Consider the following 144,179-nt stretch of genomic DNA (forward strand, 5'->3'; position numbering starts at 1 on the left):
AGTCTGGAAAAGGGGATACTTATAATAATTGTTTCCTATGTGGAAGCAAGGAACACTACAAGTCCAGGGTGCCATACAGCAAGGATGTTTCAAGAAAGAGGTCAGGCAGGAAACGACTGATGGTCACTTCAGAGAAGGGTTGCCAAGTCCAATTCAAGAAATATCTGGGGACTTTGGGGGTGGAGCCAGGATACATTAGGGGTGGAGCCAAGATCAAGGCTGTGACAAGCATAATTGAACTCCAAAGGGAGTTCTGGCCATCACATTTAAAGGGACGGCACACCTTTTCAATTCCTTCCTTCCATAGGAAATAATGAAGGATAGGGGCACCTTCTTTTGGGGCTCATAGAATTGGACCCCCTGGTCCAATCTTTTTGAAACTTGGCGGGTATTTTGGGGAGAGACACTAGATGCTATACTGAAAATTTGGTGCCTCTACCCAAAAAAACAGGCCCCCCCCCCAGAGCCCCAGATACCCGCAGATCAATTCTCCATGATTTTCTATGGAAATAAATCTCCATAGAGAATAATAGAGTTCCCAGCAGACATTTCCCTCCCCTCCCCCCCGCTTTCTGATGACCCTGAAGTGGGGGGAGGGTCTCCAAACTGGGGGATCCCCTGCCCCCACCTGGGGATTGGCAACTCTACTCCAGAGGGACCAGGAGCGGCTAACTGAACAACATAGTGCCATAGCCAAAGACAACACATACTGAAAGCATCTGATCAGAGTAGAGATGAACCAAACAATGCAGGGCTGAGTGAAGGGAGGACTACTTATACTGTCATCTCACTCCTAGACCAGAATGGTAAACTTGGTGTGGAAAATATATTATCTGGTGCTTCTCAAGTCAAGTCAAAAGTCAGCTGCACAAGTATGCATTATGTGTCTAGTCACTGGATCAAAAAGTTCAAAAAACTGTTATTACTATTATTACATTACTTTTTAAAACCACCCTCCACTGTGGAACTGGGCTCAGGGTGGTGTACATCAATAAAAACATTTACAAGTCCACTCATAGTTAAAATAATAAATTCACAATTTAAATTAATAGAACAGTAATAAGCCTATAACTGGTAAGATGTTGATAGGATTGCCAGAATATGCCACTGCCTTGTGGATACATGAGAACCTTAGGCCCAAACGCTGTGATAGAGACAGTATTATTTCTCCTCACAGATGAGGAGCCAACAGTTTCACACATGGTCATTCTTTTTGCCCTGGCTGCCAAGAAAATCCAATTCAAGTTAGCGCCAGACTAGGCCAGCAAAACATTGTTCTTTTCTATAGCCAACTGGATGAAGGACCATTCTTATTAAATGAATTTTAACTAGCAATCCACGTTAGTGTTGTTTACTCGTTATTCTACATTTGTTCTTGTTTGGAATGGCCTTTGACCCTATTTAATGCAACCAAACTGATGAACATAAGAAACTTGAATTGAAAGCTGCAAATGAGGCACCAATACCTTATAAAGGGTTGATCAAGGCGGAACAGATGATGAGTTTTTGACTACTCATATTCTTGTTAGCATGCAGAAAATGGAAAATTTATTTATTTATTTATCAGATTTATATCCCGCCCTCCCCCGACAGGCTCAGGGTGGCTAAAAACGGTTTAAAGACATTAGCAGTTTACAAACATACTATAATTAGATCTATAAAAGCATTTCCATCTATTTTAAAAATCCGAAATGGCAAGCTTCTGTTTCCCATTATATTAATTCAGTGAGATTGTCAATGCTGAAGGTAATAGCCATCTCCTCCTAACCATTAAAGGTGAGTTTGAAAAGTTCGGTCTTATAGGCCCTGCAGAACTGTGGCAGGTCCCGCAGGGCCTTGATGTTTTTGGGGAGGGCATTCCACAAAGTGGGGGCTGTTACCGAGAACACTCTGGCTCTAGTGCTGGTCAATCGAGCTTCTTTCAGTCCAGGGATCTTGAGGAGATTTTGAGACCCTGAACGTAGTGCTCTCCGGGGTACGTATGGGGAAAGGCAGTCCCAAAGGTAGACAGGTCCCAGGCCAACAATAGATAAAGCTGGGTGTCATCCGCATACCGGTGACAACCCAGCCTGTATCTCTGGACAATCTGGGCAAGGGGGCGCATGTAGATGTTAAACAACATTGGGGAAAGCACTGCCCCCTGAGGGACCCCACATACAAAAGGATACCTCTGGGACAACTGCTCTCCTATAGCCACTCTTTGTCCCTGGCCTTGGAGGTAAGCCACTGAAGGGCAGACTCCTGAATCCCCATGTCAGCAAGGCGGTGGGACAGAAGCTGGTGGTCAACTGTATCAAACGCAACCTAACAACAACAGCACTGCCGAGCCGCCCAGATCCAGATGTCTCAAGAGATCATCCCTGAGGGCGACCAGTACCATCTCCATCCCATGGCCTGGCCTGAAGCCAGATAACTGGCTACAATGGAATGCGATAACTGGCTACAATGGAATGGAGGAAATAGTCAAAACCATTGTAGTGGTTCAGTCAGTCAATCACCTGAACCCCACCTTATGAAAATCACATTATCATATTGTGACTCAAACAGGTGATCCTTATGAATATCATGAAAGACAAAAAACCTTTTCATATATGTAAACTTAAAGTTGGAAAAAGAGATGTTCTGGTTCCAAGGGGAAATACTATCAATGAAGGTGTTGGGTCCTTCCAAGGCCTCACATGGGAAGTCTGACAATGATATCCAGCGGTTCTGTGGCCTAAAGTCCTTTATATTGAAGAAACTCTGATTCTACCACCAAGATGATTCTGTATGGTAAATATCCCAATCAGCAACCCCACACAGCATTACATGTTGAGGGGAAAGGCAGTGCTGGGAAGCCAGAACCCGCTGTGGATATTCAAAAGTTAAAACTGTTCCATATAGTTTTCAATTCAAAACCCTGCAATGACTTGAAAAACTCTGTCAGCAAAATGAAGACGGTTAATTTGATCCTCTACCTCTGTCTAGATTACCAGGAAATGAAAAGGAAAGCTATACCAGACAAATGGCCCATCCCTCAAATTCAGGATGTGCTTAAGGAGGCAAACCTTGGTTTTTTTCTTAGAACAAAGGAAAGCATACTATCAAAACTTCCCTCTTGTATGTAATGCTCCCACCAGGAATTTAATTCCAAACACTTTATTTAATGTTCCCAAATGAATTTGTGACTAAGCTCTAAGGCTTCTCTGCTGCACTATGTGGCCCTGAGGATGAGACTCTTATATTTTAAAATCATAGGACTCCAGGTTAATACAAAACAATTGTACAATAAGTGTATTGGTTTCAAGATGTTTATTGCTTAATTCTTGAGTGAATAATTTCTGACCGAGGTGTCACTCTTTCACTTCACACACCTTGTTCTCAAATTCTCCTTTCTCTTTCTAACTCAACTTTCTGATGGCTTCTATCTCTCACACTCCTAAAATGTTCTGACGATATTAGGTTTGGGCTCTTTAGCCCCTAATATGCCCTCTCAGTATTTCTATTTTTCTTCCCTAGAATCTTAATGCTTTTCACAGCACTATATGGGATTCTAATCAGAAGTCCGCTCCTTAGACTTAGATTGCTGATTGACCACAACTGACTGTTAACTCTCAGCAGAATGACAGCAGTTAACAGCTGACTGACTTCTCTCTTTTCCCAACATATACTTTTTAGCTCTGCCCACACTCTCTGTCACCGATCAATCACCTAACTCATTCATTCCCCCTTTTCTCAACTTACCAACAATTATAGGAAGGAACACTCATAAATAAATTCAAATCATTACACATATTATCAAAGGTATATTATAGAACAAAGTTGTTACCTAATTTAATTTATTATACTTTGGGATCTCACTGTTCTCTCTCTTCCTCACTCAAACTGCTGCTCTTCACACCTAGGTATCCCTCAATTGAGTGGGGGACACCCGCCCCAAGACTTGATGGTTACCTAAGTAAATCCCCAGAGTTGTCAAGAGGTTTAACTACTCATAAACCCAATACATACAACAAACAAAATCCAGAGCTCTCTCCTCATCGATGCATTCTGGGCTGGACTTTGCGGTGGGAAATCAAGGGCTGCAGCCAGTCAAAAGTGAAGGAACCACATCGCTGTCCTCACCACCTCCAGCCTACATTTTTTGTTTTGCAAAAGTCCCAGTGTGAAACCGACGCGCAGTTTGCTCCTGTCCATAATCCATGTTAGTGGAGGTGTCCTGATGACAACTCAAGAGACCAGGCTCTCTTAAATTGGCAACCGTCTTTTGTAAGATCTGTGCTTACTGCTAAGTGTGTCACTGCTCAAAAGGTTGATTCGCTTGCTAAAAATGCGCCTTGAAAGGGATTCCTGGCTCCACTTGCTGAATTGAACTGAGGCTGAAGGCCAAGGAAACGCAGCCTCTCCAAAACCAACGCATACTTTCTCGGAAGGAAACCGCAGGAGGTTTCTTTCCCCATTTAACCCTGCGTTCTCACGCGCACACACGTGCACGCGCAACGAACTTTCCAGGCCGGGCGGGGCACTTGAGTGAGTCGGGAAGGCGGAGCCTGATTCGGCGAGCCCCACAGCAGAAGGCCGGGAAGCCGCGCGAGGGAGCAGCCTGCAGCGTGTGTTAGTCGGCACCAGCAGGAGCAGAGGGCAGAATGTCCGCATCTCCACCTGCCAAGCCCTCCAACCCCAGCAATCCCCGGGTCTTTCTTGATGTGGACATTGGGGCTGAACGAGGTGGGGGTGGGAGGGGCGCGCGGGGGGTGTGTGTGTGCAGGCTGGGTCTGGAACGGGCACGAGCCTTGCCGGAGATGGTGTGCGAGGTGAAACGGACCAGTAGTTTGCCGCAAGAGCCGTTTTGCCCCCTGCTCCGTGGCCTACGGGGAGGGGAGGGGGGGTGGGGGCAGGACCTTCGAGGCTATTGTTGAGACGCAAGATGTTGTGCCGCCGTGCAGCTTTCTGCAGGCTCCCCTGGTTGCCCAAAAGGCGGGGAGAAACGACCTTTCGACCATTATAGCCCGCCCACTTGCATGTTGAGAATGGCCCGTGGAGCTTTGTACACATCGTGTCATTCTTTTACAGTGTACGTGATTTTTTGTTGTTGTTACACGTATTGACTATTACGTTGTGTTTAATACGCGTGCAGCTCAACGTGCCATTTAACTTTGCCCACGTTTATCCCGGTACTGGTCCCTGTCGTTGTTAAAGCGACTGCGTGTTGGCTCGTGTTCATGGTGCAGCCATGCGGGAAATAGGCACGTGTGTACAGACCTGCTGCTGCTACAGCTTTTAAGTTCGATAATCAGAGTTTTGACATGAAGCTTCCTCAAACTGCGAAGCTTTACCGAAAGTATACTACTTCAGGTTGCAGCTGGTGGAATCGCAGAACGCTAATACTTTTTTCCCCTTGAAAATAAAGCCGACTCGATTTCAGGTCACACTGGAATGATTTTTATGTGTAGCCTTTTGCCTCTGATATCTCTACATATACAGGATTTTTAAAAAGGGGGTGATTCTGCTGCCAAGAGTCTAAAGTGTTACATGGGGGTGCGGGGTGGGGGGGAGATTCTGTCAAATGTATGAACCAGGTTTCCAGCATGAGACTTGACTGAAACCTGTTCAGATTCATGAGCATGCTGTGATTAGGAAATGTTAATCTGGGGCTTTTTTCTGCCCAGCCACCTTATACAAAGCAGTGTAAAATTATCCCTAATGCATCACATCATTTGCTATTTTAATTAATCATTGTATTAGATTGGATTCTTACGCTTGCATGTGTTACCACAGAATAAAAATAAAGACATTCTCTCTCCTTTCTTCACTCCCTGCTCCTATTGCTCTTGGGAATACTCAAGTACAATGTGGTACCTAGTATGAACAATTTGAAGGCCAGTTTTGTTGCCTCTTAATAAGTTTGTGATGCTGGTGTACCTCATTCTATATAAAGAGATTGGAGACCTGCAACTTGTGGGGTGTAATTACCAATAGCTTGTTTTGGAGAGGTGTTTAGCCCCCTGTGACAGCCATCAACAATCAATACATTGGTTCTGATCTTCATGATGCTTGTGAATGAGCTGAGAAGCTATGATGGGAATTTGAATTGTATAAAACCTCAATATATCTGCTGAAAGAAGAAAGTACGTAATTCATTTGTACCTTGCCTTTCTCCCCAGTGGGGATCCCAAGTGGCTTACATTGTTATCCTCTCCTCCACTCTAACCTCACATCACCCTTTGAGGTAGGTTAGGCAGACTGATCCAGGATCATCCACCAGCTTCCATGGTACAAGGGGGAATTCAAACTTCTGTCTCCCAGATACTAGTCTGACACTCTTAACCTCTACATCATATCTCCAAAATGAGAGATACATCCTCCAAAATAAGGGTATAATTTAGGAATACTGCTGAATAGGAATTTTCCTACAGAATGTGTACAATTTCAACAGAACATGGAATTGTTATTAAGAACTACTGTTAAGGACAGGTACAGTATTAGTGATATGAGCCTGTATTAGATTACATCTGCGTCTCCAGAATTGTTGGCATTTTACCATTACTTAGATTCATAATGGAAAGCGTGCATAGGTCAAATTGGTGTAGGGATCACTCTGGAGCAGGGGTGGCCAAACTTGCTTATCCTGAGAGCCACATAGAATATCCATTTTCGATAGCCACAAGACATGAACATCAGATGTTTGAGAGCCACAAGGGAGGAAGAGAGGCAAACATGGGGAGAGGAGGAAGGGAGAGTAGAAAGAAAACAACTTTAACGTTAAATGCAATCTCCAAGCCTCCAGCTGACTTGGCAAAGTGATTTAAAGAGACTTTAAATGCCTTCTCCAAGCTGGGCAGTGGGGGCTTCTGAGAGCCACACGTGTGAAAGTCACATGACTCCCAAGCTGCAGTTTGGCCACCCCTGCTCTAGATCATAGGTTGGTAGGCGGAAATTCCATAGCCAAAATTTTGCTTGGCTATGAAGTGGTGATCTTGGGCAAGCAACTCACACTCGTTCTTCCTTCCTTTGCTGTGAAAATACAGTGGAAATAATTCAATGGCATGTATCCTGTCATAGGAAATTCCTTCAGCCTAAGCGGACTTCCTCTAGCATAAATGGCTCTTCTTTTGGAGGAAGAGCTACTAAAGTTGGAGGAAGTTTCCAAACTTTGCTCAGTGCAGTGCTAGGATACATGGCAGTGTTGTTGAAGAAATGACAAGAGTACAAATATATGATAAAGATTTAAGCCTCTATCGTTTCAGTTGGCCGAATTGTATTGGAATTGTTTGCTGATGTTGTACCTAAAACTGCTGAGAACTTCCGTGCTCTGTGTACTGGAGAGAAAGGTATTGGACCTACAACTGGAAAGCCTCTTCATTTTAAAGGATGCCCCTTCCATAGGAGTAAGTTCATATTGTCTTTTTTTTCAATTTGATGAGGCCCTTTGTGATGAAGTTTACTGAATATAAGGCAAAATAGGCATGTTAAATCAGATCACAGTGTGGTTAGGATGCTGGAATTTTTAGATGAAGAAAATTCCCTGTTTATGTTCCTGGAAAAAAATGATTGTTATGAAATTGGCTTCAAGTGTCTTGTTTAATAAAAGATTTATAATTTCTTCCTTTCACAAAGTGGAGTTGTGATACACACTGGATGCTGTCTGACTTAGTGCCATCTGTTTTCTTTATTTCTTCACTGGCTAGTAATCAAGAAATTTATGATCCAGGGAGGAGACTTCTCAAATCAAAATGGAACAGGTGGAGAAAGTATATATGGGGAAAAGTTTGAAGATGAAAACTTTCATTACAAGGTAATGAAATTTGACAATATAATCAAAAATATTATCATAACAAAATTGTACCTTTACTTATAAAATTAGCCTATGGGGCTGATAGCTAGCAGAAGCATGATTTGGTAGGCTGCATCTATCAGCTTAAGGGGGGATGTTTCAGACTTTATAAATTTCATTCCAACTTGAGTTTTATCTTGAGTTAACAAGGAACATGTCTTATAACCTTTGGACTGACATTTCATGATTATTGCTGTAACTTTAATAAAGAATGTGTTGAGTGTAAATACTTGTACTTTTAAAACAATCTTGTTGAGCAAAAGGAATCCAACTTATTTTAGTGAGGACAAGCCATTGTTAAGCAAAGTGTATAAAGTATATCATGGCTAAATTCACATATTTTATTTATTTTTTATTTATTTTATTTAATTGATTTCTATTCCACCCTTTCCCGCAAACAGGCTCAGGGTAGACTACAACATGTCTACAATAACAATGAATCAGTGATTAATAAAAACGAGCCATTAAAACAACAGAATCAGCGATAATTGTACAGTTTCAAGAGGCAGCTTTGGCGCAATAAAATAAATCAGTGCTACAGCAGTAAGCCCAATAAGAGGTGGAATGACACAAACAAGGGAGGCTGGGTTAGATGTATTATGAACGTCCACTGCCTCCCCCAAAGGACTGGTGGAATAGCTCCGTTTTACAGGGCCCGCGGAAAGATAGTAACTCAGGTAGGACCTGGATCTCTGCTGGGAGCTTGTCCCACCAGACTGGAGCCAGGGTAGAGAAGGCCCTGGCTCTGGTTGAGGCAAAATGGACATCCCTCAGGCATCTCATGAGTCTTCGGAAATTGTCTCTGGTTCTCACAGAATATTCTCTCCGAATAATGTTATTTTATACAGCATGATCAGCCAGGCTTGCTCAGCATGGCAAACGCAGGACGGAATACAAATGGTTCTCAGTTCTTCATCACAACTGTACCAACTCCTCACCTTGATGGGAAACATGTAGTCGTTGGACAGGTGATCAAAGGCATGGGTGTTGTAAAGCTTCTAGAAAATGTTGACGTAAAAGGGGAAGAACCTGTTAAGGTAAGCTAAATACCACCAGAAAGATCTTTCCCCCTTTTTTCTGAAAACTTATAAAATAATAGTTGCATTGCAAACTGTAGAAGCCTTTATCAAGATATAAGAAAGGACAGATATTTGTTATGGAAGTAGGTAATTGGCTACACTGGGCTCAGATTCTGCTCTAATAAGAATCAAGTATAGTGCATGCATATGTATGTTGGTTTTGTTGGTTGATACATACAGGATGCAGTTCTATGATAGCATCTGCTAAATTGAAATCCATAGGAAATTAGCTAAATGTAAGGAAACCGTATATTTTAATGAATACAAGTGCATTTTATACTTTTTTGTTAGAGGTGCATTATTGCAGAATGTGGAGAGCTAAAGGAAGGAGATGACTGGAGACCTTCACCAGCGGATGGTTCTGGAGACGCTCATCCAGACTTTCCTGAAGATTCTGATATGGACTTTATGGAGGTAAGTATCTTAGCTCTTTTCCTTATGTTACTCCTAGCCATGTCAAAATTGTACTCCTGTGTGTGTGCGCATTGCTTGATTATACTGTGAGACTTGTAAGAATTATGAACAGATGATGGATTAATCTTATTTCTGCTGTTTGGTTTCCATTGTCTTTTGACATCAGGTTCAGGGAAAATAAGTTTTTTTTTACATTGCCCATCATTACTTTATGGAAATTATTTCACCTCACAAAGTGTAGCTCTACATATAGCTTTTAACCATGATAATATAGAATCTCTGTGTACAGTAGCAGTGTTACTATACTGTGGGTATGGTCATTTCCATCATTTACTGCTTGGGAGCTTCCTTAGTTAACTTAACTGGTACCTGCTGAAGACAAAACATTAGACTAGATAAAGCTTTGCTCTGATCCAAGAAAGAAATACGAATGTTGATAACCATGGTTCTGTCATTTCCAATTTGTGATGGATGAAAAAATTATTCCAGCTAGTCTGGCAGGATACTTGACTCAATTTTCATCATTCCCAGTAAAACTGCAATACCTACAATAGGCTGGCCTTTAACAAACGCTGACCACTTTAAAATGCAGGTTATGGATACAAATTTGAGATCTGCACACCCTGCATATCAAGGATTTTTCTTGAATGAGCTGATGTGAGTACAGTGTGTTCATGCAATGCGTCCACCATAAAAAATATAGCAAAACTCGGTTATGTGGGGTGTACATAGGATTGCTGGATCCAGGATGGGAAACCCCTGGAGATTTGGGGATGGAGTCTGGGGAGGAGAGGGGCCTTGGTGGGGTACAATGCCATAGGGTTCACCCTATAAAGCATCCATTCTTTCCATGGGAACTAATCTCTGTAGTCTGGAGATGAGCTGTAATTCTGGGGGATTATCAGGCCCCATTTGTGATTGCTGGCATCCCTACATGTACATGGATGTACATGCACAGGCCTTGGTTCACCCAAAGCCTATTTTCTGAGAAGTGGCAGATAGGAGTTACGTTCCATTTTAAAGAGAGCATACGTTCAACTGGCCATGAGAAGCTGTTCTTTTTAGGAGGAAGAACATGAGTTTATTCACTTACTTGTTTTGACCTAAAGCAGTATCTGTTTCATTCTTTAGTACTTCAACTGGAAAGGTATCTATCATAATTAAGCCTATCTTTTGAGTGAAATGGTGTTCTGATAAAAAAAGCAATGTGACTGAAGCGATGCACATAGATGCACCCAGCAGTCTAAGCAGGACTACAGCTTCTCTAACTGCAAAGTGTATACTTCTGAGCACTAGTTTATTTTTTTGCAGACTGACAAGATTTTATCTGTAGCAGAAGATATTAAAAATATAGGCAACACATTTTTCAAATCCCAGAACTGGGCAGTGGCACTAAAGAAGTACAGCAAGTCTTTAAGGTAACTTTTAAGTCACCCCTTTGTCTCTACTACCTTTATCTTAGTGGTTAATTTTGGGGTTTTAAGAGCTCTTTGTGAACAAAAGCATGCTTTCCTAATTTGCATGTCTTATAACAATACACATATTTTTTATCTGTGTCTGAAAAATTGTTCTGATTAATAGAGTCATATCACAGGAAGCATGGAAAGTCTTCAGTCACCCCCTTTTCCCTCCATCTAAATCTATGTCTATTGCGTGGGAGAAAACATCTTTCTTTCTTGGCCAGGCAGTATAGCCCTCAACAGTACAAATTAGATCACACACAGTAATACCTGTAACACTAATTCAGCATTCTTACTTTGTACAGATACATAAAAGCTGCTCTTGCTGAAGCACAGAAGGAAGATTCAGCAAAGTTGAATGCTGCAGCTTTGACTTGCCATCTAAATATTGCTGCATGCAAGCTAAAACTAGGAGAATGGCAAGATGCAATTGAAAACTGTGCTAAGGTAATTTTTTTAAAAACTGGAAAATAAAGGTATAAAATTGGAACAACCTATAAGCAACCACACTGATTTGGGATATATTTGATATACCACTTTTATAGTATGGATGTGTGTTTAGGGCTACATGTATTGTCCTTTCTACCTCGTAGAAAGATTCTGAGCAGGTTTCACTCTGAGGCCTAATCTATATATAATGTGGCCCACCCATAAAATGTTTAGCCCATTATTTCAAAATGTACCTGTTATGCTATTGGTACATGTGGAAGAGTCAGTAAACATAACAATGGTGCATGTGTCTGGATTGTTGATGTGCGAACACTTCATATGATTGGACCAACACGCATAGTCAGTGGATTTTAAAGATGAGGCAGGTGTGAAATGTTTACAGGTAAGCAGAGTATGGCATCATTCAAATAGTGTGTCAAAACTGCATTTCCACATGAGCATAGTTTACTGGCATCGCTCCTTTCTCTTTCACAAAGTGTTATTAAAAGTTTCCTTCCTGGTTTAAGAAGGCTTCAGTCCAACTCCAGTTTGCCATTATATACATATACTGCAAAGCATGCCAGAAAACTATGCTTGTGTTGTTACCTGAATGTGGCCTTTGTGCAATTCATAACATAGAGCAATTCATATCATAGGCCCTTGTGTGATTCATAGAGTTGGAAGGGACCTCCAGGGTCACCCAGTCCCAACCCCCTGCACAATGCAGGAAATTCACAAGTACCCCCCCCCCCTACATCCCCAGTGACCCCTGTTCCATGCCCAGAACATGGCAAACATCTCCAGAATCCCTTGCCAATCTGCTTGGAGAAAAAATTCTGATTTACCTCATAGTGTTAAGCAGGACTTCCCTGACTGTGTAAGAAGGGGCCACAAGAACTACGCACTGATGCAACCCTTCCTGCCCTCCTTCTCATGATCTGCCTAATTCACAGGATCAGCATTGTTGTCAGCTGGCCATCTAGCCTCTGTTTAAAAACCTCCAAGGAAGAAGAGCCCACCACCTCCCGAGGAAGCCTGTTCCACTAAGGAACTGCTCTATCAGGAAGTTCTTTGTAATGTTTAGCCAGAAACTCTTTTGATTTAATTTCAACCTGTTGGTTCTGATCCTACCTTCTGGGGCAACAAAACAATTCTGCATCATCCTCTATATGACAGCCCTTCGAGTATTTGAAGATGGTGATCATATCACCTCTCAAATGTCTCCTCTCCAGGCTAAACACACTCAGCTCCTTCAGCCTTTCCTCATAGGACAGAGTTCAGGCTTATATTGAAATTGATCACAACATAGTAACTGATGGTGTTTATAGGCCACAGTAGCACAGAAGTAACAGATACTTGTGCACTAGGATCTGGGTAGGGGAAGTTTCTGCTAGCTATAGCAATTCAGAGTGGATTGATAATGGAAAAGAATCCAGTTTGACTAAGGAGTGCATGAACTGTCCCCTATCTTACTACCACAGTTGCTTTTATTTTGCTGCATTTTCTAAGTAATATTGCAAGTACTCTTAATTGTACAGGCTCTGGCCCTTGATCCTACAAACACCAAGGCACTTTACAGAAGGGCTCAAGCTTTGGAAGCAACAAGAAATTATGATCAGGCATTGGTAATTAATTATTTCTTTTGCTTAAACATTAGAGTTAGGTGTTTGTAAACTTTGCCTAATTTTTTGTTGTACCTTTTTAAAGGCTGCCCTCCAGCAGGCTCAAAGCATAGCTCCTCAAGACAAAGGTAAGGCATCCATCTGACTTTTTTCTAGCAGTACAGGCTAGGTAGCTTTGCTGATGAGCTACTTCACATCAACTGGAAACTGTAAATACTGTATTGGCATTTAAACCAGGATATGTATTCAGATCAGGATTTTTAGTTTGTCAGAAGTAGGCTAAATTCACTGCACCTTCATTTTCTAATGAATGCTGTATCTAGGGAATATGACAATGCATATAATTTAAAGGAGAGTTTTCTCCATTTGGTACTCTAGGAGGTGGTGTGGAAGTTGTATACCCAGACATAAAACAAATGACATCTAACCCATGTGATTTTTTTTAAAAAAATTCACAGCTATCCAAACGGAAGTACAGAAGATTAAGCAGAAAATAAAAATCCAGAAGGAAAAAGAGAAGGCAGCTTATGCAAAGATGTTTGCTTAAATTAACCTCTGTGTCCCTTCTTTCATGAATCCTGCCATTCAGTGTACAAGCATTTAGAGGTATTACTGACATTGTTACTTATTACAGTCAATAATGATGCTGTTTCTCATGGTTTGGATCATTTAAAAGCTGCACATGATTTCACACATCTTCAGTAACAAGACAGTAGTAGTAATATAAAATAATTTTAGAGTGATATGGTACAAGGATTTTTTTGGGGGGTGGGGGGAGAAATACAGTAATGTAAGTTTTAGTTTCTTTCATTCCCTAAATGCCGTTATGTGGTATTTAACAAATAAAAACATTAAACATCCTGTAGAGTATAATGAAATATTCTTTATTATGAAACAAAACCATGTTACACTCACCAACCTTGCTCTGTTCCATTAATGCAATAAATGCAGTCTGTTTGAGAAGTATTGTGTTCTTTAAGATCAAGGTCATTGCAGCTATGACATCAATTGTTACAGAACATTTGGAGGTACACTTCCATATCCTTGAATACAGGCTAAATCCATTATTAGGACCAAAGTCTAGAATGACTGAATACACTTTCATCTGATTTACCCAAGCTATTTCTACCCACCTCCCACACCCTTTTGCTGATAAAGACCGTTTGCGCACACAGCTTACCTCACAGCCACAATCCTGTTCCCTCTGCAGCGTCTGGTCGGATTTCCCACCATCTGCGCCGAAGTTACAGGAAGTGCTGCAGCTTTTGCGTAGCAAACGTAAACCGCTAAAACCCAGTTTACGTTTGCTACGTAAAAGCCGCGGCACTTCCTGTAACTCCAGCGCAGATGGTGGGAAATCCGACAGACGCTGTGGAGGGAACAGGATTGTGACTGCGAGGTAAGCTGTGTGCAAAAACGGTAAAAGTGTATTCAAATAAGGCAAGAATTACCTGATCATGCTGATCCCGGATTTGTTACAGAGGTGCAGCCTTCAGTAAGATACTAACCTCATAGAGAATATTCAGACCACTAATGGCTTCTCCTTTGAGAGTAGCAAACCAAAGTTTACAGTTCTGCAGTATCTCCAAGAAGTTTTTAGTCAGTTTTGATCAGATCTACATTCCATTATAAGCAGGTCCTCCACCTCCTTCAGGTACAACCCAGTTAATATTTTGGCTTGGATCTTTGATATCACATGTCTTACAGTGGACACAGTTCTGAGCATTTATCTGTAACCTCAGACCATCTCCAGTTTCCACAGGAACATATTCATATACTCCTACAAAAACAGAAACATGATTTCACTACAAAAATAGACATTTGAAAATACAGCACAACCGCCATTAAAAAAATCAGCTGTTTACATGAAAAGTATTTGTGGAATACTGAAGTCATTATTTGTAGGAGTAGTGTTTAACTACTGCAGGTTCATACTCAAAGCAAGGGGGGGGGAGAAGAGTTCTAGATACCTGCAGGACAGAATCGTTGCTCTGGTCCATCATATATAGCCAGATTTCTGTTGACTGGAACACTGTCATCCTTCAGAGTTAAATGTGGTGGTTGGTCATCTTCATGATTAGTACCACTAAGAGCCACTGATGACAGCAAGTCAAAACTGATTTTTCCATCAGGTTTAGGATATTCAATAGGTGTGCAGTCTTTGGCTGGCTTCAGCTGTGCTGCATCTGCCCCTAAAATAAAACAATTGTTTGTAAAAAGAATGGGTAGTATAAAGAAAAATACTGTTCACTCTGTATTAGGTGTAGCAATATAAGTAGTAGTATATGAGTTCCATCAATTATACAAATATCTAAATCCTTTTCTAAAAGAAGCAAAGTTTCTCTGAAACATTTCATTGCAGCAACAGTCTAGCCCACACACTAAGAAAGGGGAAATTATTCAAACTCTTCAAATGTAATACTTCTTGCAGACCCCGAGGCAAAAATAAAGACAATTTTTAGTAGCTATCTTGCAGAGAATTTTGCCTTGTGCAAGTAGCATATAATAAAAAACCCTTTATACAATGAAAAAATAAAAACTAATTTTTGTTCCACATAAAAAAATTCACTGAAACGCAAGCTATCAGTTTTGTCTTGCCTGTGGCTCTTTTTTGTGGAAATATTGAGGGAATCTCAAATGTTTACAGCTACACAGGAAAGATCTATGACACAGTGAAAGCTCACAGAAAATGTTGACTGCTACAAAAGCAGAAGCCAAAAACAAACAATATTGTGCATTAACAGAGAGGCAATAGAAAACAGCATATACAATGCTATTTGGAAAATACTTGGTACAGTCACAGTTCCTGTTGCCTTATTTCTAAAATAATTTCTAAAATTATTTTTGGCTGCGGCCCCTGTGGAATGAGCTGCTGCTGGAGATCAGGGCCCTGCAGGCCCTGCTTCAGTTCCACAGGGCCTGTAAGACAGAGCTCTTCCACCAGGCTTTTGGCAGAGGACATCACCTGCTGTTCACCTCTACCCCCTTCTAGCAATCAGGATCTTTTCTGGACAGATAGGTCATTACTGTCAAGGCTGTTTATAAACTAATTTTAGAATTGGTTTTAATGTTTTAACTACTGTATTGAATCACATTTTAAATTACTGTTTAGCTTTGATGTAAGCCGCCCTGAAGCCTGCCTTGCGGGGAGGGTGGGATATATGCCAGATGAAAGAAATAAAATATTGCAGGCCTGAAAAAAGGTACAGAAAAGGGCTACCAAAATCTATCAAGGCTGGACCATTCCTTAAGAGCAAAGTTTAAGCATCTGTGCCTTAGTTTTAAAAGATAACTAAGGTGGAATACGATAAAAGCTTTACAGAATTACCAGTAGTATAGAACAGGCAATAAGACAAAACTTTTCTCCATTGTAATAGTAAGTTGGAGGTTTAATGGGCAACAGAATGGCTCTTTCCTACCCTTCTATGAATGGAATGAGTTCACAGAAAGGATATTTGACACCTTCACGATAGCTTCTGTGCCCCCTGAAAAGCAACTCCTCTGAAGGTCAGGAATAATGTAGCATTTGGCAGCCACAGAGCACTAAAGCATCAGATACCATCTACTCTTGCACAAACCCCAGCATTCTTGAAAATGCCCTGATCCACAGGAGTAGCTCCTCAGGGAATGAAAGGCAGGAAGGGGGAAAACGCAAAAGACCAGTTCAGCAAATTCACTGTATGGAAAAGGGTTAGTTCCAACAAACAGGACAGATAACTACTTCGTAAAACAAACAAAACTCTAATTGCGGAATGTTGTGCTGTAAGGTAGGGAATTTGGCCACTAGTTTAGATGACTTTAAAAAAAATAAGAGAAAGTATGCGGATGATCACCAACGTCTGTTAGCCAAGTTAGCTAAATGAAACTTGTTGAAGTAGTATGAATACTGGATCCTAGGGAGAAGCTACAGAGTAAGGCCATCATTTTCACAGTGTGCTCATGATACCTCTTCCCTAGCTAGCTGCTGGAAGCTCTAATTGGCATTGCCCTGTTTAGTGTTTTCTCATGTTCTCAAAGTCAGTTTTCATATTCTCAGTTATTTCGCTTCTTTCCAATGAAAACATTTCTGATCTTATGCTATTTACAGCCATAGCGTATGCAGGAATGCCATCAACAAATATTAAGCTTTGAAGTGTATGTTGCTAGTTGAGAAACACACCTGGGTGTTTTAATGTCCAAGGCTCCATTCCTCTTAGTATCCAATAAAATATGCCAGTGTAGATCATTCCTCCATATACTCCCAGGACTCCGTGGCATGAAGGACGGATGTTCCTAACTGCATAGAGTTCTTTCCATACCCATGACTTTTTCAAATTGTCTTCATATTCAGGCACATAAAGTCCTAAGAATAAAGTTGATACATGTCAAAGTAAGAAAATCAGCAGATTACACTTTCTCTTGCATGAAGACAGATAACTATTTAAGATATATCCCATATGGCAACTGTCAAGGCTTCTTCAACAATACTCATTTAGAAAGGAAAACACTGGCAAAAATTGTTGCTAAATATCAAATCAGTAAATTAAAGTGAGCAGCATTTGATCATAGGTTTATGATAAAATCAGCACTGAAAACTCAGGACTGGATCCAAGGACTCCCTTCTTACTCTATTCAGTGGAAGGGGATCTTTAAAAAAAAAAGTCAATAAAGGCCATGGGGAAGTAAAAATATTTCCAGTTGGTGCCTAAAACCATGGAGAAGAAATACTATGACTGAGGTTCCACAACAGAGAAGGCCCTGCCTCTAGTATGCACCCACTTTAATTCAGAACAATGCCTCTGAAGCTGATCTTATCTGACAAGCTTATATGGCAGAAAGCAGTCATATATATACCCTGATCTCAGATCATTTAACAACAGCCAGCCAGTCTATACCATAAGATCCTTGTACTGTTAATTCAGTTGTTCCAAGAGAAGGATTAAAGGAGAAATTGCATCTCAATTAACTAGTGCAGTACTAGAATAGATATTGGAAAAGCTGATTGAAACACAAATACAACAATACTGTATACACTTTTGTGGAGAGCTGTGTATTGAATCATTCTGCGTTTTCAAATTTTGCCTTAGGATAAAAAGTGAATTATCAATTGCTGAGCCACTATTTTTTTAAAAAAACTATATAATTCTCTCCCCTGCAAGTCCTGTGAAATATTTATTTCCCAATTTGTGTCGTTTTAAGGGCAAAGTTAGAAATTGCGGCTAGAATCAGCCTCACTTTATCCAAGAAAAAATGCTTGTATCTAATCATGTGAAAAGGCTGATCACTTAATTTCATAAATGTGTATATTAAAGTGATGTAATATTCTAATTGTCCCTTTTAATAAAAATATGCATACAACTCCAAATATCCTGAGTGGAAAAACTAATTAACAAATAAAATTATTTTCCACATACATACAAGATCTTAGGATACCCCAGAATTTGATATTGAAGACATTTTGTGCTATAGCACAACATATTGATAGAACCAAAAGCATTTTGAATTCTCCAACTCTCAGCTACTTCAAATACATATTAGCCTGCAATGCAATAGTGAAGTTTAGGGCAGTATGTTAACGACTACTTGGCTTTAAATGGCTCAGTAACATTGTGCTTGAAACTTGACAGATATAAAAATCAATTACCAATTTTCAGATCGAGTGATATCTTACCTTTTGTTTTTGATTGGAGATTTTTATCAGTTAGTTGGCTGAAAATGGCTTCAGAGGCTAGCATGCCACTCTTCATAGCAGTGTGCGTACCTTTAATCTTAGGAACGTTCATGAAACCTGGACTGCATCCAATAAGGACTCCACCAGGGAAGGTGAGTTTGGGTATGGACTGAAGAGACAAGTTAACTGAAGCTGATGTTAAGCTTGTTGCAAAGACATACTTAGTAATAAAATTTATTTTATTGCATGGATTGACACCATCTAACACTAATATTTAGACACAAATAATGTTTTAAGCAGATAAGTATTTGGCAATATTAAACAGAAAATAGCAAAGCTCGTATTACTGCCTTCATCTGTTTAGTATGTTCCAAGCCATTATGCTAAGCAGAAGTCAGCTCTAGAGAGTGGTACAATCAAACACCCATGCAACAGAATAGCCTAGCCTATTTATTTATTCAGTTTCTATTCTGGCCTTCCCACTGAAGTGGGCTCAGGGAGGGTTACAACATAAAATTAATACAATGGACCTCCTATTAATACAGTAATTTTCAATGCACTGTTTGTTTGACTTCCTACAATTCTTCTAAATGTATTCGATCTATACCATGGCACATGCCCCTCATTAGAAAATTCATTGTATGTTTCTGTCTTCAATACCTCCAGCACTTATTTCACACACCAATATCCATTCACCACTTCCTATCTAGCATGTTTCAATAGGGACCCAAAAGGAACTTGCACTTCCACTGGAATTACAAATAGAAAACTCATTTGTGTCGGCCTCACAAAACATTAAAAATTTCAAGACATCTGTGTATCTCCCCTCTCAGTGTTTTCCTCAAATCCTGAAGTTCAACATTATTGTAAAATGATTCCACTCTGAATCAAGGCAAAAAGCATTAAAATTAATTAAAAGGCCAATGTATCTGTGACAGTACAGAAACTTTAGTGGTTCTCAAGCTGTAATTTTGCAAGCCACCTTGAGCTATGAAGAAAGGTGGGATATAAATATTTTAATAAACTTATGAAATGGGATCCATTTTTAAGCTTACTGTACTTTCTGGATACCACTTTTAAACTCTCCTTGGGACCCACTGGCAAAATAACTTCTTGATACTTTTCCCCCTGCTCAACATAAAATGTAGAAATCTCACATCGGTATTTTTGTGCCCTTCCTGAAGGACTGCTTCCTCCCATCCTCTTCAGCCTGCCAGCTAATGCCCTCTTTTCATGGTCTTATCTCTGCTCCTGCCTTCACAGGTGAGGCAGGTGGCAACCAGAGACACCTTGCCTATAGAATGCCCTTCCCCCTTAAGGTTCATCACCTGGCCCCTACACTACTTTCTTTTAGGCACCAGGACAAAATGTTTTCATTTACTCAGGCTTTTAATTAAGGAGTTGATTTTTTTCAACATTATTTTATACTCTGAGCATGGCCAATGGCTGGGGCTGATGGGAGTTGTAGGCAAAAAACACCTGGAGAGCCAACATTCCCTACCCCTAAGATCCATTTGAAACTGCTTCATTATTGATGATCTGACTGCATTTTTTAAGTGCTGGGTTTCAATAACTTTTTAATGATTTTAATGTTTTTGTTATATTTTATTTTGTAAGCTGCCTTGGGCTGGTTTGCTGGAGAGGCAGCACAGAAATTTTCCAAATAAATGAATACATAAAATAGCCTACCATGAACTGTTTGGCATAGATTTAGACATTACAACTATGGTATTTTTGATAGTCAGCACCACTCAGGAGCACCATCCATGTAACACACCTGCAACAGGAAGAATGTCTGGTGTCTTAACCAGCTGTATCAATTAGGTATGAAACAACACTATTATTTCAGAACATGTTAATCTTCTATGAAGATATTTATCACAGGTTCAGCAAGCCAATAGATACACATCCCATTTTAAAAAATCAGTATCATTAGTACTGTACACCTGCAGAATCCCTGCAGACTTCCTCTTACAAACTCCCACTCTTTGTGTAATTGCTGTACTCCTAAAATTATAACCAAGCTAACATTTTTTCTTTATGAAAACATGTACTTTGTTGCAAAAAATGGGCCCAAGGCAGATCCTATTAATCCTAATTCCTATATTGTAGGGGTGGCCAAACTTGCTTAATTTCAGAGCCACAAAGAATAAACGTCAGATGTCTGAGAGTCACAATACATGAACAAGTGCTACACACACATTTTCATTAAAACTCTTAATACTGGACTCAGTAGCTCAGCCAGCAGCCTCCCTCCCCTACATGCTCACTTTTCTCCCTTGGCTCTTGTGCTTTCTTTCCCCATTCTAGGTATCTGGGTGACCTCTGGGGTGGAGGAGAAGAGCTTGCAAACCCACCTATTTCCTCCTCCTTCCCCGCTTTGCGCATGGTGGAAATAGTTGCCTACCTATGTGTCAGCACTCAGAAGCTGACTGAGGTCCCAATGCTATGCACACTTACTTGAGAGTAAGCCTCAATCTCTGGGAGCTGCACGATATGTGTGAAAGAGCAGTATGTGGTGAAAGAGTCGCAGTTTGGCCACCCCTGCTATATTGTCTTGCAGCGTGATTTTGCTTAAGGACTGGGGTTTTCTAAAATAATATGTAAAATAATAATAATAATAAAGAGCCCCGTGGCACAGAGTGTTAAAGCTGTAGTACTGCAGTCCTAAGCTCTGCTCACGACCTGAGTTCAATCCCTGGTCGAAGCTGGGTTTTCAGGTAGTAGGCTCGAGGTTGACTCGGCCTTCCATCCTTCCGAGGTCGGTAAAATGAGTACCCAGCTTGCTGGGGGAAAGTGTAGATGACTGGGGAAGGCAATGGCAAACCACCCCATAAAAAGTCTGCTGTGAAAACGTCGTAAAAAGCAACGTCACCCCAGAGTCAGAAACAACTGGTGCTTGCACAGGGGACCTTTCCTTTTCCTTAACAGATGATCAGAATCCTACTACAAGAATTTTACCTGGAAACCACCTTCATTAAGAGCTCGGGCACCATACGCAATCCTCTTTCCACCATCTAAAGTTGACTGTACACTGGGATGGTGTTTCCACCTCTGGAATTCCTTAAATGGGCTCAAGAAAGGATTTTGATAATCCAACCCAACCTATAGAAATATAAAGAAACAGCATATTACAAACGAAAATTCTTCCAATCCAACAAGAAGAACCATGTCCATTCATCTTTGGATTTACTTCTGCAAAAGTATTTCATGTTATACTTGCAAGGCAGATGTTGGAAATGTAACACCCAGCTCTTTTCCTATGATACTAGCTACTTGCTAGTTATCACAACTCCAATGTATGCTGTGTATATTAATAAGCGATCCATACAATTTGCTGAAGGATGACCCTCTGAGCAGCAACTGCCCATGAATACAGCCTTTATGGCTCACACATCAGTTTTTCTTATCATATGCACAAAAAATGTCATGTGTATGCAACTACTGGTTCTGGAACATGGCAAGCCTTTATGTACCTGTAATAGACCTTTTGTATATTATTCAGAGTAGGCCAACCTATCCTCTGATTTGCCACCCAAGAGCAATCTGTAAGTGTACAGTATTATGTGGAAACAAGGCAGCTTGTGTGGAGCACCAGCAGCTTATAGGTATGCTGGCTATAGCATCGGCTGGGAAGAAACAAAAGCTGGATTGCTGTTTCTCTATTAAGGAAAATGGATTTAAGGATTCAGAAGTTACCGCCAACCCAGTGCTAAAAAGCATCTTTTTAAAAATAATGACCTTAATTAACAAATAAACTATTTGTTTTAACTCCATACAGATAACTTGAAGCCTGCTGCAGCCAACATTTTGGCAAAGAATTCCAATGCACACAATCCATCCCCACTTAGCTACCCACTGTGCAACCATGAATATAAATCTCTTCCCTACCCCCACTCCCTTTTCATCCATCTGTTCTTGTCTGGCACATCTCTCACTCACTCTGGTTTTCCCCTCCCTGCTGCATGCACCTTCTGTGACAAGGCTTCACTGCCACAACCACAGTACAATATAACCTTAGGTGATACATAGGATGGTCTGTAATCATAGCCAACAGGTGCAGAAGGTGCAAGAAATTGAGCCACACTGAACATTTTTTTTTCTGAAAAGGTATAGAATCACTGTTGTGTATTAAGAGGTTTCCAACATAAGAGCAACCAGAATCTAGTCCATGCTTTGGAAGAAGGCACATTTTAGTTAAAAATCCAACAAAGTTTTGCCCCTAAGAGCACCAATTCAGAACACTTCAAGCAGGTCTCAAATAAATAAACACATCATCATAATGGATCAAAATGCTGACTGGAGAAGCACCCTGGGACCAATGTTCCCTCTAAGCTGAGTTAGTGTGAGCTAGCTCAGAGTTTTGTAGCCTACGGCTCACACATTTTTGTCTTAGCTCAGAAAAAATGGCCCCAGAGCAAACTAATTTATGCAGTAGTTCACAACTTTAATGTCAGTAGCTCACAGTAGCTCATAAACAGGATTTATGTACGGCAGAAATGGGCAAGACAATATCCGGTTGGCATTAGACATAATTGATCTGCAAAGAGATTCTATGGAAAACTCAGCGCTAATCTCTTTGGATGCTGAAAAAGCGTTCGATTCAATCCATAAGAACTTTATTTTTTCGGTTTTATCACATTTGAATTTTCCTCAATCATTGATAAAATGGATTAAATTACTATATCATAATCCATCATCCCGATTAAAAATTAATGATAATTTATCACCTCCTATTCGATTAAATCGCGGTGTGAGACAGGGGTGTCCTCTCTCACCTCTTATTTTCAATTTGTGTATTGAACCTTTAGCGGCAGCCATTAGAAAATCTAAGGACGTCATAGGGATTAAATTTAAGAGTTTGGAATATAAACTTGCTTTATACGCAGATGATCTATTGCTGTTTGTGTCGAACCCTGAGCATTCTATCCCAGCTGTAATGACAATAATTGACAATTTCGGCAAGTTAGCTGGGTATAAAATAAACTGGTCTAAATCTGAGCTGATGCCATTAGGGCGTGGAAGTTTAGATTATAGCTCTTTCCAGTTAGCAGTTACAACAGGGCAGGTGAAATATTTAGGCCTTTTTTTGCCCAACGATCTATCGCAGCTAGTTAAGATTAATTTAGATAGGGTATTAACCAATATAACGACAGATCTAGAAAGGTGGAAGGGCTTGACCCTGTCATTATGGGGGAAAATTAATACTTTAAAAATGTGCATATTTCCAAAATTAATTTATATTTTGAGAGGCATTCCTATTCTAATCCCTAAGAAATGGTTCAATAAAATCGATGGGATCTTATCTAAGTTTATTTGGGGCTCCAGTCGACCTAAGATCTCTATGCTTAAGCTTCAGAGAGAGGTGAAGGAAGGTGGTTTTGGGGTTCCGAACCTGTTATTATATCACAGAGCCCTTTTATTAGCTGCAGTTAAATGGTGGAATCTTGTCAGCTTGGATAACGCACCGACCTGGGCATCGCTTGAGGGCGCAATGATATTTCCATTGGAGGGATGCTATGCACTAGGTTCGACGTTCTCTGTGATAAAACATCCACTGAGATCAATTACTTCAGCTAGAAAAGTATGGGAGCTGACACTGAAACTGGTTAACGCTGACCCTTTCTCTCATGAAAAAGCCTCTTTGTGGGGCAATCCTTTAATTAAGATAGGCAATAAGCCGGTTTTTTGGCTTCGGTGGATGCACGCCGGTATTGTTTCTTTGGATCAGTTAAAAAATCAAGAGGATGAGTTTATTGCACACTATGAACTTCCAACTCAAATAACATCTTTACCATTATATCAGTGGAATTTTATGCAAATGAAACAAGCCTTGCGAACTGTGTTCGGGCCTGATGCGTTGGCGGCATCACAGTGCCCACCATTGTTTGGTCAACTGTCTGAGGCATTTGAGCAGAAGAAATCCAATTTAGTGTTGTATAATATACTGAAGGAGATTACAATACCCGACCTATCTGCACTAAATCAAAAATGGAATCTAGAGGTTCAATGTCACGTGAACTTGGACCAATGGGAAGATTGTTGTAATAAAATTAGGAAGTCCACTCTGGACATCAGGTTGATAACTATACAACAGAAAGTATTGCATAGAGTTTATTGGACCCCACTTCGTATGTTTAAGAGAGCAATGCTATCCTCAGCAGAGTGTTGGAGATGTAAGAGTAGAGAGGCGAATCTCACACATATGCTATTTAACTGTGAGGTGATTCAGAATTTTTGGCAACAGGTGTTATTGAAAATAAAGGATACAATTAAACGTCAACTACCATGGCAAGATAGTCACTTAATACTAAACTTTTTTCCGAAAGAATGGAAATTAAAGAAGGGGCAAAAATTATGGTTAGGAAGGGCTCTGTTGATAGCAAAACGCCAAATTCTTAAACACTGGAAACAAAATGATGTAATTCCAATTCTTCTTTGGGAAGATGACTTATTGAAACTTGCAGCTTTTGAAAAAATATCGTTTTCTGGTCGTAGACAAATGTGTCGTTTTAATGAGATTTGGAGTCCATTTATGCAAATGATGAATGTTTAGCTGATTTGATTTGATATCGTTGTAAACTGTATCGCTTTACTTTTCTTGTATTCACTATATGAAAGTTAGGTTGATGTTCTTCTTTCTGATATCTATTAATGTTTAACTTGAGTAACTATTGTAATTTTATGCACTGGGGTTTCACATGTGGGGTTTTTAAAACAACAATAAAATAAAAAAAAAAAAAAGACACAGAATTTTTGCTCACATGACTCCACAGCTTAGAGCAGGGGTCTCCAACCCCCGGGCTGGGGACCGGTACCGGGCCATGGCCTGTTTGAAACGGGCCATGCAGCCTTGCCGCCCGCAGCCTGCCCCCCCGCCGCGGTGCCTCCTCTTCCCCCCATTTTCACCATTTTAAGGCCGAGGAAGGGAAGGAGGCAAGGGCAGCGTCACTCACTGCTGCTGTGGGTTTCCCGCCCATCAGCTGATCGGTGGGGGGTTGGCCTGGGAGGCACTTCATGGCCCCTTCCCCAGTCTTAAAATGGTGACAATGGGGGGGGGGGAGGAGGCTGCGTGGGGGGGGGTGGCGAAGGAGGGAGGAGGAAACAGGGAGGAAAACAGGAGGCGGCGGCGGTAAGGCTGCACCCCTTGAAAGGAGGGTGGAGGAAACACTGCGGGCAGTGGGGGGAGGCTGAATTGGGTGCCCTCGCCCTGCTGGCCCTGGGGCCGTGGTCAGCAGATCGATCCTGGGGCTGGTCCCCAGGGTCAAAAAGGTTGGGGACCACTGGCTTAGTGTATTGCCTGGGACTACTTTGCATCCAGGGCTCAGGCCTAAAGCTTGCTTTGATTACCAATGCACAGCCCTCAGGAGTGCAAAGTATGCTTCTGCATGCATGCATCATAGATTTCTTTTGATACAGAATTATAACAACCATCAGCAATTGAGCTGTGACAATAACTTCCCTAAATGTTTTCAAAAGGCAGGCATTAGATGCTACAAGACTCTTTATTCAAAAAGCAGTAATATTACCAAGTTCTATACTCAAGACAAACACTGAGCAATTAGAAGTTCAGCCAAGTTTGTTTCTGCCTTATTGATACTTTAGCATGTAATATTTACTTTAGTTAGCAAATGGAGATGTCATATTAATGTTTGTAACAAGAAGACATTCCATAGTAAAGTTTCACGCCAAAGGCACAATATTTACCACAAATCCTAAAGCCACCAGAGGTTCGCCCTCATTTAAATGATAAAGAAATGATCCTCCATATGTATGTCTGTCCAAAGGCCAGCCAACTGTATGTTCCACTCTTCCTGGTTTCCATTTCTTTTCATCAATAAGCCACAGCTAGAAGAGAGAAACCCCACAGTTCAGCAGAGGCTTTCCCCGAAGTTAAATCAAAACCACAATCCAACATGTAATTTTTGCTTCTACAGAATAAGATTCAGTGCTAACAGCCAAAACGTGCTACCCACAGCAGTTTGTGCTGTAGTAAGATATAATTAAAAGGTTTTTCATGCTTGAATATTTCATAGCAACAGCATGATAATATATCTATTATGTACTAGTATGAGTGACTGGCTAGACTACCAAATAAAACTATAGTATTTGCACATGGATTATTTGGAGGCAGAAGCAGCAAGTTCTTTTTGGACAACTTTGGAACTTACTGTTAGATTAATTACTACTATCTGCAGCCACTAGTACTTTGCAGTATATTAACTAGTTAATCAGAGCTGGTGGAAATGTTTGTTACTTAAACCCTTGATCACACACAGACATATATTTAGGAACAATGTCAAAATGCCTGACATCTTTAGGTAGACTTTTCAGAATCAATTCTCTGGTATAATATACATGTTCTACCAATAATTGACTTTAAATGCTTTCTTTGTGAGAGCTTAAACTGATTCATAAGTATATCAGTGAAATTCCAGAAATTATCAGTGAAATTTTAAGCACCTTTATCAACAGTGCACCTGTTCTGGAATGGATCAAAATAGGCATAACCACTCTGCAAAAGAATCAACATATGAAGCCAACTATTTTTAGCTATCATTCCAATACAGAGGACAAGCCTAGCCTACTCAGTAAAATGAAACAGCCATAATACAGAAATGGGGCCTACAGTCAGCCCTGTAATACCTGGAAAATCTTTCCAACTTGGCTGTGACTTGGTTCTCCCTTTATTCAGGGACACAGTCAATTATTCTTAAGGCTAAAAGTTGACCTTAAAAAAGAAACATTGGGAGACTTCAATTGGATACTTATTTACAAGTCAGAACTACTTGACATTTTTTTTAAAAACCCTGCATGATTAAAAAACAAACAAACAGAATAAAGAATGCTGTTACTGGTTGGAATTTGGTGACCTCAAAGAGTTTGTTCAAAATTATATGACAGCAAAAATTAGAAACTCATTATCAGGCTACACTATAAGTGACAACAGGCATTTAAAGAGTTATTTAAATACAGTTAACATACCTATAATATAGGATTCATACAGTAAATCAGTAATATAGCAATACCTCCTTAAGTCCAATGCCATAAGTCTGGGATTGGCAGTTCTCCCTCAGATTGTATGTGTTGTACAATTGCTTTGCAAGATGACCATGACAACCTTCTGCAAATACTGTGACTTTGGCATGCAGTTCCAAGCCTCTTTCAAAAGTAGCCTACAACAGAAGAACATCATAAGTTGCCATCACACAGGTAATATGAAGTTTATTGGGAAGTGCCATAGATTGTCATGGTTTAGCATAGGAAGATGAACCATCAGGAGGGCAACCTGCCCCAAAGACTTGTCTTGGCAGATGGTCCCTGTGACGGAACCGGCCCGATTCTGCCTTCAGACCCGGTCCCGTCAACTCCCTGTTGAGCCGCCAACTCCTGGAGGGAGCTATTTCTCCTCCGGCCACTTGGGCTCGCTGCCACCACCTACTCAGTCTAGGGGTTCAGATTGAGAGGAACAGGACTCCCAATCCCCCTCTCCAGCTCTGAGGCCAGGCCTCAAGGTCCTCTGCCACCCTGTACTTGGGTATCACAGAGACCCCAGCACTTCTTCGGGGAACCCCTGGAGGATTGGCACCTTCTCCAACTGCATGCCTTCCCCCTTCCCCGGGGCCCCCTTCATAAAGCAGCGTGGTCTAAGTGGTTGGGATCTATGTGGTACAGAGTTTGACTGCCAGCATTCAAAACAGAACAAAATGTTTAATAAGAAGAGAATAAAATAAAAACAAAACAAAAACAGTTACATGTAAAAGTGTAGCACAGCATCTGATCAGCAACAAGAAGGGCAAATAAAAGGTGGATTCAAACGCATCCTCTCATCCCTGGTGTAAACTTGGTCTACCTTGTGAATTACTTACTCGGTCTGACTGCCTGGGGTCCTCCTCCTCTTGAGTAGGCCTCTCCCACAGTCAGGAGCCCACAGACTCACAACCTTTCTCTTCGAGGGCCAGCTGCGGACTGGCCTTTTCCCGCCTAACTCAAATAAAAGAACAAAAGAACTTCCTGCCCCTCTAGGAGGCTTTCCCCCCTAGAGTTGCTGGTTTAACTCCAGAAGGGAGGAGGGAATGAGGGGAAGGCTAAAGAACTTCCTGCCCCTCTAGGAGACTTTTCCCCTAGAGTTGATGGTTTAACTCTGGAAGGGAGGAGGGGATGGAGGGAGGCTAGGCCAAAGCCTACTTTAGTAGTTTAATGTTCCCTTCCAATGAAGCACCAACATTGACTAAGATGGCATTTCTCCACAGTCCCATGAGACAGACTTTCCAAAGCTTCTCCAAAGGGACTCTGAGGCAGCACTGGCACCACCCCCTGAGCCAGCAGGGGCCTCAGGTCTGGAGGTCCCAGCATGGATTCCATCTACAACCAGACCTACCATGATCTCCTGAAGCACCTAAGAATAGAAAAGGCAAAGGCATGAACCAAGCACAGGAATATGTGCCTGGCAGCCCAAAACCTGCCTTCTGCTAAGACAATGCTAGGAAAGACCACTTCATAATTATATAATATGTATGTTTTGCTTTGTGCACACTGGTTTTTTTTAAGTGTTGAGGTACAAAGGGGATATTGTGCATACGATCTATTGTAGTTTTTTATCAGTAGTCACCTTGGACATTTACCTGAATGGTGGAGCAGAAATCTTCTCAATAAATACACTCTCCCAGCCCTTGCAGATAATGCAGTAGAACAGCATCAGTTGATGGCTCCTTTAGCAATACACTTTTTGTTAAGAGCTGTCAGACTGGAAAGCAAATGAACAGTTACCTTAGGTGCCCCATCCTTTTGGATGCCAACATCATTTGTGGCGATCCCTTTCACGCTGCCATCTTCATGGAAAAGAACCTACAGAAATATTTTTTAAAACTATTATTTCAATGTATTTATTAGACTGTGCCTCGGTAATTTAATCTTTTGTATAGTTCCTAGATATCTAATTGTTGCTATTCTTTTTATTTTGATATTTGCCTGAAACAGCATGGAAATACAAGAAAAATCTTAACAATGCAATTATACTAGAAGTATCAAATTTGATTTTAGGTCATCCCAGTAGAAAACCAGTTGAAGATTCTTCCCAAAAGACTTACAGCCATTTTAGGTATTATACAGATTTTATAGCATGTAAGGCAAATCTTATACAATCTCTTGAGGACCACCTTCTCCTTCACTGTACAGCCCAATTAAAATTCTCTTAACAAGCTGTGGTCTCCATGCCCTTGCCTGCAAAGGGGTGGCAGAAGACAACCAGAGACAGGGCTTTACTAGTAGCAGTACGCAGGGCATTTTTTGTAGCAAGAACTCTGCAGTAGGCCCTGTACTAAGAGCCCTGTAAGCTCTTGGAGGATTGGCGACATCTGGGGTGTGTGGCCTGATATGCAAAGGAGTTCCTGCTACAAAAAAAGCCCTGGCAGTATCTCACTTCTGCAGTGCTCTCACACTTGAGACTTCAACTTTACTATCTTAGGTGTCACATTTTTCTTTACCCAGGCTTTTAACTCAAGGGTTCTGTCTTTTTGTCCGGTGTTTTTATGGTCTACTAATAACCTAAGGACTTTTTTTTTTTACAGATACTGCTTTAAGTTACTGAATTTTATTTTTTATTTTATTTACTTCATTAATAGTCCTCGCCCCCCGCTGAGACTCAAGGCAGATTACAATATTATAAAAACAATTCTATTAGACAGCAAAAGACCTCCTCCAATGAGCAGTTTGGCAGGGCAACTATTACAGACCTGGAACAACAAAACACCTGTATTAGGCATGAGAATGCCATAGGGTTGCCAGTCCCCAGATGGGGGTGGCGAATACCCCTGCTTGGAGCCCTTCCCCTCAGTTCAGGGCTATCAAGAACTGAGTGAAATTACCCCTCCAAACAGGTAAGAAACCGAAAACAAATGTGACTTTACTGTGTCACCTGGAAGTGACACAAGTATGTCAGAGACCTCCCGGGGGGGGGCACACTGGTTTTTCAGCAAAGCTCTATGGTAAGAAGCGAATTCTACCACAGAGTTCTGCCTAAAAACCACAGCATCACCCCTGACATCTCTACATCACTTCCAGGTAATGTAGGTACATTGTGTTTATTTCCAGCTTCGCCCCTCCGCACTCCCAGTAAGTGTACCCCGCATTCCGCATCTGCTTGTCTGAGGAATCTGGCAACCGTAGAATGTCAAAATACAAAAAGTGGGTTGCAAAGTCAGAATACAATACAGTAAAAGGAAGACAAAACATTACAATCCACTACAATCCTCTCCCTTACAAAAATGACTTCCTGAGCTGTTCCATTATATTACAGTTCTAATGTCTTGTACCGTTGTAACCTCTTGGCTTGATTTATGGCTGCTTATAATATTGCTAATTTAATGGTCTTCTTTTATTATTTTATTATTGTATTGTTGGTGAACTGTCCTGAGTAAGAACCTGGAGAGGTGGTATAAACACTTTTAAATAACTACGTAATGGATGTACACATGCTCACAAAATTAAACAGCAAAACTGGTATCATTACCTCTGCTGCTGCATAGCCTGGATAAATTTCAACACCAAGCGCTTCTGCTTGTTCTCCAAGCCAGCTCACAAAGTGTCCTAGGCGAACTATGTAATTCCCATGATTACTCATTGGAAGGCCTAGTTAAAAGGAAGAACACAAGACAGTAGAATTCAGAGTTCAGATTCTACCATAATGACTTACACAACCTCTCATCAACCTCAGAAACCAGTTCACAAACTTAACTAACACAGAACGTTTTAGTTGCTTGTCTGATCTGTTAACTACGTTAGTCATTTACACAATACATGACTTGATAGAACCATGTCAGCTAAAACAGGAGTCTTGTGACACCTTGAAGAAATCCCAAAAATAAACCTCTGGAATTCCCCCCCTCCAATTCCAAAAATGTCTTTGTGTAGACACCTAGAACAGATTTTTACTTGCTCCCAAAAGCCTACTAATTTAGATTTAGCTAGCCCTGTGGTACAGAGCAGTAAGCTGCAGTACTGCAGTCCAACTCAGCTCACGACTTGAGTTTGATCCTGGCAGAAGCCGGGTTCAGGTAGCTGGCTCAAGGTTGACTCAGCCTTCCATCCTTCCAAGGTCAGTAAAATATGTACCCAGTTTGCTGGGGGTAAAGTGTAGATGACTGGGGAAGGCAATGGCAAACCACCCCATAAAAAGTCTGCCATGAAAATGCCGTGATGCGATATCTCAGAGCTGGAAACTACTGTTGCTTGCACAGGATACTTCTAGGATATTTTTACTTTTAGCATGCCATCATGGTGACTGGCATTCCGGAATGAAGCAGATTGTTTGGATCCTTTCCAATCAGGTTTCAGGCCTGGTCATGAGATTGAAACAGCCTTGATCTTCTTCGTGGTCTCTGTGCTTCACACTCATGGGATAGAGCGCCTGCGCCGATCCCCAAATCGGTACCTAAAAAGCCTGGGATTTTTTTTGTGCTCGGTACCAGTGGGCATGCGCAGGCATCCCAGTACGCATGCTCACTGGAGCCAGCACGAGGATCCCATCAGTTCCTTCTTGACCGCCGTGTTGAAAGGATCTTCCTTTGATTGCTCCGGTCGGTGCCTGGTAATCCTTGATTTTTTCTGTTTTGCCCGTTTTTTGTTTTTTCTCAGTTAAATAGTAGATGTTAAAAAAAGAGAAGAACTTTGTGTTGGACTTTGCTCCTCAGGGCTTTATTTCCCCCTTCCCTCGTGGGTTCTGGTCCCATGGAAAGGCATTGGGGGTTCTTCAAATGTTGTTTGAAGTGTGGCAGCAAGATCGCACCCCCTGACGGTCACTCCCTCTGCTTGTTGTGCCTGGGCGAGGGACACCGTGTGGACAGACTTTCCCGCACTCCTTCTTGGGATGCTTTGGTGGTGTCGGTGCAAGTCGCTCCACCTCGGAAAATTCTGGCTTCTCCCAGTCCCCGAAGTCCTTCGGTATCGAGAAGCCGCGGCTCGCAGCCGCTCCATCTTTCGGGATCAGAGCAGGAAATAGATCTAACGCAACAGACCCATTCGTCCAGGTCGGGGGTCGCATTGTTGAAGCGACAGTGGTTCGGTATCGGAAGTCAAGGCTTCGGCGCCAAATGAACCTTTAGCACCACTTCCACCTATTACTACTACAGGACGGAGAGAGCTCAAGTCGAGTGCTGTGATGCGATGTTTTCCGTGACCTCCAATGTGGGACCAACATCAGTGGCCTTGCTCTTATGGGCCTTACCCATATCCATCGCTATACCCATGGTACCCTCCCTGTGAGTTGCCGGAATGGGACCAGCAATGTGAAGCCTCGCACTTCTCGAGGGTTTCGCTTCACTCCGCCACTCGTCGTGCACCTTCGGCATCAGTGTCGATTCCTCCTGAGAGATGCAGGGAGCGGTCTGGGGACCTGCAAGCTCATCCGTCGGTATCGCTCCGGTCGCCTGAACGTGCTTCGACCCTGATGCTATCCGAACACTCTGTGAGAAGTGAGTCTTCGACATCGGACTCTGAGGTCGGTACCGATGATCCGGATGGAGCAGCGGAACCTTCTCGAGATTCACATATTGCTGAGGACCTTCCCATATCCCCCTCGGAAGATCTCAAGTCTTATGGGGACCTGGTGAAGTGGATGGCACAGTCTCTCTCTCGCCCAGTAGTCCAACCTCAGCCATTTGTCGATGATACCTTATTCGACATAATGCAGAGGGATACATCGATGGCTGTGGCCCTTCCAGTGACTAAGGTTATTCTGCAGGCAGTGAAGGAGCCCTGGGCAAAGCCGGCATCCACACCGATCTCGACATGTCGCCTGGACCACAAGTACCATGTTCAGGAGGCTGGTGCTGAGTTTTTGTTTTCCCACCCCAAACCTAATTCGGTGATGGTTTCTTCATCTTCAAAGGTGCATAAGACCCATTCTTCCCCATCTGATAAAGAGGGTAAGAAAATCGACAATGCTGGCAGACGATTCTACGCAGCCGGAGCTCTTGGAGTGAAAATCTCAAACTACGCTGCGTGTCTGGCTCGTTACCAGTACTCGGTTTGGGAGGAGCTCACACTGTTGATGTCATCCCTGAGCAAGTAGAAGAAGCTGCAAAGAGAGGGATTTGCCGTGGCCAAACAACAGCTGGCTGCAACAAAGCACATGGTGGATGTCTCTGCCAAAACCCTCACTTCTGCTGTCTCCCTGCGCCGTCACTCTTGGCTACGGTCTACAGCTCTTCAGCCTGACACCAGGGCCTATGTTGAAGACCTTCCCTTTGAGGATGAAGGTCTTTTTAGTTCCACCACTAATAGTGTCCTTCAAGACATGGATAAAAGTATAAAGATTTCAAGGAACCTTGGTGTCTCGACGTCTACCAGAGCTGGCAAGCCTAAGCAGTGGCACAAATCTTGGCCCAAGAGGCCTTATCAGAAATTTTCCCCTGACCAATCCTGGAGACCTCCCTCTTCACAGCCGGAGAGTAGATCTCCTTATAGGGGAAACAACAAGTCTAGGTTTGCTTCAACTTCTGCGAACACCAGCAAATCTAAGGGCCCCCGCCCGCAGAAGCAGGGCCTTTGACTTTTCTGCCGCACATATCACCGTCCCTCTTTCTTCTCACATCTGCCTCCATCACCATCTACCGGCCTGGGCGTCCATCTCCACAGACAGATGGGCTCTCTCCATCACAACAGAAGGCTACAAGACAGACTTCGTTCAGGTTCTGACTCAGTCAGTGATTGTTACCACACCTCCTTCCCCACCTCTGCTAGAGGAAGTCAGCAACCTCTTGCAGAAACAAGCCATAGAACCGGTTACAGTAACAGCCAGAATGGGGGGGTTCTATTCTCGTTATTTCCTGGTCCCCAAAAGGGATGGGTGATTGAGACCAATTATAGACCTTCGAAATCTGAACAAGTTTATCGTGTACCAGAAATTTAGGATGTCTACTCTGCAAACAATCTTTCCCCTCATCAACCAAGGGGACTGGATGGCAACGTTGGATCTCAAGGATGCCTACTTCCATATCAGCATCCATCCAGCTTACAGGCATTTTCTCCAGTTTGCAATAGGCTCCAACCATTTTCAGTTCAGAGCCCTTCCATTCGGTCTGTGCACTTACCAAGATGATGAATGTTGTAGCCGCACATCTTCGGCTCCAAGGCATAATCATTTTTCCGTATATCAACGACTGGCTTCTTGTGGCGGATTCGGAAGTACATCTATTGACCATATTGCAATCACTCTCCGTCTTCACACCTTAGGTCTGCAGGTCAACATGAAAAAGTCCCATTTGATACCATCAAGGACATTTCAGTTTATCGGAGCTTTGCTGGACACAAACCTTCATCGTGCTTTTCTGCCTCAGCAGAGCACGATGGACATTATCAATCTTATTTGTCTTTTTTAAAGCCAGAAATGCGGCACAGCACAACAGCTGCAGCGGATGCTGGGGTTGATGGCGGCGACTACCAGTGTGCTGTTGTTTGTGAAACTGCACATGAGGGGGCTTCAACTTTGGTTCCTCAGAAAGTTTCAGCCTTTGCGGGACTCACCTCGGAAGAGGTTTACGATTCCACCGTCGATCTTTCGGGCCCTGGAATGATGGACATCCAGAGACAACATCTGTCAGAGAGCTCCCTTCCATCTGCCTGTAACGACAGTTACAATCACCACAGATGTGTCCTTATGGGGCTGGGGTGCTCACATGGATTCTCTGTGTGTGGGGGGGTCTTTGGCCTACATAGCTGACTCGTTGCCATATAAACTATCTTGAACTGTTGGCAATTCATTTCGCCCTTCGGTCCTTCCGTCCTTTGGTGGCGGGGAAGGCTGTGGCCCTGTTGACAGACAATACTACAGCCCTTTATGTCAACAGGCAGGGAGGGACAGTCTCCCGAAGACTCTGTGCGCTAGCAATAGAACTGTGGAGTGCCTGGAGCACGGCATCTATGTGAAGGCTGCGCACCTTCCAGGAGTACGCAATCTGCAGGCGGATTCGTTGAGCAGAGGAGCAGCATCTCCACACGAATAGGAAATGCAGTGGCGCTTCCTTCAACCTGTGTTCCAGCTCTGGGGGTATCCTCAGGTGGATGTTTTCGCCACAGCCCTGAATCGGAAGTGTCCCCTGTTCTGCACCAGGGGAAGAACGGATCCAGTGTCCTTGGGAGACGTCTTAATCTTCCTGTATCTATTTCCGCCTCTTCCACTGCTAACAAAAGTTGTCAACAAAATAGTGAGAGAGAAACCGAGGTGCATTCTAGTCACACCATGGTGGCCTCGACAAAACTGGTTCCCAATTTTGCTTCATTTAGCAAGGGGAGTTTTTTATCAGTTTCCGGCGGAACCGGACCTTCTTTCGGCCCAGGAGGGGCACATGTTTCATCACAACGTACCTCACCTGAAGCTGACGGCGTGGTTCATCGACCCTGTGAATTTTCGAGCAGAGTCCAGCACGTCTTTCTGAACAGTAGAAAGTTGTCTACCTGTGCTTCCTATGACAGGAAGTGGGGGAAGTTTCTTCGGCTTTTGACTGACCCTACAGTCTCACCCCAACGGGTGGGCCTACCGGTGATTTTTGATTTTCTGTTGCCCTTGGTGGATGCTGGACTTTCCTTTTCTTCTGTTAAAGTTTATTTATCAGCAATATCATCGTACCATGAATCTGTTGAGGGGCATTCAGTCTTTGCTCATCCTCATTCGAAGCAATTTCTGAAAGGGCTGGTCAGATTGCATCTTCCGTCTAGATCACCTCCACAGTTGTGGGATTTGCCGTTAGTACTGGACAGGTTGACTTGGCATCCCTTTGACCCAATGGAAATCTGTTCCCTACAGCTTCTATCCTGAAAGACTGCATTTTTGGTGGCAATCACGTCGGCACGCCATGTAGGGGAGCTCATGGCTATGTGTTATGACCACCCATACTTAGTTTTTCATGAGTCTAGAGTGTCTTTGGCTCTTGATGTTTCGTTTCTCCCTAAGGTGGTTTCCCAGTTTCACCTTAAGTTGGACGTTTGATTACTTATGTTTTATCCCACGCCTTCCTCGGACGAGGAACATCGGTGGCATGCTTTGGATGTTAAGCATGCATTACTTTTTTACTTAAGTCATTCTTAGAGTTTTCGTCAGGACCAGCATCTTTTTGTTTCCTATGCTGCTCCTAGATTTGGTTCAAAAATTTCATCTCAAAGTGGCTTACTGAGACTATTAAACTGTGCTACTTGCTGGTGAAGAAGCCGTTGCCTGGACCCATTCGTGGACACTCTACTACAGCGATGGCGACGTCGGTGGCGTTTTTGAAGGGTGTTTCCTTGACAGACGTGTGCAAGGCCGCCATGCGGTCCTCTCCTCATGCTTCCATGAAGCATTACGCTCTGGATGTGCATGCTCAGCAGAGGACTCATCTGGGAGCTGTGGTGTTGCAGGCTGTCTCTTCTGGTTGACCGTCTTCCCGTCTCCAGGTATGTCTTGCTTGCTAATCTCCCATGAGTGTGAAGCACAAAGACCATGAAGAAGATAGACAGGTTGCTTACCTGTAACTGTAGATCTTCGAGTGGTCATCTGTGCATTCACACTACCCGCCCTCCTTCCCCACTGCTGACGGTCTCCCTACATTACGGGCTTCCAGCGGTGAGGAAGGACCTGGCGGGATCTTTGCGCTGGCTCCGGTGAGCATGCGTACTGGGATGCCTGTGCGTGCCCACTGGTGCCGAGCGCGAAAAAATCCCAGGCTTTTTAGGTATCGATTCGGGGATCGGCATGGGCGCTCTATCCCATGAGTGTGAATGCACAGATGACCACTCGAAGATCTACAGTTACAGGTAAGCAACCTGTCTGTAAGTGTCCTGCACTGGGAGATGGATGGGGAAGTGTGACCCTGTTAATTCTCCTTGGAGACGTTTAATACCATCAGTCATGGTCTCCTGGACTGTCTTTTCTGATTGCAACAGGGAGGCATTTTTATGCAGCAGTTTCAGTCCTATCTCAAAGGTTGATTTCAGAGCATGGTGGGGACTAATTGCTCCATATCCCTTGGCCTCTAGGATACCATAAGGTTCTAACTTGCCCCCCCGTTTTTTTCATCATCTACAAAACACCAAGGTAACTAGCATTCTTCATGTGGCCATCTTTTCAGTCACAGTATGGATTGAGCACCATTTCACAACATTCTAGAGCAGAGATGTTAAATATGTTGTCCACATTTGGCCCCTGCAGGATTCCTATCCACCCCCCAGGCCAACTGGCTCCCTCTTAATTACTTCTTTGGAGCTGCTGCCACCATTGCATTGCAGCTCACTTTTGCCCAGCTCCTTCTTCCTGGTCCGTGCAGGAGAAAACTAAGCCACATCTCCCTTCCCTCCATTGGCTGAGCTCACCTCCTATGGGAGGAAGGTAGGGGGAGGGAAAGCAAAAGCCAGTGCTTGTGCAGCAGAACAAGAGCAAAGCCTGACTAGTCCCATGGCTACTTTAAGAACAGTCATGGTTATAGCTATCAGAAATACAGAGCAAAGTCCATAATGTGCATACACAAAGATGATGAACAAGAAGAACACCCTAGGTAAGCATTTTATATCTGAAGTAATTTTTTCCCTTCTTCACCACAACTGTACCTGGAAGAATGGGAACTGGAATTCTAGAGCTTTTTGTCAATATTCCAAATTTGTCTTCTGTAACTGGAGTATCAAGTGGAGCCTAAGTTTAAAAAAAACACACAAGTATTTTATAAAAGCCCATTTACTTTTTCAACACATTGAAATATTCTGACCATTACAGATTCAAACTAATTGGAAGCAGATCTGCAGCATTTTTGTGAGAATGTTTCACAGGCATAGACCCAGAAGAAATTAACAAAAATGGAAAATTCAGAGGAGACATATACCTCAAAAAAGGTGAACGGGGACTAAATTTTTCCCTCCTAAACTCAATGATTGTTTAAAAGGTCTATAGAAACACATACAGCTGATTTCTGGAGGGAAATGGCAACTCGAATGGAAGCTTTTTAAAAGGCTCCAGACATATCTTGTTTTGGGGCATATTTTGCCAGGAGATTAGAAGAATTTGTTTCTCTATCCTCATGTCTCTCCCATGGGGAGACCCAACTGACAAGTGAACAAGGAGGAGCCTGATTTACCAAGCTCCACTGGGTTCTGATAATATCAAGGACAGTGGAGAATAAGTCGGCTTTTGCCAGCAAAGTTGGTCTTCCCTTTTTTTAAAAAATTAATCTGCAACCATTTGTTTTATTTCTAAAGATTATCACTCTGGCTTAATTTTATTCATAACATTTCATGGAACTACAATCAACATTTGTGGGGACTATAATCACAACTTGGATGATTGGCAGGCTGCCAGCAGCATCTGAACTTACCAGTTATAGGAGTTCTTCTGAAAATTTACGCTCTACAAATTACAGATAATTATCAAAAGATTTATGAAAGCAGTGTTTTACACTTCCACCACATATGAAAGGTTCCATCTGTGTCTTATTTCCTGCATTTTCTTTATTTTTATTTGCTTTCTCAATATACCATCTAAAATATTTTATATCATTTTTTTCTTAACATCTGGCTAACTTTAACCTTGATATCTTTTCCCCATAACCGTTCCCATTAGTGCATGGATAGCTGTTCTCTGAAATTTTACATTCAGTTAATCACATGTTTTTTCACGTCTTCTTTTGTTTCTAAATGACATAATGCCTTATATATCTATTGTAGTAACCATTCTTTTTGTTTTATAATCAACTGTTCAAATTTAGTCACATCTCTTAGAGCTAGACCATCAGTGTTGATAATCTTTAATCTTGAAGCTAATTGATAATTTAGCAACCACTGAATGCTTATTGCTTTCATCTCTAATATCTTGCCATGATTTGATATTCTCTTGAGTATTTATCATACCAGATGTTAAAAAATCATTTTTATTTCTCATGTTCTTGTCATGATAGGCTTCTATTTGTGACATGAGTGGAGAATTTGGGGAACTTAATAAATTCCTCCATGTAAACCATATTTACCAAAGTCTTTCTCTGATTATATGACTTCTTTCTTGTATTTGTAATAGTTTTAGTTGATTTCTTAATTCATAAATAATTGTGTAAACCAATTCAAGTTCTTTGTCTTGGGTTTCTAATCCAGTCTGCAATCCAGACAAATCCTACTGCTTGGTAATATTATTTTATATTTCGAACTTCCAATCATCCTCTCTTTTGCTCTTCTTGTAGTGTTTTTAATCTTATTCTTGGTTTCTTGCCATTCTAAATAAATTATCTGTCTTTGCCACTCTTTCAATATTCGTTCTTCTATATGTATGGGTAACATTTGGAACATAAAATTTTGTTTTGGCATTACATTCATTTTGATTGCAAAGATTTCCCCAGTCATGAATTTAATTTTTTCCCCCATCTAGATCAGGGGTGTCAAACATGCAGTTCGAGGGCCAAATCAGGCCCCCGGAGGTCTCTTATCAGGCCCCCGAGCAATTGGCTGTCAACTGCTTCCTTCTTCATCTCTCTTGTTTTCTTCTGCAGAACAGCTTGCTTTGTCAGGCTTGCTCAATTGCAAAGGAGCTACAGAGCAAAGCCTCTATTTTCTCCATTGGTTGAGGCTCCTCCCTTGGGGAGGAATAGCTTGCTTTGCCAGGCTCTCTCAATTACATGGTGGAGCTACTGAGCCAAGCCTCTCTTCCTTCTATTGGCTGAGGCTCCTCCACCCCACTCCCAGTCCCCTGAGGAAGAAAAAAGCCAGAGCTTCCTTTGCCCAGTTCCCTGGATCCCATGGGAAATACAAAGAAAGCATCTTTAAGACCAATTAATGCTAATGTTTTAAGCATGTTTTAAGTTTTTTTAAATATATATATTTGTGTTTGTCTGTGCTCGTTATAAAATTTGTATCTCTGCTACCTAATCTTAAATAGGTACACACATGGCCTGGCCCGACATGGCTCGGCCCAACCCGACACGGCTCGGCCCAACCCGACACGGTCTGGCCCAACAAGGTCTCATATATGTCACATCCAGCCCTCATAACAAATGAGTTTGACACCCCTGATCTAGATAAATCTATTTGTATCAATTTCCATATTTTCTGGTATAAATTCATATAGGGCCTTACTCTAGTACACAACAAGGGCTTTACCACTGAAAGATTTGAGAGAGAGAAGTTTGTCAAACCCCTGTATTTTCTATTACTTGTAATTATTGTGCCCAGTTACTTTGAATTCAATAGCTTTCAGAGGAAACAGATATATAATTAATCCAGTAATTGTCAAATCTTTAACATTCTCACTAGTTGCAAAGGCTACTGATTAGCCCACAGATTAATAAAGCCAAGTTAAGAGAGGAAGCATAACAACTGAGTAACCTCACCCCTCGCTCTTTCCAGTCTGGGAGAAGTTCCTCCAAGGCACGTGGTTCCAGGCAAGCCCCAGAAAGCGTATGTCCACCAAGCTGAGCTGCTTTCTCCACCAGGCACACACGGATTTCTTTGCCATGTTCACTAGCTAATTGTTTGAGTCGAATAGCTGAGGAGAGTCCTGCAGGGCCTGCCCCAACTATAACAACATCTGCTTCTTCAGCAAATCTTTCCATAGTCACACCTTTAATAGAAGAGTAAAAGGAAAGTATGTGTGGGATGAGCAACTGCTATCAAAACCAAGACTGAACTGAAGGCCTAAGGGGACAAATAATATTATAATGATCCCAAACAAGACAATCGTAGAACAAAGTGCTTTTTAAGTCACTCCTTTAGGGATCACTTACTATCATTTCTTCACTTCAGTTAGTGAAGTGACATGGTAGTTTTGCAAGAAAGCTGTGTTCTATAAAGCTCATATCCTTCTGCCCATGGAAATTAGGGGATCTAAGACTTTTAGGTTCACATTTTTGGTTCTAACTGATATGAAAATAAGCCTAATTTGTATTATTAAAAAACTCTCTTTGGGATCAAGGCTAGGTTAAGGCCCAGCTCTTAAGGCTACCAACATTCATTAATAAGGTATCCAATAATGTACAGTCAATCTAGAAACATTTACTTTCACACCGAATCTTTACATTCAGAACATTATCATAGTGTGTAACAAATATATATCTGCAGATCCCCCCACTCAAAAAAATATAGCTAGTCAATCTGCTCATATATAACTATGCTAGCAGCCTTCAAATAGAAACACAGCTTTACCACTCAGCCACTTGCATCTGACTTTAAGTCACCTACTGTGAACAGGCAAGTAACTGTTCACATGACAGGAGGAGGAGGAGGAGGAGTAGATTTATACCCCACCCTTTACTCAGAGTCTCAGAGCAGCTTACAAGCTCCTTCCCTTCGTCTCTCCACAACACACAAGGTAGTTGGGGCTGAGAGAGTTCTTTCAGGAACTGCTCTTCAGAGAACAGCCCTGAGAGAACTTTTGACTGACCCAAGATTACACCAGCGGCTGCATGTGAAGGAGGGGGGGATCAAACCCGAGAGACAGTTTGGTGTAGTGGTTAAGTGTGTGGACTCTTATCTGGGAGAACTGGGTTTGATTCCCCACTCTTCCACTTGCACCTGCTGGAATGGCCTTGGGTTAGCCATAGCCCTGGCAGAGGTTGTCCTTGAAAGGGCAGCTGCTGTAAGAGCTCTCTTAGCCCCACCCACCTCACAGGGTGTCTGTTGTGGGGGAGGAAGGTAAAGAAGATTGTGAGCCGCTCTGAGACTCTTCGGAGTGAAGGGCAGGATATAAATCCAATATCCAATATATTGGATATAAATCCAATATCTTCTTCTTCTTCTTCCAGATTAGAGTACGCACACTTAACCACTACACCACTACACCAAACTGGCTCTCAAACTGACTGGTTATTCTACCAATACTCTATGGGTGTTTTTACATTGAGTTTTAGAGTCTTCAAATCGCCTGCCACTGTTCCGCTTTAATTATTTCCCTTTTACATTTAAGCGTTTCAAGTTTGGGGGGGGGGGTATCTCTGATCAGAGGGCAGCCGGAATACCAGTACTTAGTTAAATGTATCCGATTGCTTGGAAATCGTGTCAACACTGCAAAAACAACAAATTTAAATTACTAGATGAGGCAAGCAATGATATGTAAAAATTTCAAGTGCTGTTGGTTCTCATGCAAATTACTGCACCTTGTGGTGGCTTTTGGAGGAGTCTTTTAAAACACATGAAAACTTCTACAATACAAGTTTGAAATGCCTGTAAAGAAAAGACCAGATCAAAACTAGTGTGGAGAAAAATGCAGCAGCAGCTCCGAAACTCATCTCAGGAAAACAAATGTAGATGCTTTGGGCAGCAACAATGCAAAACAGTTGTGAGAACGTTAGGTAATGTAAAAAGTGAGTTTCCAATGCGGTGATAGAGAGTCACAAACTGTCAGTGTAAAAACACCTTATATTTAAATATTTGTTGATTACCTTCCCATCGTTTGTCTTTGTCCCGAGGATGAATGGTATAGTGGGTGGTGATACGAGGCACAGTGGAAGAAGAAGCCCATCTTGTTGCACATAAAGGCAGGAGGCAATCTTTTTTTGTTGATTTCAAAGCATTTAAACAAAGATGTGCTGTTGGATGGAAACAATATGTTATGGAAATGCCTTTAACTCAGTGGTTTTAACAGTGAGGGCAATAGCATTCTGTTGCTGTACTAGAAAATCTATATGCACAGAGCAAAGCTTATATGACACACAGTTAATATTTGCAGTTTTAGCAAAGTATAACACTAACACGGGCTCCATATCAGTCCCAAGTATTTTTCTTCTCATCAAACATATAATGCTGTCTGCCTAAAAGCTGATCTAGAAACCAAGAGCATCTCAGCAAAGTCCACCTTTAGTCAACTGACTCCTCCCAACCCTTGGTCAATTGACTAGTTACATATTTAAAGCTTTCATATTTAACAAAAGGGAACAAAAGGATTGTCCCAATTGCTGGACTCCAATCCCTCCTCCTAGAAACTCTACAAGCGCATTCCAGATCAAACAGAGACCACACCTCTTTACAATAGTCTGTACCATCTATTGCTAGGTACTTCTGAGAATGGACAGCACTTCTCCTCCCCTGAGTAAATAACAGTGCAATCCTATGGAGTCATATACCCCTTACACCCACTGGCATCAGCGGACTTAGTACAGTGCAACTGTGCTCAGGATTCTACTGTGAGTTTTGCAGAAAAGTACCTCCTGAGTATTCCCTGAATACTTTTTGAAGGGACTGCATTCTCACCTGTTCTGATAGTTTCAGTTGGTCTGCAGCAGAACAGTTAGATTTGAGTCCAGTACCATCTTAAAGACTACAAGAGTTTCAGGGTATACGTTTTTGAGAATCAAAACTCCCTGTGTTGAGAGTCTAAGCTGATGAAGGGAGCTCTGACTCTCGAAAGCTTACACCCTGAAACTCCTGATTATCTCTAAGGTGCTGCTAGACTCAAATCACTGTCCCGAGACTCTCAAATCCAAAGCTGTCTGTGTCAGTCTCAACTGGCATACCTAGGACTAAACTGGCCTACAGATCCTGTGCTACAAGCAGATCCTTTCACTGCAGGCAGTGTCAGAAAGTCATTCAACTGACAGAAGTCATTCTTTACTCCAGTCTTGTTTATCTTCATGGAATTTGGGAGAACAACACACAAACTAGTTGAAGACACACAGCAAATACGAAGTGCATGTATCTGCATTTCTAGCGCAAAGCTTTCATAGTTCAAGTATTTGCATGTTATAAATGTAGTTACCCAATGAGATATGTTACACACGTTTCATTACACATGCACATTAACAGCAAGCAGTCTGCTCAGAATGTCTTCTCTCTATATATTTTTAAATTATTTGCTATCAACCAAAATGAGCCCGTTATGGGGAGGGCAGGATATAAATCTAATAAAATATCACTAATACAATTCTGATTATACTTGCCAAATGGAAGCCCTAGAGCTTTCCTACTTTGACAAGCATATGTATATATTTTCTTCATAGAGTCAGGTAGGTAGCTGTGTTGGTCTGAAGCAGCAGAACAAAGTTTGAGTTCATTGTTACCTTTACAATCTTTAAGGTGCCACTGGACTCAAACTTTGTATTTTCTTCATGTTGGCTTCCTGCATCCTGTTCAGAGGTTTTCATACAAGGCCCAAAAAAGAAGCAATACCATGTAACTGAACTGGGAAGAGAACAGTCAGAACCAGAAGATCTCTGGAGAACCACAAGCAGGAAACACTTGCTCCTGAAATGAGGAATATATGTGTTTGTGTCCACTGAATATTACAGAGCAGGGGACCCAATTCATGTAATTCTCATTAGATGACATTATGACCTCTTGACTACTAACCACTGTCAAGCAGTACATAACTAATCAACAATGTCTGACTGGTAAACAGACCTGTCTCCCTGTCATAATATTATCAATGGGTTCTACGACATAACTGATCTCTAGGCAACAAGCACAGAAAATAAAGTCAAGCTACTCTACATCTTCAGAATGTCCAGAATCACTACAACCAGTGTTCCATCTAAGCTAAGTTAGTGTGAGCTAGCTCACAGGGTTTTTTTAGCTTCTGGTTCACATATTTTTGTCTTAGCTCAGGACAAATAGCCACAGAACTAATTTATGCAGTAACTCACAACTTTAATGCCAGTTGCTCATGAAGTAGAATTTTTGTTCACAGCTTAGAGGAAGCATTGACTACAACATATTATTACAGTTATTTAGATATCTGTATCCCACTTTTCTCCCTAATGGGGATCCAAAGCAGTTTACATTATCATGCTCCCCCTTTCCATTTTATCCTAACAACCACCTAGAGAGATATATTATACAATGAGAAAGTAACTGGGCAAAGTTCACCCAGTAAAGTTTATATTTCAGTGGGGATTTGATAGTTTGATATGCTATCCATGATACCATATTGGCTCAGGAGCCAGAATGGTATGTAAAGTACTACATGGTCACAAGAGTCCAGGTGTCCAGCCATTATTACTGCATAAAAATTTGTCCTGGAGACAGAGTTATAGTTTCTTTTTCCTTTAGTGTTCTTTCTAGAACATCTAAAGGGCTGGAAAGAAAGACTGACAACCGCCAGCATCCAGAATGCAAGGAACTGAGAATCACACACATCTCATGCTGTCGCCACCACACACATTTATTATATGGATATAAATTAATGACTGTTGTAATTTAATTTTGTTGCATGGAAGTTGCTATGGTTGAAATGCAGTCTGTATAGTAAGTAAAATAAACATGCCACACAATCTGTGTTTGGACTTTTGCTGGTTATTTTCTAATTACAGTCTGTACCACCCACTGGTTGAATTGCTCCTTAAAGCCAGTGTTACTCATGCCATGACTTGTAGACAGCCACATTCACAACTATAATCAGCCAAAAGTGCCATATTTACTTCTATTCCTGCCATGACGTCTGCACTTACAGAGAAGCTCTCAGCTAACCTGCTCTGCCAGCAGCTGTGGGAGCCACCTTTAAACCACAAGCCCTAGTGAGCAAGGGCTTTGCCTACTTTCCTGAAACATGATGCAGGTGCTCAAAAGAGCCACATGTGGCTGCCAAGCCACTGAATGAGTATCGCTACCTTAAGCCACAGCCTAAGTTGCAGGCCATTGTGTGGACAAAAGGGAGTAGGAGACTAAGATTGCCAGGTCTGGAGACTTTGGGGGTGGAGCTGGAAGGGGGGAGGGTTTGGGGATGGGCCTGACCATGGTACAATGCCATAGACTCTACCCTCCAAAGCAGCCATTTCCTCCAGGGGAGTTAATCTCTGCTAGCTGGAGATCAGTTGTAAAAGTGGGAAATCTCCAGGCCCCACGTGGAGGCTGTCTACCCTATAGGACACAGAGACTAAAACAGCCCAGCTTGAACATATTTGAATCCATCTCTTATTTTGTATTATATATTAAAAGATGGTTCTTTGTTGACACAGGTACGCTATAATATTACACCAGTCTTGCTGTCACAGGTCTGCTATTACTGTAACCTATATACAGGGCTTTATTTGAGGAGGAACTCACAGGAACACAGTTCCAGCTGGCTTGGTGTCAGGGGGTGCTGCCTAATAGGCAAATGAGTCATTGCTGGGTTTTTTCTACCAAAAAGCCCTATATGAAACAATGGTGATGTCAGGGGGTGTGGCTTAATATGCAAATGAGTTCCTGCTGTGCTTTTTCTACAAACAAAACCCTACCTATATAGATAAAAGCCTCTTGTCTCCATACCACAAATATACTGACGGCTGTTCAAACAAATCTGTTTTGTCAGAGATCTCACAAGCCAACAACCTTTGCCCTAATTTTACTTCTCACCAGCAGAGGGAGAAAAGCCAATATGAAGAAACCTGCAGCATGCAGCTGCATGAAGGAAAGAAACACCCAGGGGGGCTGATATTAGCCCACCCCACCCCCTAAGTCTATCCTGAGCCTGAGGGCGAACTTTATTTCCGTTTCCTTCACTGACATCGTCCAACACTTGATTTTGGTTTGCATGCACTAAGGTCAGCCCTTAAGATTGAGCCCCTTCCTTTCTTCCTAGTTCAAACCAAATCATGGCAAGTCTTCCAGGACTCCCGGGGAAGGTTTTGCTCAACACTCCCTGTCTTCCTTATACCTCTGACATCGTCCAGGTCTACCCACCCGGGAGAAAGCCCCATCCAATTCAGCGAGAACGGCTTCTGCCTTGACATGTTTAGGATTGCTCCCAGTCCCAGATGTGGTGCAATAGGAAGGGCCAAGCACAAGCTGAGGGACTCAAGCTCAAGCTCCGGGGGTTCAAGAGGGGGAGCCAAACGAGCGACCTGCAGGCAAGTTAGTAAGGAGGCCACGGAAGGCAGACAGACCCCTTCTCCGAGCTTCTTCCACGGGGAGTTGGGCTATCCCAGTTTGTTCGGGGCGCAGATTTTACCTGGACGGGAAACTTGGCAGGCGGGAAACAACATTGTTCTTGGGCGCTCAAAGCGGAGTGTCAAGGCACAAGGCTGAGGAGCGTCTCCCACAGACCCCCCCCCCCTTCCTGCGCCCCCCTGAGTTGCTGAAAGGGGCCTTCTTGCTCAGTCACGCGCGTGCGCAGCTCCTTTTCTTTTGCCCGCTGGTTCTTCACACGGAGGGCTCCATAGTCTGCCCCTTCCAACCAGCAGCAGCCAATACATTCACGCCCACAAAGTTTACGTCGGATTTATCGCGGCTCTCCAGTCCCGCTGGGAAATGGGGCGTGCCTCCGAGAAAATGAAAGCTCGTAAAAACTACGTCTCCCATCATGCTCTCGGCCAAGGACTTCGGCGAACTCTGTACTACTCGTGACGTATGAGGCCAAGTGCATGCTGGGAGGAATAGTTCTTCTTTACCAGCGTTGAAGTCCTGCGCGAGGGAGGGTGAGTGGTCATCCCGATAAGCGCTTCCACCTGGACCTGATTTCCACTGTGTATTATGTTGTTAATGCCAAAGTGACACGGTTTTCAACAAGGTTACCGAAACGATGTAGCGTGGAGAATCCATTAGCGTTTTAACAAGTATTGTTTTTCCCTACATAAGGCGCTCAGGGTTCATGTCGGCTTCCAATTTGCAGCGGAAGTTCAGGTTGTGTGTTCCTTTTTCTAACTCTGGCCAGACCTGAACTTGCCAAGGGAAGATTAGAAGAAAGATCTCTTTGCTCAGTCACGCGCAAAATCTACACCCGTGAATGTCTGTTCAGAAGTACCCGCGAGAACCTGAGGCTGGCTCCTCTTTGGAGGTTGATCAAGATGGGCAGCAGTGCTAGTGTGCCTGGAGCAGGAGAACAGAGCAACAGTCCAGTAGTACCTGAAGAAATGAGCTGTGACTCAGGAAAGCTCATCCCCTGCCGTAAATTTATGCTAGCCTTTAGGGTGTTACACAACTCTAACCCTTTTCTCTTACTTCTACTTGAAGGCTTTGACTTGCTCCGAAGCGCGATTGGTTGAGGGGGCGGTTCCATACGCCAAACGCGTGCGTTGAGGCGCTGCACGTACGACCGACCGGCCAATAGCGAGGGGACGGCCGCTGGACGGAGTGAGTGGCGGTTATCTTTGAGCTGCGGACGGTGGCTAAAGTGGCCGCTTGGATTCTTGCGTCTTGGCGGGGGCTCTTCGGGTTTATTTGTATGGCTGCCTCATTGTATCTCAGTAACAATGAAGGAGACCTCGCTGGTCTTCCTGGTTTACAGTGAATAAGCTTGTCACTAGCTTTTCTGCCCACAACGTAAGTCAAATGGATGCGAATTAAAAACGCCACAAAAAAAAAGGGGGGGGAGCGGCAGCAGTAATTAACCAGTAATTAAACACGAAGGTGAGCAGCAAAGCAAATAACACACACGCAAGTACACGTACAGGTAAACGTCCCAAATTGGCAGATGGATGGTATCGGACAAGCGAAATCAATTTAAAATACACCAGGCACCGGGTTTCCCGTCTAAATAAATAACAGCGGATGAAAGCGTTCTGCAAACTCAAACTCTCAAGAGTTACATAGTGGAAAACTGATTGGAAATTTTTCATTTTGCTGTCTGTGTAGAAGCATGCGCTCTGCAGCTGAAGATAATTTCTGGAGAAGAATGTCAATACATTTAAAAAAAAAATCCTGGGAAGCTTATCTGATTTAATTAGGCGTTTCACTAGGTAGCATGTGGTGAACAAACTAGAACTTGAGACTTCACTGGTTCTGCGCATAACTATGACATTGTTGATTTTCTTGCAGTTCGAAGAAACATTAAGCTCTCCCATTTTGGTACCCTTTTGAAACAAGTATTAAATATAGGCAGGGTCGTAGCCAGGAATTGAAAAGTTAGGTCGTACCCCTTTCCCATCTGCTGCAGGACTTGCTGCTTTTCAGAAGCTTTCTGGGTAGGGCCAAAAGCTGTAAGCTCCACTGATGATGCTTTACTCGCTCAGCCATGGCAAAAAAAAGCAGGCTGTGCCCTGAAGGGCACCTTGAGAGTATGGGCCTGATCAAAGGTAAGATCACAAGAATTAAAGTCCTGTTTATACCAGAATTTCCACAGATATTCTTGGGTTATATCATTACAAAGATTTCTTTCTAAACTACTGGCTGCAGCTAGAACAATGATTGCAGCCAAATGGAAAGATCTTTTCCGTCCTATTTTAAAACATTGGTATAAAAAAAGATCTGGGAATATTTTATATTAGAGAAAATTACTGACAATCTTAAAAATCTAACTCTGAAACTTACCTTACTGATTGTGTCAAAATGTGATATCCTGCATTTGAATTCTTGTCCTCACAAGCCACAGTACCTATGAGAAATGTTGCTGCCTTTAAATATGTACTGCAAATCCATAGATTTTGTATTGTATAACATCAAGGATATTGTTACTTAGCTGTAATGCGCTTGAAGGTATCAGACATAAGATAATATTCTCTTGTAATATTTTGTAATTAAAAGTTCTTTGTCTTTTATTTTCTTCTTTTTTCTGTGCTATGTTTTAATATATTGGAATAAAATTTAAGGGGGGGGGAGAAACATTCAGTTTTCAGGAGAAAAGCCATACTTGTCCTTTATTTTTGTATTAACATTGCAATGCTCCGCAGAGTAATACCCACCAAGGTCTTGGAATCATTGTTTAGGATTGCACTGTAAGTTACATCTAACAGTTTGTTCAGTATAAATATACAAGTCAGGAATGGCTGATAGAGTGTCCTTTCTGGAGCATTTCAAATTAAATAGTATTGCAGGCTGATTTTCAGATACTGACTCCAGAACACCTTGCATGGGGGGTTTCTGGAATTTTCCAGTAGATGCCAAGGCTTGGTTGAAAATAACAGCACTCTGGAGTCAGAATTCTGTTGGAAGACTAGTATCGCCTCACTGGGTTTAAAAGTACAGTTCTTAATACTAAGCTGGATATATTCAAGCGGGTAAGCGATATAAGTGCAGTTGATTCACTGGTGTTTTGCAATTTGCAGAATAAATCAAAACCTTTTAGATACACTACAGAATTTGTAATATTAAAAATGATTGTGCCAAGAGTGTTGCACAAAAATGCTTATTTAACAAAAATACTGTTTTTAAGTCCATGCCTTCAAGGGGTTCAGTAACTGAGCCTGTTGTGTGTACGTTTTGTACTTATTCTGTGAGGAACAGATCCCCTTTCTAATGAGGGTGCATTTTAGAGTGCTGTGTGACTATCTAAATGAAGATTTTCCTTTTATTAAACATCACATAATTCAACTCCATATCATCTTATCTGACTTTCATGAAATGTCCACAATTTGTTACTCACATTGTATTTAAACATAGTAATGCCCCTTTCAAGTTGGAAGTTAAAGGCATTACACAATCATCTTTTTGTTCTTGGATATTCTGCATTGTGAAATATATCACGTATACTTCAAGTTCAGGAGCGCTCAAAAGGGGGACGTACTAAAACTCAGAACAGCGCCTGCCCATAGACTATACACGCCTGCCCATAGGGCATGGGTGAGGAACCTCTGTCCTGAGGGCTGTATAAGGCCCTCGAGGATTGCTGGGCTGAACCGAGCCATGTGGCAGCCTCTCGGGCCTGGCTGGCCAGCGAGGATCATGGAGCCCAGCCATGCTGTTCAGCAGCCTCCCCAGGGCCAGGCAGGGATCTCAGGGCCCAGATGTACTGTGTGGCAGCCTCCCTGGGGCCTGGCTGGCTGGCCAGAATTGCTGCAGGGCCTGGAAAAGTTACTGTCCCAGTTCAGTTTGTACTTGATTAGCTCAGATTATGTGGCCTAATATGCTAATGAGTGTGACCTAGTATGGTAATATTAGGGGATGTGGTCTAGTATGCTGCTGAGTTGCTGCTGGGCTTTTTCTACAAAAAATCCCTGGACCTATGCATTTGCCTAGGGTGGCGGGCTGTGTGTGTGTGTGTGAGATTAGGCTCTCTCCACATGACTTCAAATAGAAAAACAATTATTTGCATTAATTTTGCTGGCCTGAATTGTTCTCCCTTGGCAAAGCACTGTTTTTTAAGTTGATAATTTTTTATGGCCTGCGAATGATGTTATAAATATCCATATAGCCCTTGGAAGAAAAAAGGTTCCCCACCCCTGCCATAGGGAATAATGGGGACTAAATTTCACTTTAGGGAAAAAGGGAAATTAAGCTTCACCTAAGCACAGCGCCTGCCTGTACACGCTTGCCCATAGAGAAAGTGCACCTGCCCATAGGGAATAATAGGGACCACATTTCATCATAGGGAAAAAGGGAAATTAAGCTTGGCCTAAGGACACCCCTTGCCCATAGACTATATACACCTGCCCATAGGGTATAATGGAGACCACATTTCACCATAGGGGAAAAGGGAAATTAAGCTTGGCCTAAGGACAGTGCCTGCCCATTGACCATACATGCCCGCCCATAGAGAAAGCAAGCCTGCCCATAGGGAATAATGGGGACCACATTTCACCATGGGGGAAAAAGGGAAATTAAGCTTTTCCTAAGCAAACCCCTTGCCCGTAGACTATACACGCCTGCCCATAGAGAAAGCACACCTGCCCATAGGGAAAATGGGGACCACATTTCCCCATAGAGAAAAGGGGAAATTAGGCTTCACCTAAGGATAGCGCCTGCTCATAGACTATACATGCCTGCGCATAGAGAAAGCACACCTGCGCATAGGGAATACTGGGGACCACATTTCACCATAGGGAAGAAGGGAAATGAAGCTTGGCCTAAGGACACCCCTTCCCCATATACTATACACTCCTGCCCATAGAGAAAGCACACCTACCCGTAGGGAATAATGGGGACCACATTTCACCATAGGGAAAAAGGGAAATTAAGCTTGGTCTAAGGACACCCCTTGCCCATAGACTATACACTCCTGCCCATAGAGAAAGCACACCTACCCGTAGGAAATAATGGGGATCACATTTCACCATAGGGAAAAAGGGGAATTAAGCTTCACCTAAGGACAGTGCCTGCCCATAGAGAAAGCACACCTGCACATAGGGAATAATGGGGACCACATTTCATCATAGGGAAAAAGGGAAATTAAGCTTGGCCTAAGGACCCTTTGCCCATAGACTATACACCTCTGCCCATAGAGAAAGCACACTTGCCCACAGGGAATAATGGGGACTACATTTCACCATAGGGGAAAAGGGAAATTAAGATTTTACTTTCATCCAAGTTTTCCTTCCTGAGAATTCCTAGTACTTATTCCATGGGAAGATCAACTGCATGACCTGTCATATATGGATTGTTAATTGAGCACCTATCTGTATCTTTGCTGTCTGCCATGTTGATATTTCAGGGTCCACTTCACAGCTCCCTCAGAATCCAAAAATACAATGTCCAGCCAGTAGAAGGTGCAGAACAGAAAAGTCAAAGGTCATCCACAACTATACATAGTCTGAATATCTGACTGCAAAGGCCAACATGTGCAGAAATGACCTACTCCTGGTCAGTAGAGAACACAGCGAGTAGAGTTTTCAAAACAGAAACCTAGAATATAAACTTTAAGCTCCTAATTAGTAGCTAAGCAACAACACCCTGTACCCCTCTTTGGTAATCGCTGCAGACCTTGACCTCTGTCTTCTGTACTGTGATTACTATTGTTCTCCCAACAGGCAGGGCTTTCTGTAGCACATTTTGGATTTGTTGGTGTTCTCTATCATGGGAAGTAAGCTATTGACTGTTGTGAATTTGGTGATGTTCCCTTATTGAGATTTATTGCTGTTTTGACATCGCCCCTCAAAGCAGAGCAACATGTTGAGTTAACCTTCAGTTTTCCTTTCTCTACACTGTGCACAGAACAACAGCGATGTTCACCGAAGACCCAGAAAAAGCTAGACTTGCAGGTGGACTCTTGAAATTAGAGGTGCCATGTTGCCCGGTAAGCCAGGCATTTCCACTCATCTCAATCAGTACCAGGGTAGCCTGTTAGGTGAACAGGGACAAAGGGGAGATATGCAGGAGAAGAAGAATTGAAACTGGAGGTGCTGGGAGGGGAAGCCACTCTGTGCCCCACCGAACTGCCCACAGGAGGTGGTGACAAGAACATTGGCAGAAAGAACAAAATGGAAAGACAGCAGGGAGCATCTAGGTTGTTGGAATGAAGGAGGAGCTCTTTGTTCCATGCTCAGCGCCATTTAGGTAATCACAGATTAGGTGTTTCCATGTTTTAGTGAGGTCAGATATTTTGGTAACATGAACTCCATTATTCCCTCTGGCCAAGCCAGCTCTCCATTATTCCCAATAGGCAAGTGCACTTTTAATTCGTCCCTAGAGGAGATGATGCATTATCTATTGGAAATCATATACTGTGTAAGGGCAATAGATCTCCATACTGGGCATGTGAGGACTGCAATGTTTCTTGAGAGAAGCCATGGACCCCACTATTTCCAGTAGTCAAATGTCCTCTCCCTTATTGCCTATTGAAAAACCTGGTCTAAAGTACTCCCAGAGAAAAAGTAATCGCCATTATTCCCTATGGGCAGGTGTGGTTTCTCTATGGGCAGGTGTGTATAGTCTATGGGCAAGGGGTGCCCTTAGGCCAAGCTCAATTTCCCTTTTCCCCTATGGTGAAATGTCCCCAAAATTCTCTATGGGCAGGTGTGCTTTCTCTATGGGCAGGCGTGTATAGTCTATGGGCAGGCGCTGTGCTTAGGTGAAGCTTAATTTCCCTTTTCCCCTATGGTGAAATGTCCCCATTATTTCCTATGGGCAGGTGTGCTTTCTCTATGGGCAGGTGTGTATAGTCTATGGGCAAGGGGTGCCCTTAGGCCAAGCTCAATTTCCCTTTTCCCCTATGGTGAAATGTCCCCAAAATTCTCTATGGGCAGGTGTGCTTTCTCTATGGGCAGGCGTGTATAGTCTATGGGCAGGCGCTGTGCTTAGGTGAAGCTTAATTTCCCTTTTCCCCTATGGTGAAATGTCCCCATTATTTCCTATGGGCAGGTGTGCTTTCTCTATGGGCAGGCGTGTATAGTCTGTGGGCAAGGGGTGTCCTTAGGCCAAACTTAATTTCCCTTTTTCCCTATGGTGAAATGTAGTTCCCATTATTCCCTATCGGCAGGTGTGTATAGTCTATGGGCAGGTGCTGTGCTTAGGCCAAGTTTAATTTCCCTTTTTCCCTATGGTGAAATGTGGTCTCCATTATTCCCTAAGGGCAGGCGTGTGTAGTCTATGAGCAAGGAGTGTCCTTACGTCAAGCTTAATTTCCCTTTTTCCCTATGGTGAAATGTGGTCCGCATTGTTCCCTATGGGCAGGTGTGCTTTCTCTATGGGCAGGCGTGTATAGTCTTTGGGCAGGCACTGTTCTGAGTTTTAGTACGTCCCCTCAAAAGGAGTTCATGTATAAGTAATTAAATGCACTTTTATTGACTATGATTTAGGTAAGATGAAAAGAAAACAGAATTTGAAAAACAAGTTGAGTGAAAGCAGCAAAACAGCTTTGTTTTTGTTCTGCCACCTGCAAGAGTTTAACAGTACAATCCTAGATAGAGTTATACCTTTCTTTATCTATTGAAGTTAGTTATAACTGTTTAGGGTTGCTGTGTAAATACACTAACAAAGCAGCGCTAAACAGAGTTACACCCCTTAGCCAGTTGACTACAGTGGACTTCGAGATAGCTCTGTTTCAGATTGTGCTGTAATCCACTTTGTGGTTTGATCTTCTTAAAGGTAACCCTACTTTATAACTTCCCACAGAGATGGATATTTTGAAAGAGTGAAGCATAGATCAATAGTCAATTCAGTTTAATCATCAAACTGCTGATCTGGCAATTGTTTTTAAAAAATGAAGGTATTATATGATGATTCATGAGGCTGTACAACATACTAGTAGAAACAATACTGAGCAATGGTTCTGTTTATATCCTGGAGTACAAAATATTGCAGAAATCTGTAAACAATTAAAGTGCAAGTTACACCACTTCCATTAAATCAAGCTCAAGCATTTATAAAATCTTTCTCCAAATAAAAAAAACCACAGTGATAATCAAGTTGCTATGTTGCTATGGTTCATGCTGCAACTGTAAAGTAAAATAGAACAGTATTTTCTCATATAAAAACACCCGGTTGGATACAAAGAAACATGAATGGAGTTGTGCTTATTGATTTCCCAGTTTCTCCTCCCTCCTGGATCCAAAAAGCTGCTCTGGAGAGCAATGTTCCCTCTAAGCTGCAGAGTCTTGAGAGAAAAAATTCTACTTTGTGAGCTACTGACATTAAAGTTGTGAGCTACTGCATAAATTAGTGTGCTCTGGGGCCATTTTTTACTGAGCTAAGACAAAAATGTGTAAGCTGCAGGCTAAAAATTTGTGAGCTAGCTCACATTAACTCAGCTTAGAGGGAACACTGCTGGAGAGTCATGGGAACCTCTAGAACAATGTGTGCTATGGTGCTGCAGATAGAGGTGGGAACCAGGAACCATAAAACCTTTCTGCCCGTCCTTTAGGTTCCATTCTCAGTGTTACAGGACTAGGTATTTTATTTGCACTCCACAGAAACAACTCTTTTCTTTGTAAACATTCAGTAATCTGTCCTTTCAGCTTGTCTGTATTTCAGTCATAAAGACAAACATTTCAGAAAAATACTGCCAAAGATTTAGGGATAACACTGGTTCATACACTCTGATCTTCTGTTACCATAAACCTCACAAATAAAAAATTGTCAATATGCAAAACAATTCTTGGACAGCTGTGCATGTTTCGATTTCCCCTCACCCTCAAATTATCATAAACCCTCATGTTTAACCCCTCTCCCCAGCTTTTATGGCTAATACTCCTATTTTTAAAAAACAGGTGTATGCAGTGATAAGTCATGTCAGTCTTACATTTTGTTCTGCTTAAGACTTAATTCCACAATTTGGAAGGGGGGGTGTTGTTGCTTTGCTCTGTAAATGGCAATAACTCCAGGAAAATGATGCTGAGTGTGCAAATAGGTCAGAGCAAAACACATGCATTCATTTCATGTGCATGGATTCACTGTTGATATATGTGTGAGCAACCGATCCTTCTGAAAAGTCTGTATAAAGAGCAGGTTTTGTTAACTCAGGTGAAGTCTCTTGTACAGGCCACATTTCTAACCAAATAAATGATGCCCTGTACGTTTTTTGGCTGCTCTTGCTTCCTGAGGATCTCCTTTGCTTGTAGTTGCTCCAGACTTGATTAATTGTTTCTTTGAAAGGCCTAGTGGTCAGTGTGTAGAGAAGAGGGTTCAAGGCGCTGTTGATTGGTAATATAAAAATCACTACCCAGGAAGTTATGGAACCTGCAGGGAGAAGAAAAAACATTTTACTCAACAGTAACCTGTAAGACAAGGCCTAGTCAATAAATGTGGAACCTCACTGGCCCAGCTTTAAGTAGGGTCAAAATACCTGAGCATTTATGTCCTATCACACTTCTAATCAGGACAGAAAACAGAAGAAATTTGCTTGAGTTGGTGATCATATACTTAATTGTGTTATGACATACACTAAAGAAACGTTACTTTTTTCTCTGATTCCATCTCTTGAATAAAATATAGCTATATTCCTGTTGCTGGGTAAGGAAATTATAGCCTCAAGAGTTGCCAGCCAAAAACTGGAAAATGTGACAATAGCTAAAAGAAATTAAGGCACTACCTGGAATTTCTACATGAAGTAAGGAAAGCAATTTTAGTATAAATATAGGAATCCAACATAGCGCATCAGTAAATACGATGAAAAAAAACCGTTTGGCAAGGATCATTTCTTTCTTCACATGATTCCGGATTTCAGTGGCAGTAATGGCTGTTTGATGAACACTGTAAAACATGCTTCCATAGGAGAACACAATGATGATGAACGCTACCAAGTTAACACCTGTTACAAAACACAAGGTATGTTGATATTTCATTTTAGGTGCCTGCTGTAGACCACAATATAAACCTGCATCAGTATTACAACAGGTTACAGGCATTTATTTTACTAATTTATTTAACACTGTTTGTAGTCTGCTTTCCGACTGAGACCAGGGCCAGCGCGTGGGAGCTGGCGAATGAGGCGACGGCCTGGGGCGATGGCTCCCACAGGGGTGGATGCAGGCGCCTCCTCCCCATCCCTACTCGCACCATCCCTGAGCCTTTCTTCGCTCTGAGGGGTCGGAGAAGCTCCCCTGATCCCTCAGAGCGAGAAAGAATGTGGCTTCCCCTGCCCAGCATGATCCAAAGTCGGAGCATGCTGGGCAGGGGAAGGCGGCCAGTGTTCTTTCTAGGCTTTAAGGGATTGGAGGACCTCCCCCAATCCCTCAAAGCCCAGGACAATGCAGCTTCCCCTGCCCAGCGTGGTTAGAACTCAGAGCACACTGCATGGGGGAAGGCGCCCAGTGTTCTTTCTGGACTTTAAGAGATCAGAGGAGCTCCCCCAATCCCTCAAAGCCCAGGAAGAATGCGGATTCTCCTGCCCACTGCACCGAACTTGGAGCATGCTGGGCAGGGGAAGGTGCCCAGCAGCCCTGTCCCGCTTTGTAGGAAGCTCAGAAGGGGCTGCAGGGGGGTGTTGTTTCTTCACTCAGAGCAATCAGCGAAAAAACAATGCCCCCACAGCCCCTGCTCAGCTCTTTACAAAGCGGGGCAGGACTGCTGGGCAGGGGGTGTGCCACGCACTGTCCTAATGACGTAACTTCCAGTGACATTGAGGTGCGTGTGCACTTTGCGTGTGTGATTATACACTGGGGGGGCCGCTGGCGCAGGGCTCTGCCTTGGGCGGCAGAAACTCTAGCACCGGGCCTGACTGAGACTTAGATGGCTCATGCAGTATAAGTTTACAATCAATAGGACAGACAGTCCAATAAAAAATGAAAAGAATTTGGTTTGCAAAAATGTGAAATCAAGGAGGCAGCTGAAACAAAGCAATCAGTAAGCCTCTCTGAGACTCCAAGTGAAAGGCAGGGTATAAATCCAATCTCCTCCTCCTTCTCTCTTGTTCTACTATTTGCCCATACCAGCTAGGATTCTCCTCAGCATCTGGACCCGCCCTTTTGGCTGAATACCACTTTCTTCTATGCCATCCCAGGCCTTCCACAACTGTAAGGAAAGACCTCTCCCTCATTAGTAGCACCTACAGTCAAACAGCCTTTCCTAAGTGTGTGAGTCCATAGTGACATCTGGCACATGGCTGTGCTGGCTGTTCCATTTGGTCTTTGTGGGTAGTCCTCAGTCCCTTCCCCAATCAGGTCCTCCCATTCTTCCAGCCCTTTCTTGCTGCCTCCTGGTCTGGACCTCCTGTCCCGTCCTGGCCACAGTAAAATATAAGTAAAACAATGCAATCCCTTTGTATGCATTATGCAAGAACAGAGATTCAGAAAGTATCCTGAATATCCAAACACAGTATCTAAACTTAGTAGTAAGGATGCAAGCCCCCAGGTCCGGGCAGGGTTTCCCCTACTTTTTGGGGCTTCAGCCCACCGCCAGCCATCTGCACAACAGGGGAAAACTCACCCACAAATAGTGACATCACCACATGATGTCCCCAATCTGATGCCATTAGTCCCATGTAACATCATCACTCCAAGGACACTGTGTTGCTCTGGTTTTAGGGCAAACTCTATGCTTTTGAAGCAAAAAACCCCATAGAATTTTGCCTCAAAACCAGACTGTCACCTTCAGTGTCACCACCATGATGACATTGCTTCCTGGTAACACCATAATGTCATAGATGTCACATGCAACATCCTACACACCCTGGAACTCTCCCTCCCCCCCCCCAAAAAAAATTCCACTGCTTCAGCAACAGGGGGATCAGGCAACTCTGCTTAGCAGTGTGGTACCAAAACTGGTGGGGCCCATGGAGCAGCCGCCGCAGTTGCTCACCTCCCATGCCCTCGTATGGAATTACGAGGGTGGGGGAGAGCCTATGTAGGCTCAGCACAGGAAAGCTAACCAATCAAGGTCTGGCTGCAGCTACCATCTCCTGACCAGTCCAGTCCAGTGTGACCCACCCACCCTCTTTAAGACCATTTGGTATTAGCTAGTTGCCAGTTATGGGGCTAAGCAGGAATTTTTTCAGCCTTGCTCAAATTGGCCATGGGTGGGTCCTTTTTTTGCCTGCTCCACATGGTCAGAGGGAGTAAGGCTTAAATAGGCCTGGTATCACTGGTTAGGACCTAACTGGGATGGCATGAAAAGCATGGGTTGAAGGGGATTCAAGCCGGCAAGCACCCTGAGATATCAGCAATTTGGGGGGGGGAGGTGTCCTCAGTTGGGCTACCTTGAGGCTTGACAATCCGGGTGGCCTGGTTGGGAGCCTCTTTGAGGTCAGAGGAGCATATGACCAGCCTTAACGCTATGCAGTCATGGGCTGGATATGCACTCCCATCCCCTCTATGCACTAGCATATGAGCCATGACGGGAAGGGTCTGGAAGCTTCTGGACCTAGCTCTGAGCTGGGGTGGGTTTGCCCTGTTAGGAAGCTTGCTTTGCAAGATCAATGCAATCTGCTTTAAGATGTATGTAATGTTGCAGATTAGCTTATATGTAAATAAAATTCCGTTTAACCCATAACATGTAGTGTTTCATTTGAGGGGTGGGCAAACACAGTATCCAGACTTGTTAGTTGGGAAGCAGGTTCTTCATATAGATACTTCTTAGTGCTAGTACACCTCAATCAACATCCATACATAGGTAATCAGTTTCAGTAGGGTGAATATGGAACATACTTACCTAGAAAAATTACAACAGAATAGATTTGACCTCCAGTGCTTTCTGATTGCTCAGAGTGAAGAGGGAAGCAGACACCATTAGTGCCATAGTAGTTATGGAAAAAATCCTTATTGCTCAGTGGAATGAAAGCAACTACAAATCCTATAATCCAGATGAGAAACAAAATGGCAAGTGTCCTGTACCTTCCTCGCTTTAGGCTTCTAAAGGGATAAACTATGCAGATGTATTTTTCCAAAGTCAGATAGGTTAATAGTAAAACTGACACTTCCGTGGACAAAATGGCCAAAGATCCCACCAGCTGGCACTGAATACTGTCCATCCATAACTGAGCATGTCTATTGTATTCCCCACGATATTTCAGGTCGAAGGCTCCAATTACAAATAAGTATATGCCCATAAGGCAGTCTGCACCTACAAAAAATAGTTCATAGGACTACTATAAATAAATAAATAAATATACAAATTACATGACTCAGGCTTTGTAGTATAATTTCTCAGATATTACTATTTGGAAACAAAATATGCCTTCCCTATTTTAGCTAATTTGGAACACTGCACATAATTTCCTCTTTCTATATTAATATAACTGATTCAAAGCCATAATATTTTGCATAGAAATATTTTCATATTCCATATGTGGGGACCTTCCTCCCCCAAGTAATGGAAATACCTCATATAAGGGGAATACTCACAGCAGAGAGACACTATTGACATGGTGTGGAGTTTGTTCTCTGATCGAATGTAAGGCCTCATGCAGATGACAAAGATGTTTCCAAAGCAAGTGACAGCAGACACGACCCAGACAAATACTCTCTGTATAATGCTTGCCAACAAGTTCTCAAAGGAAGATATTCCATCAGTATTTGGTTTACAACTGCGTACATGAGGGGCATAGCCACAGTACTGGAATTTTTTAAAATATCTGAGAAAGAAGAAAAAAAGAAAGGGGTTTTGAACATCAAACCAGTGTGCATGAAGTTCTATTCTTTTTATTAAAAAAAAAAAAGATTTTAGATTTTTCTGCCAACCAAGGGTTTTTCTCTAGTTTGTAGATTTGTCTTGTCTTTTTACAGCTCCAGTCTCTGGATTTAAGTATCCACATTTAAGTACACTAAGAATTAGATATATTAATATAAGATATATATACTATAAAATAGCTATATATGATACTTACATATGGGACAGATTTCTAAGTGAACTGAACATTCTTCTCTGGATAGTTGTAATTTCAATACCCGCTAGGCTACTATAAACATTGAAAAAAGAGTTTTAAGTGTCATCAATATGTGAAGTCATATACAAGCGAAAAGTGATTGAAAAACACTACATGTCAAGTAGATTATTTGATCAGCATAATTTATGTATCTTTCACATTTATTTCATAGGCTCACTAAAAATGGTCACATAAAATCTACTGAATACACCAAGCATGATCTTTCAGCACTGCCCTATTTACATTGAAGTCTGTGTTGTCAGTGACTTAAGTCAAATAAATTTGATATAATGAGATAGAATAGTTAAGAAGGCAGTGGCCAGTAATCTCTTTGCTTGTTACATGCTCTGCTGAAAGGTGACAGAGGGGAAAAGGAAATCCTACTTCTTTCTGATAAGCATTAGAAACATGCCAATCACATACAAATTGTGAATATCTATAATGCATCTGGAACTTTGGTGGACATTTTTCTGTCTGAGAATCATATTTAAGAAATTTTGGTTTAATCTACCCAAGGGTTCTATAGATTTTAGAAACTGTCCTTTTAATTGACTTTTTCACAAATGTTTCAAATATATCAAAATACCTTTGTATCAATTATATATAATTTTAAATTTGCAGATATTGAAATGAGAAATGAACTCCACTAGTAAATCTTTGCCTTTTGTATTTATGGGGTTGGATTCAATAAATCTCCTCTGCAAAGTGAGGAATTTTCCTTCAGTGGAACGAATTTTCCTCCACTCTCCGCTTAGCGGCATTGAGTCACTGGATCTTGTATCAACATAACATTTCACAACAAAATATACTCTCAAAAACAAAGCTGAAGGGAGCAGGGCCTCAAACACAATTGGGTCCAAGCATGAGACAGATTTGTCTGATTGCTGCATCTACTCCTTTGACAACAAGTATATATTTATATTTTTTCTAAGTAACAAATCTACCATCTTTAATAAAACTAATAAACAGGGACACATTAACAGCACAATCCGGGGGGGGGGGCAGAAAGTCTTTTGGGAGCAGACGAGCTGCTACATGGGCGCAGGAAGGGTTTGCACTGACGTATGACTGGTGCCGCCAGAGTGGAGGGGAGTTACGTGGGTGGGGGGGGCGGAGGAGGGGTTGAGTTGGGGGCACGGCCAGGCTTAGGCGGTTTCCTGAGCAGTTTGGCCCATGACACCCCCCCCTGAGAGGCGCAACATTGCGCCTGCAAACATAGCGGCATGTTCCATAGGCACTAGTTGAAACCAAAAACAAAGATCGCTGCGGAAGCTCGCAAACCCCTTAGGGAGTGGCGTGATTGCCTCACCAATCCCCTCGCGCCTCGGCCTGGTGAGCCCCCTCCCCGGAGCCCAATCACGGCCCCCCCTCCTAGAAATACTTCCGCTCTGCCTTGCATAACTCAGTTGTTAGGTACAGGTTCGCATGGTGGGAAGACAGGCAGGCACGTTGGTGACGGGTTTTGCACCGCTTGGTTGCTTTGATAGTATCTTTGACTTGCGAGGGGGAGAGAGAGGTCTCTCACCTGGGGCTAACTGCTCTTGTTTCCAGGTCTCCACAGGTTCCGGGCTCCTGGAGGCTCTGCATGCGAAGACTGTCACCCATGGCTGGGTAAGTTCCACTGTCCCCCCCTGTCCTCCCCCTCCCCTTGCTCTCGACCGCTCAGTGTGCGAACGTCTCTGGCACTTGAACCTGGCAATGGGCTCCAGCAGGAGGCATTTGCTGAGCCCACTCCCCTGTGCTGCTGCCTGCTCCCTTCCCATGGTCTGCCCTCTGCCGCATTCCCAACCCCTGGAAGGGCACTGGGGGTGTGTGTGGCAGCTGCCCCGATGCAGGGAGGTAGGTCAGAGACTGTCCCTATAAGGAAGCGCCTGGCTGAAATGCAGCCTGCTCTTCCAGCTGCTGCCCCTGCAGGTGCTCTTGATCTTTGTCTCCATTTTGCAGGTGGAACTCCAACACAGAGGCTTCCGTGTATGTTGCTCCACCGCCCCCCCCACTCCCACAACTGCTTCTGCCTGCTGCTCGGAATGGAGCCCCACCCATGGCGAGACTGCCCAGCGAGCTCCAGGGAGACTGTTGCACTCTGTTCCAGAAAAATAAAGTCTGAGCTGTGCCCTCTGTTGTCTCTCCTGCTTGGCATCTGCTGCATGTTCTCAGGCCAACCCCCCCCCCCCCGTCAGTGGCCTCTCCGAGGGAATGCCTGGGAGGGTGGGCAGACTTGGTTCTTGGGGAGGGGAATGGGCTATGAGCCGCCACGCTGCCCCCCGCATGGCTGGACGTGAGGAGGGGTGCCACCCCTCAGCCTGCCCAGGCTGACGGCCTACCCGACCACACAGGGCTGTTGTGCGCTGGGCACTTGAGGGGAGGTAGTGAAGTGGATGCATGCTCAGCAGCTTGCATTCTGAGTTCTGCAACTCCCAGGGGAGGTGTTCCTTGCACATAGCAGGGGGCGGCAGCAGGGCAACACCGGGGGGGGGGGCTCCAGGGGGTCTCTTTTGGACTTGGTCTGGCCGCTCCCAGACACACATTCCAACCACTGTCTAGGACAGCGAACTCCTGCACTTGGCACTTCCTGCTTGTCCACGGATGCCTCTGCCCGCCTGCCTGCCATTGGCAGAGTCTCTGACAGCAGGAGGGAGTGGGAGGATTGACGGCCTCTCAGGTGCAGGCTTTCCGCCCCCTCGCCCAGTCACGTGCAACAGGCTGGCCAATCCCATGGTCCCGTGTGAGCCTGCGCCTCCCCCACCCCCACCTCAGCTGTGGGCCAATGGTGTGCACCTGGGCGGAATCACCATGGCGACGGGTTCTCTCTTGCTCATCGGACCGCTCTCCAAGCATAGCATAATGTCTCCCCTTTGGAAGCCAACAAGCGGCACTGTAGATCTGCCCATGCCTGAGCGGCCGGCTGCTACGTATGTCTGGATTGAGCTGTAATATATCCATGTCAAAATTTTCTAGCTGAGCTTAATTACTTTCTTCTGTACTAAAACTGAATAACTTATAAAACACTGAAATGCATTCAAACATTTTGGGAAATATTCAATGAGCCTTTTATAGAACTACAGTTCTCTGTGTATAATAAAAAAAAAGATTTATCAAAAGGACTATATACACTTACAGAGAGTTGAGTTTTACTAGATAATCAAACTGTTCTGCTTGTATTTCCTGTACAGGATTGCATGAAATATTCCTGTAAAAAACCAGTAAATTATGGCTTGATACATGGTTATTTGGGGGCTACATCATGTTTATTAGATATTTTTTTTGCCTTCAGTTGATTGAAAGTAGTGTGAACGATTAATGTTAACATTTGCTGGGAATTTAAGAGCATCAAGTCTTGGATAGATTTCCCCAAAAATGGATTCAACAAAGACAATTAAAAATAATATCCGGTGAACCAAAAACCTGAAATAAAGCTACATTTCCTTGAATAAACAGGATGCACTTGTCCCGCTCAATGCATGCAGATAAATAATACTTTCCAAATGAGTAGATAAAAAGGTGGCACTACTAATGTACAAGGCTGAATTGATTTCCATCAGTTCCTCAGTACTTGAGAGAGCCAACGGTATCCATACTCAGTGAGTACACCACCACCACTACCACCACCACAACAGCCACCCTTCAGTAGATATCTGAACAGTATCAAATAGTCTTAATTCTACTATGAGAAGCCTGTCAACTTCCCTCCCTCAGAGGCAAGATTTTCCCTCCATTTTTCCTTCCTTTTATTGACTGAGTCACCCAAGTAATGTGTTTTCTCCTTTACTGAAGAACTCTAGCTGCTTACCACCTGTCACAGTATGATATTTTGGTTTTTGGCTCAGCCCAGGAACCTGAGGGAAGGATCAGGAGCTCACTTTAACTTAAACAACATAAACGGAACTCAAGGTGTTTCAAAATTCAAAAATAACCAAATATTTTATTTAATATAGAGGAGAAAGGTTGGGTGAAAGGGGCTGAAATTTCTGAGGTAAAATTAGTACATGCACAGACTGTAGTTCCTATGTTTCAGGCTAATGAGTTTCTTAAGCTATTCACAGTTACTTAAATCTTTATGCTGAGTGGCTTTTGTTCTGGTGTTTTCCCAAACCCTCCAGTACACTTTTTTTGAGTATTCTCTCTTTTGTTTTCCAGAAGGTTGGTACACTCTTTCCAGTACTCAGCCCCCCTCTCTTGAAATACCAGTACTTGTCTTCAGTTTTTAACTGACTCTTAACGTTTCCAAAGACAATTTCTAACCAGACCAGACCAGGGATCTCTGCACTCTTCAGAGCTAACTCCTTGTTCAATTCGGTAGGGAATTTTCTTCTCTCTCTAGAAGATCTGTCCCTTCATTGGCCCAAATGGGAGTCTTTGCCTACTTTCCAAATTTCCTGGCCAATTTCCCTCCAGTTCTCCTGTCTGTGTTAAACTGTTCTCAGCTAAGGCTGAAATCTGTCAATTCAGTCAATGAAGAAATCTGACTGTCTCCTCAGCATGCAGTTCTCACATTTTTTTTCTGCTCAGCTGAGGCTAATCAATCAAATTGCTTGGAGCAGCCTGTCACTCAAGGCTCTCTGTTTCTGTGAAGAATTCATAACCCAAAATTTTGAGATTTCTTGTTGTATCATCATCCAGAATTCTTTCGCTTTTTCACAAGTTCACCAAGTTTCTGTGAAGAATTAACCCTTTTCAGTTCTTCAGCGGTTTGTACAGCACTTCTAAACTTCTTAAAAATGTGGTCTATCACACCTGCCTTCTGCTCTGGCTAGTTTCAGACATGATTAAACTGAAAAGATTTTTGGATTCATATGATGCATTCCACACAACTTCATAAGGAAGGACTTCTACCTTCATGATGAACGACAGTCTGTTGGTCCATCTGAAACTCAAATTATGGCTGGATTCAGGCATTGTGACAAACCTCAATTTATAATGAATACAAAAACAGCTTATTGCTGTACAGAGCTTGATACAAAGCTTCCTGATTGTAATAGAAACTTTCAGTTAAGTTTTCCATAATTTTGGAATGCAGCTCCTGGTCAAATGGAATTCTGTTTCCTCCTCACAAACTGGTGTCTTAAACCAGGATCTAGAATTCTGATTTACAAGGAGAAACAGACTCCAGTTTGACCAGTCATTGGCAGCAAACTGCCAACTGATTCAAAAGCTTCCCAAACCAGCAAGCCTTTTTGTTGTCTGCATAGGTTCCAAGCCTCCCATGGGAGGCAGGATATCCCCCATTTTTGAGGTCCCCAACCCACCACCATGTGACTGCCCTGAAGGGGGAGCTCTGCCCCCAAAGAGTGCCAGCATGGCACAATGTGCCTGGTGTGATGACATCACCCAGAAGTGACGTTATTATACTGGACACATTGCTGGACACATTGGGAGAAAACGCTATGGTTATCAAGTGATAGAGCATCCCCCCAGCATGCCACATGCACTTGGTCCCACTGGGACCAAGGTAGGACCTGGCAGCCCTATCTCTGCATGTAATGCCAGGGCTGTGATGGGAGGAATGTACATGGCAAGAAGCTGTATTTGTGTCTGTCACCAAAAACAAACTTCATTATAAATCCAAAAAAGTTTCATTAACTTGTCACTTGTGCTGGAAGGCATATATAAACTTGAGGATCTACCAGGTTTGTTACTGTAATAAGACATTGTTCTTACATCTGAATTAAGCATTTGTGTATCCTGGAATAACTAGGTCTCATAGATTACTAACCATAGGTCATACAGGAATACTTCTGGAAATTCACCTTAGACTCAACAAAATAAATAAGCAAACATTTTTGTAGTCATTTTAAAAAGAAACTTTACACAGAACAGCATGTATACGTGCACCTATAATTCTAATATAATTTCATTTTTGCAACATCTAGTATAAGACATTAATTACAATATGTTATATACTAGAAATATTATAAACACTTACAGTTGTGAGAGTTCCTTCAGGTCCTTAAAAAGGTATGGAGGAAATGATTTGATCTGGTTGTCAGCCAAATCTCTGTGGGAAAATCCCCAGAATTTAGATATTAATAGTTTATTTTACTATCAACATTTCTAACTTTACAAGTCACAATAAATCAGTTAGTGCGCTGTATTTATGTTATCTACTTACAATTCAGCTAATCTGTGAAGGTGAGAAAAACTATTTTCATTGAGAGAGCTGATTTCATTTCTTCTCAGAACACTGAAATGATAAAACCCATATGTTAGTATATTTTTGGAGTGACTTCTTCCATTTGTACCCTTCCTTCCTCCCTCCTTGCCTACTAAGAACTTTAGGTCTGGACCTGCTCATGTGACATGATTTTATAGTTTTCTTGACTCTGTGGTTGTGCCCATTCTATGGAATTTCCTCCCCAGGGAGATGCTATCAGTGAATTACAACAAAAACAAACACCAGTTCAAGAAACTCTTAGACCAAATTGGTTCAACAAGAACGCTCCTTACTTACAGGACTGTTAAGCTTCTGCAGGAGACAAAAGTGGCATTTTTTAAATAATGGATTTTGTTGCCTTCAAAGTCCCTAGAGAATTAAAAAAAACTCTGTTAGTATGAAGTCATTGATTTTAATAGGACTAAACAGAACTTGCGTAAAACGGGAATCCGATTTAATGGGATAGTCCTTTGTTTTCTCAGAACTTATAGAAAGTAGAAAGAGACAGTTCAATGAAATCAGATGTCACAGGAATCCATGGAAATACTTAGATCATTTTCTGTAGTAAAAGTAGTAGCTTCGCTATATGTAATTGCTGAACCTCATTCTCCGAGTCTAGTCCTTTAGGAAAAAAATGTTCAGAAATTGAAAATAAGATGCTTTTGGTTTAAATTGAACCTAGAATTTAACTGTTGTAAGAAAGATGGACTCACAGCCAGTGTAGCCTTGGCATATGTTGACAAAGATGTTCATCTGGCAACTGTGTAACAGCATTATTCATCAGAACTCTAAGAAAAGCGGGGGGGGGGGGCAAAACAAAACACCAGGATGTTAGTTCGGTGGCAATGAAAATGTGATTTCATATTTATGACTTCATTACAACAACTTGGGCTTTGTTAGCTTATTTATGTAAATTGGCTTATTTTAAGTTTCATGAAACTCTCTTATGAGGAACCTTTAATCTCTGATTCTGCACGTGGAACTGTAGAGGGTATTGTCCCTGCATGCCTGTCATTTCACTATACCACATGAGTTTGAGATATAAAATTCCTTTTAATCCTTTTTGAACCAAATCAACATAAAGAAAAGGATGGAAAGACCTGGATAAATCCGTAGGGCTGAGCTGAGAAGGCAGTGGCCAGAACCCTTCTGTGACTAATGGATGGGTGCTGTAATTTCTTGGGAACTCTCCTCATGTAGTTCCAATAATCAAAATATATCTGTGCACCATATAATCACTCTTAAATTTATTTCCATTGCATTATGTGGACACCTTCGTGTCTCCCATGGTATCAAAGCTACTGCCTGTTTTTTGATATAGGAAAGGATAAAGGACTAGTCAGCTTTACTATTCCCTTCCAAGCAGTATATGGCTAAATCTCTCAGAAGTAAATTTACTTAGGTCATTAAGCAGCAGTGCAGCATTAAAGTCCTGAGGGATGTGGGATATGCCAAATCTCCTCTTGAGCAAATTCATTCTATTTAAATCCATGTTGTTGCATCAGATCTTGTAATAATCAATATGGTTTGCAATCTTTACATTGCAAAGAAAGTTGGACAACATTTCAATAATTTGGTGGTGGAAAGTGCCATCAAGTCACAGCTGATTTATGTTGACTCCAAAAGGTTTTCCTGGCAAGAAATGAACAGAAATGATTTGCCATTGCCTACTCCTGTGCAGCAGCCCTGAACTTCCTTGCTGGTCTCCCATCCATGTACTAACTAGAGCTGACCCTGCTTAGTTTCTAAGATATGATGAGATCAGACTAGCCTGGAATATCCAAGTCAAGAAATACCAAGAAGGGGTCTAAATCAGGGCCAAGTTCCTGAACATGAGCATTGTTGGTTGTTGCAGCAGAAGTTTTCTGCAGCAAACTATGATTACAGTGCCTGACATGCTGAGCAATTATTTATATATGAGTCTTTGTAGGTAAAACCTGCAGTGGATCTAGTTAATTGGTTTTACAATCTGCTTCTAACCTGAGGATTGTTATGAGTATCCTAGGCTTCCAAATACTTTATGCTCTTGGTTTTATATCTTTATACCACTGGGCTTTTATTAGTTGATTTTAATGTTATTCTAAATGATTTTATATTGTTTTCTTTTGTGAGCTGCTTCAATCAGATTTCTGAAGAGATAGCTTATGCATGTTTTAAATGATGAAAATAAATAACAGAAGTGTAAGGAATTCATATTAGTAACAGGGATGCACTATATCAGAAAGTGCAAAGTATTAGTTTATACAGGGCTTTTTTTTGCAGGAGGAACTCCTTTGCATATTAGGCCACACACCCCTGATGTAGCCAATTCTTCTGGAGCTTACAATAGGCCCTGTACTAAGAGCCCTGTAAGCTCTTAGAGGATTGGCTACATCAGGGGAGTGTGGCCTAATAAGCAAAGGAGTTCCTGTTATAAAAAAAGCCCTGAGTTTATATGTTAAAAGCAAAACTATTAACATCTCATGGAATACAACTACTGCATAGAGTGAAATAGTAATCATTTTATTGAGAGTTATTGAACTTCAGTTCTGCAGTTTATTGTTCCAAATGCCTCATAAACTATCTATCTATTATAGACTGATTCTATACTGCCAGATGGCTATCTAGCCTTTGCTTAAAAATATCTGAGGAAGGAGAGTCCACCACCTCCTGAGGAAGCCTGTTCCATTTAGGAACCGCTCTTACTGTCTGAAAGTTCTTCCTAATGTTTAGCCGGAAACTCTTTTGATTTAATTTAAACCCACTGGTTCTGGTCCAACCTTCTGGAGCATCTATCTAACTATCATCTACCATCTATCATGACAGTTTAAAAGCTGTAGTGTACCAATTTTTAATGCCCATTTATTCTCTTACATAGATCTTTTCCTGTATAACCTATGTCACTTGCAGATGGAAAACCACTAAAAGAAAGACAATTAGTGCAGATTATAATACTTTAATGGCACCTGAACCCATCATGTTCAGCACCCAAACTAATGAAAACACTAGTATGTCCTCTTCAAACAGGTCAGTGTTCATAACAGTTTATGTTCTAAACAATGTTTTAAATTAACATTTAGTACTTACAAGAGAATAAGTGAGCTGAGCCCATAAAAGGTTAGTGGAGAGATGCATTTGATCTTATTATTTTCAATTATGCTGTAAATCAGAAAAAAATATGCTCAGTATGGAAAATATTGTCAGTGGAAAACAATATGTTGTACACCATCTTTTAAACTATGTGCTATAAATCATTATGCTTAATGCTATAACATAGAATTAGGAATGCCTTAGTTCCAATTGAGGCTGCATGGAGAAGAATAAGAGAATAATTGTGTCATACCTGCATAGTTTCTCCAATTAAAAATGATCTCTTCTCTCCCCGCAAAAGATAGGTCCTTTTTCCTTCCAAAAGTAGTAGCGACGGGGTGGAGAGAGTGTTGATTACTCGGCTGGAAGAGTTAAACCCTCCTCCTATGCAACTTTGGGGCTTTACATGGCAGTTATTCCTACTTTAAAAATACTAGGATGTTCAAGCCAGCCCCATAACTAGGGGCTATGGGGGGAGGGGACCATGTGGGTGAGAGCAGGAAGCTGGAGAGGTTGGGGCTACCTCTGTCCCTCACCCCTCCAGTGCAATTTAAATTGTGCATGAGTTCTGATTCCCCTTTTACCTTTCTGGGAACTCAGTCTGTGGCAATCAACTTTCGATTCTGAGAGTTCAAAAGAAGGCTGATTTGTCTCTTTCTCAGCTGTCCCCGCCATTTCCCCACTCTCTATGTCCTCCCTCTGCCTACAGATCTGCAGTTCCTTTTGCTGCATGGGGTCACAGGAACCCATTCTAATCAGCTTGCAAGGGGGAGCATCACAGTAAGTTTTTTCAGAGAGAAATTAAACCCCAAAATAGGGGGTGAGGTCCCCCAAAAACTGTCAGGGGGGTAGGCCCAATGGACCCCTGGTTAGCTACAGGCCTGGTTCAAACACAGATCTTCAAGTGTCTAATTTAATCACTAGTGGGCATACAGAACAGTAATCATGCTGAAGTTGGATACATGACTGTTGTAGGAGATTTTGTTTAAAAATTAGCAAAATGAAAGACTAAAAGAATATCTAGCTGTATTAAACTTTCTCACCCTGTACATCTGTTCTTTTTTATTATTATTGCAATATGAGGAACCAGACAATAGAAACCATTATTTCCAAAGAAGTTTGATATACATTTTTGGAACAAAAAATGTAAAAATATGAACAATTTTCTTGTCATTTGCTGCAATGATTTAATTAGCACCTTGACATCATCTCACAGAGCATTACTTAAGAGATAGAATTTACCAGTTTCCATGACAATACTTCATATGAAAAGACAGAAGATGTAAAGTATTTGTTCTTTAGAATAATGACAGCTGTGTCATTCATTCAGTGCAGCTTGCTTCTAAACTGTCATTATTAATAAAAAGAGATATTCTAATAAAAGATAAAAGTTTTAACCATGTCAAGATTTCTAGTTACTGGTGTTGATTTTGGAGGCTGAAATGGTGAAGACAGACAAATCTGTCAAAAATGCCTTAAATTTAAACTTTAGCCTTTTTAAAGAAGCAAAAAAACCTGAGTTAGCCTTTCCTCTCCTTCTCCCTAGAATACTTCCAGAAAAACCACAGTGGATTATTTCTTTCTTATTTAGGGCAGTGTTGAATTTTTATTGAGAAAAAAATGAACTCTGTGCACGATATGGGGTGCAAAGTTTTCTCCAGACGGTAGAACTCCTTTAGCTGGGGGAGCATTTTGATGAGAAACTGCAATACCTCACAAACTGTTGACAGCAAAGCACTTGTCACAGAAAAATTCTGAGTTGGCCCCTTTATGAAAACAACCTTTGAAATTTGTAAGTCATTTATACACTGTTTGAAGTACATAAAATCACTTATTGCCTATAAGCTTTGCAGAATTTGGCTGTTTGAAGAGTATTTTAGGTCAGAAGGGTTTATCTTAGGAGATCTCAGATGGGAGAGATAGGAAAGCAGCAAAATTATTGACAAGAAAGATGTTTTGTTTAACTGAAGATGAGAAACTTTAGATAGCAAAAATTTCTCACTGGACATTATCTGAGTTCAGCATGAGATCTAAGGGAGATGGACATTGGCCAACATGGGAAAGATGTCAAAATAAGATTAATAGGCAAGATATTTATCTGAGATAAGTATGTGAGAAGAGAAGGGTTTCATAGCCAAAAGCTATATAAACCTCAAGTTTTTTCCCATATCTTGCTGCCATGTCAGAGAGCTGAACTGCTTCCTGGGGTGCCAACCATTTTCTTTTAGAGATCTCTAACATATATGTGCTGAGAGCACTTAGAAAAATTTTCAGAGTTTTGAGATGTAGCCTTTTAAATGCTTAGAATTTAGCAGGTACAGAAAATTATAAGAGTCTCTAAGAAATAAAGCATAGTGCGTAAGTCTTGTTATCTATAGCTGGAAATTGTTTTGCCTTTTCTATAAGTAGCTTGGATATGGAGACAAATAAAGCTTTATCAGTTGTTTATAAAACAGCAACTCTGCATTTCATGTATTAGACGCTGGAGAAAGTTTTGTTTTGTGAAATGCTGGTAAGAAAAAGTGTCAATGAAATAAAATATAAAAAGAAAGTCCCCAACAGCACCTCCCAAGAAGCAGAGGAGGACATACTGTAGAATGTTTCACTGAAGGGACAACAGCCATCTTACAGGCACCATCTGCGTTAGAAACAATATGACTGCTTTCTTTAAAGTGTAAAGGAAGCAAGCATTCGCTCTTGCTTGAATGTCTTTGGAAATTGAGGTCCCTTTTCATGGAAGATGAAAGCATCAATGAAATCACGGCATTTCGGTTCATCCTATTCTTTTTAAAATTCTGCTTTGTATATAACATCATTGGTGTGAATATAACCGCTACATCTGTTTCCTGAATCTATACACATTTTTGTTTCTTTTGAAACCTATCATAGATCTGTGTTTCCTTAACATAATTCTTATCTACCCCAGATTCCTACCAGAGTTAAATTTGTCCTAATGTAATACACACTCTGGATTTGAATCAGAACTGAATTGTTTGCTATACTGTGAAAATAATGTGCCATGTTCTCTTAATTAAAAAAGATTGTAGAAATTATGTATGCATGGTAGATATGGCAAAATTATCACATGTGTCTGGTATTATCTGTGGATCTGAGGGTTCCTTGTTGTGCACATTATACACTTAAACCAATACAAAAGCAGTACATACAGCCATTCCAGTTTATGTAGATCTTCAAAGACGCAGGGTTTCAGATAGGTTATGTTGTTGTGACTTAGGTATCTAAAACAAAAGCAACACATCACAATATTAGAGTGTCATCGGCTGGGTAAATTACTTGTTTGTGTCTCATTCTTCCTTTAATTTTTTAGAAATGTGTTAGCTGCACAATAATTCTGTAATGCTGAAGTTAAGGTGTAAAACAGTGACTTGTTTAAAACCATGCTTAGCTTTTAAAAGTGTCATCCTAAACAGAGCTCAGTGTATTTAGGAGAGTGTAATTCTGCTTCAGACAGCACTACAAGTCATATTTAAAGGTTCTTTGTAGCCACCCTTCATCTTTGGCAGTACCCTATGAACTACAGTTTAGATCTTATTGAGGTAAGTTAGTTGTCTGCCTTGCAAGACTTCTACTGCCAATGAACCAACAATACTTTCTGCCAGGGCTTTTTTTTGCAGAAAAAGCCCAGCAGGAACTAATTTGCATATCAGGCCACACCCCTTGCCATCACCATTGTTTCACATCGGGGAGGGGGTTGTAGAAAGAGCCCAGCAGGAATTACTTTGCATATTAGGGCACACCCCCTGATGCCAAGCCAGCTGGAATTGCGTTCCTGTGTGTTCCTGCTCAAAAAAATTCCTGTTTTCTGCCTATGTATGAATGCTAGCTCCTGCACTGAAGCTAATGTTAAAATTATTTAAGTGGGAAAGTATTGATAGTTCTAGTGTAGAACTGCAGAGGATACCTACAGTTTTGTCAGATTGTAGAGTCCTTTAAAAGCGTGTTCTGACACAAAACTTATTTTGTTGTCTTGAAGATACCTGTGAAGATAAAAATATTCAAATAAACACACTGACAATAGCCATGAATGATAGGGCAATCCTAAGCAAAGTTTCACCAACAGGCCTGTTCACTTTCTCTATCTTCAGTGGATTTAGAGGGGTGGAGCTCTGCTCGCAGTTGCAATGATTATGTCTGTAATCAAAACAGTGCACTTTAGTACATCATTTAATGTTATCAAGACCGTGTTAAAAGCTGAGTCCTGTTCATAGAATATTAGAGACTGATTAAGGGCTAAACTGAAGCCCAAGGCAAATGAAATTACTGTATTCTTCTGCAATTCAAAATTTCAGATATGCAAAATGACCTCCTTGTTCTGTGGAATTCACTATGTGTAAACTTGTGACCAGAAGAGGGTGCTGCAAAATTTTAAAATATCTACACTAGATGGCATCTAGTGGAAAAGATAAGGATTCAGGGGATGCCTGCTACCTGTATACACTTTAGGAGTGTGCAGACAAAAGTGGGTAATCTGACATCTTAAACACTTGTATTGGGTTCTGTAATATCAAATTAAAACTAGCTATAGCGGGACATCAGTCCAATAATTGTTTTCATTGCTTGCAACGAGAAATACATTTCAAGCTTTAATTTCCCCCACAACTGGGATGAAGATTTTCAGGCAAGATAAATAATCCCTGTTCTATAAGCAAATAACATTATCATTAAACAGCTATGAGTTGCTGTATTAGTGGGTCTTTCCCAGGATCCCCTCCTTCAGTGTTTCCCCCCAGCTTGAAGTACTTCTGTTAGAACCAATAAAGGAGAAAAATGTACTTCAAATAGTGTAGAACAAAGATGCAAGGTATGAGAGGAAGGCTCCACCCATCCTGCTTTACCCATGACTGGATGGACATACATATCTGATCTCCTAGGATTGCCTACAGTTTGGAGTAAAAGAAGTAATCTTTCTTTAATAAGTGGGATGTTTTTTACTAGGTGGTGCTATTTACCTCTGTGCCATGAAAAGCTTCAGTTATCCACATTTTCTATTTAAAAGACAGGGCATTTTTTTTCTCCAGGCCTGTTGGCAACTTTAAGTTCCCAGGATGAAAATGCTTTTAAAAATAGCATCTGTGAGAGCTCAGATCCTGAATCAGTAGTATTCTGTCACATGGAAAGATAATAATTACTGATGTGTTTTGCACTCCTAAGTGTGTGTTCATTTGCTCAGGAAGGTGCAGAAAGTCTGCCTTTATTTCTTACTATTCCCAGTCTGCAGGACTGGCAAATTGTCACTGCCAGGGGCAGAGTGTGGGCGTGGGTTATTGTATCTCTTTCCCCCGATCTCTGTGATAATGACTACCTTCCATTATGTACAAGCAAAACTTTTGTCTCTTTTCCTGCTAAGGAGGTGAAGGAATATATTCTGAGGATAAACTGTTATTTGTCTCTTGCCCCATGTTACAGTATGTACAATACTAGCAACAGTTTTGTCCCAGACTAGCAGGTGGTGACAAATCCAGCCCCAAAGAATAACCATCAATTGAGAAGATTCTGTTTGGTGGGATGATCAGCTACGGTAACTGTTTTGGTCAAGTGTTTTCTCTATCACACATGTCTGTCATTCTCTCCCCTTACTGCCATGCTTGTGATCAGAAAAAAAGAAAAGAAATGGGAAATCAAGGCATCAGAATAAACATTCACATCACAATATTTAAAATCATCCCCAATGTAGTGTATCGGACTCAGCGCAAGCGCCGCGCGACCCGAGCCACCCTCGGGTCGCCGTGCGCAGCGCGGGAAAAGCCACTGCCAATCCTGACCAAGGGCGGGAAGTTTAACTGGCCAGGATTGGGCTGGCCAGCGAAGGGGATGTTCCGGGAGGCATGTATATATTAGCGGACCCGGCCGCGTGTTCTCAGTTGCGGTGATGTACTAGCCAATAAAGACCTATGCCTTCACCACGTCTCGTCTCCCAGTACATTACACTGGCGACGAAGGTGGGATCTAGATAGGTCCGGCCGCCCCGAGGGGAACCTGACCGGGCCGGAGACGAGGAAGGCGTGAGACCGCAGGATCGCACAGCCCGCCGCCACCATGGCGAACTCTACAGTAACGACGGGCCATCTTGCGGAATTCAACCCGAAGCACCCCGAGAGATGGGAGACCTACACCGAAAGGGTCGAGTGCTACCTGCGGGCGAACCTGATCGAAGATGACGACAGGAAGAGAGACGTCCTGCTGAGCGTCTGTGGAGAAGAAACTTTCGAGATCGCAAGAGGCCTCTCCGCTCCAGCTAAGCTGACCGAGAGGACCTACCGGGAAGTCGTGAGACTCCTCACGGGCCACTTTTCGCCCCAACCGTCCATCGTCGCCCGCCGATTCCTCTTCCACAAGAGGGACCAAAAGTCGGGGGAGACAGCGGCGGTCTACCTGGCGGCCCTTCGACAGATCGCCGGGAACTGCAATTTTGACAAAAGGGACGAAGCCCTGAGGGACCGTTTCGTCTGGGGCCTCCGAGACGAACGACTGCAGCAGAAGCTCTTCGCTAAGGAGGAGCTCACGCTACAACAAGCCTTCAACGAGGCGACGGCGTTCGAGAGGGCCACCAAGGCGTTCGGCCAGCCACGCGGCGAAGCAGTCCACCAAGGGGAAACTGAGCTGGAAGACCGAGCAGAGGAAGAAGCGTTTCAGCTCCGGAGGCCTCAGAGAACGGACACACGGGCCCCCGCGAGACAACGAGCGACGGAGAGGGCCACCGCCACCACCGGTTCCAGGTGCGCCAGCTGCGGCGACCCCCACGAGCGACGGGACTGCCCGTACCGCAACCTGGACTGCCGCAGCTGCGGAAAGACAGGCCACATCGCCCGGGCTTGCCGGGCCAAGAACAGCCGCCGCCAACCGTCAGCACATCACGACTCCCTGGACACACACACGACGGCATCCACCAGTCTGCAGGTATTGAACTTGCCCCTCTCGGCCCCAGACAAGGTCAAAATGTCGGTCCTAATCGAGGGCGCCCCCTGCATCATGGAAGTAGACTCGGGTTCCTCCATCTCTATCATTTCGGAGGAAACCCTCAAGAAACTATGTCCCCGCCGCCGCATCCAAACGAGGCCAGCGGACTTCGTACTGAGGGACTTTCAGAAGAACCCAGTACACATCGTGGGGTGGGCCCGGGTGCATGTAGAAAGAGGGGGTTTTAGGGGGCCCCTAGACATCCTAGTGGTCAAGCGCCAACTGACCACACTTCTCGGGTTGGCGTGGTTCAATCCACTGGGGATCCAGCTGGTGGGGGTGGACCAATTGCAGGCCAGCAATTTCGACGGGGTCTGCCGGGAGTTCCCCGAGGTCTTCGACGGGTCCTTGGGGAGCTACAAGGGTCCGCCCATCACCTTACCGATAGACCCAATGGTCAGGCCCATAAGGCTTAAAGCGAGGCGCGTCCCGTTCGCCCTTAAGCCTAAAATAGAGGCAGAACTGGACCGCCTAACAGCCCAGGGCGTCCTAGAACCTGTAACGTATGCGGAATGGGAGACCCCCATAGTAACGCCAGTCAAACCCAACGGGGAGGTTAGGATCTGCGCTGACTACAAGTGCACGATCAATAAGGCGCTGCAAGACAACCCCTACCCAGTCCCGGTGGTTAGCCACGTCCTCGCAGCACTAGCCGGGGCGAGGGTTTTTGGAAAGCTGGACTTAGCACAAGCATACCAGCAACTGCCGGTCGACGCTAAGACAGCGGAGGCGCAGACGATCGTGACCCACAGGGGCGCGTTCAGGGTTAAACGGCTGCAGTTCGGGGTCAGTGTAGCTCCGGGGATATTCCAGAGCATAATGGACTCTCTCTTGAAAGGGATCCCCGGAGTTCAACCCTTCTTTGACGACGTTTTAATCGCCGCCCCCACCGAAGGAGAGTTCAGCTGCCGCCTGCGAGAGGTCCTCAGACGGTTCCAAGCGGCGGGGCTGCGAGTCAAAAAGGAGAAATGTTTGTTGGGTGTTCCGCGAGTGGAGTTCCTGGGGTTCGCCGTGGACGCGGCTGGAATTCACCCGACGGCGGACAAGACCAGGGCCATAGTCCAGGCCCCTGCCCCCAAATGCAAGGCAGAACTACAGAGTTTTTTAGGATTATTGAACTTTTATCATGCAGTCCTGCCACACAAAGCCGCCGTGGCGGAACCGTTGCACCGCTTGTTAGATAAACAGGCCCCGTGGGTCTGGGGTAAACGCCAAGCCGCGGCGTTCCAGGCAGTGAAAGACCTCTTGGTCTCTAATGCGGTACTTCATCACTACGATGAAAACCTACCCCTGATCCTGGCTTGCGACGCCTCCCCCTACGGAGTAGGAGCGGTCTTAGGGCACCAACTCCCGGACGGGAGAGAGGCGCCGATCGCTTACTACTCCCGGACTCTGTCCCCTGCCGAGCGGAACTACGCCCAGATTGATAAGGAGGCCCTGGCGATCGTGGCGGGGGTGCAAAAGTTCAACGACTACCTCTACGGTAGGCGTTTCACCATCGCCACTGACCACAAGCCGCTCCTCGGCCTCCTAGCCCCCGATCGTCAGACCCCCCAGATTCTGTCTCAGAGGGTTTTAAGGTGGAACCAGTTCCTGAATTCATACACTTACGCTCTGATACACCGCCCCGGTAAAGCAATGGGTCACGCAGATGCCCTCAGCCGCCTGCCGCTACCCACAACGGACCCAGATCCCGCCCCGGCACACGGGGTGATGCTCATTGAGTCGCTCCCCGAGCGCCCACTGCACGCGGACGAGGTGGCTCGGGCGACTGGGAGAGACCGCATCCTCGCACGGGTCAGGGACTGGGTGGGAAGGGGGTGGCCCTCGGGCAAGGTGGAAGAAGCATTTCGGCCGTTCGCGTCCAGGAAGGACGAGCTATCGACACACAAGGGGTGCATACTCTGGGGGAGCCGGGTGGTGGTGCCCCCCCCCCTGCGCAGACAGGTATTGGAGGATCTCCACGAGACCCACCCGGGCATCGTGAGAATGAAAGCCCTGGCCCGGAGCTACGTGTGGTGGCCGGGCATGGATGAGGAAATAGAGGGGTGGGTAAGAAGGTGCCAACCATGCCAGGAGTCCAGACCCAATCCGCCGTCCGCCCCGGTCCACAGGTGGGAGTCGAACGGGCGGCCGTGGTCCCGCCTCCATGTGGATTTCGCGGGGCCGTATCAGGGCCAGATCTTCTTTATACTTGTGGACGCATATACAAAATGGCTAGAGGTAATCCCGGTGGCCTCGACCTCCACCGCAGCAGCAGTCAGGGCGCTCAGAAGGGTCCTCTGCACACACGGGATCCCTGACACCCTGGTGACGGACAACGGCACGGCATTCACCTCCCGGGAATTCCGGGAGTTCACCGACCGGTACCTCATAAGGCACATAAGGTCCGCCCCATTCCATCCAGCCACCAACGGCCAGGCGGAGCGCATGGTGCGGACCACCAAAGAGGCCCTTGGCCGTATAGTACATGGGGATTGGGACCACCGCCTCTCAGCATTCCTGTTCCACAACAGGATCACCCCAAACCCTGTAACCGGTTTCAGCCCCGCAGAACTGCTCATGGGGAGGAAACTGACCACTCGTCTAGATAGGCTACACCCGGACCGGGCGCCGGATGTCCGCGGGTCCCCCGAGGTCCGGGAAGCAGTGAGAGGATTCTTTCCGGGCGACCCAGTGTATGCGAAAAACTTCGCAAGCGGCCCCGAGTGGTTGGCGGGAAGGGTTCTGAGGGTAACAGGCTCCCGGTCATACGAGGTAACCACCGCCGGAGGCCAGGTGCTGAGGCGGCACATCGACCAGCTGCGCCGCCGCACCCTACCCGAGGAGACAGAAGAGGCAGTGAGTAGGGAACCGCCAGCGACGGAACCGCCAGAAGGGGCCCCGCCAATACAGGAGCTACCCACGTACGAGGCCCCCGCAGCCGCGGGACCAGAACCGGAGCCAGCACCCGACCCGGGCCGGCAACAGCCAGAAACGGCGCCACCCACGTTGGGATCGGGCCCCACACCAACGGCAACCCCGAGGAGATCAACACGGGAACGCAGGACGCCAGCGTACCTACAGGACTATGTAGTTTAAACTAGGAGGGGAGGAGTGTAGTGTATCGGACTCAGCGCAAGCGCCGCGCGACCCGAGCCACCCTCGGGTCGCCGTGCGCAGCGCGGGAAAAGCCACTGCCAATCCTGACCAAGGGCGGGAAGTTTAACTGGCCAGGATTGGGCTGGCCAGCGAAGGGGATGTTCCGGGAGGCATGTATATATTAGCGGACCCGGCCGCGTGTTCTCAGTTGCGGTGATGTACTAGCCAATAAAGACCTATGCCTTCACCACGTCTCGTCTCCCAGTACATTACACCCAAATATCAGAAAAATTATTTAGATCTATAGCATTTATGATATTTAACAATGGATGCGGTTCAGTTGGATTTTCAATTTCCTTCAAAGAGTGTAACCTTGTGTAGGCGTGCACGGTATAGGAAAATGCCATGTCCAGAGGTAGTAAACTTCTTCCTGCCAGAGTTAGGAAGTGCCATTATAGCTTCTGTACTCTTTTTATTGCTGAACTAGCTGGAAACCCATTCTTTGCTAAAATATTTAACTACCTTTAATCAAGTTATAATACTGAATTCTGAGTGATCGCCAGCCCTCACCTGGAGATTGGCAGCAGTGGTTCCACAGGAGAAAATGGCTGGTTTGGAGGGTAGAGTGTATGACATTGTACCTGTTTGAGGTCCTATCCCTCCTCAAACCCCACCTTCTCCAGGCTCCATCCTTTCCAGGCTCCACCCCTCAAATCTCTAGGAATTTTCCAACTTGGAGTTGGCAACTCTATCTCCTTCCCAGCCATCATTCCACTATCTGTCATTCTAAACCCATTTTCTCTGCAGTGAGGACCAAATCAGCTTACATCATTCTCCTGTCCCCCTTTTGACCTGCACAACAACTTTGTGAGATAGGTAAGTTAGGCTGAAAGTCTGTGACTGTCCTGAAATCACAGTGTGGAGCAAAACAGGAGGGAAGCAACCTCAGCAGGGTATAATGATACAAAGTACAGCCTGCAAAGCAGCCATTTTCTCCAGGGGAGTTGATCTCTGCCATCTGGAAAGCAGTTGTAATTCTGAGTGATCTTCAGCCCTCACCTGGAGAGTGTCAACAGTGGTTCCCCAGGATGGTGGCTGGTTTGGAAGGTGGAGTGTACCTGTTCGAAGTCCCATACCTCCTCAGGGACCACCCTCTCCAGGCTCCACCCCTCAAATCACCAGGAATTTCCCAACCTGGAGTTGGCAACTCTACGTCCTTCCCAGCAGCAGTAGCCACAGAAACAATATTATTACATAGGTCCAGGGGTTTGGGCTGGGTGTTGATAAGTCAGTCAGGACACCTGTTCAACTGTCTGCAGTCTCCATTAACTGATTTTCACCTCAGAACATGGAGCTCAGTAGCTGGCCAATCAGAGAGAGGGGTGGAAGCAGGCAGCAACCTGTCAGGCATGCAGCACAGCTTTATTCCTATGTGAAAACACATTTTACTCCTTTCCACCCCCTTAGAAGTCAAATTTCTAAAAATCCCTTCAGAGTCTGCACTTACGTGGAAGGAACACACTTCCCAAATTTTGTGTTTCTAGGTCCAGGGGTTTGTGCTGCATATTAATAGGTCAGTCAGGACACTTGCCTTTATATACCAAATACGGTATATAGACTAAATAAACCACTGGCATGATTCAATAGGCCACCTCTCATGTTCTTAGAATCTTAAAAGTTTTAAAAAAAACACTTAACCATCTGTAGATTTGGCTATTGTTTTTCTTTGTATAATTGGTTTTATTCCCTCCCATGCTGCCCTGTTCTATTTATCTATTTATCATATTTTATTTTGCCCTTTGTCTAAGGAGTTCAATATGGATATATTTTATCTTCACAACAATCCTGTAATGTAAATTAGGACAGAATGACTAGCCTAAAATCATCCAATAACCATGGTTGAGTGAGGATCAGAATGCAAGTCTTGTTATCGTGCTATGCTATTCTCCTGCATGATATTTTACTAGACATAAAGGTATCTGAATGAGAAATGTAACATGCTTATACAGTTTTTGGAAAACTTAAGACAGTAGAGAAAGTATCAGTGTTCCCTCTGAGCTGAGTTAGCTCACAGATTTTTAGCCTCCAGCCGCTCACACATTTTTGTCTTAGCTCAGGACCACTGATGGCCCCAGAGCACACTAATTTATGCAGTAGCTCACAATTTTAATGCCAGTAGCTCACAAAGTAGAATTTTTGCTCACAAGACTGCAGCTTAGAGGGAACATTGTTTAGCATATGTAAGGGCTTCTTGGCTCCAGATTTTGACAGCTATGATTACATGTAGAATTAATATGAGTTCACACTACTAATTCAAGAGATAGCAAATACCTGATAGAGTTAGCACCTCTCAGCTTGTTTCCCATGGTTAGGCAATTTTCCAGCAGAAAACAGAATAATATGTGCCAACAGAATTAGACATGTAATTAATCAAACCATAGTTCCAATTATGAAAAAAAAAATGATATATGAACTCCACCCCCCCCCCCCCATCACTATGCCACAAAACAATGCCATTGCAACAGTTTGAAGTTAAACAGTGTCTTACAATTTTTTAAGATCCTGATATTTCCTGAAACTGTTGTCAGCAAGCTTTCTCAGAAGATTTCTTTTCAGGGACCTGTAATCAACAATAAGTTCACTGGGTAAACTCAATCACTAAGCCACTTTCCAATATAGAAGACTTCTTTGCACTGATAACAAGTACACATGATACACTTGTAAACATTACATTATTCTATGAAGATTATTTAATGTGGGTATCCTTATTAGGCCCTGACCTGGATGGCCCAGGCTTGCCCAGTTTCATCAGATCTTGGAAGCTACCAAGGCTTCCACCTTGGCCACCAAGGAAGTCCAGGGCTGCTATGCATAGGCAATGGCAAACCATCTCTCTTTGTCTTTTGCCATGTAGTTGCCATCTTCCCACCACCATACATATCAAAGTAGCCAGACTTTTTTATTTTTATTGCTCCTACCCCTGTTTACTGAACTGCAGCTGGGTATGTGCAAATTAAGCAGGAAAATTCCCCCATCACTTTTTTTCTCTCAGAAGTTTCTCCTAAATTTCTGCATGTTGTACTGCAAAAGGTACACTAAGAAAGTTGGCACATTTTGTGATCATGTTCATGTCAATTCATTATTTGTTTGTTCAACTGTTTGTTCCCCTCCCCAACAGATATAATTCCAGCCATGTCTCACAACTAGTGTTACCCATGCTCCTTTGCTTGATCAGGAGAGAATGTAGGCAGCACTACAGGGGGTAAAAGATGGGCGAAGTATCAACCTTCTCCTCTTCCCTCTGACTCCAGGGTAGTATTTGCCCATCGTATCCTTTTCAGCAGAGTATTTTAAAATATTTTACAACTTTATTTTGTTTCATTTAAAAATAAATGAGAATGGTTCTCTGAGAACTGTACTCTACCATATGCCCACTTAAGATGCTATTTTAAATCAAGAAAATCACCCCAGAGAAAACACAAAGGCCGTTTTCCCACTCACGTTTTACTGGCGCCACGACCATCCTGACGCCGGCGAATCTGCCTGGATTTCGCATCAGAAGCGCCGGCTACTTCCGTCGCTAAGCCAGCACAAACGGAAATCGCAAAGATGCAGGAAAACGTTTGCGCTGGCTTAGCGACGGAAAGCGCCGGCGCTTCTGGGAGCACCGGCGCTTCTGTTGCGAAATCCAGGCAGATTCGCCGGCGTCAGGAGGGTCGTGGCGCCAGTAAAACGTGAGTGGGAAAACGGCCAAAGTAAAAATTTGCCCCTTCCCAATTTTCTTTCCATCCATCATTGCAGAAAATAAAATAGAAACTGCAGTACAATATAAATTCCACTAGGAATAGGAACAAACCTTTTTAAAAGGTGGTTTGAGGTGACCCCTGAACCGAATGAGCCCCACCCAAACTGAACCGATCCAGCTAGTTTGGCTTCCCCTTCTCCTGGCCATGGCAAGTTACTGCAAGGAGAAAGGGGGCAAGGATTGCCCTGGATGGGACTTCCCTTCCACCTTTCTCCCAGCCATGGATTGCCACGGCAAGGAAAAAGGGGGGATTGCCCAGGAAGCGACTTCCTTTCCCCTCTTTCCCCAGTGATCATCTGGGAAGGGGCTTCATTTAACCCTTTGGTTTTGCTCCCCCCCCTCCTTGAAGTGGCAGGAAGAAAATTGAAGGGCTAAATGACTACTAGCCATTTAACCCTTCAGTTTTGCTGCCTGTTGAATTGAAGGGGGCAACCAAAACAGAAGGGTTAAATGGTTGACAGCCATTTAAACCTAACAGCCAAGCAGTGGACTCTGATCCAGCCAAAGTACAGCAAATGTTCAGGGTAATGCACCTTCCCCAAACATTGGTTCCTCAGTTCCAAAATGGCCCAAGTTCAGCCCAAATTTTGGATCATGAGCCTGTTTGTACCCATCCCTAAACTCCACTCTTCTTGAAAGAGATTGAGAAGAGTCAACTTTTTAGACCTGAGTGTGACTTAACATTAACAGCTTTCTGCAAGGAAACAATAAAATAAATGCAGTCAATGCCACTAATGAATGCCAATTTTAGGGTTACTATAGTTTGAAAAACAAAGAAGAGGACATATTTCTAGACTTGACTACTTCAAACAAGTGATGATGAAAAATCTCATTTTAAATATCCCTACTATTTAAGCTATGATAATTGCCACTAACTAGAAATATTTCTAACCTTCCAACCCCAAAAGAGGACATTTTCACCTGTTTTTTTTAACAAGCCCAAAAGAGTTCTGACACAAAAAAGAGGACATGTCTCTAGAAAGAGGATGTGTGGTTACCCTACCAATTCACTTTTTAGGATGCTCTTTATGCTGTGCTTTTCCTCAAGCAAAGTACATGTTTAATTTATCTGTACTTAACCAACATGAACCCTAGAGGGCCTCACAATATAGCAAATTGGACAAGATAACAGAGTTTCTCCACGTGTCTATTAATCACACTGTATGATTGGAACAAATCTCCCACAGTATGTCCTGTGCTATGAGTAAAGGAGCATAAACAAATGAAACAGAGCTCCTTAAAAACAGGAGACCTAGAGCAAAATGCTAAAGAGAGTTACAACTTTCTAAGTCCATTGAAGGCAAAGGGCATAGCAGACACCACCGGCCCAAGGTCACATGGCACCCTAGGCAGACTGGGTGGCTTGCCAATCCCCTCCACAGCACCCCCCCATGCCTCCCCCCCATGGCGCCATGCCCCCTGGGCCCCTTCCCCAGGTCGATTTCAATGTCTGGAAGGGCAATCGAGCGCTGCTCTGGGCTGTGTAAAGGTGCCCCCCCAGCCGATCAGCTGATTGGCGGGTACAACCATGCTGCTCACTCATTCAGCGCCAGGAAGGCCAAAGGCAGCTCGAATGAGCCATGTCCGGAAAGGGCGCCGCGGCTGCTCCCTCCTCCGCAATTCCTGGATGGGAAGGAACTGCAGAAGAGGAAGCAGCCGCAGCGCCCTTGCTGGATGTGGTTGGTTCAAGCTGCTGCTAGCCTGCCCAGCTGCTAAGTGAGCGAGCAGCGCAGTTTTACCTGCCAATCAGCTGATCGGCTGGGGGGGGGGCTTTGCACAGCCTGGAGCGGTGCTCGATCACCCTTTCGGACATTGAAATAGACCTGGGGTGGGGAAAGGAGGGAGGAGGAGGCACAAGGGGGCAAACTAGGCATTTGCCTAGGGGGAAGGGAGGAAAGCCGAATTCGGCGACTCCACCCTGCCGGTGTCCTAGTGAGCGAGCCGGCGTTGATAGCAGAGTGTAACTGTTTGAAATTGCACTGTTATTGTTCCACATAAACATCTGCAGAATAAAACCTTGGTTATATACAGATGTTTTAAAAAACACTTTCCTGGGTTCTTTAAAGTATGTTTTTTCTTGGGAGTATGTCTTGAAAGATTATACTGATGCTGAAGAGCTATTTATTTGTTTATTTAAAGCATTTATTTACTTACAGAGCTCAAGGAAGCTTACAACATAAAGAAAATACATTAAAAACATAAAACCAAAATATAAAATCATGATTCAGAACTGTGGTCTTAAATAAAACCATCTTCAACTGTCTCCAAAAGTGAGGCGACACCTTATTGGGGAGGTTATTCCACTGAAAAGGCCCTCTCTCATATACCCACCAAACAAGCCCCTTTGATTGATAGGACAGTCATGTCAGGAGGAGGACCTCTCCTTACGGTTTAAATTCCTGGGTGGGGAAATATGGAAGAAGTCGGCCCTTCAGATACCCTAGTCACAAGCCATGTAGGCCTTTAATGGCAACCCCCTCCCCACTTTGAATTGGGCTCAGGAGCAGATTAGTAGCCAGTGGAATTGCTGTAGTGTCAGGGTTACATGCTCAATAGTTGCCTCTGATTAGAAGTCAAGACACAGGCTTTTCAAGGGTAGCCCCACATAAGAACATAAGAGAAGCCATATTGGATCAGGCCAATGGCCCATCCAGTACAAAACTCTGTGTCACACAGTGGCCAAAAAAATTATATATATATATATCCCTACTATTTAAGCTATGATAATTGCCACTAACCTCATCTGTCACATTGACGCCCACTCACCCAGCCTCAACAGATCCCTTTGGAGTGCCTCACAATCCTCTCTGGTTCTCACCACCCTGAACAATTTAGTGTCATCTGCAAACTTGGCTACTTCACTGCTCACTCCCAACTCCAAATCATTTATGAACAACTTAAAGAGCATGGGACCCAGTACTAAGCCCTGTGGCACCCCACTGCTTACCGTCCTGCACTGCGAAGACTGCCCATTTATACTCACTCTCTGCTTCCTATTAATTAGCCAGTTTTTGATCCACAAGAGGACCTGCCCTTTTACTCCATGACTCTCGAGCTTTCCAAGGAGCCTTTGATGAGGAACTTTATCAAAAGCTTTCTGGAAGTCAAGGTAAACAACATCTATTGGGTCTCCTTTGTCCACATGTTTGTTCACCCCCTCAAAGAAAGTAACAGGTTAGTGAGGCAAGATCTTCCCTTACAGAACCCATGCTGAGTCTTCCTCAATAACCCGTGATCATCAATGTGCCTACTCATTCTGTCCTTGATAATGGTTTCTACCAACTTTCCTGGTATTGAAGTCAGACTGACTGGCCTGTAATTTCCCGGATCTCCTCTGGAACCCTTTTAAAAGATGCGGGTGACATTTGCTACCTTCCAGTCCTCAGGAACGGAGGCAGATATCAAAGAAAGATTACATATTTTTGTCAGAAGATCCACAAGTTCAACTTATCCTCAGCATGGTGCCGTTCCCTCTCGACCCTCATGCTCCCTGGCAGCAACGGGGCTGCCACGTTCAGAGCAGGGCTCATCTAATATGCCCCCGAGAGTCTTCCCCGAGTGCCTAACTGACTGTCTCTGCTTCTCCAGGTGTCACCTCGGCCTCAAGGGTACGAACTCATTCCCTGAGGACCAGGAGCTCCTTGCATCGAGCACACACCCAAGACTTCTGTCCTATGGGCAGATAGTCATACATGTGACACTCAGTGCAAAACACTGGAAAGCCCCCACCCCCTGCTGGCATTCTACCTTCATGATAGCTTTTTTTTAAAAAGAAATCTACAGTCCCCTTTAAATCCTGTTTGTTTATGTGGCTCCTCTTCTGGAGGGTCAACTTACCTTATTGGGAGCACAAGGAAATTAGGGATCTGGGTTCCTGGTCCTTACAGAACCCCCAGGCCCTTTGGCTCGCGCCAAAGGCTCGCGCCTCTGGCAAGGCGCAGCTTAACAATGCAAAGAGGGTGGGGAACACAGCCACTCCTAATCAATCAGATTCTGTTAAGCATAAGTAGTAAAAATCACAGGTGTTGGCAAAATTGTAATCAAATTGTGATCACAGTGACTACTGTGGTTTCAGAAGGCACAAGCTAAAAAGAAAAGGAATTTACTGAAAAGGCTGCATGGAACAATATTAGATTTGTGAAGGCCTATGCCTGAATCATAAATTGAATGGTGGCAAGCATGTTTCTGGAACGGTTGGAAGTAGGGTTGCCAGGTCTGAATCAAGAAATATCTGGGGACTTTGGGGGTGGAGCCAGGAGCAAGGTTGTGACAAGTATGATGGAACTCCAAAGGGAGATATGGCCATTACATTTAAAGGGATCTCACTCCTTTTAAATGCCTTCCCTCCATTTGGAAATAATGAAGGATAGGGGCACCTTCTTTTGAGGCTCATAGAATTGAACCTCCTAGTCCAATCTTTTTGAAATTTGGGGAGTATTTTGGGAAGAGGTGCGGATGCTATGCAAAAATTTGGTGCCTCTACCTCAAAAAACAGGCCCCCTAGAGCTCCCAATATTCACAGATTGATTCTCAATTATAACCTATGGGAACCGGTCTCCATAGGGTATAATGAAGTGTCTAGCAGACATTTCCCTTCCCTGCCTGCTGCCTGATGTCCCTGAAGTGGGAGGAGGGTCTACTAATCAGGGGATCCCCTGCCTCCAGCTGGGGATTGGCAAGCCTAGACTTGGAAGCACCACCTCACAGGTCCTCCATACACATTTCCTCCAAGTTCCAGCACAGAGGACCTGTGTGGTGCTCATTAGTTGTCTACAGAGGGAACCCTTGAAATATCTTTTGCTATTTCTGCCTCATCTAACAACCTCAAAAAAATCTAAACATTACAAATTCTTGGTTGTAATATGCATTTTGATTAATGTTCTACTGTCTTTCAAAATAACACATGCTGCTCAACTGTGTACAGTGAATAAGAAATCTCTGATGACAGCAGCCTTGACTTACTGAGCTCTGCCAGCTTTTTACCCAATTCCCTTTCTTGTTAATTTCCCATCACATTTGGCTTTTGTCTCATGCTCCCCAGCACAGCTTTTTGGTGGTCAGCAGCAAGGCTTTTTTAATGGAAAAAGACGTGCCAGAACTGAGGGAAATGAAAGAGAAATAGATAGGTGCCCCTCAATAACTTTTTTTTTTGAGAATTTTGTTTTCACAAGGAGGTTCTGGAACTCCATTCTACTGCATTCCTTCAGGAAAAAAGCCCTGGTCAGGAGGCCCCCTGGAAAAGCAGGTTGGATCCAGCCCTCTATTCATGCTTGTTATTTCCAAGAATGCTTAATAATAATAATAATAATACTTTTTATTTATATCCCGCCCTCCCCGCTGAGGCAGGCTCAGGGCGGCTCACAACATATAAATACAATGTACAGTAAAACCATAATACACGATAATTACAATTAGATAAAACCATCATTAAATCAACTTGTATTAAAATTAACATTATGGTGGTATGACTCAGATCTTCTATAAAATTCAGTGGCTAAAACATTTCCAGCGAATCTATCTTGGCTCAGCATTACGTGAAGGCTATTTTAAAGAGGAAGGTTCTTGCAGGCCCTGCGGAATTGGTCTAAACACTGCAGGGCCTGCACCTCCTCCGGGAGTTGGTTCCACAGTAGTGGAGCTGCAATAGAGAAGGCCTGATCCCAAGTAGTCTTCAATCTGGCCTCCCTTGGCCCAGGGATATTCAGCTGGTTCTTTCCAGCTGACCTCAGCGCTCTCTGGGGTTCGTATGGGGAGAGACGGTCCCTCAAGTAGGCAGGTCCTCGGCCATATAGGGCTTTAAAGGTAATAACCAGCACTTTGTAACAAACTCGGTACACCACTGGCAGCCAGTGCAGTCCGCGCAGCCCCGGCCGTATGTGCTCTCACCTTGGGAGCCCCAACAACAGCCTAGCCGCCACGTTCTGCACTAGCTGCAGCCGCCGGGTTCGGCACAAGGGCAGCCCCATGTAGAGGCCGTTACAGTAATCCAGTCTCGAGGTGACTGTTGCATGGATCACCGTTGCTAGGTCCTAGCGCCCAAGGAAGGGGGCCAACAGCTTCGCCCGTCGAAGATGAAAAAACGCAGACTTGGCAGTGGCCGCTATCTGTGCCTCCATTGATAATGAAGGCTCCAGAAGAACCCCCAAGCTCTTGACCCTATGGGCCGCTTTCAGCGGCACACTGTCAAAAACCGGAAGAGGGATTTCCCTTCCCGGGGCACCGCGGCCCAAGCAAAGGACCTCTGTCTTCGTTGGATTCAACTTACAACAGGAAAGGAGATCTTAAACACCAGCTGGGATTTGTACCTCATCCACTCTAGACTGAATAACTATCATATGGTGTGAAGGTCAAAAGGATCTCAGCAAATTATTGGGGGCTGCATACCCACTGGCTTATAATTTGGTGGCCTGCAGGAAAGAGATTCAAAACTACAACCAGAAAGTGCTTCTTCTTTACTTACATCATAGTGACGTTTGATGAGACAGAAGGGATTGTGCTGAAATTGGCATCATCACAGTCAAGCTCCAGCCCTCGGCACAAACATTCTGCTGGCACAGCATTAACCACTGGATAAAGAGAACAGCACAGATATAGTAGATATTGGAGTGATAATGTAGAGAGAAAAGAACAATATATAGAATAAAAGCATCAATTAGAATAAAGTCATAGTTTATAATAAAGTCATATTTTATTAAAAAGGTAAAGGTAGTCCCCTGTGCAAGCACCAGTCGCTTCTGGGGTGTTGCTTTCACAACATTTTCACAGCAGACTTTCTACACTTTCCCCCAAGCAAGCTGGGTACTCATTTTATCAACCTCAGAAGGATGGAAGGCTGAGTCAACCTTGAGCCGGCTACCTGAAACCCAGCTTCTGCTGGGATCGAACTCAGGTCGTGAGCAGAGCTTAGGACTGCAGTACTGCAGCTTTACCACTCTGCGCCATGGTAAGATTTCTATCATTATGGAAACATATCTATACTTTGAGGTGGGCAGCTGCGTTGGTCTAAAGCAGTAGGACAAAGTTTGGGTTTAGTGGCACCTTTAAGACCAACAGCGTTTTATTCAAGGTATGAACTTTTGTGTGCATGCACATATCATAGAATCATAGAGTTGGAAGGGACCTCTGGGGTCATCTAGTCCAACCCCCTGTACAATGCAGGAAATTCACAAACACTCCCCCCTAAATTCACAGGATTTCCTCATATACATTGAAATGTAGAGGACTCTCTCTCTCTCATATGTGTGTGTGTAGTCTTAAACTTTGTTGGTTTCAAAGGTGCCACTGGACTCTTAACTTTGTTCTGTATCTATACCTTGTCCACTGCTGTGTAGAACTGTAACTGAAGCAAACATGGTTTATGTGATTTTTCTAATCCTTGCCCACCCTTTCTGTACAAAATATGTCATATTTTCTATCCTGACCCTCTGTCAAGGAGCTCAGGACAGCATACACTTTCCCCTCTTTTATCCACACAACATCCTTGTGTTTTAACAACAACAAAATGCTAACTAAATTCAATTACTTATGCAAAGAATGTTTAGCTATCAGCTTCTGCAGGGGAAGCCTAGTTCAGCCTTTCCAAAAGGAGATGGTTAGGCTTAAAGCTCTGCTTAAGAGATACTCAAGACAATGGGCAGTGAATTTGGACCCAGGTTAGCCACTTTTCTCCAAGACACAGGTTTAACACAATGAAGTCCATTAAGTTGATTTAGTTACTTAATTTATACTCTGTCTTTCTCCTCACTGGAGATCCAAAGCAGCTTATATAGTTCTCCTCTATTTATTCTCACAACCACCCTATGAGGTAGGTGAGGCTGTGACTAGCCCAGCAAACTTCGCTGGAAGAGTGGGGATTCAAACCTCAGCCACAGAGATCCTAGTTCAATATTCTAACCACTTTATTAATACTTCTCTGAGGAATATTTACCATAGACTTATTCCAAGGCAATATTTGAAGGGCTGTGTGTGAGAACACTATGGAATGTGAATATGAACATTGTGGACTGTTTTCCTCAGGCTCTGCATTGTATTTTAACTTATGTTTAGCACAACCACTTAGGAAATAACCTGTTAGATATATTATTTTCTTATGGTTTGGTTGTATGAAGCAGTGGGTAATTTAGATCTTGGGGGTAAAACTAGGCTTGCCAATCCCCAGGTCCCAGCGGGGGTTCTTCTGCTTTCCCAGTCTCCTTCCTGCCCCCAGTCAGCTGGCCGGTGGGGTGAAGCCCTGCCCCCAAAGCCACCATGTGATTTTTTCCCTCTCCGGAGGCTCCAGTCTCCGATTGGAAAGGCTTCCTCTTGGGATGGGGTGTCTTGTGTTACTTGGAAGAAGTTGGCAGCAACTCTTGAGTAGAGAGGCCAATCCCTCACTTCAAAGTTGCCAGAAAATGGGGGGGGGAGAGGGGAGGAACATCTGCTGAGCACTTCATTATTCTCTATGTGGAGATCGATTCTCATAGGGTATAATGGGGAATTGATCTGGAGGTTTCGGGGGCTCTGGGGGAGCTGTTTTTTGAGGTAGAGGCACCAAATTTTCAGTATAGTATCTAGTGCCTCCCCCAAAGTACCCCCCAAGTTTCAGGGGGTCCAATTCTATGAGCGCCAAAAGAAGGTGCCCCTATCCTTCATTATTTCCTATAGAAGGAAGACATTTTAAAAGGTGTGCTATCCCTTCAAATGTGATGGCCAGAACTCTCTTGGAGTTCAATTATGCTTGTCACACCCTTGTTCCTGGCTCCGCCCCCAATCTCTCCTGGCTCCACCCCAAAGTCTCCTGGCTCCACCCCCAAAGTTCCCAGATATTTCTTGAATTGGACTTGGCAACCCTATTTGTTGCAAGCAGTTGTGGAAAAACTGGCAACAACTTTCTCCTCTTTTAGTTCTTCAACCTTTAACTAGAAGCTGCATTTTCTGTGATTATGATATTTGAGGAAAGACATTTAGTAATTTATTCAAAAAGCACATTAGGAACCCCTTTTATTTATTTATCTATCTGGAATCACATCTGCACATGAATATATCCTTGCCTTCCTCTTCCCCAGATTTCTAGTTCCTCCCCCCCAAACCACTACATTTCAAACATTTGTTAGAAATTACTGTATATCCAATTCGAAGTAATTTAGAGACCACCACAACAAAAGAAAACCTGTGTCTTGGAAAAGAGTGGCTAACCTGGGTTCAAATTCACTGTCCATATTCCCTTAAGGCAGGGTTTCCCAAACTTTTCTTTCCTGTGGCCCGGTTATTTTTACACTTCTCCTTTGTGGCCCACTAAAATTTGGGGGTGGAGCCAAGAGACTTTGGGGGTGGAGCTGGAAGACAGGTATTATGTCATTTCCTGTGGTGTCAAGGGCCAAGTGATGTCACTTCCGGGGCACAATGAACCAAAACTCCACATTTTCCTGTGATGTCATTTCCAGGGCACTCACCCAAACCTGCCTCTTCTTCGGAAGTAACTTCATTTTCAGAAAAATCTCTCTGAAGCTCATGCTGAGCCAAAATGGAGGTGAAAAGTGGGCGGTCCTTTCTTTTCACTCCCACACCAGCATGCACCTATCTGTTTGTGTGTTCTTCTCTAGCTTGCAAGCACTCCTAATGCCCATGTTCAATTGCCTGCACCACCTACACACCCCTTCCTCAACAGCACTGGCCAGTGTATGAAGTTGCCATTGCCATCAGGAATGACACCACTGTGTATCCCCACACTGGGCCCTGGCAGCTGCTCTACCTCAAAATATGCTGAAACATTTAGTAGGCCCTTCCTTCAACTGTTGCTACTGGAACCCTGACTCAAGCCATAACCAAGCTTGCTTGGTTTCAAGAAAATATTTCGACAGCTATTTTTCATACTTTTTTTTGGCTGAAACACTGGGAAATTGCTGTGAAAGGTAGCAGAGAATTGTACTGCAATTAATGAATTAATTTCCAGTTATATGAAGTTTATACAAGCTTTTCTGTAGTTATCCCAAAAAGGATATTTATGAGGGGCCTGCAGCTTTTTACTGGCTGTGTTTCCCATGCCTTTAAAAGCAACCTGTTTTGCAGATATTTAGCCAGTGAACTTCTTTCATCCTTTTTAATATCTACAGGAGGAGTTTAATTTTGGTGTCAGACAGCTGTTAAAAGCAGGGCCAGTAAAATGGTGCCAAGTTCATCGTACCATCACTTCCGGTGCTGTTGAGATATACTGCAGTAATCTCCAATCTCTTTCTGCCCCACACCTCTCACTCTCATTCACTCACACAGAAATCTCATAGAAAGGGCAGCTGGCTACAACTGGGGGTGCCAACTTTTCACTGGCAGAACTCCTATGTCTGCAACAACAGTATGATGAACAGAAAAGTTTCATCCAGTAAAAATAGAAGGAAAGAAAGAAAGGGAAAGAATGAAATGGAAGGAGATGAAAAGAAGGCATGGGAAGAAAAAAATATAAGAACATAAGAGGAGCTATGTTGGATCAGGCCAATGGACTATCCAGTCCAAAATTCTCTCATACAATGCCCAAAAAGCACCAGAATGTCCATCCGTGAGGCCAGGGCACTAGAAGCCCTCCCACTATTGCTTTCCCCCCTCCCAGCACCAAGAATACAGACAGAGCATCACTTACAGGGAAAGAAAGAAAGAAGGGGGGGGGGAGAGAGAAAATCCTTTCTTACCATCAGATGACCCCAGCCAACAACAATTCTGCCCAGGGATCATTTGGTAAAAAAAAACATAGCTACTGGAATGCCCACTCCCCGCCCCTCCAGGCTGAAAAAAACACACACACTCTTCTTTGCCGCCCAGGCCTCACGGGGAAATCTCCCCAAAAGAGCATACTGCAAGGCACATGAAAGCTCATACCTTGAAGAACACTTCATGGGTTTAAAGTGCCAGTGGACTCCAGCTTTTCTCTTAAACACTGGGAAAGGGGGGAGAAGGAAGGAGTGGCAGCCCAGCTCCTCTCTACACAACACAGAGATGGGGAAGGAAGGAAGGAAGCCAAACAGTGCTCAGGCTTTGCAGCCTGTGTCAGTCTTCAAGGCTAGCTTTTCTCTGCACAACAGAGAGACGGGGGAAGGAAGGAAGCAGAGTAGAGGTCATGCTTTGCTGGGAGCGGGGCTAGCTTTTCTGGGGGCAGGGCCAGCTTTGGCTTTTCTTGTGACCCAGTAGTGAGGCTTCTTGTGACCCTGCAAATGGGATACACTGCCTTAAGGGGACACATGGTTCACTTTAGCAATATGGTTTAATTAATTTTAGCTGGAGTCTCTTTCTAAAATGGAATTTTATCATGTTGTATATCACCCACAGCCCTGCAATAGCAGGGATTGGGCGATTCATAAGTCTAATATAATAGAAGAAGAAGATGATATTGGATTTATATCCCGCCCTCCACTTCGAAGAGTCTCAGAGCGGCTCACAATCCCTTTACCTTCCTCCCCCATAACAGATACCTTGTGAGGTGGGGGTGGGGCTGGAGAGGGCTCTCACAGCAGCTGCCCTTTCAAGGACAGCCTCTGCCAGAGCTATGGCTAACCCAAGGCCATGCTAGCAGGTGCAAGTGGAGGAGTGGGGAATCAAACCCGGTTCTCCCAGGTAAGAGTCCGCACACTTAACCACTAACCGCACACTTAACCGCACACTTAACCACCAAACTGGCTCGCCGGGTAATAGATGAAATAATAAATAAATAGATGAAATTGCACAGCTGTACTAAAATTATATTTCAATCTTTGTCTCTCTGCATTGGAATGTGAAAAACCTCCACCTGCTCTAAGAGAGAGGTACATTTCTATAAACCTTTTGTATTTAAACATTCTGTAGACAGACAAATTATTGTTTGTGCTACTTACAGCATTCATAGATTTTTACTTCAAAGGCATATTGCGACTTCCTTTCACTGTAAATTGCAAAATAGTTATCTAGCTGCTGAGACCATCCATTGTTATCGCCTAATGACAATTATACAAAAGAAATGTTAAAATAATTATTATTTTGTATTTCTTAAAGCATCAAAAGCATGCTAGATGTTACAAAAAAGTAAAAGTAAACAAATACTGCCTTCCAGGCACAGGGTATTAATAAAAAGACTATTGCAAAACAACAGGGCCTGAAGAGAAAATTAAACGAATGAAGAATCCTCATGAACAGCACCAGTATGTGATGTCAAGAGTGCACAAAGGAATTGGTGCTTTGGCTGCAAACACAAATGTCTTTGCTTTAAAAGCAACCATGTATGTGTATGGGAGGTTAACCCTTTCCCTTGCATCATATCCCCATTACAAGTCAGCCTGTGTGGTTTTTAGCCAATAGGAGATCCTATTGCTTTGAGCCTGATAGTGGAAAGGGGCAGGAAGTCTCCTATTCATGTGTGAAGAAGGTAGAAGTGGAGAGAGCCTGGGTTTAAACAAAACCACAGTCTGTGGGCAAAGGAAGCTAAAAACTATTTCTCCCATTCCTCAGGGCCACAAACATAGGAAGTTGTTTTCCAGAGAGTCAGACCAGTGGTCTATCCAAGTCAGTATTGTCTACTCTGAATGGAGGCAGTTCTCCAGGTTCCAGGCTGAGATCTTTCCAATAGTTAACTATCCAATCCTCTTTTAATGGGGTATGCTGGAGACCTTCTGGATGCAAAGCAGATGAGTTTCTACGAGGCCACCGTCCCTCTTCTAACTACATATTATGATTTTTAATATGTTGTGTTGGAGCTCCTCCAGCCTAACTTGTGAGCAATTAATCATACATCACTAATTTCTGAAGTGTATGGGACCTCATTCAGATTGGGACCATGGGATGGAAGGAGATGGGGCTTCAGCATTCCTCCTCCCACATCATTTTCCCAAGTGGAAATGGTCCCAGAAGTGGTTCTGTTGGGGAGCTGCACATGTAGTGATGGGCTATCCACGAAGCCTCCCAATGGGGCAAATACTGTCCCCAATTCAGTTTCAGGTTGGGAAAATAGTGAAGGGAAGAGGCTGAAGCTCCTCATGCCACAGTCCTGATCCAAATTGCAGTTCCACAGACAAGCTTGGGAAATTAGTTCCCACTGTTTTAATGGATCTTTCAATGAATACAGAGGCCTGGTTTTACTGATGAAAGCTTTGTTGCTAGGCTTGCCAATCCCCAGGTCCCAGCGGAGTTCTTCTGCTTTCCCAGGCTCCTTCCCGCCCCCAATCAGCTGGCCGGCGGGGCGGAAGCCCTGCCCCCAGAGTACCATGTGCCTTTCCACCTCCGGAGGCTTCAGTCTCTGATTGAAAGGCTTCCTCTTGGGATGGTGTGTCTGTGTTGCTGTGAAGAAGTTGGCAGCAACTCATGAGTAGAGAGGCCAATCCCCCGCTTTAGACTCACCAGAAATGGGGGGGAGGGGAGGGAAACGTCTGCTGAGCACTTCATTATTCCCTATGTGGAGATCGATTCTCATAGGGTATAATGGGGAATTGATCTGGAGGTATCGGGGGCTCTGGGGGAGCTGTTTTTTGAGGTAGAGGCACCAAATTTTCAGTATAGTATCTAGTGCCTCTCCCCAAAGTACCCCCCCAAGATTCAAAATGATTGGACCAGGGGGTCCAATTCTATGAGCGCCAAAAGAAGGTGCCCCTATCCTTCATTATTTCCTATAGAAGGAAGACATTTTAAAAGGTGTGCTATCCCTTAAAATGTGATGGCCAGAACTCTCTTGGAGTTCAATTATGCTTGTCACACCCTTGTTCCTGGCTCCGCCCCCAATGTCTCCCAGCTCCACCCCCAAAGTCTCCTGGCTCCACCCCCAAAGTTCCCAGATATTTCTTGAATTGGACTTGGCAACCCTATTTGTTGCAAGCAGTTGTGGAAAAACTGTCAAAAACTTTCTTAGTTCTTCAACCTTTAACCAGAAGCTGCATTTCCAGTGATTATGATATTTGAGGAAATACATTTAGTAATTTATTCAAAAAGCACATTAGGAACCCCTTTTATTTATTTATCTATCTGGAATCACATCTGCACATTTGGTTATTCAGATGTGGATTTACTATTCATTGACACCTACTGTATATATCTGGTTAAAATTTTCTTAGAGAGGAATCAATTCATGCATTTTACTTTCTCTTGTTCTAGCTTTGTTCCATACACCAGTAAGTTAAAGATAAGAGTGTGCAGCCTGCCAAAGTTTCTGTCTCTCAGCCAAAAAACAGTTCTGCTGAATTACAATTGGATAGAAGCCAGGTGTTTTATCACTAAGACTCTTCCTAAAGAGTTTATGTCCTCTGTGCATTTCAAACAGCCAAGGTATATAATAAGGGAATTGGAAGTGGGAGTGAGATAGAACTGTAGGCTAGCTAGAAACACCCCAAGGGCTGGTTTGTGCTGCTGAGCTGCCAGTTGCCAATTCCTAATTTATAGTTAGTTGATGTTTTTAACAGCTCTCTTTTATAGAAATAACAGAAGTAAAATAGCAAACAATCACAGATTCATTTAAATTAATGTTCTGCTTTTCTGAGAACTATGGCCTTTTGCTCTTTTGCAAATAAAATTAATCTGGTGGCTAGATCCACGTAACAATCAGACATAAGTTGTGAGTCAATTTCTGTATGCATGGTGTCAAATTTGGACTAGACTTTGTGTAGTCAAATTTGGACTAGACTTTGTGTAGTCTTTGTGGAGAAGGAGCTCCAGCCTTCCCCCTCAATGTTTTGCCATCCTGAATAGATTTGCGACCTGCAGGTTGGGAAACACCTGGAGATTTGAATAATAGAATCATAGAGTTGGAAGAGACCTCCATGGTCATCTAGTCCAACGCCGTGCACAATGCAGGAAATTCACAAACCCAGTAACCCCTGTTCCATGCCCAGAAGATGGTAAAAACCCTCCAGGATCCCTGGCCAAACTGGCCTGGAGAATGAAGGAATAAGGGAGGGATTGAAGCCTGTGGAAGATGGGATTTGGGGAGAGGAGAGACTTTGGCAGAGTATACTGCAATAGAGTTTCCCCCTCCAAAGCTGCCATTTTCTCACGGAAACTGTCACCTGGGAATCAGTTGTAATTTGAAGAGATCTCCAGGTGGAGCTTGGAGGTTGTCAACTCTAACCTAAATTGGTCACAGAGGATGCTGTTTGGTCCAATGGGGGAACCCAAGTGAATTGAAGGAACTTGTGAGTTTCTACAATAGGTGAGAAAATGATAGGGTGGGGGAGACTGAAACTCCTTTTCCTTGTGTGTCAAATTCCAGAACAGAATCAGACATCAGGAAAATGGGATCTGAGAAGTCGGACTTCATGTGTGGCTTTTCCATAGGATGGGGACCCCCAGGCTGCGATCACACATACTAAGTAATGCAGTTTCAATTTACTTTTGGATTTTGCCAGTTCATACACTAAAATTCAGTTGAAAAGTGCACTGAAAGTGGATTGAAAGTGCATTAGTTAGTGTGTGTGTGTGAGTGTGATCCACACACATAGTCAAGCTATGCAATCCATAATATATGCATCAGTCCTTGAGCTTGTCATCTGTAATAAACACGGGTTTGGTTTCTGTCCTATATTTAAAGTGCAGGGTGTTTAAGAATAAAAATTAAAAATAATTACAAATTCAAATTCAGACATTTCCTCTGAATATGTCTGTGAGGTTTCCCCCACCCTGCAGTAGGGGTCCAGCCTTCCACTACCTTTCTCTTCCGTGTCTACAGTTCCCAGTGTTCTCAGAATAGGGAAGGGAAGGCAGTTTCTTCTGCTTCCCTCAGGCTGTCACATGTTCTCTCTGGCACTCTCTCTCCGAACCCTGAAAAACCAGGGTTCCAACTAAGCAAAGAGACAGCTGTATGAAAGTGCAATCTTTTCAATGAACAAGTTGGGGGGACTAGCTGCCCTTAGAGTTTTATACTGTATGCTTTTATGATGTTTTTATATTTTAATCTGTAGGTGTGTTAAATTTTTGTTGTAAGCCGCCCTGAGCCCGCTTGCAGGAAAGTGTGGAATATAAATCTAAAAATTAAATTAAATACTTCAAATGTATGAAGAAGCCCAAATAGGCATAAATGTACAGGTTGGGATGCAATGCAAGACTACCTCACAATAAAGAAGAATGAGGCTAAAATTATTGGTTCCATTTATTGGATGTCTACTTGCAAAATAGGTCCAGACAGAGTAGAGCTAAAGATACTCAGTGCGATATTTTTACCTGACTAGAGGGAAATTTTGTACTGTTATCATTTACCATTCCAGTCACATGCATGCATTCCAGAAACAAGGTTATAAACGTTTGTAAGCCTGAGCCATCTGCAATACATCTTTTCAGTGTTTTCTGTATCCTAAATAAAAGACGAACAAACCAAGACAAAACTCTCAGAAAACTGCAACTCCTTAAAATGCATTACAGCTGATCCTAAATTGCCTTTAATACGATTCAGGACATTATCTTCTCTATAATTAAATTTTAAAATTTATATTTGGATTGACACATTCCCTTTTTTTAGATGGATATCCTTGCACTGAGTTATTTGAATGCCATGTACTTCTGCAAGGAGTTTTTCAACATGTGGAAGTATTGGTGGCCGTAGTTCTGCACTGACTTATTCATGAGTGAGTACCTGAGAAATCAATGAACCTTAATGTATATTTTAATAGCAAATATCATGTCCCTTGTTTCTGAAATCACATCATTTTCTGTTTTATTTATTTAAAATATTTATAACCTGCCTTATCACCATAAATTTAAGGCAGCTACCAGAATAGTAAAAGGTGCAAGGACATGAATCACCAGGAAAAGACTGTTGGAAGAGCATAACTGTCACTAGACCTTTAATCCTAGTTCAGCCCTGTCCTCAAACTGATTTTCTACACTAGAATAATAGAATCATAAACTCATAGAGTTGGTTTCTATGATTCCATGATTCAAATGTAGAATGTCTAGTGCAGAACTGGTATGGAGATTTGGTTTGAGATTTGATTCAAGGGGCACAGGCCAGGAAGGGCTTCAGAGGTGATAATGAGCAAACTGAACTGGGCTCAGAAACAGATAGACATTGGCAACCAGTGGAGGCACAACAGTGTGTGTTTACAAAAAGATAAGTATATCCATAAGTAGGCTTATAGTTTCTATTAGTTTCATAGCCCCTATTCCATTATGGTGAACAGTTTTGTTATTGTCTTTAGGGAACAATCCTAAGCAGGTCTACTTGGAATTAAGTCCCACTTTAATCAGTAAAGATAATTTCCAGGAAAGTAAGACTTCAGTCCTAAGAGGTGTAACTCTGCTCAGAATGGTATTATAAGTCGCCTGTATAATAAGTGATACTACTAAATAAATACAAAAGATATAAAATAAGTAAAAACAGTTTACTTTTCTTCTAAGCAAGAAGCTGATGAACTGGTTTTACAGTCATACTGATCAAACACCATCAGAAAATTGCCTGCCCAAATGGTTCTTATAAAACATGAATTATGATGCAGTACCAAGGTCTTTGTTAACATACCACAGTTTTCTTCATCTGCTTGATTCCCACAGTCATCTTGGCCATTGCAGTGGAGAAACTGAGGCAAACACTTTGTAGTGTTCCCACAAGGGAAATAGCCAAGAGGACATGTCATACCATCGCCAAAATCAGGGCTTCTAGAAGTTGCAAGAATAACTAAAGAAAGAGGGGAGGGGAAGGGGAAAAGATACTATGCATTAAAAAAAGATTTCCAACATTTATGTTTCTTTACTGAATTGTTTAAATAATTGAATTAGAGGCATACTACTGCCAGCTTGTTTTAAATTAATCTGTTTTATTAATTCCCTGTACAGAATTTGTAGTAATTTGCCCTCCCTTGCCATTCCGACCAAGTTTAGAAGTTTAACTAGATTCTCTCAGAAACTAGCATTTAAGTATCCCTTTGCAAGACTTTTTGCCTTGATAGAAACATATAGACGTGGGATTGTGATTTCCTAAATATTCGTGAAATATTCCCTTTTGTGAGTTCAGAAACAGGAAAATTTGCCTCTTTCAAGCAACTGCTTCAAGTACTTGAACCTGTGTTTAGATTAAGTAAATTATTATGTAGAATCTAATAGTCTGACCTTAATTTTACTGACTATATGGAACCTTTGTAGGTAAATTGTGGCCCACAACTTGTGGGGTTCCCACTTGGCTGTCGTTAATCTAGTTTGTTGATTGGCAGCTGTAATTGGTAACCTAGCAAACACAATTCACCCAAACATCATAAATTTCAGATTACTTGTTCTGGTGTGGAATTTCTGGTGTGTTATCTATATAAGGAGGCAGTCTTTTTTAAAAAATGCATTAAAAGACCAGACAATTTAAACTGTTAAGAAAAATGAATAGCAATGAGGTCCATTAGTTAAGATCATAAACAGAAGAGAGAACAAATATTTATAGAGAAGCATCTTTTGTTCCTCATCCATAAAGTTACATTTGATGCAAGGAAGCATGAAAAAACCAATCAGAAAAATCTTGCTTTTTCTCCAATAAGGTTTATCAACATTATTTTCAAGTAATAGGGTACAGTGAGGTTATTTTATAAATGACAACATACCATGTGTTCAATCAATTGTACTTAATTCAGAGGCAATCACTAGGAAAAACTATAAAATATCAGCTGTAACATGCAGAGAGAATTGCAGGGGATTTTATTTTCTCCTTTCCAATTATTTCCTCTTTTCATTCCTTGGAAACCACCACAGCTTCTCCCTGCTTCCTTCTCACTCACCAGCCAACCTACCATTGTCTCCCCCCCACATTTGACTACTTTTTTATTTATTTGCTTCATTTACACCCCACCTTAATCCACAGTGAGGACCCACAGCAGCTTAAATTCTTCTCTCCTCCGTTTTATCCATAAAACAACCCCGTGAGATATTTTTGGCTGAGAATGTGTAACTAGCCCAAGGTCACCAAGTGAACTTTCATATCAGAATGGTGATTTGAAACTGTGTCTCCCAGATCCTAATCTTAAATTCTAACCACTACACCACACTGGCTTTCATTCCATAGCTGTTGTTGAACAGTAGGCTGGCAATACTGTTGTGGTTGCTTAGCAACCCATGCAATGACCACTGAGAGGGCATTTGTTCCTTGAAGTTATAGAGATTGCTTTTATTGAGAACTCTGTTTTTATTAAAGATTTCAGATTTTTCTGAAAACCTGGAGCTTTTTCAGGTTTGTAGAAAGCTCTGTCTTGTCTGTTCGTGGCTCCAGTCTCTGGATGTAAGTATCTTCAGATTTGGTCATGCTCACAATTATATATATTGCCACCTGTAAATGTATCATTAAAATAAATTGAAGGAAAGTGAGGCATTTAAGCAGGATGATAATAAATTGAACATTTTACTTACAGCTGGTATGGTACTTCAACCCCAAACAAATCATGGATCTACCCAACTTTCCTCATCTTTATCCAAATGCCATTAATTTGAGTTCTGCTCATTATCAACATCCAATACATATAAAAAAACCAAGTTCCCTGGTAATTTTTTACTTCCAGCACCCTATCCCATCTTGACTTTTAGAGCATGTACACACCAAACCAAAAAGGCATGTTTTTACCAAGAGATGCATCTTTGTCAATGGGGATTCTGTACTGCAAGAAGAGGGAGAAGGCTCTAGTTTCTCCTGCAGTATCAGCACTAACAAACTGTCCCCAAATACCCCCTGGCTGCAGGCCTAGTCGAAAGTCCCACCCCATCACTGATTTTATTCTTAGTTCCTTTACTTCTTTCCTACTGACCCCAGTTTTCATAATTACTTTGCTGTTCTGCATAAAACAATGCTGTATAAACCGGTCAACTAAAACAGCATTCCTGCCATACAATTTTGAAAGTGAAGTGGACCTTCATTTCCCTATTCCTTCTATGTTCTTTTAACAGGGGTGGCCAAACTTGCTTAATATAAGAGCCCCATAGAATAAATGTCAGATGTTTGAGAGCTGCAAGATGTGAACAAATATTACACACATGTCTTTATTAAAAATCTTAATACTTTCTTTGCACAGAAAGATAAAATACATATGTGTTCACTTTACAACACGACCATGTTAGAAAGAGACTTTAAACAAAAATAGCTGAGAATAACAGACCACATTAGACCAGTATAGGGAAAGGTTAGGGAATGATTTTTTTGCACCAGTGGAAGAAGGAAACACACACGCACCATATAAATCACTGACCACTATTTGCATCATTATGTATCTCTCTTTGCCTTGACACCAAAGTTATTAAATACAGTTCCTACAAGAGCTATGAAACTAAGGGAGAATCCTGCATCACTCTCTTTAATTCCATCCCTCCCTCAGCTCTTGCGCTCTCTTTCCCCATTCTAGATATCTGGGTGACCTCTGTGGTGGAGAAGCCTGCCTATTTCCCTCTCCTTCCCCACTTTGCACATGGTGGAAATAGTCACCTACCTATGGGTCAGTGCTCAGAGGCTGACTGAGGTCCTGATGCCAAAAACACTTACTTGAGAGTAAGCTTGCATTAAGTTCCTCCTTGACCTCCAGGAGCTGCCACATATGCATGTAGCTCCTGAGCCACGGTTTGATCATCCCTGGTTTAGAGATATTTTAGATGCATTCTTATGTAACCAAAGTAGACTTTTGAAATATAACTCTTGCATTGCTGTGTGACTAAGAAACATTGAGCATAGGTTTGACAAATAAGAGTAATAGTTTTTTTTTTGTACCATCTTCATGCTATTGCCCTCTGATAGTCCACTTTCTTGGTTTTCCCTGGTTTGCTATGAATTGCTCCAAAACCTCCTCGAAGTGGTGAAAATATAGGGTTACTTTATACCACAAATGATAATCTAAGAGGAATTAGGAAGGTTTTTTTTTAAAAAAAAACACAACTTGCTAGGCACAAGGGAGGAGCTGTGGCTCAGTGGTTGAGCATCTGCTTAGCATGCAGAACGTCCAAAGTTCAATCCACGGCATCTCCAGCTAAAAGGGCCAAGTACTAGGGTGATGTGAAAGGCCTCTGCCTGAGATCCTGGAGAGCTGCTGCCAGTCTTATCTAAGGTTGCCAGCCTCCAGGTGGGGCCTGGAGATCTTCCACTTTTACAGCTGATCTCCAGCTGGCAGAGATCAGCTCCCTGGATAAAATGGCTGCTTTGAAGGGTAGACTGTATGACATTGTAACATGTTGAGGCCCCACCCTTCCCCAAACTCCACTCTCTCCTGGATCTACCCCTAAAGTCTCCAGATATATTCCAGCACAGACCTGGCAACCCTAGTCTGAGCAGACAATATTGATCTGATCAGGGTCTTTTTTGTAGAAAAAGCCCAGCAGGAACTCATTTTCATATTAGGCCACACACTCTGACATCACCATTGTTTAGCATAGGGCTTTTTTGTAGAAAAAGTCCAGCAGAAGCTCATTTGCATATTAGGCCACACCCTCTGATGCCAAGTCAGCCGGAACTGCCTTCCTGTGCATTCCTGCTCAAAAAAAGCCCTGGATCTGATGGACCAATAGTCTGATTCAGTATAAGGCAGCTTCATGTGTGTCATATGCATTCAAATTTGTTAATAGCACTTAGGGATGAGGAGGTAGGGTTGAAGCTCCTGCTGTTTAAGAATTCAAAGCACACAAACAATCAAGCTGCTAGAGAATGGGTGGCTTAGTCCAAGAAATAGGGAGCCAGTCAGGTCAAACGAACCAGGCTTTAGGAATTCAGCCAATTTAGGTCACATTTTTCACAGGAAAAATGCCAAGTCTTGAACCAAATTAGATAGTAGAGCTAATGAATCCCATCTGGGTTTTTTTTTTAAAATGTTCCAAGTATTTATCAATGGTATTTTCCTCACAGTTTAAATAACATTATTAAAGCATAATAATTTGTTACTGCCCATATTTTCGCACATGTAAGCATGTTTTGGCTTCAGCTTAAAACCTTTCTATCAGTTACTTGATTTCCATTCTGCAGTACTGCATGACTTGTACTAATGTCATAGACACTCTTCAGTTTTTTTTAGGTCTAAGGAATAAATTGAAGTTATAGTTACGGTTTATAGACTTATAAACTGCTTATAGACTACCAAAGCTTCATTCATTCATTCATTCATTCATTCATTCATTCCCTGTTTTTCTTCCAGTAAAAAACCAAAGCAGCTTACAACATCATTCTCCTCTTCCATTTTATTTTTAGAACAACAACTGTGAAATGGGATGTGATTATGAAATTTGATTACTGAATTTCATTGGATCAGTGGTGCATGTTACATTTTTGCTGCTCCCATAATGTACAATTTTTTATTATCAACACTATCACGTACATAACATTTTAATATTTAAAACATACTTTGCTGTCTTTCTCTTGTCCTTCCTCAGTTTCAAGTTGCTTGACCCTAGCTGTATCCCTAGCAATTTCAAAGCATTTACTAAAATTGAGAGGAAACCTGTACATGCCATTAACTTTTGTTTTAATGTATTGCTTTTATTCTGAATAGCATGGTGCCCCAAGCATGCACATGACAAAGGTTTAAAATTTGGAAGGCAGCCTTGATTACCAAAGTCCTTTTAATCACATAGATGATTATCCTTTCTATCCTCCAAGCAACCTGGTTCATTTAAAATCTAGCATATTATAAACAGGAAATTTGTCTGACAGTGCAATCTTACACAGAGTTAGTCTAGTAGAACTCCATGTAAATCAGTGAGCTTAGGCTGGAGTAACTCTATATGGGATTATATTGTAAGGAAGTTTCCATTTCCCAGTTTCCAGCAGGAAATGTCCCTGATCCTAAATGCTTGACTCTCTCTCTCTCTGAAAACTGAATGGGTTAGATCCGGTGCAATGACTGTAGTCTTCCTGCCTTTCCCCTCCCTCCAGCACCTATTTCTGACCCTTGGAGATTGTCTTCCTGCGGGTCTCGCTGTCATGTGGAGTAATGGCACTGTGGCTTAAGAGGCTGCAGTGGGGAGAGTGAAGAGGGCAAAATTGTTCCCATCTTCTTCTTCCCTCAGTGAAGTTCCACACATGTAAGAGACATGAAAGAATTTCACTGACTTTTCCCTTCCTGCTTCAGCCTCCCAGTCTATATGCTTATTACTCCATGTGAGTCCTACAAGCCAATAAATAAACATTCTAGGGGTCAAAAATGGCTGATGGGGGATGAGAAAGCTGGGAAGATCAATTACAAGTAGTAGCATCTTCTGATGGATCATGGGACCAACCCAATAATTAGATTTAAGAACAATTAATATTTCAAAGATCACTTCAGCAGCTGATGAGACATGGGAAACATAAGTATTGGTCAGGGTAAGAATCTGCTTCCAAAATTTACTGGCACATACAGATTTCTCTTCAAGTTCAGTAAATCTTCCAAGACTGAAGAGACTTAAATATATAATTATCCCACTGAAGTCAAAGGTGGGACATAAATATTTCAAATAAATAAATGCTTGAATTGGATATTACAAGATGTGGGAGAATGAGGAAGCAAGAGTGACTTGTGTTTCCTGCTTTCCAAATTTGTTTGAACAGCTCCCTCCTTTTTCCTAAACCACACTCCACACATCCCTTCTGTACATGGAACAGAAGCTCTTGTTACAGAATACAGCTACAGTAATTCAAAGATACCACAACAAAACCAGAGGAGGGACTAAGGTACATCTTACAAGAGATGCATATATAAACAAACTTTACTAGATATTTGTTGGGGCTGTGTAGAGTAGATATGCATGTTCCTTAGAACTTCTGAATATACATGTATACATTTACAGCTATAGTTGAAATAAGCCCAAAGGAAAAATATGTCTTTTCCCCAACCAAAATACATTAATATCATGGAACATATTTGTTTTATGTTCCTTACACAGAAATCCTAAGCAGTTGCATCTTTCTGTGCCAGTTTATTTCAGTGGACTTAGAAATGTGTAACTAAATGTGTAACTCCGGTTAGGATTGCACAGTAAGGGAACATTTAACTCGTGTTAGATGGCTATTGAAATCATACAAAAGTGATCAGCCAGAAACTTCACCTGTACTTTCTTCTTACTGCTAGCAGTAGAATTACATCAGTCCTGCAATGAGAGTTGTAAACAACTGGAGATACATATTTGAAACAGAATATTTAAATGAAACAATAAAAAAAATTCTTCTAGAAAGCAGAATGAACTGAAAGCTACACCCGTGCAATCAAATTTAGGAGCTTAAGGAAAGCATATAATTGATATCTGAATGGTCCCCCATATGCTGTCTGAAAGGGTGTTGGTAAGAGCTGAGCTGGGATTCATGAGTTCTGAGTGTAAAGTTGCACATCATTAAAAACATGCTAGATGTTGACGTTCAGAGAATAGCAATTGACAAAGATACCTAGTATTCGCATTTCTGAGACATCTGAAATGTTAGTGTGTCAAAATACCAGGAATTTAGCAGCAAATCTTTTTTAAAAAATCACAAAGGTTGATGAACAAAAATCATTTAGCACTTTACCTCTTTCAGTCACAGTAAGCATACTTACAATTTACTCCAGTGACTAAGAATAGGTAGATCAAGCAGCTAGATGGCATCTCTCACAGCAGTGAAATGAGGAAATTAACTCGGTTCCCCAGATTTTATACAAGCAGCTTCTATTTCTGGTCAAACATTGTATATAGGAAGCTTCCGTAACGTCCTTTTCTTCTGTCTTTCTGCTTTGCAATCTTTCTCTCTCTCTCTCTCTGAACAGAGGCACACACTATCCAACCATGACACAGAGAGAGAGAAAGAGAGAGGAGGGGTGAATCTGGTGCAAAGTTTCAAAGAACGGACAATCTCTGCTGGTTTACTCCATGTTCTTCTTTTTGTGTTCTATGCCAGACTAACATTGGGATGGACGTACTGGGAAATGTATGGTTTAATCAAAGCAGCCATGATCAGAATTATCTGCAACAATATATCAATACAGTGAGATTTATTTAAAATCATCAACGGGGGGGGGGGGGGGCGTGATTAGGGCAGTGTGATCTTACTTTAGGAGACCTATTCTAAGCAAAGCAATATTTTAACATCAGCATAAAGGAGATTTTCACTTGCTTTTCTTACAGAGGGAAGTTTAGGTTGCAATGGAAATTTGTGTAGTAGGGAAGAAATCCTCTTGAATATATAATATGAAATGCCAAATTCATTTCATAGAGCAGACATGGACAACATTTCAAACATGGTAAATATTCTGTTTCTTACTTACTGGAACACTATCACATAGACAGAGAAAGGGATGAAGAAAGCTTAGGAAAGAGAATGGTCAGATTCAGAAGTGCTTTGATATAAACAGGATTCCTATGACTGGAAGAGTACAGTTTCCTCTGCAATAAATGTGCCCTTCTCTTACTTGCCTAAGGTCATTGTGTACAATATTATTGATTATTACTGTCTCTCAGCTGTCAGAGTTTCTGTAAGTTCCAAAGAATCAGTAATCACCAATATTGGTTTAAAGTCTAAGGCCTTATCCTCCTTAATCCTTGCCCTAAAGGAATGTAGTGCAAGGTAATTTTGATGTTGGGTAGAGATGCTGAAATATTCCTTCTCAACATAACATTCACTGAGTGTGAAAGCTGCTATCTGTGATGCTGTTCTGAGGATATAGCAGTCAGACAGCACAATCCTAATGACACTTTCCTGAGAGTAAGTGCCATTGAATTGGCCTGAGTGGGATGCTGAGTTTGGGATTGCTCTCTAAATGTCACAAAACCCATTATTACATATACTGGAAAATGAATAACTTGCAGTTATAAGCAGTATGGCAAAAGAAATGCCATGCTCTCAGAAAGTGCTTCCTGGTTTAGAATGATAAATAAAACTGGAGAATGTGTCTTCACTTTTCAATTCACTTGGCACCCAGATCTGTTTGCATCGTTCACTCTGATGTGTAGCTTGACACATTTTGTATAGTGTCAAAAAATTGTGTGCAGTGTGAAACAAATTTTTGTGCTGTTGGGCATATGGGACTTAAGAAGGCATATAATCAGAAGAGAAAAAGAGAAAAAGAAATAAAAAATTAAAGTGAATACTATTTCCTTTCAATCTTCATTACTTTGCACTAATCATATATGATGGGACTGATTACTTAATTAAAGGCTTTGATTAATGCATTTTAAATAGTTCAAAGGAGCTGTGTGTGTCTGTGAGGTGTTGGGGGCAGAAGGCCTTAGTAAGGCCTTTTTGACCTTTGCAATGTGTTTCATCTGAGGTAATAAGTAGCTGAGAGTCAGGCAATAATAACTGTGAAGGTCTTTATTACAAAATTGCTTGTGTATTCTTGGTTTTCCTTGCTAGTTTCACTTCCCTCTCCTGCTGCTTCTTTCTGCCCAGTCATTCCTGTAGCTGAAGCTTTTCCCTCACTTTCTTCCCCTCTGACCCTGAGTTGTCCCTCATCTACTTTTCTCATTAACTCAATCCCACGTATTGCTAAATCTTTCCTTTTATAGCAGAAACCACAAACAATTTTTAAAACAGCAATATGGGTTGTTGTACCCAAAATTGCTCACCTTCAGCCTCAGAAGATCTTTGGTTGATTTATTATACTGAGCAGCTTTCCTTATCTCCTGTTCAGTCATAAGTTCAGATCACCTATTGTGGCCGTCTGGTTGTAGCAAACTGCCTTTTACAAGCAGGAAGGTCTTTGCGTGTCAACTTGGGTTGCCAAGTCCAATTCAAGAAATATCTGGGGACTTCAGGAGTGGAGCCAGGAGCAAGGTTGTGACAAGCATAACTGAACTCTAAAGGGAGTTCTGGACATCACATTTAAAGGGACAGCCTTATAAATGCCTTCCCTTCACTGGACATAATGAAGGATATGGACATCTTCTTTTGGGGCTCATAGAATCAGACCCACTGGTCCAATCTTTTTGAAATTTGGAGGGTGTTTTGAGGAGAGGCATTGGATGCTATGCTGCAAATTTGGTACCTGTATCTCAAAAAACAACCCCCCAAGCCCCAGATACTCACAGATCAATTCTCCATATACTCTATGGGAATCGGTCTCCATAGGGCATAATGGAGCACCCTGCAGACATTTTCCACCCCTTTCTGATGGCCCTGAAGCAGGGGATGGGCCTCCAAACCGGGGGATCCCCTGCCCCCACCTGGGGATTAGGCAACCAACAGAGAATCTCAGAAAAATGGAGCAGGCCAAAGGTGATAACTGTAAACCGAAATGCCCTCAAAACCGAGGTTGGGGAATTGACAGGTGGGCACTTGACTTTAAAAAGGATAAGAGCCTATGTATACAGGATCCACGTCCAGAAACTATTGTTCAAATATGCCAGGGACACTAATTAAGTAAAAGCAATTTGAATTTATTCTAGAAAATATAGATCTCACACACAAGATAAAATACTCATAAAATCATACATACAGTCCTAAGAAAATTAGAGAGAGACATAGAGAAACACATAGGTAAATGAACAGGGTGATAATTACCAATTGTAGTCCTCAAGGAAGGCTCCAGTGGCGACGAGCGAGGACGAGGGTGAGGGGACCCGAAACTAGGCCTCAGAATTGGGGATGGATCTAGACAACGGAATTGGGATACTGCTAGAAGCACACCTGTGGGTAGCTAGGCCACAGGTTATAAGGACTACCTTGAGCCCTCAAGGAATGGGAGGTACGAGGGAGGAGGAAAGTGGTCAGCTGGTGCATGACCTCAGAAAAAGGGGAGGCTCCGCAGTGACCATAAGGGCTGGACTTGTGCAGTAGCCAATGGCTAGTTTGGAGGGGACACCTAATTGGTTGCCTGTTCCTGGCCAATGAGGTCTTGGCACTAGTTACCTGATTGGACCTCCAGGTAATAATGGGTCAAGGTGGGATGCTCCAGGGTAGCTGTCAAGGGAAAGAAAGGGTGAAACTACTGGGGTGGAGGTACATGGGAGTGGCTGAACTTAGCTGCAATGGGGACAACAGATTGCCAAATTGCTGCCTAAGGTAACACCCAGTCTACACAAAGACACTTGGCTCAGGGTGGAGATGGTCTTTCTTCTCCTCAATCACAGGTTACAAGTTTTAAGGATTACCTTGCACCCTCAGGGAATGGGAGGTACAAGGGAGGAAAAAGGGGAGGCTCTACAGTGACCATGAGGGCTGGACTGCTGTAGTAGCCAATAGCAAGTTAATTGGTGGCACCTAATTGGGTGCCCATAACTGACCAATGAACAAGTTTGGGCCTGAGTTACCTGATTGGCTGTACAGGTAACCATGGGCCAAGGGGGAGGCTCCAGGATGACAGTTGGGGAGAAGAATGGGGGAAATTACTGGGTGGAGGTGTGCTTAAGACTATCAAACTTATCTAAAAGGGTGCCAATAGATGGCCAAATTACTACCTAAGGTAACACCCAGTTTATACAAAGAACTTGGCTCTGATTGAAGATGGTATTCCTCTTCTTCAGTGTTCTTCTTGCCACCAGTCTTTGTCCTGGATTCCGTTGGACAAAGGCTTGGGTGGTCCGGCAGGGTCCACGCCTGGATAAGCTTGATGGCCTCATGGATGGGTGACATCTGTTGCGTACGTGTGCCTCCCGCTTTGCTGAAATGGATTCTTGGCACTGCTGGAAGATAGCTGGTGTTAGCCTCCCAAAGTGGATTCTATGGTCAAGACTGAAAACCGCATGGCCTGGATAGCTCCTAACGGCGCACTTTCTTCTGCTCCAATGATAGAGATGGCGTTCGCCCGAAGCGACTGGAAACCATTCGTTCTTCTTGCTAGTGCTCCTCCAGGGACATGGAGCGCTGCTTTAGCGTTGTGGCTGTTAGTACTCATAACTCCTTTCCAGTCTGGTAGCCAAACCCACGTCCTTCTGGCAGATGTGTGAGACCTCTGTCTCCAAGCACTCTGGCAACCACACGGGTAACTACGATGTAATGGAAATCAGGGGTATTTCCTTACAAGGGCTATTTAGAATTTTTTATTGTTCTCTCGATATTTTCTTTATGTTAGCCATCTTTATATATTCTTTTTCTTGTAGTTCTGATTTTTCCTGTTTTTTATATAATTTTTGGTAAAAATTCCTAATAATCTCTTCCATTTGTCTTTTCTGCGAAACCTCCTCCAGATTTTCTCTTCTCAGTGACCTTATCACTTTTTTTCTTCCTTAATCTATAAACCAGCCATCTCCTAATTTCATTGGCATTTTCAAAAAAAATTTTTTTTAGTCCATTTCAGTTTTTTCTCCAATTCTTCATTTAATAATAAATTAATCTGGTGTTGGGTACTTTGGATTTTCATTTTAATTTCCACTGTGTTTTTCTCTTTTTGCATTTTCTCTTGAATATGTAGTTTTTCTATCAGTTGAGTATAAGCTTTCATTCTCTCTTTTTCTCCTGGAGGAATATCTAATAGCTATTCCCCTAAAAAAGGCTTTAAAGGTATTCCATATCGTTTGGAAAAAGTGCAGAAAAGGGCAACTAGAATGATTAAAGGTTTGGAACACTTTCCCTATGAAGAAAGGTTAAAATACTTGGGGCTCTTTAGCTTGGAGAAATGTCGACTGCAGGGTGACATGATAGAGGTTTACAAGATTATGCATGGGATGGAGAAAGTAGAGAAAGAAGTACTTTTCTCTCTTTCTCACAATGCAAGAACTTGTGGACATTCAATGAAATTGCTGAGCAGTCAGGTTAAAACGGATAGAAGGAAGGATTAACATGTGGAATTCACTGCCACAGGAGGTGGTGGTGGCTACAAGCATAGCCAGCTTCAAGAGGGGGTTAGATAAAAATATGGAGCAGAGGTCCATCAGTGGCTATTAGCTACAGTGTGTGTGTGTGTGTGTGTATTGGCTACTGTGTGACACAGAGTGTTGGACTGGATGGGCCATTGTCCTGACCCAACATGGCTTCTCTTATGTTCTTATGAATTGATGTATCTTTTTTTAAGTTTTGATTAAAAACATTTTGATTTCCTTTTTGGCTTCTTCCACAAATGCTTCTTCCTTTAAGATCTGAAGATTCAAAGTCCACCGAGCATTTTTAATTAAATTTTGTAATGTAATCTGTATAGGATTATGATCTGCAAATGTCTTGGGCAGTATTATATCATCTTCTAATAGCAGAGTTAGGGAGGATGAAATCCAGCACATGTCAATCCTGGACCAAGAATCATGTACCTCTGAATTGTAAGTAAAATCTTTAGTTTTAAGATTTTTTGTCCTCCAAGAATCTATTAAACTCAGTTCGTCTGTCATCTTGAAGAAAGTTCTAGGCAGTTGACTACAATATTTTTTAAAATCTTTTTTCCATTTTTTTTGTCCATATCCACCTCAAAAACTGCATTGTAGTCAGCTATAATACAGTGCTCTTGATAGTCCAATTCAATGATTCTATCATGGATAGTCTTGTAAAATTCTTCTTGTTTTTCATTCGGGGCATATATATTCCCAAGTAATATTTTTTTCCCATTATGTGTTATTTCAGTCAACAATACTCTACCATCATCAGCTGCATATAACAATCTAGACTCTATTTGAGTTCTAATATAGGTTGCCACCCCTCTCTTTTTCTTGCGATCAGCAAATACATATAGTTGTCTTAACTTTTTATTTTGAAGATATTTTACATCTTTTTTAGTAATGTGTGTCTCTTGCAGGCATATTATGTCAGCTCGTAGTTTTTTTAGTTGTAGAAAAATTTTCCTTCTTTTTTGTGGAACATTCAATCCATTAACATGTATTGAGATTATAGTCCTGCCTTGCCCATTATTCTCTTAATATATTACTATCTACTATTTTTCCTTGCTCTTTCTGTGTTTGTGATTTTGTTTTCATTTTTTTTCTTTTTCCTTTTTAACACTTCTTCTCCCTCTCTGTTTTTATTTCCTTCTCCTTCTTGACCTTCTTCCCTTTCCTCTTCCTCCGAATCTGACTCTTGGCTGTCTTCTTCTGCATATTTATTCAAAAATTATTGTGCTTTAAATATTGATGTTATGTTGAATCTTTTACCTTGAAATGTAAAGAAAATACCTTCTGGCACTAACCATCTAAATTGAATAGTCTTTTCAATCAGCCATACTGTCAGTTTCTTATAACCACTTCTTCTCTGGCGTATGCTCCATGGTACTTCTTTTAAAATTTTAATTCTTTTATCTTCCTATTTTAAATCAACTTCTATTTTAAATCAACTTCTTAAATCAACCTATTTTAAATCAACTTCTTAAAACAACCTATTTTAAATCAACTTTTAAATCAACTTTAAATCAACAGCTCTCAAAATTGCTTCACAGGTCAAAACTTTCATGAATTTAACATGTACTTCTCTTGGTAAATTATTTTTCTTTGTATAGGCTGAGGCAATCCTTTTAACCCAATCTATCTCTTGTTTAATATCTTTAACTGCTTCTTCTTCACCTAATGTTAGGAGGTTGTTAATTTTCCTGTATATATCTTCCCCCTTCTCTTCTGGGAGGTTCTGGAACCTTAAGATATATGCAGCCTTATCCATTTCTAGTTTTGCTGTTCTGTCCTCAATATCTGAGTATTTAGTCTTATATTCTTTAATTGTGGTAGACACTGCTATCGTTCTTTCATCCAATGTATCAACTTTATTTGATAACTTATGTGTTTGTTGACTGTTAAGTAAGAGTTGTCTCTGAAATGCATCAACTTTATTATTGGTCTTCCTTATTTCTTCTTTTAGTTCAAGTTTAATCTCCTCTAAAGCTTCTTGGTTTTGTTTAAAACCTGTCATGATTATGTTCTGCAGCTTCTCAGTCGCATCTTGATTTAATACTGCTGCTACTGGTTTACTCACAGCTGGGGAGGTGCCCTGCCACGTTTTTTTCATCTTAACTTCCATATTTCTTCCAATTTTCACCTTACTACCTTTACAATAATTAAAACACCTAAAGTACACTTTAACCGTAGCACTCTCCAGAGATTTATTATAACAACTTAGTTCTATTATTTGTCTCTAATCCTCAATATAGTCTTTAGTTCCCTTCCCAAATTGATTCTTATTTACTTCATAGACACTAACTTTTATCCTTTACTTATAGTTCATCACTCACAAAATAGTCTTAATCACTCTATTTAATTAAGTTTACACACTCAAATTAAACTACATCCAATTAAGTTCATTGGCTCAATTAATATCCTTACTCAATTCAGTTCACACTATTGCATTCGCTACTTCAATTCTGTTCATATGTACTAAGTCACAGTCCACATTCACATTCATTTAGCTAACAGCAGTTTAACTTCCTCCTCCACGACAGTAAGCTCTACAGCCAGAGAGTCTCAGTTCACTATATCTTGTTCTTCCTTCTTCCTCCTTCTTCTTCCCAGGAACCTCTGTGTCTCAGTTCCCAAATTTTCTCAATACGTCATTTTAGATTCACCACATCTCCATTACACACTCCATATAAGTACAATACAGTATAGAATTCTCAAAGTCACTTTTCCATTTTTGATACAACGTTCCAAATCAACCAACCACTCTTCAAAGAAGTTGCAGCCGCGGTTCCGCTAAGAACCGCCTCTTCCTCCTTTTATTCTTTCTATAATAACACCTTTCCCAAAGCCCTCAAACTCCAGCTCTTCGTTCCTTGCTCTCCGTTCTCTCTTCTGCCTCTTTGTCCGTACCTTCAACTCTGTCTCTTAAATATCTCTCTCACCAACTCTATCCATTCTCTCCCTCTCTTCACCAAAAACATCCGTTCTCAAGTTTCCTTCGTTCTCTCTCTCGCTTTCCACCTCCCGCCAACTCCATCCAACACCTGTCTTTATTTTAGCTCTTTCCTCTCTCTTCCTGGCTCGCAAACAATCTTGCCGCTTCACTTACTTTTAAAACTTTCAGTCTTTTCAAATCCATTTTCCACTCCAACGCTATGTTATCCTCGGTCCTCCGTCCTCCTTTGGAACCCACCACATTTCTCCTCTCTGCTCTGCCTTGTCTCGTCTCGTCGATTTTAAGCGAGTCAGCCTTTTATTCCTTACTGACTTATTTCCAGTAGTCCAAATTAAATTATTTCTTCTTTTCCCAAATCGTTGGTACACCAAAAATAGATGGAATTATCAGATATCCTTATTACTCCATCTTCTGGCGACCCAGTTCGAAACACATAAGGTGTTTACAAGCCTCGGCACGGGAAAGGCAGAAACCAGTAGGGAAGCCTCCACTTCCCCCAAAGTTCCCGCCAGCTCCCTTTGCTGCAGAGTGTCTTCCGATGCTTTTTTAAGAGGTACATCGACGAAGAAGTCCCATCTAAGGCTTGTAATTGGGGATACTTGCCAAAAGCTCTCAGTCAAGGCCTCCGCAACACTGCACCATCTTCCCGGAAGTCCTGTCTATTGAGAGACTTGAATGTGGGTGTGGTCGATGTTTGTTTCTATGATTGATTTCACTTTATATTATTAATTTGTTTCTATTTATAAAGCAAAGATATATTTTGTATTTATTTTTGAGGCTGGTCTTTTGCGGAGGTTATCACTTTTTGCCTGCCCCACCTGAGGATTGACAACCCTAGCGTCAACCCATCAGGCCTTGAGCTGGGCTTCTATCCAAACCCTGTGAAGATATGTTGGGTCACAGATGGTCACATAAGGACCAATCCCTGCTTTCCTTGCTCTGAGCAAGATTCATTCAGCTGTACTGACAGCTGATTTAACCTTCTCTTGTAATGTAAACAAGTCTGTTGTTACTTTTTCTCAAGGTCAGCATGATACTTCATGTGGATGTATGGTCTTTTTGCTGTCTAACTTTAAATGAGTTATAGAGTTCTATATAAGATTTCAGCAGAGCATTAATGCCAGGCCAGTAAGCACATTCTTGTGCTTTCCTCAGACAGCTGTCTACCTCCATGTGTGACAAGTGTATCTGCTGTGTTATTTCCAATCACAGTTCCGCAGGGATGATATCTGTGTTACCCTTAAAAAGAATCCTATCCTGGACACTAAGTTCACCACTCATGGTGAAATATGGAGCAGCCTGTCCTGGTAACTCATGCTTTTCTGCAGGCCAACCTGTCATGGTAATCTGCTTGATTATCTGGAGACTCCTGTCTTGATCTTTCGCTGCTTGTATTGCCTATAATGAGGTTGGGTAACTGGTATGTACTGTAACATATTTATTGATTCAATGTCAATCTCAGTGGTGTCCTCTTCACTGGGCTTAGAAAGTTAAGTTCTGCTTAGAGTATCTGTGATGGCCAGATGATTCCTGGGTAATCCTGAATGTGTACATATATTTCTGTAGCTGCAAGGGCATCCACTGTGGCACTCAACAATGGTTTCCACATGATGGTTTATAGAGGTTTATGGTCTGATTGAACTTGCACTGTCTGACTAAGAGTGAGCTGATGAAAGTGTTCCATTCCAAACATTACTGCCAAAAGTTCTTTTTTAATCTGTGGATACCCTCTTTCATTTTTGGAAAGTGTTCAGTGTTGGAAAGTAGGCAAATGCAATGGGTTGCTTATTTTGTAATAGGACCTGTCTCCAATGCATTGCACTGTAGTACTAGATGCTCTCCTGGGCTGTAGTACTTCAACATGGGACTCTTGGATATGGCGTCCTTAATCTTTTCAAATGCCAGCTGATGACTTTCTAACCATTCTCACTCCACCCCTTGGTGTTTGTTAGCTGCTGGAGTGGCACTTAGTAATTTGCCAGCTCCTTACAAAACTTTGCCAAGTAATTAGTCATTCCCCAAAAGCATTCCCTTCATATCCATTGGCTTTGGCATCTCTTTGATTGCATCCATTTTGCCAGGGTCAACTTTCAGACCCACTGCTGTCAATAGGTGTTCAATGTAAGGTACTTCTTTTAAACTTAGCCTGGCTTTTTCTGGATTCAGTTTTATATTCCATTCTCTGCATCACTCTAAAAACAGACAGCTTTTTGTCATGCTTGTGCTTCTGTATCCCCTTTCTTCACAATCAGAATATCATCTGCAATTTTTATTCCTGGAATATTCTCTAGTTCCTGGTTTAGTCTATGCTGGAACACTTATGATGCAGGGCTGATGCCTACTGGCATACGTAGCCATCAATATCTGCCAAAGGGAGTTGCAAATGTCATCAAATAACTTGACTCTGTGTCCATTTCAATGTGCCAGAATCCATTCTTGATGTCAGTGTAAAAAACTGACAGAGATATTTCCAAAGTGTTTCACATAGATTATTTAAATAAAAACATAAGGGACCAGGGTTTCTTGACAGACTGCTTCCTCCTGTTCAGTCTAGTCTGGCAGTCATCACAAGTCCTACTCTCTGTGTTACCATCTGCAGAGGTGGCTGGGTATCGAGACAGGGCTTTTTCAGTTGTAGCTCCTCACCCTTCCCTTTCAGGTTCACTTGGCATGTACCCTACTCTCCTTTAGGCACAAGGCCTCTAATGAAGATCTTTTAAAATCAGCCTTATGTTCTGCTGTAAGCTGAGGACTGTCTACTGTTTTTAATTGCTTGTTTTTATGCTTGTTTTAAAGGTATATTTTTAATGCTGTGCCTCATTCTTAATTGCTATATGGTTTATCATTCATGGCCTGCTTTGAGCAGGTCCTTGAAGAAGACACACAAAATGTTTTAAATAAACACATAAAATGTTTTAAATAAATACATAATTCCTAATACTCCTGCAATGCATTTCAGTGTTATCATTCTCATATTGAATAGGGATTGAGGCTGAGCAATGGTGTGATCTAACTAAGCTGATCTAACTCATTAATGGCCAAAGTGAAATCTGAACCAGGCAGGCAGTTGTGGACTCACAGTTTAGTGCCTTGGACATCAGGCCACATTTGCTATCCCAAAATTTTCTAGTCCATTGCAGCAAAAAGAACCATTTGTTTTATTGAACAAAGCAGGAGTCAAGTTGCACCTTTAAGACTAACCAATTTTTATTTAGAATGTAAGCTTTCGTGTGCTCTTAAGCACACTTCATCAGACGAGGAATCCAACACAAGTGCAATTTGTTTTATTGCACTTAGAAGATTCACTAACAGATTTATAGCAATAGAAAAGAGCAAGAGTCCAGTAGCATCTTAAAGACTAACAAAATTTGTGGCAGGGTATGAGCTTTCATGAGCCACTGCTCACTACTTCAGAATTTCTGCTGCTACAAGCATCTTGAACTAACACATTAATAGTAGGATAAGCTTTCATAGACCAAAGCCTTTTTTTTATGAAATGCATTATGTCCTTAGCTTATGCATGTGCTCATACACATACACAGGAGAGATGGAGGAGATGCATGCACACATGAGAGGGAGAGAGCATAAAGCATGGTTTTTTTCAAGAGGAACAAACTGTGACATTTCTAAATAGATATCAGGTATTTGAGATAAGCACAGGGAGTATTCACAAAAGCAGTAATAGGTGAGATCACAATCCTGCTCAATTTGTTATGCTAATTTAACACCTGCAGTGTGAGAATGAGAACTGAGAATGCCTGTTGAGTCCTAATTAGATGATTCTGAGCTTCCTGGTCAACTCTAATTCATCATTTTTCATGCTGAATTTTCACTCTGAAGGTTTTATTTTGGTTGATGAATGGTGACTTGTTAGAGATGATTCTTTTTTTTTAAATAAGATGTTAGAAATCCAAATGTACCTGACTACTTTTTGAAGGGCTTTCTTTTCATTTAATCTCAAATTGAATATCCCATGCCACTAGACTGATGATTAATTTACACATTACTATTAGCAGAGGAGTATTTGCCTATCATGACTTATAAGTGAGCAACGGAATGCTCCAGTAAACTGAAATGCTCCCTCAGTGCTTTCTGAATTTTATGGAAGCGTGGATGTGCTAGACTGCTGCAGCAAAAGTAAACAGGAAACTTGTAGTACTTTAAAATTAACAACCATTTATTCCAGCACAAGTTTTCATACATGAAAGTCCATTTCATCAGATGCACGTCCCTGTTTATTCCGGCAGTACTATTAAAAGGCTATCAGTCATACTGTTAAGGCCCCATTCACCTGCTCATCCACCAAATAACCAACAATTTCCTTCTGATGATTTTATAGGACAACACAGAACTCTCTCCACTTCCTAAGACATTTTGTATGGAAATATATAGGGCAGAGAGGGAAAGGAGGGGGAAGCTAACTCTTTACCTACCTTCATGTTCCAGTGTTATGGTGCAATATAACATTGAATCTCTCAGCTTCAGAGGTTTAGTGCTGGAAAGAATCAGATCACTTCACCTTTCCCAATCTGTCCCCTTGGGTTCTAGAGAATATCCTGCAGCCCAAGCTGCCAGCCCATTCTGTCAGTTTCAGGGGAAGATGAAATAAGCTATCCTTCATTTCTCTCCACCTCAGAATAGGCTGTAGAGATGGAAATTAAAAGCCATTTGAGCCTGTTCTTTGCAACCCAAGATAAATACATGGCGGGGAGAGAACTACCAGCTTCCTCCTCTCAACTGAGATCTTGGGCTGCAGAGAAGGAGTAGATTGTCCCCATTCTCGGCAGTACATTTTTCACTTTTCAGTGGGGTGGGGAGAGAAAATTACTTCTTTAATTTTTATCCAAATCTGTTTCAGGGTCTGCAGAGAATGGGAGTAATTTGTCCTAGTCTTTGCAGCCCAAGATAACAACTTGGGTTGGAGACCAATTTGTTTGTCCCTCCACTGCCTATAACAGCTTGAACTTCAGAGAACAAGAACAATAATGCCAAAGTTTTGGGGTTTTAAGATGATGCCATCCCAAATGCTTGACTTTTGCTGAATTCCTATATTGTTAATTAGTCAAGGAAATCTGTTACCCTTCATTGACATCCTGATTATAGTACTTTTATAACTTAAATCACAATATTTCTATAGATGTCATGTATTCAGCTAATTAAATAACTAACAACTAACATTCTTTAATCAGTAATCTTTAACAACTGTTGCCATTTTTATGGTTAGTAACCACATGATTACTTACCAAATGAATTTGTATCTGATTGCATTTTAATATGTTCCTTATTTCTTAGTTCTTCTATACAAAATTTTTTTTTATCTTGAATATGTTTCTTTGAGACACCCTGTTTGAAAATGTTTTCTTTCTAAATTTATCCTGAAACAAACAAAACATCATAAAGTGAGTATCTTTAAAAAAATTGTTTCAGACCTTTGAGAAAATAATAGTATATTTTACTTTAATCTTTAATGCATAAGTATATGGCTTAGAATGATACAGCTTTGATTCTATCAAAGCAATATTGTACCCAATTATGTCTGGTTAGTGCTTACTTTCATCATCTGTATTAAGCTTTGGATTTAAGACATAATTTGGTGGAGAAGCTGATGAAGAGGATGGAAAGGTTGGGCTCAGATAAAAGTCAAACATATAGAAAATGGAAGCCAGTGATTTTTTAAAAAAAGTTTTTAGACAGTTTGGTTCATAAGTACCTCTGGAGTTGCATTAGGAATTGACTCTGAGGCAGAGGAGATGCCCTGAAAAAACAAACACACTTTCAGGCCTACTTAACAGACCTTTGGGGGGGGGGGGTGGTTTCCCATACCATTTGACCTTACAGCAGCATTATTGAGTCACCATCTTGCAGATGCTGGAATCCATGGGGTAGCCTTAGAATGGTTCACTTCATTTCTCCAGAGGGTGGCACTGGGAGGGACAGTGTCCCCAAGGCACCCACCGGTATGTGGGATTCCTCAGGAAGCAGTTATCTCCCTAGGGTTGCCAAGTCCAATTCAAGAAATATCTGGGAACTTTGGGGGTGGAGCCAGGATACATTGGGGGTGGAGCCAGGAACAAGGTTGTGACAAGCATAATTGAACTCCAAGGGAGTTCTGCCCATCACATTTAAAGGGGCAGCACACCTTTTCAAATGCCTTTCTTCCATAGGAAATAATGAAGGATAGGGGCACCATATTTTGGGGCTCATAGAATTGGACCCCCTGGTCCAATCGTTTTGAAACTTAGGGGGTGTTTTGGGGAGAGGCACTAGATGGCTATACTTAAAATTTGGTGCCTCTACCTCAAAAATAGCCCCCCCAGAGCCCCCAATACCCGCTGATCAATTCCCCATTATTCCCTATGGGAATTGTTCTCCATAGGGAATAATAGAGTGCCCAGTAGACATTTCCCTCCCCCCTCACACTTTCTAAAACAGGGGGAGGGCCTCCAAACCAGGGAATCCCCTGTCCCCTCCCTCTCTCACATGCACAAATACTTACTGGGTCTTGTTCCTGCAGAACTTTACTCGCTCTGAAAACGAAAGCAAAAGAAAGGGAGGGGCCGTTCTCTGAGGAAACTGTTACTCATCCTTTCCCATGAAGCCCTTCCTGTTCCCTACTTCCTGCTCAGCCTTAAAGGCACACATTTTAAAAACTGTTTGCAGGTTTCTAAACCTGCAGGAGCTCTAAATCTACAGAATGACTGTGGGGGCGGGGCTTTCCCCGCCGGCCAGCTGGCTGGGGGCAGGGAGAAGCCTGTCAAAACGGGGGATCCCCCGCTGGGACCTGGGGATTGGGAAGCCTATATCTCCCTGATGATATTTAACATCTATATGAGCCACCTCAACCAGCTAGCAGGGAGTTTTGGGATGGGGTGACATCAATACACTGATACCACCCAGCTATTTTTGTTGATGGGCAGCTGGCTCAATGCCACTTCCATGAAATTAGGTGAGGGTTTGGAGGCTGGGGTTGGATGATTAAAGCAGAGTTGGCTGAAATGGAATCTGAATAAGACAGAGGTCCTGTTCCTATGGGGGTGGGGTGGGGGTGGGAGGGTTACGGTTGGATTGCCAACTTCTGACTCTTGGTGGTATGCCCTTAGTACTGGCACGGATTGTCAGGAGTCTGAGCATGACCCTGGCTGCCACCTTGTCTGTGGAAGCCCAGGTCATGAAGGTTGCCAGGCTGATGTTTCTTTAACTACAGCAGGTTAGGCAACTGGCTCTTTACCTGTCTTGCTCTGATCTAACTATGGTAATCCATGCAATGGCCACCTTCAGAATTGACTATTGTAATTCGCTCTACATGGGCCTAACCTTGAGGCTGACTGAGAAGCTTCCAATGATCCAGAATGTGGTCATGCAGGTCCTTAGAGGGATCCCCTCCCAGATGGCACATATTCAAACCATGCTGTGAAAGTTACACTGGCTTCCAGTGGATCACCAAATCAAGTCCAAGTTGTTGGTTTTGTCCTTTAAGGCCCTTAGCACTCAGGGACTCCCATATCTTCAGGGCTGCCTCTCTCAGTATGCCTCCAGAAGAGTGTTATGCTTCGGAAGTGAGAACCTCCTGGTGGTCCCAAGCCTGAGAGAGATCTGGATGTCTGGTGGAATTCTCTGTCAGAGAACATCTGTGAGGGGTTCTGCTAGGCATTTGCTTTAGGACAGTGATGGGACAGCACACAATCTGGCATTCTCATATCCTCCACTGTCTGCAAAAAACGCCCCCCCCCCCAGGTTTGTGGAAACTGCAGTTATTTTTCCACCATCTTGGAAATTGTATTGCTTTATTTGTTGATATATGATATATTTATTGCTGGATTTTAACTTAAATTTTGGCCCTGTGGCGCAGAGTGGTAAAGCAGCAGTACTGCAGTACTGTGGTCTGAACTCTCTGCTCACGACCTGAGTTCGATTCTGGCGGAAGCTGGATTCAGGTAGCTGGCCCAAGGTTAACTCAGCCTTCCATCCTTCCGAGGTCGGTAAAATGAGTACCCAGCTTACTGGGGGGAAAGTGTGAAAGACTGGGGAAGGCAATGGCAAACCATCCCGTAAAAAAGACTGCCGTGAAAACATTGTGAAAGCAACATCACTACAGAGTCGGAAACCACTGGTGCTTGCACAGGGGACCTTTCCCTTTCCTTTAACTTATTTATTGTATGCACCTTTGTTGTAAGCTGCCCTGAACCCTGCTTGCACCACAGAGTGGCCTAATAAATCTAAATAAATAAATAATTCCATAATATAAGAATGTTGATTTTAATTACATGCAATTCTGACACGTTGTCCAAAAATGCTGCCTCAATAGTAGCTGATTTGATTTTTGCAACAAGTCATCTGAGGTTCAGATCTCATTTCAGCATCTGAATTTCAAATTCTGAAATCCTTCACTCAATTCCCACATTGTTTTTAAAGAAGGACAGAGGTGATGTAGCTTTAGTAATTACATAAATAGAAATCCACAAAGATATCTTCTCCAAGCTCTGTCCCATATAAAGTTTCACTTGTAGATTATGCAGAGGTCTGTAAAAATATGGGAAATCTTAATCTAACAAAGGAAGAACATTTTAATGAACCCACATCCCAGGTCTCTACTTGCCTCCTCCCTCCCCTGAATAATATTGGCAGGTTTCTCAGGGACAGACAGGGTCACTTACAAGGAGGACTAGGGGATAAAATTCAGGGGACCAAAGTCAGCTGGAGATCCACTGACGCCAGCATCATTCTGCATCCAGCTGAATACCTTTCTTGTGATTCTCCTTCTGACGTAGTTCTGTCTGCCACCACAAGGGGAACAGGGAAAACTGAGCAGAGTGAAAGACACTCTATCAACTAGACCAGGGTTCCCCAAACTTTCCCCCCCCTATGGCCCGGTTATTTTTACACTCCTCCTTCGTGGCACACTAAAATTTGGGGGTGGAGCCAGGAGACTTTGGGGGTGGAGTCAGGAGACAGGAATTATGTCATTTCCTGTGATATCACTTCCAGTCAAAGGCCAACGCAGAGAGCACATGGCTGCTGCATGGTGAGTTGAGCCAGCCAGAGGCCTGGCCAGCCCAGGTGGAGCTCTACTCCTGCGGGTTCCGGCAGAAAAAAAAGCCCTGCTTTCCTAGAAATATATTGATTCCATCCTAGAGAAATAATAATAGTCCTAGAATCATAGAGTTGGAAGGGACCTCAAGGGTCATCTAGTCCAACCCCAGGATGATTTATGAGCAAGTTATCAGCAAGTTTTATATGGCTACTGGAGTCTTTTTAGAACTAGAACAATTAGGAGAAGAAGATTCATAGATTTATTTTATTTATAATTTCTAATTAGCTGTGCCTTGCTGGTCAGGTCCAGACTGTGGAATCTAAAGCTATATACTGAAATGAAAACTAGGTAGTCACACCTTCTCCCCAAATAAATCTCCATGCAGTAGTTTGACAAAAGTGCCGAGCATTCTGGCAGCAGTCTCTAGCCTCCTGCATAAATGGCCTGAAAAAACTACTGCAATTGAAGTGTCTACTATAGAAACTCTGACAAGGGCAGCATTCATATTTCATGAATAACTGTGACTTCTAATTTGTAATTTGATTAAATACTGGTTTTGCTGGCCACCCTACTAGCTCTAACTTGTTGAAGGGGTCATAAATCAGGATTCTAAAGCACTGTTTGATCCAAATTGGAAACCATAGTTTGGACTAATTGGTATCTCATGTTGCCCAAATGTAGACTCCCAACTTAATCCCAGTTTGCTGGGATTTCTTCCAGGCATGGTGCAGCAGGAAAACCTTCCAGCTGTGGCTGCAATCAATTTTTGTGAGTGTGCGTGTGTGCTTAGACATCATGGTTGACTCTGGCAACCCCTAGTGGGGCTTGGACATCCAGAGAGGTAGCTGTTGCAGTCAGTTCTCACTGGAACCCTCTCAGAACATGTACTCTGTGTTACATCATCTCCCTGCCCTGTTTCCATGCTCTCCTTCTAGCAATACCAACAGCCAAGTTAGATTGGGTGGCTATAGCTTTGCCAGAAGAAAGGCAGAACACTTGGAATAGCATTTATGTAGTCTGCTTGGCAGAGGGGAAAGGCAAACAGTGGTCAAACTAAGATTTTCAGACAGATTCTGAATTTGATTATAATAATAAGCTTTTATTTATATCTCGCCCTCCCCTCCAAGGCAGGCTCAGGGCGGCTGATGCACTTATCTGATGCACTTTGCATTATTTGCTCAAGAGGTATTTGAATGCCATCATAGAATTAATCAAGAATCACATGCTTTGTATCTGAAGACTTTCTAAATGGAAAAGTACCTCTTATCTTATGTAGAATTCAGCACCAATACGAATTCAGAAAACAATCTGAGAAAACAGTAAATAAATTTCTTTAGACCTCAGATTACAATTGTTCCAAAAACTATTATCTATTGCAATTATTAGATGCCTAGCAGATTTTTAAAAAATGGGCTATTGGACTCAATGCTAGAGGAGCTAATTGGACACATATTTTATGGCTACATCTGATTATAATGTTGTTTTGGTTAGAAATCAACAAGTTAGGTTTATACTGGAATGTTCACGCAGTTTACTTCACTTACCTCAATATTGGCACACATTCCTTCTTCCTGGAACCTCTCAAAAAGACAAAGGGTCTGGATCTTATATGCCTTGGATGAATAATTTTTCAAGTAACAATAGCATCACACAGTAAAATATGGACTGAAGCAATGTTAGACAGTGTAGTTAAAGAAAGAGTGGCCTTTAACAGACATGAAGCAAATGTGAAATGTCTAGTTTAGCTGGAACCCGTGGATTTATTTGGTTATTAAATTGTATATTTTATTGTTGTCTGCAGACTATACCATTTGTTAACAGGGTTTCATTTGTTTTCTGTCAGGCTTGTGAGTTTCATCATTTTATATGAAATAGTTTTCTATTAAATATCACTGTGATGTTTTCTTAATAAACTAAAATTAATTTACCATAGTGAAATGTTTTCAGAAAGTTACCTCATGTTGAAATCGTGTAAAATAGTCTAACCATATCATTAACTGGAGTAATCACAACCTTGGCTGATTTATTTTTAGTATTTTTACAGAATTAAAACATCTTGTAAGATGACCTTTACATGAACTAAATTTATGAGTTAATTTTATTACTTCTTAGTGTAATGGATATATATATATACCAATTTTATAGTGACTAAATATTCTACAAGCATATATTTATTTACAGACCATTAGCTGATAAACCAAATCTTTGATTTTACTTTAAAAAAACAAAAACGTTGAATGGAATTCTCATCATTCTTCAGAGGCACCTTTGACCTTAGTTTCATTTTTCCTTTATCTTTTGAGGCAGTTCTCACTCTTCTTGAAGTTTTCCTACTCCACAAATATCTACTAGATTCTGCTATCCTATATAAACTATTTCTAGACATAGATGTCCCTGATTTCTACATGCTGAGGTGTAATTTATTAAGCCATTAGCAATCTTTGTTAGGGCCATGTCATTTTTGTACAAACAGTTTCTAACCAGTCTTTGATGGTAATAAACTGAACTACTAGATAATTAGAACTATTTGTTTCCTGATTTTTTCCTTGGAAGTGATATATTTTGGCAAGCATTCTCTAGCTCCCTCAATTGGAAGGAAGGAAGGAAATAGATGGGGGAGGAAGAAAGAGGTAGAAAGAACTTTAAATGCATTCTCCAAGCTCCCCATGCTGGCTGGCTGGTTGGCTTGGAGGAGGGATTTAAAGAGACAAAGATGGCCGGTGGGGTGGTGGGGGCTTCAAGAGTCACACAATATGTTTGAAAGAGCTGTGTGTGGCTTCCGAGTTTGGCCACTCCTTTTGTGTGTGTGTCATACATTCTATAAGACCCATGTGCCCTAAGGTCATCAGCCAACCCCTTCATGTTAGATTTGATTTCTGTTTTCTGTGTGCCACTATTTAAAGAGGATTCAGGGAACGATCTAAGATCTGGGATTTTATCTTTGGGGCAGGGTGAGCATTATAAACTCTGCTGTCATAAGCTATTACACATCAAGAGTAGGGGTGGCTTAATATCTCAAATGCTCCCATTTGCCTCACAAGATTCTGAATTGACCTTGGGATTTCTAGCTCCAGCCATTTAGAGTCACCATACTAAAACAAAACAATATTAAATTTTGTTATTTTCTACAACCAAAGTGGGAGAGAAGGTGGCATGATATAGCCTGATATTGTCAGATCTCAGAAGCTAAGCAGGATCAGTACTTGGATAGGAGACCACCAAGGAAGACTGCAGAGGAAGGCAAGGAAAACCATCTCTTCTTTTCCTTTGCCGTGAAAGTCATTGCTGGGGTCACCATAAGTCAGTTGTAACTTGATGACACTTATAGTATGTACATACAACTGAAGTAGAACATACAAGCTCAAGAATTATACAGATTAATTGAATTTCCACAATTTATTCCAGGTGCAGGTACCAAGTAAGCTAATAGCAGACCTTGGAAATCAGTGTAGAATTTCCAGTGCCAGCCCTGCTTGATAGATACCTTTTTGTTGGAAGACACATCATCAGAACAATCTGCATTTAAATGATCTTGTGCAATTTATCTTTGTCCTGAACAATTTATTTATTGGCTTCATTGAACAATTTTCAGAGGTGACAAAAGATCACTTGGATATTTGAAAAATCAGTCCTGGATGCTGTGCTTGATGCTAATGATGGCTCATTTGGCTGCCTTTTTTCTCAATGTAATTAAGAAAGTAAAAAGCTTGATTTGGTTTCAAAGTTCATTAAAATAAATCAGAAGAGGGCCTTCAATTAAATGAGAACAAAATGATCACTAGGATGTGCACATCAGATGCAAAATGTCCTAGAAAGCCTGACAAGATATAGCATTCCATCATTTTACAAATGAAACACATGCAGATGTGACACATCTATTCATCTGCAAGATCCCTCACACCAATTATGGCATTTAACTAAAAGTTCTCTTCTATTCACCATAGTATCTGTATTTGACTGTGGCAACGTGAGTAGAAGTAATTTAAAACCAAAGAGGATATTTGTTCTTTAGCTGCAAATAAATAATAAGGGAGGGGGACCTATAACTGGGCTAAAATGTGTCACCAGCCATCAGAAGTATACATCAGAAGCCACAATGGGTCTTATGGCATATTTTCACTGTATGATGCTTTAGGGGCAAAAGACAATGGGAGCTACTGTCTTCAGTTGTGCCTCATTCCTGAACCGGGGCCATGCCCATACTTGCTTTTCAATAGAAAAGAAATGGCTTGGAAGGGCAATTAAGGAACTGCCATTGTCATGACCAGTTTTACTCTCAAGACCAGTCTTCATATACAAAGTCCTCAGGTTAGACATGCAATGGGAACTTTATGCCTTCCATATACACATCACCCCTATTCTGCCTCTGACCACGGGACATGGAGGGGATAAGCTTAAGGCTCCTCCCGTCCACTGCTTTCACATCCCATTACTGCCCTGTGGAGCTGTTGTTCTGTTGTGAACCTTATATGTAGCCCATTATGTATAATGTAATTACCCAGCAAGTAATGCAATCTTTTTGATGGATCCAGTAGAAGATTCACAGGGCACAGTGAGGGTGTGAAAATGGCATAGTAGGGAAGGCTGCAACTGCTTCTGGTCCCAATCAGAAAAGGGCCAATGGGGCTTCAGAGGCCAAATTAGACTATAACATGTGACACAAGACAGGCCATGGGTCTCCCAAGCTGACCACTAGAAATGGCACAAACCAGTACATAAACCTTTGTTTGTGATGAATTTTGGCTGGTTTGTGTCAAGAGTCACTCCATCTTGTTCCTCTTGTCATGTGTATTCAATTGTACAATACTATGCTGTGCTTCAATGCTATGCTGCGCTTGCTATGCCTTTGATATAACTGTAACTTGTTGCTTATCTGGAGGGAGGATGGCATGTCTGGGAATTGGCTAGTTGCTAGGTAACCAAGGTCAAAGAGCTGGAGGAGTTGCAAACCATGAACTAATAGTGGGCACCTGCGGTGATGAGAGCTTAGCAAAAACCCTGCGCAAAACCCCCGCTTTTGCTTGGCGCACTTTGGCTTGAATTATAACGGTCAGGGCAAAGATTTATAAGTTGGGTGAACTGACAGAGAAGTCAGTTCCGACAACGCATGTGTATGCCCATGAAGCTGGAATAAAGATCCTGAACTTCAACTGTCTTTTCCTTGACTCTGGGTCTGACAGTTTGTGGTTCACAAATCGAAGCTACAGCTTTGCCGTGAACCTCCACAAACTTTTAAGGCAATTTGTGGAGGTTCATGGAAAGCAAAAAGCACCCCCCGCTTTCTCCTCCCCATGAAAGCCACCAGAACATTAGAGATTGGCACAAACCACATTTTTACAGTTCTGTTTGGTTCATGATTTATGGCTAAACCTATACCAGTGAACCTATACCAACAGAGAGGTTGGTTTACAAACTGAACTGGTTTATATAGGTTTGTAATCCTGTTTTCTGCTCTCTGCCACTTTCTATGGGAAGCAGAAAGCAGCAGTTTAAATAGTTCCAAGCCATTTAAACCAAACAGCTCTGCCACTTGGTTTAAGTGGCTTTCCATGGGAAGCAGAAAGCAGTGGCTTAAATGGCTTGGAGCTCAACCCAAGAAAATCCTTTAAACAGCTGAGCCACAGGAGCAGTTTGTTCAGTACAGCTCAACTGTTTAAAGGGGCTTTCCTAGGCAGCCAGCCACCGACTTAGAGCCATTTAAACCCCTGCTTTCTCCTCCCTGAGGCTTTCTGTGAGGAGTAGAAAGCAGTGATTTAAATGGCTCACGGTGATTTAAATCAAATAGCTGAGTGGTGGGGAGCTCCCAGCTACTCAGCTGTTTTCTGTGAAGAGCAGGAAGCTGGGGTTTAAATCCTTGCCTTCTGCTCTTTATGAACTGCATCAAATTTCATGAAAGTTCATGGTGGTTCATCAGTTCCCAAACATTTCTTCATGAACCATAAACTGGCAAAAAATTGTGATGAACATTAGTTCGTCAGCCAGTTTGTGCCTGTCCCTAATCATGTAGTTTGGCCCCGGGAAGCACAAAACTTCTGTTGTATGTCTAATACATTGTCTAATTGTATGTCTAATACATTCCATTGTATGTCTTTCCTCAAAGCCGCCCTGAGCCACTCCGGTGGGAAGGGCGGGATATAAGTCAAAATATAAATAAATAAATAAAACAAAGTCTTTGTGGTTGGTCCCTAGTGTTCATGGACATATATATCTTTTCACACCATTAGAGTCAAAATGCACCCACTCTTCACTCAGAGTCTCAGAAGGAGCTAAAACCTACAAAATGACAGTTCTAACAACTAAGAAAACACTCAAAAGGCATCAGCAAAAAGCAAAGAATAAAGAGATAGCAACAATATAGGAATAGTAATTTAACAGTGACAGATAACATGAAAAAGAAACTCTTCCTAGTAAATAGGAACAATATAGGATGCATATAAAATAAACTAAATAAACTAATAAAATAAACTAATAATAATATATTAGATCTATATAAGATCAAATATTGTCTTTTTCTTTCCTTAGCAGAGATAGCAGAACCTAGGAAAGCAGTTTTGATTGGCAAAGGGGCACAGACAGAGCTGGGTCCCCAATCCAACCCTTCTGCCCACAACTATTTTGAAACTTAAACTACCTTTTTGGGGGGAGTGGGGGGTCCAATCATTGCTCCACATTGTAGTGTGTAGTTTGAGTCTTGTTTTTAAAACACTATGAAGCTTGATATCTCAAGACTGATCAATTTATTTGGCGTAGGTGTAGAAACCTACTTCTTTAGAAGAAAATGAAATTTAAGCCAGTAAGTACTATTTATGTGACAGTTATTTTGAATTACAGATATTGGTACAATCATAACTCAGAAGTTGAAGGGGATTTCAAAAGACTAAATTTCACATTAAATATCAATCTCATCATTAATTGTGCAGGCACTGCTTGAACCTGAGCAATAACCTGCTCAGCCTTTTGCTCAGATATATAGTCTTCATGTTCTTGGTTTGCATTTTCCTCTCTTAACCTTTCCACTAAGACACATGCAGATTTTCAAATCCCCTATGTCAGATTAAGTTAATTTATAATTAGTATGACATTTGGCGAGTATGATAAAGCTGTTTCCACTCCTTTGTCCAAGGAATCCTGTTTAATTTTATGCTCTCTTAAACTGAGTAAAAAATGGATTAAAACTTGTCTTTGTCTTATTTTTCTCTGAATTGCTGGGAACCAGTTAGCAAGTTCTCGCATCTATTCTGGGCATATCTAGCCTTTTTGGTGCCTGGAGTGGATACTTTTTTAACACCTCCTCTATTTTATTATTATTGTTTTTTGCTGTCAAGTCACAGCTGATTTATGGCAACCTCGAAGGGTTTTCAGGGCAAGAGACATTTGGTGGTGGTTTGCCATTGCCTGCCTCTGTGTCGTCCCTGCTTAATTTCTGAGATTAGGCTAGGCTGGGGCTATCCAGGTCAGGGCTACTCTTCTGTATGACAAAATCACTTCCAGTAATAAATATGAAATATAATGAGCAATAATAATGGCTAGAAAATAGATTCAGGTGGGTGCCTGTGTTGGTTTGAAGCACTAGGAGAAAATTTGGTCTTAAAGTTTCCACTGCACCCAAACTTTGTTTCAATGTCAGAAAAGAAACATAGACAGTGAAATTTTTTTTTATTTAACTCCGTATATATAATCATGCCAGTAAAAAAAAAAAAAATCAAAATCCAAAACACTTCTATCATGCAAGTAAATTTACCCGCTCTGAGCCTGGTCTCCAGGGAGAGTGGGCAATAAATTTTAATAATAATAATAGTAGTAGTAGTAGTACATAAGAGTAATTCAGCACTAGAACTGGCTGCCTAGGGACATGGTGAGTTCCCCCTCATGTGCAGTCCTCAAGCAGCAGTTGGACAAACACTTGCCAGGGATGCTTTAGGCTGATCCTATGTTGAGAAGCTGGGTTGGATTACGTGGCCTGTGTGGCCCCTTCCAAGTATATGATTCTGTGAGGACTTCATATCTGAAGCTCTGTACTAGATGATATCTATAGCCAGAATAGAGGGGGAGGAATTTTAGACCAGAAACTTGGGAAAGGCAAGGTTCCCCATAAGACTCAGTGATACTAAGAAGCCCTTTTCTGGATAATGGTGGAATTGGCAGAAGATGGTCTGCACCACCACTGCAAGCTGGTAGACACACATTTTGTCACTCATGTACTGTTTTTCAATAATCATATTACAATGTGTCTTCCTTCGTAATGTAGGAAGAATAGTGTCACAGATTCTGATTTTGTAAGTGATGGTTCATACAATCTATTGTATTCAAGCAGCTCTAGGTAACATTCCACTTTCCACCATTTTATTAAATTAAGATTGAGAATGAGTGACCAGCCTAAAGTCACCCAATAAGCATTATGGCTGAGTGGATGCCCTCAACCCAAATCTGAATCCAAAACTATAACCTTAACACTGGCTCATATGTTTCTGTTCAGCAGCAAGATATGAATTTAAGCCAAGTTAAATGTATATCTTTCAGCTCTACTGGTTGGTGGATTGGGCTGTTATCCACATATGGGTCTGAATTCTGGCATGTGAATCAAATAGTCTAGATATTTACCTGTAACAAAGGCTATCACAAGAATAATTTGTCTCAGGCAATAATTTTTTTTTTATGATGTTGCTTGAAACTAGATTCTCTTCTTTACATGAGATTTAGTGTTTTCCCACAACAGCAGGCTGACAGTGACTGATCACTTGCATGTATATTTGTTTAAAACAAGTTAACATATTTTACTGCCAATAAAACAAAATTAACCAAAATTATGAGAGCAACTGCGATTAGTCCTAAACTAGGCCCGATGACACAGAGTACCTATGTACAAGGTGGACTTTGAATTTAGCTACTTAATGTGTATTTCCTATTGCTTTAATATTTAACACTGGGATTCAAAGCACAGCTCATTTGCAGCATGGAGTCTGTAGGAAGATTATAGAATACTGAATTTGGAATCAACTTCCAAGATGACATTCTGTTCACTAGGATGAGCTATGAAGGTCCTGCAATCAGAAAATCATTATGTTCTTGGAAGTGTAATAAGCAACATGTATACATCGGGTACTTCTTACCATAGATTACAGAAGAGATGTACTTGGCAGGATTCAGCCAATCTACCTTTTACCAGGAGCAATGCAGCAAATAAACTGGAATCATCCAGAGGGAGACTTCAGGTGTAGTAGATAGCCCTGGGGTGAGGTCAGACATTCATAAAATCCCGCTACGAGCATGAGTGGAGTCCGGAAGCATGTCGGATTTTAAGCGGTTGTCCAAACGTCAGCATCTGCGAATGGTTAGCTCGTTCGAGTCCCGCGTTGAGACGACTGGGGCACGGACTAATTTGATACTGCTTTAAATCAGGAAAAAAATCCTTCTGACGGTTCCTGAGCGGAGTTTCTCTGTTTGAACGCTCCATCGTTGGCGACTCGTCGGAAGCGCACCACCACTTCCCTCCCAAAGCCCCTGCAAGTGATATCACTGCGCCAGTGAATGAGTGAGCGAATGTTGGCTCGATAAATCGTTTACCCACCCTTATGTCCGGAAACAAAAATCACTTTTGAAAGTAGATGTGAACTGATTTGAATTCCTGGGTTCTTTGCTGCACGCGTAGTGCTCGTGCTGGAAAAGTAGTGCCAACGGACTAGCAAAACTTTAGTGATCTGACCCATTTAAAAGCGACGCGCTGTAGATAGCGGGCATCACTGCGCCTGCGCTAATGCAGATTGACGTCTCATGAAACGAGGTCCGGTAGAGCAATCTGATACACCAGCGATGGAACCCACATGGGATAGAACGGAAGCCTGGCTGTTGTCTGATTGGAAAATTGGTTGTGCGGATTATAATACAGGCGTGTTGCAGATGGATTTAATGGTGGGTGTGACCACACCCTGGTGAGGCTCTCAGTTCAGTTTCTGTGACCCATATGGTACCTGCATGTTCCAGGTGGTGGTGGGGGGGGGGGTTGAATAGCACTGCGGAGTACAGATGTGTGACTGAAGGTAATGTGGGATAATAAGCATGGAGGGATAGGGTTAAGCACTCAAACTTTCAGAACTCTGATCTAAATTGGGGCTTTCCATGGCTGCTATCTGAGGTTTAAAAACAGACAGGTGAACCTCCCAACTTCACATCTAGTTTGAGCCTTGACATTATGTTATTAACAGACAGCACTACTATAATACTTCAATCATGTCAAGAGCTGTAATGAGGAGTTTGTGTCTCTTTGGTATCAAACAGCTCTTGAGGTGTTTGTAACCCATTTCCCCTAGAAAATCAATGGCAGCTGTGGACTCAGCCAGCCTCCTTGAACACTTTTCCTCCTCCTCCTTCTTCACTGTAGGTTGTGAATGTCAAGTGTAAATTCTAGTTTTATAGCATTCAAAAATTTTATCCTCTTCCTTTAAAAAATATTTTCCCATTTAAGCCATGATATCCTCCTCCACTATGATCTGTAGGAAAGTCATAGATTAATGACTGGTTAAGAAAATAGTTCAGACATATAAAAGGTTGACCATGCTTGACTGCACATGATGTCTGGCAAGTAGCAACGATAAACCATTTATTTCAGTTTATATAGTGAATAAAACATTTGCTTTTTAAAGAATGATTTATCAGCTTGTACGTTCAACAGGATTTGGACTCCCACTCAACAGAACATGATCAAAATGCAGAGTTCCTTTAGCCTGTGCCAGTATGGAGTAGTAGTGGTGAGGGTGTTGGAGTTGGACCTGGGAGGCCCAGATTCAGAGTTCATTGGGTGACATTGGGTCAGTCTCTCTTGCCCTGACCTGCCTCACAAAGGATAAAATGGAGATGAGAATGGCATCTGCCATCCTTTTGGAGGAAGCAAATCAGTACATGAACAGTATATTTATAAACAAACAGTAGTTTATTTTCAAAATTTAGCTTATATTTTTTCTTTTGTTAAATAATAAGTTCAAGGTAGATTACACATAGTTAGGCACTACAGTCACAAAAATGGGACATACAGTAACCAATGCATAAGATTTTAGAAGTTTGGAACCACCAGAGAGAACTGAAACATGCCGAAAATATTCACATGACACATTAAGCAGTACAGGAATTACATAAATAGGATCCTACTTATAATAAGCTAAAGACAGCAGCATAGACCACAGCCCTTAATCATTTATCCAAGCAACTTTGTAAAGGCAGGTTTTTTTGATTTTGTAGTGCACCCCTATTACCTGCACAGAGAAGCCCCCTCCTGACCTTCTCAGGCAGTCCATTTCATAAGGTGAGAACCACAGTGGAGAAAGCACATGTCCCTGGGCAGTTATTGATTTTGCCCATTTGCAGGAATCCCTGCTGACTTGAGCAAAGTTGTAATTTGGACCACAGGGAGAGAGGTAGTCCTGCAAATAAGAGAGGCCAAAGCCATTAAGAGTTTGTATGTGACAGCCAATACTTCAAACTGAGCTCAGTAACAACTGGGTAGCCAAAAGAGCATCTGCAAATGGAAGTAATATACCTGTTCAGTCTAGCTCCCATTAATATCTGAGACGCGGCTTTCTGGAGCAGTTGAAGTTTCTGAGTTGATTTTGAGGTGGGGTCAATGTACAATGCATTACAGCAGCCTACTCTCGTTGTTACTATGTTATGAATTCTAATACCAAGGTTAGCCAAATTAAATGGGCATCTTATGAGCTAGGCTGAATTAGTAGATCATCACTGTACTCAGGAAAACTGGAGGTCTTTCCCCAGCCTGAAGAGTCTTCCTTCAGCTTAAGTTACTTTTCTTCCCATGGATGCCTCAGCCAGGTAAGAAGGATGTTTGGCAGTAGGCTAGACAGATTATCAGACGTAGATGAGAATTTTGGTGTCTTTTGTGAACATAAAAATGGAAGCACACTCTGCCAACCATGTTTGTGTATCCCTGCATATGTCAAGTGAATGAAACTTATGCCCATTAGCAGTCTTCAGCTGGGCTTTCTCACAAAAGATTCCTGGGAGTCTGTCTACTACAGGGGCTGCAACCTTTTTTTAGCTTGTGGGCATCTTTGGATTCCTTAACAACTTTATTATGATTTAATGCTGCAATACAGTAAGTATCCACAAAAATCCATAGTATAAATAAATTAGTCCAACCCAGTCACTATTGTAAGAAGCAGCCGGTGCTAATAGGTGGGAAATGGCTATCCAAATTGAACAGCATGGTGAAGCAGAATTGCTCGCAGCAGCCAACTAGTATTTGACAAATGACAAACGTTAAGAACTTTTTTTTAAAAAGCAGATTAGCTATTGGCTAGATCTGAAACTATTTCGGAAATTGAAGTTTGTCTTAAGTTTACAGACTGATCTATTGTTCAAAATAGTGTGGTTTCCTGAGGTGACAATTAGGTTGTGAAAGGGGTAATAGGATGATATATGGTGTCTCTGTTATTCTCTTTTCAGGAGTTCTTTGTCTATAGTATTGGATTTCTTTTAATGCCCAGCTTTGCAGAAGGACTTTTTGCTACCAAAGTAAAGATTATTTGCTATATCACCAGAAAAGACTTTGACCTTAGTAAGGGATTGTTTAAAAAACCACAGCATTTGGAGTTGCAGTTCCCTGCATTATTAGCTATGATCTAGTTAGTGTGAGGCTTGTTAATTCAAAACTTTTGTGTAGACATGCATATTGAAAATACTGGCATCCAGAATTTGCTGTTATCTTAAAAAATGGAACCAATTAGTAGGTTTGATGCACAGACTTTCTCACATAGGTACAACTAGTATCGGTGCAACTCTTTTTCATCTGAGCAGAGAGAGGCTAAATGGGATGTGATAGGTAGATCTATCCTGCACTCTAATAGCCTCATCCCATCTGTGGACAGTGAGAGGAGGAAGCAGGGCTCATTTATTCCCTGTGATAGCCACCCAATTTGCAGGTAATGCACCCATGATGTATTGACCTCAGTATTTCTTTACTATACTTAATATGTTTTTAACATTTTCTGTTAATATTTCAAAAATAATGATTCGCATATGATATAGTCATTAAAAAGCACTGGAATTGATTTCCAAGAGCAAAATAAAATTCTATTTAGGAATAAATTTCTAAGTATATACAGTACCTTGTGGCAAATATGCATCAAAGAATTTTATTAACAAAATGCATCTAAGCTACTGTATTATAGAAACCATGTTGGATCAAGCTTAATGGCCCACCTAGTCCAACACTCTGTGTCCCACAGTGGCCAAAACCAAGTGCCATCAGGAGGTCTACCAGCAGGGATAGAACTCCAGAAGCCCTCCCACTGTTGCCCCCCAAGCCCCAAGAATACAGAGCATCACTGCCCCAGACATAGGGCTTTTTCACACAGTCTATGTATTCCAGTATGGAAGCTGGTCAGTTACTGAACAGTAACGGGTTTCTGCTGGCATTTCAGACAGACCCGATTCAGTAACTGGCTGCTACCGGGATACTCTCACCTTTTCACACACTCCCGCGGCTGTCCCGGTAGTGAGGCGTGCCTGAGTCGTTACAAACAAAGAGCAGCTTCTTCCACTTTTCAACCCCTCCTTCTGGGTTGAAATCACTATGGGGTGCTGTGTGAAATGTCCAGTATCTAACCCGGGAGCAGTTTTCGTGCCCTTTTTCGCCCGCCGGCACGCGCGATCTTCGGCTTTTTTTTTTTTGAACGTCCGGCTAAGATTGCTATAGCGCTATAGCGACGTATCACAACAGCATCACCATAGGGATGCCTGGGCTCCATTAAGATGCCAGATATCGCCACCGCTGAAACCTGGTAACTTATCTCAATAGAGCCTAGCCATCTCTATGGTGTTGCTGTTGTGATACGTCGCTATAGCGATTTTAGCCTGACATTAAAAAAAAAAATAAGCTGGAGATCGCGAGCCGGCAGGCAAAAACGGCTGGCGCTGGTGGAAGCGAGATAAGAGCGGAACAGTGTGAAATGGCTCGCTTCAATCACGGAACCCTACCGGAAAAAAAAAATGTGTCTGAAAACTCCCATCCCTGTCTCGGATTACTGCAAGCGGCACAATACCGACTCCCTTCCGGTTTCCACTGGTAAGTGTGAAAAGGGCCATAGTGTTCCATCTGTACCTTGTGGCTAATAGCTCTGTATCTCTGCTCTATATGTTTATTCAATCTCCTCTTGAAACTGCCTATGCTTATAGCTGGCACCACTTCTTGCAGCAGTGAATTCCACATGCTAATTACTCTTTGGGTGAAGAAGTACTTCCTTTTATCTGTTCTAAACCTACTGCTTGTTAATTTCATTGAGTGCCCACAAGTTCTTGTATTGTGAGAAAAGGAGAAAAGTACTTATTTTTCTATGTTCTCTATCCCATGCATAAGTTTGGTAACCTCTGTATGTCACCCCTCAATTGCCATTTTTCCAAGCAAAAGAGCCCTAACCTCTTTAACCTTTCTCCACTGAGATGCTCCATCCACTTAATCATTTTAGTTGCTTTTTCCTACACCTTTTCCAATGCTATAGTATCTTTTTTTAGATGCAGTGTCCAGAACTGTACACAATATTCCAAATCAGGCTACACCATTTATGCAGGGGTGTTATGATACTGGCTGACTTTTTTCACTCCCTTTCCTAATAATCCCCAGCATAACTTTTGTCTTTTTAAAAAATTGCAATTGTGCACTAACATGACAAGTTCAGTGAGTTATCTACTCCAAAGATTTCTCTCCTGGCCAGTTACGACCAATTTGGACCCCATCAACATATATTTATAGTTGGAATTTTTGGCTCCAATGTGAATTACTTTGCACTTGCCCATATTGAACCTCATTTGCCATGTTGATCCCTGCTTGCCCAGCCTCAACAGGTCCCTCTGAAGCACCTCACAGTCCTCCTTGGCTCTCAGTGCCCTAAACCAGGGGTGGCCAAAGGTAGCTCTCCAGATTTTTTTTGCCTACAACTCCCATCAGCCCCAGCTAGCATGGCCAATGGCTGGGGCTGATGGGAGTGGTAGGCAAAAAACATCTGGAAAGCTACCATTGGCCACCCCTGCCCTAAACAACTTAGTGTAATCTGCAAACATAGCCGCTTCATGGCTTACTCTTCACTCCAAATAATTAATGATCATGTTAAACAGTACTGGACCTTGTATTCTGTGGCACCCAACTGCTTACCCCCTTCCACTGTGAAAACTGCCTGCTTAAACTCAGTCTCTGTTTCCTGTTAATTAGCCAGGTTTTTAAATCCACAAGTGGACTTAAACTGGATTTATCCACTTGTCCCATGCCTTCTGAGTTTATTTAGGAGCCTTTGATGAGGAAGTTTAACAAAAGCTTTCTAGAAGTCTAAGTAAACAACATCTACTGGGTCACCCTTGTCTACATGTTTGTTCACCCCCTCAAAAAACTCTAAAAAGGTCAGTGAGAGAAGATCTTCACTTACAGAATCTATGATGATTCTTCCTCGAGAGTTTTTGTTCATCAATGTGCCTACTAATTCTATCTTTAATAATGGATTCCACCAACTTACCTGGTATCGGTGTAAGATTGACAGGCCTATAATTTCCTGTGTCTCCTCTGGATACTTTTTTAAAGGGTGGGAGTTACATTGGTTAGCTTCCAGTCTTTGGGAATGGAGGCAGATTTTAGAGATAGATTTTATATTTTTGTCAGGAAATCTCTCAGAACTCTTGGATATATGCTATTTAGGCCTGATGATTTGTCAGTTTTTCATTTCTCCATCAGTTATGGGCCTCCTCTCTTGTCACCTCAATCTGACTCAGGTCTTTTGACACCCCTCATGAAGTCAGCAGTTCTGATGTCGGCAAGTACCTCCCATCTTGCACATCGAAAGGCAAAAATGCATTCAGATTCTCTGTCATTTCCCTATCATCCTTTAGTAATCCTAGGCCACTTTAAAAATGTATCTTGTAATGAACAGGCTGTGTAGATGGGCATCTATAATTACTACTTACTTAGTTTTTAAATAACATTCACTGCAAAATTAATTAGCACTGTGGAATTATATCAGATTATAAAATTACAATAGAATTAGCATTATAAATGATTCAGAAACTTTGACGGAGCTCATTATGTCCAAAAAATGAGGAAAGTGTTCTTTTTGTCACAAACAGAACAGAAAGTATATGAAACAGAAAGTAGCTCCTTTGACTTCCCTTTTTGTTTTGAGGTTCCTTAGAATTCTGTTCATTTTATTAGTCTGATATCTTTGGCTAGTCCAAACAAACTCCAAGACTTTCACTATCACCTACATACTGATGATATACCCTAAGAGGCCTGGTATACCCTGGTATCCCACTGAATCTGAGGCCTGGTATACCCCAAGACCAATTTCACACTAGACCTTTAATCCTGGTTTAGCTCTGTCCCCAAGCTGACATTCTACACTAAAATAACAGAGTCATAGAGTTGGTTTCTCTGATTTTAGTGTAGAATGTCAATTTGGGAACAGAGTTAAACTAGGATTAAAGGTCTAGTGCAAAATTGGTCTAAATTGTATCTGTGAAACTCCCCCTCCAGTCCTGCATCTCCAACCTTCTGATATTTCTAGCTGGAGGAAGCATTATCATCTCAAAGTGTAAGATCTGACACGGATTAAACTTTGCAATAATACAGAAGACTGGTACATTATTTTAATGTTTTTTGAAGGTAAACCCTCTGATACTCACTGGCTGAATTAGTGAGATGGCATAAAACAGTCACCAGCATCCTAAGTGCTCAAGATGTAAAAAGTGTTAGCTCTGTGGGGGCAAGTTTATGATTGAGAAGCCAAGGAACAGAGATCCAAGAAGTAAGATGGATGAAGGACCCTTGGGAGGGGCCATAACTATGTGGAAAGTGGATGTGTTTTGCACACAAACATTTGCAAATAGTAATATGAATAGTTGATGATCATGGTCAACATGCTGTTTGGATACACCATTGTTGTGTCCATGTGTATGACTGGACTGTTTTCTCACACTTACTGCTTACTGCTTGGATGTTTCTGAGCGCCTTCAATGTCTATCTTCCTATTAATCTAGCTTATATTTATTTATTTATTTATTTATTTATTTATTATTTCTGTCAATTTGTAGTCCGCCCTTTCCCATGATGGTCTCAGGGCAGATTCCAACATGGTAAAACAATTAAAACTAACAATAGGCAATCTAACAGATAAATAGTAAAACAATCAAACAGTTAAAACAGATTAAAAGTAAAAGTTAAGCCACAGCTCAAAATTAGATTTAAGGCAGCATGGATGGTGTGGACACATCAATTAAGGCCTACTTGTCCCAGCCTAGGTGTCCAAAAATGTCAACTGTATCGGCCCAATTTTGAGCTAATCTTGTGTCAGTTATTTCTATCACTTGCATATAATTGTTGCTTTACATAGGCACAAAAAGCAGGTGATGCTTTTGCTTGGTTTGATCTAGCAGGGCACTTCTCATGTCCTTATGTTCTTTTCCAAGAAGAAGAAATCAAGAAAAACATCATTAACGTAAGAAGCAAGCAGAAAAATACTATGATAGACATGCAACATTGCTAAGAACTATGGAGAAAGGGAACAGAGAAAGCAAAGACAATTCACCTACCAACAAATTGCATAAGGATATTCCCAGAACCAAGCCCATAACATCTGTTGACAATAAATGCACCACATGTCTCAGAATGTTGGGGTGAAGATGTAGTAGATGCCAACACAACTATTCAAGGAAGAACTGTTCAACAGCCAGAAACAGAATCCAGTTCAACCTCTGCTCAATCAACCAAAGACATATTGCAGGTATTGTCAACAGATAATGCCAAAGATTGACTGAACTATGTAGTTAGATTGCATTACATATTTAGACCAGAAGTGGAGGCATCATCTGCTAGAAGTTGAATAAACAGTAAGAGGAGATGCCTTATTTATTATTTTATTTACACCCTGTCTCTCTTCCCAATGAGGACCCTAAGTGACTTAGATTGTTTTCTCCTCCACTTTATCCTCACAATGACCCTATGTTAGGCTGAAAGAATGTGATTGGCTCAAACTGCATGACAGGGCCAATGAAATGCATTTGACACTGCTTTTAAAAAGAACCAGAAACTGGAAAAAAAAAGTTGTTGTGAAAGATAAACACTTCAATCCTAAGAGCACTTTCCTGGGAGTAAGCCCCATTGAATAGATCTTAGTAGAATTCAGAGTAGACCTTCTTAGGATTGCTCTCATAATGGTGCAAATGTGTTTGTGAAAAACCTAGGAGACAAAGGCATATAATTTCTTTTAGA

At 42.3% G+C, this 144,179-nt stretch overlaps 3 protein-coding genes across 3 annotated transcripts; 1 reads left to right on the forward strand and 2 right to left on the reverse strand.

The window, feature by feature from the left end:
- The first annotated feature begins 4,102 nt into the window (after positions 1-4,102).
- On the forward strand, positions 4,103-13,677 carry PPID (peptidylprolyl isomerase D). The gene is made up of 10 exons (XM_060246591.1): positions 4,103-4,707; positions 7,227-7,367; positions 7,668-7,774; positions 8,662-8,850; positions 9,184-9,306; positions 10,618-10,724; positions 11,072-11,213; positions 12,734-12,820; positions 12,903-12,945; positions 13,276-13,677. Exons 1-10 carry the CDS (start codon positions 4,626-4,628, stop codon positions 13,362-13,364), a joined length of 1,110 nt encoding a protein of 369 aa, XP_060102574.1. The 5' UTR covers positions 4,103-4,625; the 3' UTR covers positions 13,365-13,677.
- A 3-nt stretch (positions 13,678-13,680) lies between these two features.
- ETFDH (electron transfer flavoprotein dehydrogenase) lies at positions 13,681-47,581 on the reverse strand. The gene is made up of 13 exons (XM_060246589.1): positions 47,329-47,581; positions 42,848-42,994; positions 40,802-41,031; positions 38,046-38,127; positions 30,979-31,097; positions 29,238-29,315; positions 27,497-27,643; positions 26,175-26,315; positions 21,429-21,572; positions 18,468-18,636; positions 16,977-17,159; positions 14,788-15,009; positions 13,681-14,597 (listed from the first exon to the last, which is right to left on the reverse strand). The coding sequence occupies exons 1-13, from the start codon at positions 47,360-47,362 to the stop codon at positions 14,434-14,436; spliced, it is 1,860 nt and encodes a 619-aa protein (XP_060102572.1). The 5' UTR covers positions 47,363-47,581; the 3' UTR covers positions 13,681-14,433.
- An 8,668-nt stretch (positions 47,582-56,249) lies between these two features.
- On the reverse strand, positions 56,250-108,861 carry RXFP1 (relaxin family peptide receptor 1). Its single transcript, XM_060247320.1, has 18 exons — positions 108,761-108,861; positions 101,776-101,931; positions 96,182-96,280; positions 90,808-90,913; positions 83,091-83,162; positions 74,410-74,481; positions 73,651-73,722; positions 70,481-70,552; positions 68,128-68,202; positions 67,712-67,783; positions 67,373-67,444; positions 67,187-67,258; positions 64,382-64,453; positions 61,225-61,296; positions 60,743-60,972; positions 60,051-60,461; positions 56,995-57,213; positions 56,250-56,642 (listed from the first exon to the last, which is right to left on the reverse strand). Exons 1-18 carry the CDS (start codon positions 108,807-108,809, stop codon positions 56,335-56,337), a joined length of 2,301 nt encoding a protein of 766 aa, XP_060103303.1. The 5' UTR covers positions 108,810-108,861; the 3' UTR covers positions 56,250-56,334.
- Positions 108,862-144,179: the final 35,318 nt, after the last annotated feature.

This window comes from Heteronotia binoei, chromosome 9 (assembly GCF_032191835.1).
Source record: "Heteronotia binoei isolate CCM8104 ecotype False Entrance Well chromosome 9, APGP_CSIRO_Hbin_v1, whole genome shotgun sequence".
Lineage (NCBI taxonomy): Eukaryota > Metazoa > Chordata > Lepidosauria > Squamata > Gekkonidae > Heteronotia > Heteronotia binoei.

Excerpts from the sequence above, each read along its gene's own strand:
- RXFP1 (XM_060247320.1), bottom strand. The coding sequence starts at position 108,809 with ATGCCATCTAGCTGCTTGATCTACCTATTCTTAGTCACTGGAGTAAAT. Across the intron at positions 67,445-67,711 it reads TGCAGAAGCTTAACAGTCCT|TGTTCTGAGAAGAAATGAAA; the intron begins GTAAGTAAGGAG and ends TTATCATTTCAG. Across the intron at positions 60,462-60,742 it reads GTCAATAGTGTCTCTCTGCT|GTGCAGACTGCCTTATGGGC; the intron begins GTGAGTATTCCC and ends TATTTTTTGTAG.
- PPID (XM_060246591.1), top strand. The coding sequence starts at position 4,626 with ATGTCCGCATCTCCACCTGCCAAGCCCTCCAACCCCAGCAATCCCCGG. Across the intron at positions 7,368-7,667 it reads AGGATGCCCCTTCCATAGGA|TAATCAAGAAATTTATGATC; the intron begins GTAAGTTCATAT and ends TTCACTGGCTAG. Across the intron at positions 10,725-11,071 it reads AAGTACAGCAAGTCTTTAAG|ATACATAAAAGCTGCTCTTG; the intron begins GTAACTTTTAAG and ends TACTTTGTACAG.
- ETFDH (XM_060246589.1), bottom strand. The coding sequence starts at position 47,362 with ATGTTGTTTCCCGCCTGCCAAGTTTCCCGTCCAG. Across the intron at positions 31,098-38,045 it reads TCCAGTTCCCATTCTTCCAG|GCCTTCCAATGAGTAATCAT; the intron begins GTACAGTTGTGG and ends CCTTTTAACTAG. Across the intron at positions 14,598-14,787 it reads GCAACGATTCTGTCCTGCAG|GAGTATATGAATATGTTCCT; the intron begins GTATCTAGAACT and ends CTGTTTTTGTAG.